The sequence below is a fragment of the Pristiophorus japonicus genome, chromosome 15, assembly GCF_044704955.1.
Source record: "Pristiophorus japonicus isolate sPriJap1 chromosome 15, sPriJap1.hap1, whole genome shotgun sequence".
Lineage (NCBI taxonomy): Eukaryota > Metazoa > Chordata > Chondrichthyes > Pristiophoridae > Pristiophorus > Pristiophorus japonicus.
The window spans coordinates 93718469-93837389 of NC_091991.1; the positions used below are offsets into that span (position 1 = coordinate 93718469).

The 118921-nt window shown below is 46.1% G+C and overlaps 1 protein-coding gene across 1 annotated transcript; it reads right to left on the reverse strand.

The window, feature by feature from the left end:
• Positions 1–43558: 43558 nt before the first annotated feature.
• On the reverse strand, positions 43559–87560 carry LOC139280906 (aldo-keto reductase family 1 member B1-like). Its single transcript, XM_070900712.1, has 10 exons — positions 87431–87560; positions 85893–86060; positions 85443–85559; positions 80876–80953; positions 80428–80550; positions 80123–80229; positions 51225–51306; positions 48224–48307; positions 47856–47938; positions 43559–43954 (listed from the first exon to the last, which is right to left on the reverse strand). The coding sequence occupies exons 1-10, from the start codon at positions 87488–87490 to the stop codon at positions 43912–43914; spliced, it is 945 nt and encodes a 314-aa protein (XP_070756813.1). The 5' UTR covers positions 87491–87560; the 3' UTR covers positions 43559–43911.
• Between the last annotated feature and the right edge of the window lie 31361 nt (positions 87561–118921).

Sequence of the window (118921 nt, forward strand, 5' to 3'; positions counted from 1 at the left end):
CGTTTACACAGACTTCATTACTGAGCTTGGCTTTACAAAATTATGGTAAGAAATGGTACATGCAGCATACCTTTAGCTCACTGATTTATACTCTGGCCTTGAGCATTCTAGTTTGAAATGAAGTTGTTTCAGCAGTTACAAAAAATGGTTAACATAATAATGGCTCAATTTACCATGATGCTTTACTTCGTGGTGAGCTAAGCTCACACACATTTTAGTTACTTTTATCATATAACATTTAAACAAAAGCATTATTAAAACAAGATCACAAGATGCAGGTAAGTTTTATCTTACAACGGTCTCTCTGCTCATCTACACATTTCAAAAACATGCCATTTATAGTATACTGGCTTTCCATATTAGTCCTTCCAAAGTACATCACTTCACACTTCTCTGCATTGAACTCAATCTGCCAAGCTTCTACCCATTTCACATCCTGTCTGTGTCATCCTGAACCTGTAACTATCCTCATCACTATCTACTACTTTACCAAGTTTTGTATAACCTGCAAGCTTTATAATGTTGCTCCCTACACCCGTAGATCGTTTATAAAAATTGACGAGAGTAATGGGCCCTTGGGAAACAACACTGCAAACCACCGCCCAGTCTGAAAAACATCCATCTACCACAACTCTCTGTTTCCTGTCACTTAGCCAATTTTGTAACCATACCGCCACTTTCTCCTTAATTCCATGGGCTTCATTCTTCTTAATAAGTCTCCTGTGTGCATTTTGTTGAATACTTTCCGAAAGTCCATATATCTATCTACTACACAACTTGACAAAAGGTCATCGACCTTGTCATGTATGTATGCTTGGGTTTACTAGCCACCAGGTGGCACCACTGTCGGAGGTCATTGGGCTGTGTGCACGTGTGTGCGGCCCAGGTATAAAAGGCCAGCCATCATGTAATGTGATCACTTTGGGCCCTAATAAAGCAGAGCCAGGTTTGTACCTGTGTTAGTTTACAGTATTCAGTCTATCGAGTTATTACATACATAATATTTGGCGATGAGGTAACTTAAGAACCTTCGCAAGCAAAAATGAGCACAATTGGAATTCTGGAGAGATTTGTGGAGGGAGAGGACTGGGCAAATTTTTTTAAATTTCAAAATATACTTTATTCATATAAAAATGTGCACAATACATTGGAAGACAGTTCAGTACATTTGGATGCGGTCAGCAATTCCATACAATACATTTGGACGCTGATGGCAGTTCCGTTCAATAGATTTGCTTGCTTTACATTTCGAAGTACATTTCAGTACAATCCAGGATACATTGTAATACAGTCATCATATTACTTCACTAGTGGCACTATACGGTACATGGAATGAGTGAGGGTACAGTTACATTTCTTTGCAACATACATTACTAAACAGAACTTGCATTATACATGGCACTACAAAGGTTTTTTCAGATCATGGTGCTCTATGTATACAAAAAAGTTTACAAGTACAGCCCGAGGGGAGTTTTGTACTGATTCCAGCCCCTGGGTTTATCGTGGCGGAAGGGCTTTAAACTGTGGCTCTTCCCCACCGTGCCTTTGCGGCGACTGCACCAATTTTTAGTGCGTCCCTCAGCACGTACTCCTGGATCTTGGATTGCGCCAGTCTGCAACACGCAGACGTGGACATCTCCTTGCTCTGGAAGACCAGCAAGTTTCGGCAAGACCAAAGAGCGTCTTTCACCGAGTTGATGACCCTCCAGCAGCAGATGATGTCTGTCTTGGTGTGTGTCCCTGGGAACAGCCCGTAGAGCACAGAGTCCTGCGTTACGGAACTGCTTGGCATGAACCTCGACAGCAACCACTGCATCTCCTTCCAGACCTGCCTTGCAAAGGGGCAATCCCAAAGGAGATCGATGACTGTCTCGTCCGCACCACAGCCAACTCGGGGGCAGAGTGCCGTGTCTCTGAAACCCGGCTGTGCATAAAGGATCTGTCGGGTAGGGCCCTCCTCACTGCCAACCAAGCTATGTCTTGGTGCTTGTGTGAAAGCTCTGGCGATGAGACGTTCTGTCAAACGAGTTCGACAGTCTGCTCAGGGAACCACCCGACAGGGTCCACCCTCTCCTTCTTTCGTAGGGCGTCCAGGACGTTACGTGCTGACCACTGTTTTATGGCCTTGTGGTCAAAGGGGTTTTTTCTGAAAAGCTTTTCCACGAAGGACAGGTGAATAGGCATGGTCCAGCTGGTGGGGGCGTTTCGCGGCAACGTGGCCAGACCCATCCTTCGCAACACCAGGGACAGGTAGAACCTCAGCACGTAGTGACACTTGGTGTTTGAGTACCGGGGGTCTGTGCACAGCTTGATGCAGCTGCACACAAAGGTGGCCAGCAGGATGAGGGCCACGTTCGGAACGTCCTTTCCTCCACTGTCCAGAGATTTGTACATTGTGTCTCTGTGGACACGTTCCATTTTGGCCCAACAGACAAAGTGGAAGACGGCCCGGGTAACTGCCACGGCACAGGAGCGAGAGATGGGCCAGACCTGTGCCACATGTAGCAACCCCGAGAGCACCTCACTCCTGATGACCAGGTTCTTTCCTGTCATGGAGAGGAAGCGCAGCTTCCACCATCCCAGTTTTTGCTTCACTTTGGCGATACGCTCTTCCCATTTTTTGGCGCAGGCCCCATCCGCTCCGAACCATATTCCTAACATCTTCAGGTAATCTGGCTTAACGGTGAAGGGAATAAAGGATCGGTCGGCCCAGTTGCCAAAGAGCATGGCCTCGCTTTTGCTGCGATTGACCTTTGCTCCCGAGGCCAGTTCAAACTGGTTGCAGATTGTGAACAATCTGCGGACTGACTGCGGATCCGAGCAAAAGATGGCGACATCGTCCATGTACAGGGAGGTCTTGACCTGAACGCCTCCGCTGCTTGGGATCATCACCCCTCTAATGCCCGCATCCTTCCTGTTGGACTCGGCATACAGCACACAAACAAGATGGAGGAGAGTGGACAGCCTTGCCTGACTCCAGATCTGATTGGAAAGCTTTCAGATTCCCACCCGTTGATTAGAACTGTGCTACTGATGTCTGTGTAGAGCAGTTGGACCCAATTGCGGATACCATCCCCAAACCCCATTTTGGAGAGCATGTCCATCAGCTACGTGTGCGATATCCTGTCAAAGGCCTTCTCCTGGTCTAAGCTGATTAAACAGGTGTCCACTCTCTTGTCCCGTATGTAGGCGATCGTATCCCTGAGTAGCGAGAGGCTATCAGAGATCTTCCTGCCGGGGACAGCGCTGGTCTGGTCCGGGTGAATCACCAGCTCAAGAGCAGACTTGACCCTGTTGGCGATGACCTTTGACAGGATCTTGTAGTCCACATTGAGCAGCGAAATGGGCCGCCAGATTTTGATTTCCTCCATCTCCTCCTTCTGCTTGTAGATGAGGGTAATGATGCCTTTCCTCATTGATTCTGACATGCTGCCGGCCAGAAGCATACCCCCGTACACTTCCAGCAGGTCTGGGCCTATCCAGTCCCACAGAGCCGAATACAACTCGACCGGTAAGCCGTCGCTTCTGGGAGTTTTACTCGTCACAAGGGACCGGACGGCCTTTGTCATCTCATCCAGAATTAGCGGGTGGTCCAGACTCTCCCGCTCACTGTCGTCTAAGAACTCTGAGATAGACGACGGGAAAGACAGGGAGGCCGCGCGGTCTGTGGGCTTGATGTCATTACAGCCCAGCATAGATGGATTTGCTGATCCTCAGCATGTTGGACTGTGAAGATGTCACAGAACCATCTTCTTCCTTTAGGCTGCTGATCACAGAGCTCCCACTGTGGACTGGGCAAATTTTGTAGCTCACCTGGACCAGTACTTCATGACCAACAAAATGGAGGAACCCACTGATGCAGTTAGGCGCAGGGCGGTCTTCCTCACAGTTTGCAGTCCGAAAATCTATGGACTCATAAAGAATCTTCTCTCGCCTGCAAGTTCAATGGACAAGGACTATGAGGAATTGTGTGCTCTGGTACGTGGCCATCTCAAACCAGAAGAAGGCATCATCATCTCAACGATATCGATTCTACAAGCACATTCGTTCTGAGGGCCAGGATGTGTGGGAATTCGTTGCCGACCTAAGACGTTTAGCTGGACCGTGTAAGTTTGAAAACGCGTTGGGAGACATGCTGCGAGGCTTCTTTGTAATCGGCATCAACCACGAGGTGTTCCTGCGTAAGCTACTGGCGGCGGAGATGCTGGATTTGAGCAAGGCCATCACGATTGCCCAGGCATGCATGAAAAACTTAAAGCAGATATCATTGAAAAATCGGAACTCGGCAAGTACTGTAAACAAGATAGTATCGTCGTTTGGCAGAGCTGCATATGGCAGGGCCTACTCGATTGCATACGCGAAACCTGTGACTGTCCAAAGGCCGCCAGCGGGAATGAATCAGATATCACCGTGTTGGCGTTGTGGGGGCAATCATCGGCCTCATCAGTGTTGGTTTAAACAGTACATTTTTAAAGGCTGTTCGAGACTGGGGCAGCTCCAGCGCATGTGTCCTCAACTGAGCAAGCGTGCTGCGACACACCATGTGGAGGATGATGACCAGTATAGCGTGGATACGGATATGCAATCCAAGATACCAGAGGAGTAAGTGTATGCACTATATTCGTTCCTAACAAAGAGCCAACCGATAATCATTAATGTGAAACTTAACAGTGTGCCGGTACCGATGGAATTGGATACGGGTGCGAATCAATCAATAATGAGCCAGAGGACATTTGACAGGCTGTGGGATACTAAGGCTGTGAGGCCTAAGCTGAATCCAGTCAATGCCAAGTTGCGTACGTACATTAAAGAACTCATAACGGTGATTGGCAGTGCAGTAGTCAAGGTGTCATATGATCTACCGTTATGGATTGTTCCAGGCAATGGTCCAACGCTGTTCGTCTGGAATTGGCTAGAAAAAATCAAATGGAATTGGAACGATATCAAAGCGTTGTCATCGGAGGATGATACTCCATGTGCTCAAGTGCTGAGCAAGTTCCCCTCGCTGTTTGATCCAGGCATCAGCAATTTCACGGGAGCCAAGGTGCAGATCCACGTGGACTCGGATGCAAGACCCACCCATCATAAAGCTCGGGCGGTTCCGTACACGATGAGGGAGAAGGTCGAAATCGAACTGGACAGACTCCAGTATAAAGGGGTCATATCACCGGTCGAATTTAACGAATGGGCCAGCCCCATTGTTCCTGTGTTGAAGAATGATGGCACTGTCAGGATTTGTGAAGACTACAAGGTTACGATCAACCGAGCTTCGAAACAGGATCAATACCCATTACCAAAGGCTGATGACCTGTTTGCAATGCTAGCTGGGGGGGAAGTCATTCACTAAACTGGATCTGACGTCGGCCTACATGACACAAGAGCTGGTCAATATGTCGAAGAAACTTACATGTATCAACACTCATGAAAGACTGTTTATCTACAATAGGTGTCCTTTTGGAATTCACTTGGCTGCAGCCATTTTTCAGAGGAACATGGAGAGTCTACTGAAGTCCATCCCTAGAACTGTCATGCTCCAAGATGACATCCTGGTCACAGGTCGTGACACCGCCGAACATCTGAACAACCTGGAAGAGGTGCTACATCGTCTGGACAAAGTAGGACTCAGACTGAAACGTTCGAAGGACATCTTCATGGCACCGGAAGTTGAATTCCTGGGGAGGAAAATTGCTGCTGACGGCATCTGACCTACGGATTCAAAAACCAAGGCCATCAAAAATGCACCCAAGCCTCAGAACGTGATGGAGCTGTGTTCGTTCCTTGGTCTACTCAACTACTTCGGTAATCTCCTACCTAGATTGAGCACTTCATTAGAGCCACTGCACATGCTGCTAAGAAAAGGCAACAACTAAGTTTGGGGTGCGCCTCAAGATAGAGCTTTTGAGAAAGCTACTAATCTGCTTTGCTCTAACAAGCTGCTGGTACATTATGATCTGTGTAAGCTTCTAGTATTTGCCTGTGATGCTTCATCATATGGAGTTGGTTGCGTGCTCCAACAAGCTAATGAGTCGGGTAAACTACAACCTGTTGCATATGCTTCAAAAAGGTGGAAAGAGCTGTCAGCGTGGTAGAGAAAGAAGCACTAGTCTGTGTGTATGAGGTTGAAAACTTGCATCAGTACCTGTTTGGTCTTCGGTTTGAACTGGAAACAGATCACAAGCCACTCATTTCATTGTTTTCAGAAAACAAAGGTATCAATACCAATGCATCGTTCCGCATCCAGAGGTGGGCACTGACATTATCTGCCTATGATTATGTCATTCGCCATAGACCTGGCCCCGAGAATTGTGCCGATGCATTGAGCCATCAGCAGTTGCCCACACCGGAGGTGGAGACGCCACAACCTGCAGACCTACTGTTAGGTATGGATGCTTTTGAAAGTGAAGGAACCCTGTCACGGCCCAACAAGTTAAGACCTGGACCAGCCAGGACCCGATATTATCGGTTGTGAAACATTGTGTCCTTAGTGGTGATTGGTCTGCCATACCCAAGCAAATGGATGATGAGACCAAACCTTACATCCGTCGCAAAGACGAACTATCCATTCAGTCAAATTGCATACTGTGGGGTAATCGTGTTGTTATGCCTAAGAAAGGCAGAGAGAAATTTGTGCATGATCCGGTATTGTCATGATGAAAGTCATTGCCAGGTCTCATGTATGGTGGCCTTCAATTGACTCTGATCTGAATCATGTGTGCATCAGTGTAACACTTGCATGCAGCTAAGTAAAGCATCAGCGGAATCGCTGCTGAGTCTGTGGTTGTGGCCATCTAAACTATGGTCCTGGATCCACATCGACTTTGCAGGTCCATTCCTGAGAAAGATGTTTTTAGTTGTAGTGGATGCATATTCCAAGTGGATAGAGTGTATAATCATGTCATCCAGTACATCAACAGCTACCATTAAGAGCCTTCGTGTCATGTTTGCCACTCATGGTCTGCCCGACATCGCTGTAAGCTACAACAGACCTTGCTTCACTAGTCAGGAGTTTCAAGAGTTCATGAAACTCAATGGTATCAAACATGTGAGGTCAGCACCATTCAAACCTGCATCTAATGGTCAAGTAAAGCATGCTGTCCAAATTGTTATGTATGAATAAAGAGTCTGATTGGATACTGTGAGTTCAAAGTAAAGTGTGACCTTAGTCTTTTATTACACGTCTCCAGAGTGCCTCTCCAGCCTGTGAGGCTTCCTTAAGTACAGGTGCTCCCAAGGGATTTTGGGATCTCTTGGAACCCCAAAGGATGAGCCCTCTAGTGGTTACACCAGGTATATACAGGTTTACATATATAACAACACTCCCCCCTCCCCCCCCCAAAGTAAACAGTGTAACTATTTACATGGTGAATTGGTCTGGGACCTTTCTTTCCCTGGTTGATTGTCTCGCGGCAAATGCTGGTTTTGGTGAGTCATTTGTTGGGCCCTCGCTGGGCTGCTGTGCAGCTGGCCTTGCTGGGCTGCCTGGTGTGGTGAGTCCTGCTGGGCTGCTGCGGGTGATGGGTTCTGCTTCATGGCCAACTGCGGTGTCGTTTGCCACTTGTGTGTGTGTTGGGGGATCAAAAAAGGTAGGGTCCAAGGTGGATTGCTCAGGATAGTCCGTGAATCTGAGTTTGATTTGGTCCAAGTGTTTCTGGTGAATAAATCCATTTGAAAGTTTGACCCGAAACATCCTGCTCCCCTCTTTGGCCATAATAGTGCCGGGAAGCCACTTGTCCATAGTTCAACACAAGTACAAGATCATTGATTTCAATTTCTCGTGACACATTTGTGCTATCATGATATGTACTGTGTTGAAGCCGCCTGCTCTCTACCTGTTCATGTAGATCAGAGTGGACTAACAAGAGCCTTGTCTTAAGTGCCCTTTTCATGAGCAGTTTAGCAGGTGGAATCCCAGTGTGCGAGTGGGGTCTCGTGCGGTAACTAAGCAGGACTCGGGATAGTTGAGTCTGCAGTGAGCCTTCAGTTACTCTCTTCAAGCCTTGCTTGATGGTTTGCACTGCTCTCTCTGCCTGACCATTGGATGCTGGTTTGAACGGGGTAGATGTAACATGTTTGATCCCATTACGGGTCATGAACTCTTTAAACTCGGCACTGGTGAAACGTGGCACGTTGTCGCTCACAAGAACATCAGGCAGTCCGTGCGTGGCAAACATGGCCCGCAGACTTTCAGTGGTGGCAGCGGACGTGCTTGCTGACATTATCTCACATTCAATCCATTTGGCGTACGCATCCACAACCACTAGGTACATTTTTCCCAAGAACGGGCCTGCATAGTCGACATGAACCCTGGACCACAGTTTGGAGGGCCAAGACCATAAACTTAGTGGCACCGCCCTGGGTGCATTACTTAACTGCGAGCTTGTGTTACATTTGTGCACACAGAACTCGATACCGGGCCACCACACGTGTGATCTGGCTATCGCTTTCATCATTACAATGCCCCTGGGTGAGTACTGTGGAGTGAAAGTGTCCCTGCCCTTCTTGGGGACCACTGCCCGATTACCCTACAGAAGGCAGTCTGCCTGTATAGTCATTTCATCTTTGCGCCACTGGTACGGCTTTATCTCTTCCTGCATTTCCACTGGGACACTGGACCAGCTCCCGTGAAGCACACAATTTTTTACTAAGGACAGTAAGGAATCCTGGTTCGTCCAGGTTCCAATCTGTCGGGCTGTGACGGGTGATTGCTCACTCTCGAATGCTTCCATTACCATGACTAAATCTGCGGGCTGTGCCATTTCCACCCCCGTGGTGGGCAATGGCAGCCTACTGAGAGCATTGGCACAGTTTTCTGTGCCTGGCCTGTGGCGGATGGTGTAGTTGTATGCGGACAACGTGAGCGTCCATCTCTGGATGCGGGCTGATGCATTCGTATTTAGAAACATAGAAAATAGGTGCAGGAGTAGTTCATTTGGCCCTTCTAGCCTGCACCGCCATTCAATGAGTTCATGGCTGAACACCCCATTCCTGCTTTCTCGCCATACCCCTTGATTCCCCTAGTAGTAAGGACTACATCTAACTCCCTTTTGAATATATTTAGTGAATTGGCCTCAACAACTTTCTGTGGTAGAGAATTCCACAGGTTCACCAGTCTCTGGGTGAAGAAGTTTCTCCTCATCTCGGTCCTAAATGGCTTACCCCTTATACTTAGACTGTGACCCCTGGTTCTGGACTTCCCCAACATTGGGAACATTCTTCCTGCATCTAACCTGTCTAAACCTGTCAGAATTTTAAACGTTTCTATGAGGTCTCCTCTCATTCTTCTGAACTACAGTGAATACAAGCCCTGTTGATCCAGTGTTTCTTGATAGGTCAGTCCCACCATCCCGGGAATCAGTCTGGTGAACCTTTGCTGCACTCCCTCAATAGCAAAAATGTCCTTCCTCAAGTTAGGAGGCCTAAACTGTACACAATACTCCATGTGTGGCCTCACCAAGGCCCTGTACAACTGTAGCAACACCTCCCTGCCCCTGTACTCAAATCCCCTCGCTATGAAGGCCAACATGCCATTTGCTTTCTTAACCGCCTGCTGTACCTGCATGCCAACCTTTAATGACTGATGTACCATGACACCCAGGTCTCGTTGCACCTCCCCTTTTCCTAATCTGTCACCATTCAGATAATAGTCTGTCTCTCTGTTTTTACCACCAAAGTGGATAACCTCACATTTATCCACATTACACTTCATCTGCCATGCATTTGCCCACTCACCTAACCTATCCAAGTCACTCTGCAGCCTCATAGCATCCTCCTCGCAGCTCACACTGCCACCCAACTTAGTGTCATCCGCAAATTTGGAGATACTACATTTAATCCCCTCGTCTAAATCATTAATGTACAGTGTAAACAGCTGGGGCCCCAGCACAGAACATTGCGGTACTCCACTAGTCACTGCCTGCCATTCTGAAAAGTACCCATTTACTCCTACTCTTTGCTTCCTGTCTGACAACCAGTTCTCAATCCACGTCAGCACACTACCCCCAATCCCATGTGCTTTAATTTTGCACATTAATCTCTTGTGTGGGACCTTGTCGAAAGCTTTCTGAAAGTCCAAATATACCACATCAACTGGTTCTCCCTTGTCCACTCTACTGGAAACATCCTCAAAAAATTCCAGAAGATTTGTCAAGCATGATTTCCCTTTCACAAATCCATGCTGACTTGGACCTATCATGTCACCTCTTTCCAAATGCGCTGCTATGACATCCTTAATAATTGATTCCATCATTTTACCCACTACTGAGGTCAGGCTGACCGGTCTATAATTCCCTGCTTTCTCTCTCCCTCCTTTTTTAAAAAGTGGGGTTACATTGGCTACCCTCCACTCGATAGGAACTGATCCAGAGTCAATGGAATGTTGGAAAATGATTGTCAACGCATCCGCTATTTCCAAGGCCACCTCCTTAAGTACTCTGGGATGCAGTCCATCAGGCCCTGGGGATTTATCAGCCTTCAAGCCCATCAATTCCCCAACACAATTTCCCGACTAATAAAGATTTCCCTCAGTTCCTCCTCCTTACTAGACCCTCTGACCCCTTTTATATCCGGAAGGTTGTTTGTTTCCTCCTTAGTGAATACCGAACCAAAGTGCTTGTTCAATTGGTCTGCCATTTCTTTGTTCCCCGTTATGACTTCCCCTGATTCTGACTGCAGGAGACCTATGTTTGCCTTTACTAACCTTTTTCTCTTTACATATCTATAGAAACTTTTGCAATCCGTCTTAATGTTCCCTGAAAGCTTCTTCTCGTACTCCATTTTCCCAGCCCTAATCAAACTCTTTGTCCTCCTCTGCTGAGTTCTAAATTTCTCCCAGTCTCCGGGTTCGCTGCTATTTCTGGCCAATTTGTATGCCACTTCCTTGGCTTTAATACTATCCCTGATTTCCCTTGATAGCCACGGTTGAGCCACCTTCCCTTTTTTATTTTTACGCCAGACAGGGATGTACAATTGTTGTGGTTCATCCATGCGGTCTCTAACTGTCTGCCATTGCCCATCCACAGTCAATCCCTTAAGTATCATTCGCCAATCTATCCTAGCCAATTCACGCCTCATACCTTCAAAGTTACCCTTCTTTAAGTTCTGGACCATGGTCTCTGAATTAACTGTTTCATTCTCCATCCGAATGTAGAATTCTACCATATTATGGTCACTCTTCCCCAAGGGGCCTCGCACAATGAGATTGCTAATTAATCCTCTCTCATTACACAACACCCAGTCTAAGATGCCTCCCCCCTAGTTGGTTCCTCGACATATTAGTCTAGAAAATCATCCCGTATGCACTCGAGGAAATCCTCCTCCACCGTATTGCTTCCAGTTTGGCTAGCCCAATCTATGTGCATATTAAAGTCACGCATTATAACTGCTGCATCTTTATTGCATGCACCCCTAATTTCCTGTTTGATGCCCTCTCCAACATCACTACTACTGTTTGGAGGTCTGTACACAACTCCCACTAACGTTTTTTGCCCTTTGGTGTTCTGCAGCAATACCCATATAAATTCCACATCATCCAAGCTAATGTCTTTCCTAACTATTGCATTAATATCCTCTTTAACCAGCAATGCTACCCCACCTCCTTTTCATTTTATTCTATCCTTCCTGAATGTTGAATACCCCTGGATGTTGAGTTCCCAGCCCTGATCATCCTGGAGCCACGTCTCCGTAATCCCAATCACATCATATTTGTTAACATCTATTTGCACAGTTAATTCATCAACCTTATTACCGATACTCCTTGCATTAAAACACATTGCCTTCAGGCTTATTTTTTAACACCCTTTGTCCTTTTAGAATTTTGCTGTACAGTGGCCCTTTTTGTTCTTTTGCTTGGGTTTCTCTGCCCTCCACTTTTCCTCATCTCCTTTCTGTCTTTTGCTTTTGTCTCCTTTTTGTTTCCCTCTGTCTCCCTGCTTTGGTTCCCATCCCCCTGCCATATTAGTTTAACTCCTCCCCAACAGCACTAGCAAACACTCCCCCTAGGACATTGGTTCCGGTCCTGCCCAGGTGCAGACCGTCCGGTTTGTACTGGTCCCACCTCCCCCAGAACCGGTTCCAATGCCCCAGGAATTTGAATCCCTCCCTGCTGCACCACTGCTCAAGCAACGTATTCACCTGCGCTATCCTGCGATTCCTACTCTGACTAGCACGTGGCACTGGTAGCAATCCCGAGATTACTACTTTTGAGGTCCTACTTTTTAATTTAGCTCCTAGCTCCTTAAATTCGTTTTGTAGTACCTCATGCCTTTTTTTTTTACCTATGTCGTTGGTACCGATGTGCACCACGACAACTGGCTGTTCTCCCTCCCTTTTTAGAATGTCCTGCACCCGCTCCGAGACATCCTTGACCCTTGCACCAGGGAGGCAACATACCAACATACCATCTGGAGTCTCGGTTGCGGCCGCAGAAACGCCTATCTATTCCCCTCACTTTCGGAAAAAAGGGATATCAGTGGCTTATGGCCAGTTTCCAATTCAAATTTTAGCCCAAACAGATATTGATGCATTTTCTTTATCCCATAAACACACGCTAACACTTCTTTTTCAATCATCCTGTAGGTTCTCTCAGCCTTAGACAGAATTCTGGATGCATAAGCAACCGGTTGCAATTTCCCAGATTCATTAGCTTGTTGCAATACACACCTGACCCCGTATGACGACGCATCACATGCTAGTACCAAACGCTTACACGGATCATACAACACAAGCAATTTGTTTGAGCATAACAATATTCTAGATTTTACAAAGGCATTTTCTTGGCTTTTGCCCCATACATTTGTCTCCTTTACACAGTAAGGCGTGCAGTGGTTCTAACAGTGTGCTGAGACCCGGTAAGAAGTTACCAAAGTAGTTCAGGAGTCCTAGAAACGACTGACGCTCCGTCACATTCTGTGGTCTCGGTGCATTCTTGATTACCTCCGTCTTCGAATCGGTGGGCTTGATGCCGTCCGCTGCGATTCTTCTCCCCAGGATCTCCACTTCAGGCGCCAGGAAAACGCACTTTGAGCGTTTTAACCTGAGCCCCACGCGGTTGAGCCGACTAAGAACCTCCTCCAGGTTCTGCAGATGCTCGACTGTGTCCCGACCTGTGACCAAGATGTCGTCCTGGAAGACCACTGTGCGCGGGACCGACTTCAGTAAGCTTTCCATGTTTCTCTGGAATATTGCCGTGGCTGATTGGATTCCAAACGGGCATCTTTTGTAAATGAAGAGACCATTGTGCGTGTTGATGCAGGTGAGGCCCTTTGATAATTCCTCCAGCTCCTGCGTCATGTAGGCCGAGATCAAGTCCAGCTTCGTGAACATCTTTCTTCCCGCCAGCGTCGCAAGAAGATCGTTGTCCTTTGATAGTGGGTATTGATCCTGCAAGGAGAAACGGTTGATAGTTACTTTGTAATCACCACAGATTCTGACGATGCCGTCTCCCTTGAGGACTGGAACAATCGGACTGGCCCACTTGTTGAATTCAATCGGCGAAATGATGCCCTCTCATTGCAGCCGGTCCAGCTCGATCTCCACCCTCTCTCTCATCATGTACGGTACTGCTCTCGCGTTGTGATGGATGGGTCGCGCCCCTGAAATTAGGTGGATCTGCACTTTTGGTCCTTGGACCTTCCCGAAGGTTTCCCAATCAGCTCCCTCTGAAAATTTCTCCGCGATGCCCACTGTTCTCTGCATCATTGGGGTTCATCATCTGTATCTCGTCGCCAGTTGTTATGTATGAATAAAGAGTCTGACTGGATACTGTGAGCTCAAAGTAAAGTGTGACTGGAGTCTTTTATTGCCGGTCTCCAGAGTGCCTCTACAGCCTGTGAGGCCTCCTTAAGTACAGGTGCTCCCAAGGGATTGTGGGATTCCTTGGGACTCCAGGAGATGAGCCCTCTGGTGGCTACACTAGGTATATACAGGTTTACATATATAACACAAACCATCAAGCAGAGTATGAAGCGTTCACTGCAGACTCGCTTGTCATGTATATTGCTTAGTTACAGGACAAGACCCCATTGCTTACCGTGTTCGCCCCTGCTGAACTATTGATGGAGAGGTCTCAAGACCAAGCTCTCTCTTGTCCACCCTGACTTGGACGATCATGTTGTATCCAGTATCATGATCGCGCTGCTGTGTCACATAACATTTCTGTTAACGATCCTGTGTATGTACTAAATTATGGTCAAGGTCCCAAATGGATTGCCGGTACTATTATGGCCAAGGAGGGTAACAGAGTGTTTATCGTCAAGTTCAAGAATGGGCAGACATGCAAGAAACATGTCGATCAGATAAAGCTGCGGCACACGGATGAAGCGGAACAGTCTGAGGAAGACACAATCAGTGACCGACCAACCTACCCTCAGTCATCAGAGGACTCCGCTGTCATCAATGAATCTGAACTTTCAATCCCTGACGTGGTCATTGCCACTCCCATCAGATCGGCTACCCAGCCCCCAGTCATAACAGACTCAGAACGCTCGCCCAAGGCTGGAGTTGAACTAAGACGACCAGCTCGGGACCATCTCAATTTGTAAAAAGACTGGTACTAATATCTTAAAGGGGGATATTGTCATGTATGTATGCTTGGGTTTACTAGCCACCAGGTGGCGCCACTGTCGGAGGTCATTGGGCTGTGTGCACGTGTGTGCGGCCCAGGTATAAAAGGCCAGCCATCTTGTAATGTGATCACTTTGGGCCCTAATAAAGTAGAGCCAGGTTTGTACCTGTGCTAGTTTACAGTATTCAGTCTATCGAGTTATTACATACTTAACAGACCTGAAACGTTAACTCTGCTTTTTCTCCATAGATGCTGTCTGACCCGCTGGGATTTCCAGCATTTTCTCTTTTTATTCCAGATTCCAGTATCCATGGTATTTTGCTTTTGTACTGCACTACCTTCTCTGTTACCTCATCAATGAATTCAATCAAATTAATCAGACACTATTTGCCTTAACAAATTCATGCTGGCGCTCCTTGATTCAACCATGCCTTTCCAAATGAAAGTATATGTTGTCCCTGATAATGTTTTTCAATAGCTTCCTCACCACTGATGTTAGACTGACCAGCCTGTAGTTTCCTGGGGCTAGATTTTACACTTTTGTGCAGATCGCTCCATTTTTGAAAATCGCCGTTACCGCGAGCGATATGAAATGGGTGTTAGCGTTAAATCTCTCTGACCTTCTGCCATAAAGTGTCGCCATCCTTAGCAATGGCATGGCAACGCTTGATTCCTGCGATTCAGGAGGTCAAAGGTCATGACATGCGCAGAAGAGGAGACAGAGAGAGAGGGAGCTGAGAGGGACTGAAAGCATGTGTGGCTGTGGTGTGTGCTTGTTTGGCTGTTGTGGGAGGCATGAGGGAGATTCACCAACAGCAAAAAGCCTACTAAGCACCAAGAACATAGTTGCCACAGAGTTTTTGTCCAGCAAATAGTATATAACCTGGAAGGGATGGTGGAGGCCCTGGAGCTCCCAGTGGTCCCGGAGCACAGCACTGCACCCCAAGGTGCCACACCCCCCATTGCCAACCACACATGAGAGCCAGGAGCAACATCTTGCTTCTGGCTTGGAGTACGTTCCCACCTCGGGACCGTCCACTCCGTATCCGTCCAAGCAGCGGTTCGGCCGTCACCCCCCGCCTCCCCACCCCCGCCCAATGAAGCATTACCTGAGGAGCTCCTCGGCCAGGGGTCTTGGAGTCAGGAGGAGAAGGAGAAGGGGTAGAGGTGGGGAGGAGAAGTGGGGGGGGGGGTGCAGGGGAAGGTTGGTTTTTACAGAAATGCTTATGCTTTCAGATAAATGTTCGGCTTAAACGTTTTTTTATTTAACAAAATCTTGTTACATATTGGCTCAGATAGCTGCACCGTGACACACTGGTGATTCCCTAACATCAAAGGGTATAATTACACTTAACTTCAAGCAACTTAAACTTTAACTGTCACCAAGGTGATGCCCACCATTGATGTATGATGAGTGCAGCGGCAGGTCAGAGTGCAAAGGTAAGAGTTTGGTAAGTGGGAGAGTTTGGGCAAGTGGGAGTGGGAGGTGTTGCTTTTTCTTGTTTTCTCCACCAGTGCTGACTCCCCGACCTGGGAGGAAAAAAAAAACGAGGTGTGAGGTCACAGCCAAGAGGGTAAGTGATTGGCTGGCTGATTGGTGAGTAGTAAGGAACCATTGGCATTGTTGCCACATTAGGTTATTTTGAGGGTTAAATCATGGCAGGAGAGCCCAGACCCGTGCCTTGTTCCTCCTGTGCCATGTGGGAAATCAGGGACGTTTCCAGTGTCCCTGACGACTATGTGTGCAGGAAGTGTATCCAGCTGCAGCTCCTGTTAGACCACATGATGGTACTGGAGCTGTAGATGGATTCACTCTGGAGCATGCTCGATGCTGAGGATGTCATAGATAGCACGTTCAGTGAGTTGGTCACACCGCAGGTAAAGGTTACAAAGGCAGATAGGGGATGGGTGACCACCATGCAGAGCAGAAGTAGGAAGGCAATGCAGGAGTCCCCTGCGGTCATCTCCCTCCAAAAGATATACCGCTTTGGATATTGTTAGGGGAGATGGCTCACCAGGTGCAGGCAGCAGCAGCCAAGTTCATGGCACCGTGGGTGGCTCTGCTGCACAGGAGGGCAGGAAAAAGAGTGCGAGAGCTATAGTGATGGGGGATTCTATTGTAAGGGGGTTAGATAGGCATTTCTGCGGCCGCAACCGAGACTCCAGGATGGTATGTTGCCTCCCTGGTGCAAGGGTCAAGGATGTCTCAGAGCGGCTGCAGGGCATTCTGGAGCGGAAGGGTGAACAGCCAGTTGTCGTGGTGCATATAGGTACCAACGATATAGGTACAAGCTGAATTTAGGGAGCTAGGAGTTAAATTTAAAGGTCGGACCTCAAAGGTAGTAATCTCAGGATTGCTACCAATGCCACGTGCTAGTCAGAGTAGGAATCGCAGGATAGCTAAGATGAATACGTGGCTTGAGGAGTGGTGCAAGATGGAGGGATTCAAAATCCTGGGACATTGGAACCGGTTCTGGGGGAGGTGGGACCAGTACAAACCGGACGGTCTGCCCCTTGGCAGGACCAGAACCAATGTCATAGGGGGAGTTTTGCTAGTGCTGTTGGGGAGGGTTTAAACTAATATGGCAGGGGGATGGGAACCTATGCAGGGAGACAGAGGGAAATAAATTGGGGGCAGAAGCAAAAGATAGAAAGGAGAATAGTAAAAGTGGAGGGCAGAGAAACCCAAGGCAAAAAGCAAAAAGGACCACATTACAGCAAAATTCTAAAGGGACAAAGAGTGCTAAACAGACAAGCCTGAAGGCTCTGTGCCTCAATGCGAGGAGTATTCAAAATAAGGTGGACGAATTAACTATGCAGGCAGCTATTAACGATTATGATATAATTGGGATTACGGAGACATGACTCCAGGGTGACCAAGGTTGGGAACTCAACATCCAGGGGTATTCAACATTCAGGAAGAATAGACAGAAAGGAAAAGGAGGTGGGGTAGCATTGCTGGATAAAGAGGAAATTAACGCAATAGTAAGAAAGATCATTAGCTTGGATGATGTGGAATCTGTATGGGTAGAGCTACGGAATACCAAAGGGGCAGAAAACACTAGTGGGAGTTGTGTACAGACCACCAAACAGTAGTAGTGAGGTCAGGGATGGCATCAAACAGGAATTAGGGATGCGTGCAATAAAGGTACAGCAGTTATCATGGGCGACTTTTATCTACATATAGGTTGGGCTAACCAAGCTGCTAGCAATGCGGTGGAGGAGGATTTCCTGGAGTGTATTAGGGATGGCTTTCTTGACCAATATGTCAAGGAACCAACTAGAGGGCTGGCCATCCTAGACTGGGTGTTGTGTAATGAGAGAGGACTAATTAGCAATCTTGTTGTGTGAGGCCCCTTGGGGAAGAGTGACCATAATATGGTAGAATTCTTTATTAAGATGGAGAGTGACAGTGTTAATTCAGAGACTAGGGTCCTGAAATTAAGGAAAGGTAACTTCAATGGTATGAGACGTGAATTGGCTAGGATAGAGTGGCAAATGATACTTAAAGGATTGATAGTGGATAGGCAATGGCAGACATTTATAGATTACATGGATGAACTTCAATAACTGTACATCCCTGTCTGGAGTAAAAATAAAACGGGGAAGGTAGCTCAATCGTGGTGAACAAGGGAAATTAGGGATAGTGTTAAATCCAAGGAAGAGGCATAGAAATTGGCCAGAAAAAGCAGCAAACCTGAGGACTGGGAGAAATTTAGAATTTAGCAGAGGAGGACAAAGGGTTTAATTAGGAGGGGGAAAATAGAGTATGAGAGGAAGCTTGCAGGGAACATAAAAACTGACTGCAAAAGCTTCTATAGATATGTGAAGAGAAAAACATTAGTGAAGACCAAGGTAGGTCCCTTGCAGTCAGAATCAGGTGAATTTATAATGGGGAACAAAGAAATGGCAAACCAATTGAACAAATACTTTGGATCTGTGTTCACTAAGGAAGACACAAATAACCTTCCGGAAATACTAGGGGACCGAGGGTCTAGCGAAAAGGAGGAACTGAAGGAAATCCTTATTAGTCAGGAAATTGTGTTCAGGAAATTGATGGGATTGAATGCCGATAAATCCCCAGGGCCTGATAGTCTGCATCACAGAGTACTCAAGGAAGTGGCCCTAGAAATAATGGATGCATTGGTGGTCATTTTCCAACATTCTATTGACTCTGGATCAGTTCCTATGGACTGGAGTGTAGCTAATGTAACATTACTTTTTTAAAAAAAGGAGGGAGAGAGACCTGTTAGTCTGACATCGGTGGTGGGGAAAATGTTGGAATCAATTATTAATGATGAAATAACAGCGCATTTGGAAAGCAGTGACAGGATCGGTCCAAGTCAGCATGGATGTATGAAAGGGAAATCATGCTTGACAAATCTCCTCGAATTTTTTGAGGATGTAGAGTGGACAAGGGAGAACCAGTGGAGGTGACGTATTTGGACTTTCAAAAGGCTTTTGACAAGGTCCCACACAAGAGATTAGTGTACAAAATTAAAGCACATGGTATTGGAGGTAATTGACGTGGATAGAGAACTGGTTGGCAGACAGGAAGCAGAGAGTCGGGATAAACGGGTCCTTTTCAGAATGGCAGGCAGTGACCAGTGGGGTGCCGCAGGGTTCAGTGCTGGGACCCCAGCTATTTACAATATACATCAATGATTTAGATGAAGGAATTGAATGTAATATCTCCAAGTTTGCAGATGACACTAAGCTGGGTGGCGGTATGAGCTGTGAGGAGGATGCCAAGAGGCTGCAGGGTGACTTGGACAGGTTAGGTGAGTGGGCAAATGCATGGCAGGTGCAGTATAATGTGGATAAATGTGAGATTATCCACTTTGGTAGCAAAAACCGGAAGGCAGAATATTATCTGAATGGTGACAGATTAGGAAAAAGGGAGGTGCAACGAGACCTGGGTGTCATGGTACATCAGTCATTGAAGTTTGGCATGCAGGTACAGCAGGCGGTGAAAAAGGCAAATGGCATGTTGGCCTTCATAGCTAGAAGATTTGAGTATCGGAGCAGGGAGGTCTTATTGCAGTTGTACAGAGCCTTGATGAGGCCACACCTGGAATATTGTGTTCAGTTTTGGTCTCCTAATCTGAGGAAGGACGTTCTTGCTATTGAGGGAGTACAGCGAAGGTTCACCAGATTGATTCCCGGGATGGCAGGACTGACATATGAGGAGAGACTGGATCAACTGGGCTTGTATCCACTGGAGTTTCGAAGAATGAGAGGGATCTCGCAGAAACATATAACATTCTGATGGGATTGGACAGGTTTAGAGGCAGGAAGAATGTTCCCGTTGATGGGGAATTCTAGAACCAGGGGTCACAGTCTAAGAATAAGGGGTAAGCCATTTAGGACCGAGATGAGGAGAAACTTCTTCACCCAGAGAGTGGTTAACCTGTGGAATTCTCTACTGCAGAAAGTTGTTGAAGCCAGTTTGTTAGATATATTCAAAAGGGATTTAGATATGGCCCTTACGGCCAAAGGCATTAAGGAGCATGGAGAGAAAGCAGGAAAGAGGTACTGAGGTTGAATGATCAGCCATGATCTTATTGAATGGCGGTGCAGGTCCGAAGTGCTGAATGGCCTGCTCCTGCACCTAATTTCTATGTTTCTATGACCTGCACACCCAGCAGTATGTTAGCCTTGTAAATATCACCAACGTTTTCAGGCAAAGCGCTCATTGATGAGCTCCTGATGTAAGGCTCTTGCAGCTATCATACCACCACAAGCCCTTTCACGCGGTCTACAGGGGGGTGGGGGCATGGCTTCAGCATCAGCCTGATTGTCTGGGCTGATGTCAGCATCCAACTCCTCGTCCTCCTCTTCCTCTCTCTGCCATGGTGGACTGTCAGACTCTTCTGGCAATTCTTGTCCCCTCCTGATAGCCAAGTTGTGCAGCCTGAAGCACATCACCACGATTTGAGCTACTTGCTCAGGGTGGTATTGGAGCTCGCCTCCCGAGTGGTCCAGGCATTTAAAGCGCTGCTTAAGCACTCCAATAGTTTTCTCCACGATATTGAGAGTGGCTCTGTGGCTCTTGTTGTATCGCTTCTCAGCTTCGGTGTGGGTGTCACACAGGGAAGTCATCAGCCAGGTGGCGAAGCCATATCCTTTGTCACCAAGCATTGACCTTGTAGCTGATTGTTAAACAAGTCAAATATAGTGCTCTCACGCAGGATGTGAGCATCATGGATGCAGCCCAGAAATTTAGCATTCATTGCCATAATAATTTGCTGGTGGTCGACAAAGAGTTTCACATTCAGGGAGTGGAATTCCTTGTGGTTCCTGGAAACCTCTTCATCTTGAAAAGGTGCCTGCATCGCGATGTGCGTACAGTCTATTGTTCCCTGCATCTTGGGGAAGTTAGCAATTTGGTCGAATCCTCAAGCCCTCTCAGTCTAGATGCAGGAAGAATGTTCCCGATATTGGGGAAGTCCAGAACCAGGGGACATAGTCTAAGGATTAGGGGTAAGCCATTTAGGACTGAGATGAGGAGAAACTTCTTCACTCAGAGAGTTGTTAACCTGTGGAATTCTCTTCCGCAGAGAGTTGTTGATGCCAGTTCATTAGATATATTCAAGAGGGAGTTAGATATGGCCCTTACGGCTAAAGGGATCGAGGAGTATGGAGAGAAGGCAGGAAGGTGGTACTGAGGTGGATGATCTTATTGAATGGTGGTGCAGGCTCGAAGGGCCGAATGGCCTACTCCTGCACCTATTTTCTATGTCTGAGCCTCCCTGGTCATAGGGAAGCTGATAAAGTCCATCCTACATGTATACAGGGCTTCAGTGACCTGTCTAATGCAGCAATATGCTGAGACAGACCGCAAATGTCGCCAGCTGAGGCCTGAAAAGAACCCGAAGCATAGAATGACAGTGCCGCGGTGACTTTGACCTCGATGGACAGTGCAGTACTGATGGTGCTGGCTGGCTGCAGATCTCCCCTTATGTGCTGGCATACCTCAGTGAAAACCTCCCTTGTTGAAGCGCAGTCTCCGAAGGCAGGTGGTGTCAGGCAAGTTGAGGTAAGACTGCTTCTCTCTGTACTTGCGGTGGGTGTAACGTCTGGTCCTCCTCATCAGTATGGCATGTCTTACATTGGGCACATAATGCTGTGGAGTGTACCTTCTGCCATCTCGAGTCTGCAGCATGTAATTGATCATCAGAGAGGGTGAGAAAGGACTGGCCCCATTCCAATAGCTATCTGTTTTCCATCGATTTGTCACAAAGTATGAATGTCTGATGAAGACACGTATTAAGTTCCAATCATCCACAATACGATAAAGATGTTCACATCACCTCCAAAGATCTCTAGAGTACATTTGAAACTCCCCCGAGGTTAAAGCAGAGCAGCCTTTTAAATGATATGACATGTGATTTAGAACATGGCGTCCATATCACTGTGATTCGTTCAGAACAGTTCTACTTTTTTTGGGGGCGAGCGATATTGTGGGCAAGATGTGTGCGAGGTGGTGAAAGTGACGCTGGCTGATCTCCTGGGTGTTAGTTTCAGCAAATGTGATCTTTACGACAAAATAAAGTGGGCCGGCGGTATTATTGAATCTTGGCGTTAATTATGTGCGGAAAGTAACGCTGGCCGATATTATGGGCATTGGTTTCGCCCATTCTGAAGATTCCACCCCAACAAATTGGCTGGACCGTATTATTTTTTCCTGGCGTTACACACATGGGGAAAGTAATGCTCAGCAATAAGTGTCGGAAAAATGGTCGTCAGTTTACATTTTGTGGCTAAATGGCGATATCTCGTCGTTATATGTCATTTCAGCAGTAAAATGGACGTTAAGTGGTTGTTATGAATGCAAAAAACGTGGAAAATCTAGCCCCTGGTTTCCTCTTTCCTTTGTTGAATCATGGTATAACATTAGCAACTCTCCAGTCCTCCGGCACTACTCCTGGATCCAATGAGGATTAAAGATTGTGACCAATACTCCGCTATTTCTACCTTCGCTTCTTTCAGCAACCTAGGATGCATTCTGGACAATGTGACCTTCAAACTTGGCAAACATTAATAATAGTGATCTTTTTAGTATGTCTTCTCTATCTATTACTATCTCGTCCATTACACCCGCTCCTCCACTTAATTATGTGAAAACCTACATAGAAACATAGAAAATAGGTGCAGGAGCAGGCCATTCAGCCCTTCTAGCCTGCACCGCCATTCAATGAGTTCATGGCTGAACATGAAACTTCAGTACCCCCTTCCTGCTTTCTCGCCATAACCCTTGATCCCCCGAGTAGTAAGGACTTCATCTAACTCCCTTTTGAATATATTTAGTGAATTGGCCTCAACTACTTTCTGTGGTAGAGAATTCCACAGGTTCACCACTCTCTGGGTGAAGAAGTTTCTCCTCATCTCGGTCCTAAATGGCTTACCCCTTATCCTCAGACTGTGACCCCTGGTTATGGACTTCCCCAACATTGGGAACATTCTTTCTGCATCTAACCTGTCTAAACCCGTCAGAATTTTAAACGTTTCTATGAGGTCCCCTCTCATTCTTCTGAACTCCAGTGAATACAAGCCCAATTGATCCAATCTTTCTTGATAGGTCAGTCCCGCCATCCCGGGAATCAGTCTGGTGAACCTTCGCTGCACTCCCTCAATAGCAAGAATGTCCTTCCTCAAGTTAGGAGACCAAAACTGTACACAATACTCCAGGTGTGGCCTCACCAAGGCCCTGTACAACTGTAGCAACACCTCCCTGCCCCTGTATTCAAATCCCCTCGCTATGAAGGCCAACATGCCATTTGCTTTCTTAACCGCCTGCTGTACCTGCATGCCAACCTTCAATGACTGATGTACCATGACACCCAGGTCTCGTTGCACCTTCCCTTTTCCTAATCTGTCACCATTCAGATAATAGTCTGTCTCTCTGTTTTTACCACCAAAGTGGATAACCTCACATTTATCCACATTATACTTCATCTGCCATGCATTTGCCCACTCACCTAACCTATCCAAGTCACTCTGCAGCCTAATAGCATCCTCCTCGCAGCTCACACTGCCACCCAACTTAGTATCATCCGCAAATTTGGAGATACTGCATTTAATCCCCTCGTCTAAATCTGGAGGCTTTTTTTTTTAAAGTACATCTTCACCCATTTAATTTCAATCCACTATCTTTATGTGATGAGAATACACAGCAAAATGCAAGAGGCACAAGTGGGAGCTGGTATTTAGAAGTATAGATATATCACCACACAATTGACTTTTCCTTTTTAATTAGCTCTTTCGTAGGTTAAAAAAAACCCCAGAAGATCCCAGGTTCAATATCCAGTCTCCAGTCAGTTAGCTGGAGTAACAGAAAGGGATGATTCAATTTGCCCTTACATCGCAGAGCTGGAGAGGGAGGAGGTGTTGAGAATGAAAACCAGCCATCGTTCCTGCTGCATATCCCTATCCAGTGACCCAGGATGAGCAGTGTGAATGTGGGAGCTGCATATGAGGGCAGAATTTGTTCTGCATCAAATAATAGCCAAGCAATACTCATTGTCTAAATGGTCATTTGGAGGAACCTCCAAAATTACAGCTAGCAATATGGAACAAGGCAAGCATCAATTTTAAACTGAACAGTTCACTTTGGAGGGAGGAGGCTAACTGGTAATTTTGAGGAATAAAAATAGGACAGATGAAGTTCAGTTTCCAATGTTGGATTTTTAGATTAACCAATTGAAGCATGGTCTTCCCTGGAGCTACGAACACACCGAGGGCACCTGTTCCACAGAAATATGGCCTCCCCTGGAGCTACACTGAAGGGGCCTGCTCCACACAAATATCGTCATTAATAGCCCTGAAATTCCGGTTGATCTCTTCCCGCGGGCAAACGACCTAAAAACAGAAAAAAGATGAGCACTTACCTGCTGCTGCTGTGTCCGTCCAAACTTCCGAGCCTGAGGCTTCTGGTGACTGCGCGCACAGCACGTGCACGTGGGCACATGCACAGGCTGGGATCTGGGGAGAGCAGCCAATCAGGTACTGTATAATTTCTCATTCGTAGCAATAGGAGTTCCGTTACTATGAATGAGAACCCACCCCCCCACCAAACACCCAAAACACAATAAAAAAATAAAGTACACATTTAACATTCATTTAAATTAAAGTTGTTATATAAAAAATAGTTTGCTGACTTTTAAAAAAGTTTTTAAAATTAAGCCTTAAAATAAACTTACCGTAGTGGGGAGGGTTTTTAAAAAAAAGTGTTTTTAATAACTTTATTTTTAATGTGTGTGTGTATTTTTAAACACGCGCCTGTAAAAGTAGGCTATACGCCTGCTTTTACAGGCGCAAGATTTTAAAGGACATTTGCAGGGCAAGATATTCGTAAATATCGGAAATCTTGCCCTGCAAGTGTCCTCGCTCTCGATCTGCGGATGATCTGTCAAGCCAGAAACTTGACAAATCGGAAAAGCCGGTTTTCAGCGCATACGCATTGCATGCTGAAAACCAGCTTTTCAGATGCCTTCCCAATCGTCTCCCTCCGAGAACTTCTCCAGGATGCCGACTGTTCTTTGCATTTTTGCACGGTTGTTCGTTACCTCGTCGCCAATTGTTATGCTCATAATAAAATGGTCAGACTGAGTACTATGTGTAATGAGCAAGTGTGACCTTAGCTCCTTTATTAAGGTTCCAGAGTGCAGGTACCTCGTGGGTGGCCTGCTTTTCGACTGTGCTCCCAAGGGATGCTGGGATCCCTTGAGACTTCAACAGGTAGGTCCTCTGGTGGTCAGGTGTAATGCAGGTTACAAGGGGTTAAATACATAACAGAGACCAGAAGTATTCACTCCAAGTACGCCACATGGTCAAGGTTGTTTACAAGTTTATCATAACTTCTCTGCTTTTCAATTCTATCCCTCTAGAAATGAACCCCAGCACATGGTTTGCTGTTTTTATAGCCTATTTACTTGCATTACTACATTTAGTGATTTGTTTATTTATACCTCCAGATCATAGAAACATAGAAACATAGAAAATATGTGCAGGAGTAGGCCATTCGACCCTTCTAGCCTGCACCACCATTCAATGAGTTCATAGCTGAACATGCAACTTCAGTACCCCATTCCTGCTTTCTCACCATACCCCTTGATTCCCCTATTAGTAAGGACTTCATCGAACTCCTTTTTGAATATATTTAGTGAATTGGCCTCAACAACTTTCTGTGGTAGAGAATTCCACAGGTTCACCACTCTCTGGGTGAAGAAATTCCTCCTCATCTCGGTCCTAAATGGCTTCCCCCTTATCCTTAGACTGTGTCCCCTGGTTCTGGACTTCCCCAACATTGGGAACATTCTTCCTGCATCTAACCTGTCTAACCCCGTCAGAATTTTAAACGTTTCTATGAGGTCCCCTCTCATTCTTCTGAACTCCAGTGAATACAAGCCCTGTTGATCCAGTCTTTCTTGATAGGTCAGTCCCGCCATCCCGGGAATCAGTCTGGTGAACCTTCGCTGCACTCCCTCAATAGCAAGAATGTCCTTCCTCAGGTTAGGAGACCAAAACTGTACACAATACTCCAGGTGTGGCCTCACCAAGGCCCTGTACAATTGTAGCAACACCTCCCTGCCCCGTACTCAAATCCCCTCGCTATGAAGGCCAACATGCCATTTGCTTTCTTAACCGCCTGCTGTACCTGCATGCCAACCTTCAATGACTGATGTACCATGACACCCAGGTCTCTTTGCACCTCCCCTTTTCCTAATCTGTCACCATTCAGATAATAGTCTGTCTCTCTGTTTTTAACCACCAAAGTGGATAACCTCACATTTATCCACATTATACTTGATCTGCCATGCATTTGCCCACTCACCTAACCTATCCAAGTCGCTCTGCAGCCTCATAGCATCCTCCTCGCAGCTCACACTGCCACCCAACTTAGTGTCATCCGCAAATTTGGAGATACTACATTTAATCCCCTCGTCTAAATCATTAATGTACAGTGCAAACAGCTGGGGCCCCAGCACAGAACCTTGCGGTACCCCACTAGTCACTGCCTGCCATTCTGAAAAGTACCCATTTACTCCTACTCTTTGCTTCCTGTCTGACAACCAGTTCTCAATCCATGTCAGCACACTACCCCCAATCCCATGTGCTTTAACTTTGCACATTAATCTCTTGTGTGGGACCTTGTCGAAAGCCTTCTGAAAGTCCAAATATACCACATCAACTGGTTCTCCCTTGTCCACTCTACTGGAAACATCCTCAAAAAATTCCAGAAGATTTGTCAAGCATGATTTCCCTTTCACAAATCCATGCTGACTTGGACCTATCATATTACCTCTTTCCAAATGCACTGCTATGACATCCTTAATAATTGATTCCATCATTTTACCCACTACTGAGGTCAGGCTGACCGGTCTATAATTCCCTGTTTTCTCTCTCCCTCCTTTTTTAAAAAGTGGGGTTACATTGGCTACCCTCCACTCCATAGGAACTGATCCAGAGTCAATGGAATGTTGGAAAATGACTGTCAATGCATCCACTATTTCCAAGGCCACCTCCTTAAGTACTCTGGGATGCAGTCCATCAGGCCCTGGGGATTTATCGGCCTTCAATCCCATCAATTTCCCCAACACAATTTCCCGACTAATAAGGATCCCTTTGCTGGTCTTCCCCATTCTGACTCTTATTATCCAAGAAGTATGGGGCATCCTTATTCTTCCTACCAAAGTGCACCACCTCACCCTTATTGATATTGAAGTTCATTTAACAATTACACGCTCATTCTGCAAATTTATGAATGTCTTCCTGTATGTTGCTACACCACCCCCACTCAATTTGGTATCAGCCACAAATTTTGAAATAGTACTTCTGATTCCCGAGCCCAAATCATTAATGTAAATTGTAAACAGTGGTCCCAGCACCAATCCCTGTGGAGCACCTTCCCCACCTTTTGCCAGTCTGAGTCAATACCCTTAAACCCCACTCTGTTTTCTGTTTTGTAGCCAGCATGCTATCCATATAACACATTACATGATATCCTTAACACACTGCACGTTACATGCTACACAATACCCTTAATTTGCTATGTAAGTTATATTTAACACAATGTGCATGACACTTTACATAACACATTATACTATGCGTTACACATTGCACTACGTGTTACACGTTACACAATACAAAATATAAAAGTCACTTTATACAATACATGTTACAGTATGCAATTTACACATGAACATTAACGTATACTTACACAATACATGTCACCTGATACATGTACACATTGCACATTACAAAAAACACAATATGTGTTACACATTATTACACAAAAAATGCACAAATCCTGTAACACATTGCACGTTCATTTCCAGCCTGATTTATACTACACAGATTTAACATTAGCGCAAAACTAAAGCCACACTGTACAGATAGTAAACCTGTTAACGCAGTGTGTGTTGTATAGTGTGTATTGTGTAATGTGTGTTGGCTAATGGGTATTCCAGGATATCACATGGTCTCAGGAGGAGTGGAGTGTATATATTGTGATAAATAAGGTATTGCAATTGCGTGGGACAGGTTGGATGTACCAGAGGATCTTTACCTGTCCGTCATTGTTTGTACAATGTGTCTTGTACATGTGTGTTGTGTAACATGTAATGTATGATGTACAGTGTATATAGATTAATGTTCAATGTACAATGTGTATGGTGTAATGTGTATTTTATATGCATGTGTATTTTATATGTCATCATCATCATCATCATAGGCAGTCCCTTTGAATCGGGGAAGACTTCCTTCCACTCCTGAAGTGAGTTCTTTGGTGGCTGAACATTCCAATACGAGAGTCACAGACTCTGTCACAGGTGGGACAGATAGTCGTTGAGGGAAGGGGTGGGTGGGACTGGTTTGCCACACGCTCTTTCCACTGCCTACGCTTGATTTCTGCATGCTCTTGGCATTGAGACTCGAGGTGCTCAGCACCCTCCCTGCTGCACTTCCTCCACTTAGGGCGGTCTTGGGCCAAGGACTTCCAGGTGTCAGTGGGAATGTTGCACTTTATCAGGGAGTCTATGAGGGTGTCTTTGTAACGTTCCACTGCCGACCTTTGGCTCATTTACCGTGAAGGAGCTCCGGGTAGAGCACTTGCTTTGGATGTCTGACATGCGAACTGTTATATATGTAAACCTATAAATATCTTGTTTAACCACCAGAGGGCTCATCCCCTGGAGTCCCAAGGGATCCCACAATCCCTTGGGAGCATCTGTACTTAAGGAGGCCTCACAGGCTGGAGAGGCACACTGGAGACCTGCAATAAAAGACTAAGGTCACACTTTACTTTGAGCTCACTTTATCTGATCAGACTCTTTATTCATACACTACAACTGGTGACGAGATACAGATATCAATCCCACCGCAACGATGCAGAGAACAGTGGGCATCCTGGAGACATTTTCGGAGGGAGATGATTGGGAAACCTTCGTGGAGCGACTCGACCAATACTTCGTGGCCAATGAGCTGGAAGGAGAAGCGAACGCTGCCAAACGAAAGGCGATCCTCCTCACCATTTGTGGGGCACCAACATATGGCCGCATGAAAAATCTGCTTGCTCCAGCGAGACCCACAGAGAGATTGTATGATGATTTGTGCAAACTGATCCGGGAGCAACTCAACCCGAAGGAAAGCGTTCTGATTGCGAGGTACCGGTTCTACACGTACAAGAGGTCTGAAGGCCAGGAAGTGGCAAACTATGTCGCTGAGCAGGACATTGCGAATTTGAAGGACATTTTGAGCACATGCTCAGGGACTTCTTTGTACTTGGCATTGGCCATCAAGTAATACTTTGCAAACTTTTGTCTGTAGAGATCCCAACCTTGAGTAAAGCCATAGTGATAGCCCAAGTGTTCATCGCCACCAGTGCCAATACCAAGCAAATCTCTCAGCACAAAAGTGCTGCTGCAAGTACTGTGAACAAAGTAATGTTGTTTTCAAATCATAACGTACAGGGCAGGCCGCACATGCCTGCAGCTGCACATCCGCAGATGTCTGAGAGTTCACCATCAAGGGTGATGAATGCTAGGCCATTAACACCTTGTTGGTGCTGCGGGGATGATTGTTTCCATTCATGCCGATTCAAAGGATACGTTTGCAAGGGCTGTGGAATAATAGGTCACCTCCAACGTATGTGGAGGCGAGCTGCAAACCCTGCTAATCCTGTTAACCACCATGTTGCAGAGGAAGACAGATCCACGGCGGATCACGATGAACCAGAGCCTCAGACCGAGGAGGCAGAGGTATATGGGGTGCACACATTTATCACAAAGTGTCCCCCGATAATGCTGAACGTTGAATTAAATGGACTCGCGGTGTCAATGGACTGGCTCGCACCCGTGTCCAGCTCCATTATGAGCAAATGTGGTGCAGAAAGGCTGGAACTGGGACAACGTCCGAGCGCTCTCGTCCGCTGACGACACTTCGTGTGCCCAGGTCCTAAACAAGTTCCCCTCGCTGTTCGAACCAGGCATCGGGAAGTTCCAAGGAACAAAAGTGCAGATCCATCTAATTCTGGGGGCGCGACCTATCCATCACAAGAGAAGAGCAGTATGGTACGTGGTGAGAGAGAGGGTGGAAATCGAGCTGGACCAGCTGCAACAAGAGGGCATCATTTCGCCGATCGAATTCAACGAGTGGGCCAGTCCGATTGTTCCAGTTCTCAAGGGAGATGGCACCGTCAAAATCTGTGGTGATTACAAAGTAACTATCAATCGTTTCTCCCTGCAGAGTCAATACCCACTACCAAAGACAGACGACCTATTTTGCGATGCTGATGGGAGGAAAGATGTTCACGAAGCTGGACTTGACCTCGGCCTACATGAAGCAGGAGCTGGAGTAATCATCGAAGGGCCTCACCTGCATCAACAGGCACAAAGGTCTCTTCATTTACAACAGATGTTTGTTTGGGATTTGATCAGCCACGGCGATATTCCAGAGAAACATGGAAAGCTTACTGAAGTCGGTCCCGCGCACCGTGGTCTTCCAGGACGACATCTCGGTTACAGGTTGGGACACCGTCGAGCATCTGCAGACCCTGGAGGAGGTTCTTAATCGGCTCAATCACGTGGGGCTCAGGTTAAAACGCTCGAAGTGCGTTTTCCTGGCATCTGAAGTGGAGTCCCTGGGGAGAAGACTTGCAGCGGAAGGCATCAGGCCCACCAATTCGAAGACGGGAGGCAATCGAGAATGCACGGAGACCACAGAACGTGAGGGAGCTGCAGTCATTTCTAGGACTCCTGAACTACTTTGGTAACTTCTTACCGGGTCTCAGCACACTGTTAGAACCACTGCATGTCTTACTGCGTAAAGGAGATGAATGGGTATGGAGTAAAAGCCAAGAAAATGTCTTTGTAAAAGCTAGAAAACTGTTATGCTCAAACTAATTGCTCGTGTTGTATGATCCGTGTAAGCGTTTGGTACTAGCATGTGATGCGTTGTCATACGGTGTCGGGTGTGTATTGCAACAAGCTAATGAATCTGGGAAATTGCAACCGGTTGCTTATGCATCCAGAAGTCTGTCTAAAGGCTGAGCGAGCCTACAGCATGATTGAAAAAGAAGCGTTAGCGTGTGTTTATGGGGTAAAGAAAATGCATCAATATCTGTTTGGGCTCAAATTTGAATTGGAAACTGATCATAAGCCACTGATATCCCTCTTTTCTGAAAGTAAGGGGATAAATACGAGTACATCGGCCCGCATCCAGAGATGGGCGCTCACATTGTCTGCATACAACTACGCCATCCCCCACAGGCCAGGCACTGAAAACTGTGCCAATGCTCTCAGTAGGCTGCCATTGCCCAACACGGGGTGTGGAAATGGCACAACCCGCAGATTTAGTTATGGTAATGGAAGCATGAGAGAGTTACCGCCCGACAGATTAGAACCTGGACGAGCCAGGACCCCTTACTGTCCTTAGTAAAAAAAACTGTACGCTTCACAGCTGGTCCAGTGTCCCATTAGAAATGCAGGAAGAAATAAAGCTGTACCAGCGGCGCAAAGATAAAATGTCTATACAGGCAGGCTGCCTTCTGTGGGGCAATTGGGTAGTGGTACCAAAAAAGGGCAGGGACACTTTCATTAGTGATCTCCACAGTACCCACCCAGGCATTGTAATGATGAAAGCGATAGCCAGATCCCATGTGTCGTGGCCCGGTATCAATGCGGACTTATCCTGCGTGCACAAATGTAAAACATGTTCACAGTTAAGCAATGCACCCAGGGAGGTGCCACTAAGTTTATGGTCTTGGCCCTCCAAACCGTGGTCTAGGGTCCATGTCGACTATGCAGGCCCGTTCTTGGGAAAAATGTTCCTAGTGGTTGTAGATGCATACGCCAAATGGATTGAATGTGAGATAATGTCAGCAAGCACGCCCGCTGCCACCACTGAAAGCCTGAGGGCCATGTTTTCCACGCACGGCCTGCCTGATGTCCTTGTGAGTGACTGTTTCACCAGTACCGAGTTCAAAGAGTTCATGACCCACAAAGGACATGTCACATCTGCCCCATTCAAACCAGCATCCAATGGTCAGGCAGAGAGAGCAGTGCAAACCATCAAGCAAGGCTCACTACAGACTCGCCTATCCCGAGTCCTGCTTAGTTACTGCACGAGACCCCACTCGCTCACTAGGATTCCACCCGCTGAACTGCTCATGAAAAGGTCATTTAGGGCAAGGCTCTCGTTTGTCCACCCTGATCTACACGAACAGGTAGAGAGCAGGCAGCTTCAACAAAGTACATATCATGATAGCACAAATGTGTCACGCGAAATTGTGATTAATGATCCTGTATTTGTGTTGAACTATGGACAAGGTCCCAAGAGGCTTCCCGGCACTGTCATGGCCAAAGAGGGGAGTAGGATGTTTCGGGTCAAACTTTCAAATGGACTCATCTTCAAGAAACACTTGGACCAAACCAAACTCAGATTCCAGAGCAATCCATATTAGATCTTACCTTTTTTGACCCAACACCACACCAGTGGCAACCGACACAGCGGTTGACCACGAAGCAGAACCCATCACCCGCAGCAGTCCAGCAGGACTCACCACACCAGGCAGCTCAGTAAGGCCAGTTGCACAGCAGCCCAGTGAGGGCCCAAACGACTCACCAAAACCAGCATTTGCACCGAAACGATCAACCAGGATAAGAAAGGCCCCGGATCGACTCACCGTGTAAATAGTTACACTATTAACTTTGGGGGGGGGGGGGCAGTGTTGTTATATATGTAAACCTGTAAATAACTTGTTTAATCACCAGAGGGCTCATCCCCTGGAGTCCCAAGGGATCCCACAATCCCTTGGGAGCACCTGTACTTAAGGAGGCCTCACAGGTTGGAGAGGCACTCTGGAGACCTGCAATAAAAGACTGTCACACTTTACTTTGAGCTCACAGTATCTGGTCAGACTCTTTATTCATACACTACACAAACTATGTGGCCTGCCCAGCAGAGCTGATCGAATGTGGGTCAGTGCTTCAATGCTGGGGATGTTGGCTTGGATGAAGACACTGATGTTGATGCACCTGTCCTCCCGGAGGATTTGTAAGATGTTGCGGAGACATCGTTGGTGATATTTCTCCAGCGACGGGAGATGTCTACTGTACATGGTCCATACAGGAGGGCGGGTATTACTACAGCCCTGTGGACCATGAGCTTGTTGGCAGTTTTGAGGGCCTGATCTTCAAATACTCATTTCCTCAGGCGGCCAAAGGCTGCACTGGCGCATGTGTTGGATCTCGTCGTCGAAGCCTGCTCCTGTTGATAGGAGGCTCCCGAGATATGGGAAGTGGTCCACGGTGTCCAGGGCTGCGCTATGGATCTTGATGTCTGGGAGGCAGTGCTGTGCGGTGAGGACAGGCTGGTGGAGGACCTTTGTCTAACTGATGTTTAGCGTAAGGCCCATGGTTTTGTACGCCTCAGTAAATACGTCGACTATGTCCTGGAGTTTAGCCTTGTATGTGCGCAGACGCAGGTGTTGTCTGTGTATTGCAGCTTGACGAGAGGTTGGGGTGGTCTTGGAGCTGGCCCAGAGATGGCGAAAGTTGAACAGGTTCCCACTGGTTCTGTAGTTTAGTTCCACTCCAGCAGGGAGCTTGTTGACTGAGATGGAGCATGGCGGCGAGATTTTATATGTATAATATGTATGGTATAATGTTTAACATGTGTTTTGTGTACTGTATATGGTGTAATATATAATGTGTATTGTGCAATCTATAAAGTGCAGTCAACTTGCTGTCACTGCATTTGAAATTTCAGAAGGCAGTCACTACTTTCAACCCTTTCCACCGACATCCACCCTACACCTGAATATTGAGCACCAATGTTGAGTAACTGCACACATCTCGAAGTTGAAGAAATTTGTGACATGTGTTCCTGAGCCATCTGCCTGAGGAAAGGCTCCATCTGTAACTTGGCAGCTCCTTGAAGTGTGCCACCTTCTGTACCTGATCCAAGGTCCTGAGGGTCCTGTCCATAGCTGCCGTTTCCTTTCTCTAGGAAGAGGTCCTTGTGGGGCACCCCTCATTGCATTTAACTCTTGCAGCAACACCTCCACTCCACCATCCTGCCCACAATCTCCCTATCTTTTTCTCATCTATTTTATTTGGCCACTTGCAGATTTATGTCCTACCACATTTGGCCATCTTGAAGGAGCTGCCTTCTTGGTAAATGCTTGCTGTGGCCCTTAAAGAGCATCTGGGAGGGCGCTGAGCACCACGAGTCTCGTCGCTGAGAACAAGCAGAAAGCAAGCGCAGACAGTGGAAGAAGTGTGCGCCAAACCAGTCTTCCCACCCACCCTTTCCTTCAACAACTGTCTGTCCCACCTGTGACAGAGACTGTAATTATGATACAAAGATAAGTGAGAAAGCAAATTGTTAAGAGGACACAAAGACTCTGCAATGGGCTATAGGCAGGCTAAGTGAGTGGGCAAACATTTGGCAGATGTGGGAAACTATGAGGTTATCAACTTTGGCAGGAAGAATAAAAACACAAATTATTTAAATTGAGACTACAATACAGAGGGATCTAGGGTCTTTGTACATGAAACACAAAAAGTTAGCATGCAGGTACAGCAAGTATTTAGGAAGGCAAATGGAATATTGGTGTTTACTGCAAGGGGGATGGAGTATAAAAGTAGGAAAAACTTGTTACAACTGTACAGGGCATACTACACCTGGAATACTACATACAGTTTTGGTCTCCTTATTTAAGGAAGGATATACTTGCACTAGACACAGTTCAGAGAAGGTTCACAAGGTTGATTCCTGAAATGAGGGGGTTGTCATATGAAGAAAGGTTGAGCAGGTTGGGCATATATTCATTGGAGTTTAGAAGAATGAGAGGTGATCTTATTGAAACATAGGTGGTTGAGGGGACTTGATAGGATAGATGCAGAGAGGATGTTTCCCTCATGGGGGAATCTAGAACTAGGGGGCATAGTTTCAGAATAAGGGGTCGCACATTTAAAACGGAGATGAGGAGGAATTTCTTCTGAGGGTCGTGAATCTTTGTAATTCTCTACCCCAGAGAGCTGTTGAGGCTGGGTCATTGAATATATTTAAGGTAGAGATAGGCAGATTTTTGAATGATAGGGGAGTCAAGAGTTATGGGGAGTGGGCAGGGAAGTGGAGTTGAGGCCAAGATCATATCAGCCATGATCTTACTGAATGGCGGAGCAGGCTTGAGAGGCCAAATGGCCGACTCCTGCAACTATTTATGTTTTTATGTAGTCCTATTAGCTCTAATGAAAGAAGAGGTAGATGGATGACACCAACACCATTCTGCTATTCTGTGTAGTTAGCACATTAAGGAATTCATAGCTCCAATGGGATGCAGCATATATGGTTGTGAGGACAAAAAGGACACAGATAACTTTGCAAGATTGCTACTATAAAATGGAATGTTTTGTTTGCTACGAGAATAACACTCGGTGGCCATGAGGTTCTTTTTCCTTTCATAGACTGAAAGACAGTTGTGAATAAATCATTTGAAGAGTGAAATCAATGATTTGATTGACAGATGTAACCAGTCTTATGGGCTGTACCTTTTTTGGCCTAACTACAGGAAGTTACAGCTTCTGTCAGAGAGCATCTTGGAAGAAGAAAAGTACAGCCAAGGTAGAACATCTTTTCGTGGCTCCCAGACTTGGCAATTGCCAAGTTTGGTAATTTATTAATTTTACTATAATAGTATTGTATGAATATTACAGTAACTATTCCTTTCTAGTTCCAGATTTTGCACTCATTTAGTATGAGTTGTAGTATCGTGGAATCTACATATTAAAAATAAAGCCGAAGCCCCAGGGAGATGAAGACATGTGAAGTGTTTCAAAAGGTCTAGAACTAAGCTACAAATAAGTGTAAAAGCTAATATTGTACAAACATGGCCAAGGTGAGCCAATGATCATTCCACCACTTGTAGAAGGCTGAAGTCCTTGCACAAACATGGCAGATGAGCAACAAATGTGCAAATGGAAACAGATATTACAAGTTGCCACTTTTCACTACTTTTGGGAATGAATTTATTGGGCTAATCGGAACTAAATTCCCAGCATCACAGGACAACCTATTTCTTCTACATGTGTTTGATAGATCCATTTCACGTGCATTCACAAACCTTTTAAAAATAAAACCACCACCATCCAGTTTTAGATGGGTAAATGATAGTCAAGTCACACTACCATGACACTGTACCCCATGCTCCATCTGGAACATTGGATTGTGGAATTGCCTTTAGTGTATCTTTATGCTATTTATAATATACCCGTGTGAAGAGAGTTTTATTCATCATACTACTTGAATAAAACTTGAGTCATTGAAGTATCCAAGGTGAGCTAATGGCTTAACACTGCCTACGCCTGCCCTAGAAGCAAGGCACTGCACATGGGTTCGTGCTGGAGCCAGAGAAAGCAGTACAGTAAGAGGCATCTCTAGTGCTGACAGGCTGAGGACAGGGCACTAAAAAAGCTCCTTGGCATTTCTCATTCAAGGTATGCAAGGGTCATAGTATCTATGCTGCCTGGAAGAGTGATGGATGCAGAAACCCTCACCATTTTTAAGAGATGGGCACTTAAAGTGCTGCAACCTGCAGGGTTACGGACCTAGAGCTGGTAATTGGGATTAGACTGGATGACCTTTTGTTGGCCGGCGCAGTATTAATGGTAAGTACTGCAGGGAATCAAATACGGCCTCGACCCTATTCCTACAAACTGCTGACCACCCAACTTTCCTTCCTGGCCCTATGTTAGCTGATCTGGAACCCTTGGACCCTGGCCTGTTCTGGATAGGGATTTTTCCGGATGAGGGGTGGTCACATTAAATTGGATGGTGCAGGTACTGAGCAAGGGAAATTGAAGCTGTCTGGCTTGGGGCTGGGAATGCAGCAGAGAGATCATTGTGTGTGTGTGTGTGTGTGGGGGGGGGGGGGAGGGCATTGGGGCACGGGGTCAGGTCAGCGATTGTGGGAGTTGGCAGCGAGGAACGACTTTAATTTGTTCATGGCAGAGTTCTGCGCATGTGCCACCTCGTGGCCGAGAATGGTTCTGGACGAGGGGTGGTTCCGGATAAAGGAGTTCTGGATAAGGAAGGTTCAACCTGTATTGTTAATGGTTTCTTCTCCTCAGGTACTGCCCCTCCCCTTCCATTCAAATCTGCCATCACCACCCTCCTCCTCAAAAACCCACCCTTGACCACTCTGTCCTTGCAAACTACCACACCACATCCAATCTCCCTTTCCTCTCAAGTTCTTCAATTGTTGTTGTCTCCAAAACCATGCCCATGTATCCCGCAACTCCATGTCTGAACCCTGCCACAGCACTGAAATGGCCCTTGCCAATGTCACAAATGATGTCCTGCATAACTGTGACCATGATATCCTTTGTCATCCTTCTCGACCCGTCTGCAACCTTTGACAGTTGACCACAGCATCCTCCTCCAATCCCTCTCCTCCATTGTGCAGCTAGGTGGGACTTCCCTTGCCTGGTTCCATTCCTAACAATCCAATCATAACCAGAGAATCACCTGCAATGGCTTCTTTCCACTCCCACATCTTTACCTCTGGAGTCCTCCAAGGATCCATTCTTGGTTGCCTCATTTCTCATCTACATGCTGCCCCTCGGCGACATCATCCGAAAACACATCAGGTTCCACATGTACTAGCTCACCATCACCTTCTGATGTCATGCTGCTGGTCTGACATCCAGTGTCGAAATGAGCAAACTAACTATTTCCTCCCAACTAACTATTGGAAAGACCAAATTCATTGCCTTGAGTCCCAGCCACAAACTCCGTATCCAAGCCACTGACTCCATCTCTCTCCCTGGGCACTGTGAGGTGGAACCAGACTGTTTGCAACCTTGGCATCCTATTTGACCCTGAACTAAGCTTCCATTGGAGGCTATGCCTTCAATGGCCTAGGACCAGAGATCTGGAACTCCCTCCCTAAACCATTTGCATCTCTGTGCTCCTTTAAGACACTCCTTAAAACCTACCTGTCTTAATATATCTTTACATTGCTCAGTGTCAAATTCAATTTGATAATCACTCCTGCGCAGTGCCTTGGGATGTTTTATGTTAAAGGCACTATATAAATGCAAGTTGTTGTTGAGGTATTCGATACAAGCTTTAAAACTTGAGCTGGCATCAGCAGGAATTGGTAAAGTTGAGTTAGACAATGATTAAACATGTGATTTGAAAGAGGTTGCTTGAATAGATTTTTTTTTAAAGTTAAATTTGCAGGCCATTTCCTATGTAAAAGCACTGTAGGGCAAAAGGTTTATTCAACAGCCAATGCAAATTGTGTGTAATCTTTACTCAGGTATGGAAGATCGAACTTGCCATTCATGGGAATGTTCTATATAAGCAGGGGAGACAGGAGCGCACTCATTACCCGATTGCTCAGGGTACTGCAATGTTTTTTTTTAAAAAAAGGAAGATGCCCTATTTCTATCCTACTGAATGACAATACCTTGTTTTATATATAGAGGCCAAGAATACTTCTTCCCTTCTAGTGGCTATTCTAAAAGCAATAAACAAGCAGTGCTGATGACAATGCTCTTACCGCTGCTCATACCTAAATCACAGCATCAGCAGTGCTGACTATTCAGAGTCGGGCTAGTGTTCGTTCTCATGTTCTCTCTCTTCTTGCCCATTAACTTTCTCTCTAATCCATCAACCTGTATGATCAGATCAGTATAGTCCTTTTAGCCATACATGGTACAGTACATTTCAGATCAGAGAAGTGGATTGATCCATTTTTCTTCACAACTATTCCCAACAAGCTATTGCTGCTGCAAAGTGTTCAGACATAGGCAGTGCATCAACTGGAAGAACTCGTTAATTAAGGCTCTTGCTGTACAGAAATTACTTTCGACCAAAAATTGAGATTTTACAACTTTAAAACCAAAGGAGCATGGTTTATATCAAATTACTGTGTGAAGTGGGACAATAGGTCACACAGGTCATATCAGACATGGAAGAGAGGGTTAAAGTGTGTACGTGCAGAAATCAGAAGCAGCCCTTATAAACTAAACACATAGAAACAAGAATTAGGTTGAGAACTGTACATCTGTACTTTGTCTCAAGGTCGCATCGCGTATCTCCTGTCCTAACAAGAGAGAACGCGGGATGGTATATCTCAAACTGACATCAGCGAAAACGGTACCCAGTACGAGTAAGCATCAAATCGGAGCCAGGCAGAGGAGTGATAACACAACATTCCAAGTTGGATAAACACCCTGCAGTAGTGGAAAAGTACCAGGAATAGGCAGGATGGAAATCATCTTTGACAAGGGCTTGTGCCCATTCAAATCAATGTATGTATGTCATCTGTATTGAATGGCCGGCCGTGATAGGCTGAGTAACTGAATAAAAACAGTGTATTCTTTGTTCGGAGAGAGCGAGTGTGGATAGTTCAGCAGGGGCTGACTTACAGGCTCGTCTCTCCCTTGCAAGTAAAATAAATCTACTTGTTGGATTCATAACAGACTTGTCGAGGTTAATTATTTTAATCTCCACTTCACTGTGACTTTCCCCGAGTGCAGCTTTCTGTGCTCTGCCCTCAAGTGATACAAGCAGACCGAGCTTCACATGAATTGAAACTGCTCAATCATGTGAGATAAGGTATCACAAGATTAATAATCACCCTTTAAATGTAGTACTATGACTAAGACCACCATCAGCTAGCTACCCAATGGTCAAAGTTAAAAGAACACAATGTTTAAATGCATTCTTCTGTCTATCCAAAATCCTAAGATGCAATAACAAAGTTCCCCTGTTTTTACATATGACAAAGCTCAGATCAATTTATGCTGAGCTTGTGGCCTACAATAAAACTTCATTTAAAAAAAATTTGTTGTGGGATGTGAGAGTCACTGGCAAGGCTAGCATTTATTGCCCATCTCTAATTGTCTGAGAAGGTTGCGGTGAGCCACCTTCTTCAACCACGGCAGTCCTGGTGAAGGTGCTCCCACAGTGCTGTTGGGGATGGAGTTCCAGGATTTTGACACAACGATATAGGAACATCGATATAGTTCTATAGTTCCAAGTCAGGATAATGTGTTCCCATGCACCTGTTGCCCTCGTCTTCTAGGTGGTAGAGGTCGCGGGTTTGGGAGGTGCTGCCGAAGCAGCCTTGGCGAATTGCTGGAGTGCATCTTTTAGACTGCAGCCACGGTACGCCAGTGGTGGAGGGAAGGAATGTTTAAGGTGGTGGATGGGATGCCAATCAAGCAGGCTGCTTTGTCCTGGATGGTGTAGAGCTTGTGTTGTGGTAGTTACACTCATCCAGGAATTGGCGAGTATTCCATCACACTCCTGACTTATGCCTTGCAGATGGTGGCAAGGCTTTGGGGAGTCAGGTGGTGAAACACTCATCGCAGAATACCCAGCCTCTGACCTGCTCTTGTTGCGGTTGATCCAGTTAAGTTTCTGGTCAATGGTGACCCCCAGGATGTAGATGGTGCAGGATTCGGCAATGGTAATGCTGTTGAATGTCAAGGGGGGGGGTGGGGCGGTGGTGGATAGCCTCTCGCCTGTTGGAGGTAGTCATTGACTGACACTTGAGGCACGAATTTACTTGCCACTTGTGTCAAGCTTGAATGTCATCCAAGTCTTGCTTCGTGCAGGCATGAACTGCTCCATTATCTAAGGAGTTGCGAATTGAACTGAACATTATGCAATCAACAAACATCTCCAATTCTGACTTAATGATGGAGGGAAGGTCATTGATGAAGCAGCTGAAGATGGTTGAACCTACAACACATGCCCTAAGGAACTCCTGCAGCAATGTCCTGCGGCTGAGATGTTTGAACTTCAACAACGACAACCATTTTCATTTGTACTGGGTATGGCTCTAGCCAGGAGAGTTTCCTCCCCTAGATTCCCATTAACTTCAATTTTACTAGAGTTCCTTGATGCTATGCTGGGTCAAATGCTGCCTTGATGTCAAGGGCAGTCACTCCCATTTCATTAATTCAGCTCTGTTGTCCATATTTAGACCAAAGCTGTAATGTCATCTGGAACCGAATGGTCCTGGTGGAAACCAAACTAAGCATCGGTGAGCAGGTTATTGGTAAGTGCTGCTTGATAGTACTGTTGACAATACCTTCCATCACTTTGCTGATGATTGAGAGTAGACTGATGGGGAGGTAATTGGCTGGATATGATTTGTCCTGCTTTGTGAACAGGAGAAACCGGAGCAGTTTTCCACATCGTCAGGTAGATGCCAGTGTTGTAGCTGTACTGGAATAGCTTGCTAGAGGTGCAGCTAGTTCTAGGGCACAAATCTTCAGCATGACAGCTGGGATGTTGCCTTTGCTTTATCTAGTGAGGTCAGCCTTTTCTTAATATCACATGGAGTGAATCTAATTGGTTTAAAGACTGGCTTCTGTGATGGTGGGCACCTCAGGAGGACGCCGATATGTATCATCCTCTTGCCACTTGAGTGAAGATCATTTCAAATGCTACAGCCTCGTCTTTTGCACTCGCATGCTGGGCTCTGCTATCATTGGGGAGGGAGGGGCGTTCATGGAGCCTCCTCCTCCCACCTGCTGTTTAATGGTCCACCACCATGCACGACTGGAGAGCTCCAATCTGATTTGATTGTGGGATCGCTTAACTCTGTCAACAGCATGCTGCTTCCATTGTTTAGCATGCATGTAGTCCTGTGTTGCAGCTTCCCCAGGGCGGCACCTCTATTAGGTATGCCTGATGCTGCTCATTGAACCAGGGTAGGTCCCCAGGCTTGATGGTAATGGTCGAGTGAGGGATATGCCATGAGGTGGAATACAATTCTATTGCTGCTGCAGCACCTCATGGATGCCCAGAATAGATCTGAATCTATTCCATTTAGCACAGTGGTAGTGCCACACTACCGTGGCAGCCCCGGCCTGCGAGAGATCTTCAGTGGCAGGTCGGGGCCATAAACGGAGCGGCGAGCAGCGGCCACGGGCAGCGTGACGGCATACCACTACAGGGTACAGCGCGAATTGGTGCAGGAGGGTTGTCATCAAGGTCCAGGGTGGTGATTGGAACGTGGGTAGATACAGCAGGAGACTGTGGAGGGGTGTGATCAGGGCCCAGGAGAGGCACGAGTTCGGGACCAGAAGAGGCCCAGGGGCAGCACGGGCCAGCCCACACTGCGATATATGTGAGCACTAGGTCCATGCAGCAAGCAAGTCTCCAGTCGTCTTGGTTAATCCTAGTCACTGGAGCAAGACCTTGCTCTGTCAAGCCCGTGTGGTGGCTGGTGTGCAATGGCCACCACACGTTAAAAAAAATCCACACACAGGCATCTTCCACTATGTAGTTCAGGACCTGGAATATTAGGCCCTTCATTAAAACACCTGTGAACTCATCCTTTTTTTGCCGTGGAAGCAAGTCATCCTCGTTTCGAGGGACTGTCTATGATGATGATTGTCACACTACATAATAGGAGGGTGTCCTCAGTGTGAAGACGGGACTTCGTCTCCCCAAGGACACTGCAGTCGTCACTGCTACCAATGCAGTCATGGACAGACGCATCTGTGACAGGTAGACCGGTGACAAGGTCAAGTAGATTTATCCCTTGTGTTGGTTCTCTCATCACTTGCCACAGACCCAGTCTGGCAGCTATGATCTTCAGGACTCGACCAGCTCAGTCAATAGTGGTGCTATCCTGCCACTCTTGGTGATGGACATTGAAGTGCCCCACCCAGAGTACATTCTGTGCCCTTGCTTCTTCCAGGTAGTGTTCAATATGGAGGAGTACTGATTCATCAGTGAGGGCAATAGGTGGTAAGCAGCAGGTGGTTTCCTTACCCATGCTTGACCTGAAGCCATGATCCAGAGTCAATGTTGAGGACTGTATGCCATTATGTTGCCACCTCTGGTGGGACAGGACATACCCAGTAACGGTGACTGGAGGATGATGGCTAAAAGATATGACTACAAATATGATTATGTCAGGCTTTTGCTCTCCAAATTTTGGCATAAGTCCCCAGATGTTAGTGAAGAGGACATTGCAGGGTCAACTGGGCTGGGTGTGTTTGTGAAGTTGGTGCTGGGCAGTCCGTCTGATTTATTATTCTTGTTTTTTGTAGCGGATTGTAACAATTGAGTGGCTTCCCAAGCCATATCAGAGGGCAGTTAAGAGTCAACCACATTATTGTGACAATAAAGGCCAGAAAGGCAGATTTCCTTCCCTAAAGAACATTAGTGAATCAGGTGGATTTTTAGAACAATCCAATAGTTTCATGGTCACCAATACTATACTAGCTTTTTATTCCAGATTAATTTAATTAACTGAATCTAACTTCCCCAGCTGCTGTGGTGGGATTTGAACTCACATCCCCGGATATTAATCAAGACCTCTGATTATTTGTCCAGTAACAACCACTATTCTACCATTCCTGAAATTTTGTCCATCAGTTTAAAGGCTCCCATCATCAGGTTCTGAAATCAATTAAGCTCAGTAATAAAAGCAAAATGTAATAAAAATAGATCAAAAGATTAAAATGCTGATCAGGAGAGAACAATTTTCCAAGCTGATGCCAAAAGCAGGAGCCTCACCTGCCAACTATGCACATCAGGGAACTGTGGGCAGTGACTGCAGTTCCCAGATTTGCACAGAAAGAGAACAAGGCATTCTACCAGGAGTGGAAAATTACCCTCAAATGTTTATTTGCAGCATGGATACAATCAGAAAAGGCAAGTAGCTACTAAAATACATAACTACAATTAGAAAAGGGGAGTATTTTGTTGTTTTAAGAAGCAATAGATTCATTCTGCTGTTCAAGCCTACAAATCGGGAAGCCACAAGTCTTCAACGCACATGACGAGGTTGTCCCACTTCAAGTACAGGTTTAATTTGTTTTTTCGAATGGATAGTCCTTGTGCTTATTAGCCCTTAAAAATAAAGAGAATAAAAAGTGAGAGATAGGTCTAATAATTTACGAGCGAAGAATAAAATTCGCTCGACAAGAGGACTTTGCTCTCAGCAGTGAGCTAACAGCACAATTTGTTATCCTTATGGGCAAATGCAAGTGTATTAGAAACATAGAAATTTACACCATCATGTCTGCGCCGGCCGACAAAGCCGCATGGCCCTCGGCCAGCAGCCCTGAAGGTTACATATAATTTTGCATCGGAATTTCCTGTCAGCCATGCATCCAAAAAGCACAAAGCCCTTTACAGCACATCTGGGATGTGTGTGAACAGGGTAAGCGCCTGTGTATCTCCTTAAACAGGATTAAGAATCATTAATGAGCAGTGTGCAGTTAGAAGGGGGGGGGGGGTGCGAGAGACAGGGGGGCGCATGAGAGACAGGGTGGTGGGGCGGGGGAAGAGGCGAGAGGAGAGGGAGGTAATTGTGAGTCTATATAAAACCTGCAAGTAAGACAACAGTTGGAGTGCTGTGTGTAGTTTTGGGCTCCATACTGTAGGAAGGATATTGAGGTAATAGATAGGGGAACAGATTCACTAGGATGCTGCTTGGTATGAGGACATACAAATATGAAGAAAGGCTTGAAAAATTGGGGCTCTGTGCGTTAGAGCAGGAGAGATTAATGGGCGATTTAATGGGTATCTAAAATTACAAAAGGACAGAATAAAGTAGCTAGAAACAGACTATGGTGGGGTCTCAAACAAGGAGAAATAGATATTATTAAACATGAGATTAAGGACCGTGAACAGGAGAAACTTTAAAAAAATACACGAGGGCTGTAAAGCTATGGAATATATCAGATCTTAGGAACAGGAGTAGAAAATTCTGCCTCTTAGGCCTGTTCTGCCATTCATGGCTAATCTGTACCCAACTATCAACATTGAAGATAAAAAAAATAGAAAAATGCTGGAAACACTCAACAAGTCAGGCAGCATCTGATAGAGAGAGAGAGAGAGAGAGAGAGAGAGAGTGTGAGAGAGAGAGAGAGAGAGAGACTGAGAGAGAGAGTGAGAGTCTCAGGTCTATGACCTTTCATCAGAACTGGAAGATGCTGCTAAACAACTTTTAAACATGCAGTGCCAGGGAAAGGTAGGGTGATGCTGGAAAAAGGAAAGGACTGTGATCAGGTGGAGGGCAAGAGTGATTAAATGACAAAAGTGACGATGATGCAAAGCCAAATAGAAACACAGAAATTTACAGCGCATTCCGGCCCATCGTGTCCGCGCCGGTCAACAAAGCCGCATGGCCCTCGGTTACACATAAACCTATGAAAGGCAAAGAGCACCCAGCCCAACCAGTCAGCCTCACAACTGCGACATTCCTTATACTGAAACATTCTATATTCCACCCCAACCGGAGCCATGTGATCTCGTGGGAGAGGCAGAAATCAGATAAAAACCCAGGTTAATTTAGGAAGAAAAAAATCTGGGAAAATTCCTCTCCGACCCATCCAGGCGATCGAAACTAGTCCAGATCACCCTGGCCGTATTCTATTCCATGCAGTACATATCCACGCCGTCCAACAAAAGATCATCCAGTCTAATCCCAATTACCACCCAACCATGTCTTAAATGTGGTGAGGGTTTCTGCTTCCACCACTCTTCCAGGCAACAAGTTCCAGATCCCCACAACCTTGTGTAAAGAAGCCCCCCTCAAATCCTTCCACTAACCACCTTAAAACTATGCCCCCTCATAATAGACCCCTCCACCAATGGAAATAGCCCCTTACTATCCATTATGTCCAGGCCCCTCAATAATTTGTACACCTCAACAAGGTCTCCTCGCAACCTCCTCTGTTCCAATGAGAACAAACCCAGCCGAAACAATCTGTCCTCATAACTAAGATTCTCCATTCCAGGCAGCATCCTAGTAAATCTCCTCTGCATCCTCTAGTGCAATCACGTCCTTCCTATAATATGGCGACCAGAACTGCACGCAGTACTCCAGCTGTGGCCTAACCAGAGTATTATACAATTTAAGCATAACCTCCCTGCTCCTATATTCTATACCTCGGCCAATAAAGGCAAGCATTCCGTATGCCTTCTTAACCACCTTATCCACCTGACCTGCTACTTTCAGGGATCAGTGGACAAGCACTCCAAGGTCCCTTTGTTCATCTACACTATTAAGTGGCCTACCGCTTAATGTGTATGCCCTTTCCTTATTAGCCCTCCCAAAATGCATCACCTCATACTTCTTTGAATCAAATTCCATTTGCCACCGCTCTGTCTACCTGACCAGGAGATTGATATCCTCCTGTAGCCCATAACTTTCCTCTTCATTATCACGCAGCCAATTTTAGTGTTGTTTGCAAACTTCTTAATCATACTCCCTATATTCAAATCTAAATCACTGATTACATACCACAAAAAGCAAGAGACCCAGTACTGAGCCCTGTGGAACCCCACTGTAAACATCCTTCCAGTCACAAAAACATCCATCATTACCCTTTGCTTCCTACCTCCAAGCCAATTTTGGATCCAATTTGCCACTTTGTCCTGTATCCCATGGGCTTTAACCTTCATGACCAGTCTACCATGTGAGACCTTATCAAAAGCCTTGCTAAAGTCCATATATACACTACATCATACGCACTACCCTCATCAACCCTCTTGGTTACTTCCTCAAAAAATTCAATCAGGTTAATCAAACACAATCTTCCCTTCATAAATCTGTGCTGACTGTCCCTAATTAATCCTTGCCTTTCCAAATGCAGATTTATCCTGTCTTTCAGGATTTTTTTTCCCAATAATTTTCCCATCAGAGGTTAGGCTGACAGGCCAGTAATTACTCCGCCTATCCTACTCAGATCCAAAGAGGACTGGAAAATGATGGTCAAGGTCTCTGCTATTTCCTCCTTTACTTCACTCAACAACCTGGGATGCATTTCATTCAGGCCTGGAGACTTATCTACTTTCAAAGCTGCTAAACCTCTTAATACTTCCTCTCACTATATTTATTTCATCCAGACTATCACACTCCTCCTCGATAGCAGTATCTGCATTCCCCCTTTCCTTTGTGAAAGGAGATGCAAAGTATTTGTCAAGAACCCTGCCAACATCTTCCGCCTTCACACAAAGATTACCCTCATGGTCTCTAATATGCCCTACCCTTTCTTTAGTTACCCTCTTACTCTTATTATATCTATAGAACATCTTGGAGTTTTCTTTAATTTTACTGGCCAAGAATTTCTCATGTACTCTTAGCATTCCTAATATCCTTTTTAATTTTGCCTCAAGTTCCTATATTCCTCTAAAGATTCTAAAGTATTTAGTCGTTGGTATACAACGACATAAGCGTCTTTTTTTCCGTAATCCTCCCTTAAGTCCCTAGATATCTAGGGGACTCTAGAATTATTTTTCCCAGATTTTTAAGGGCACATGTTTGGCTTGAGCCTTCCGGATCTTCTCCTTGAATGTCTCCCACTGTGCCAACATTGATTTACCCACAAGTAGCTGTTTCTAGTCCACTATGGCCAAATCACTCCTCAACTTAGCAAAATTAGCTTTACCCCAATTCGGAACTTTTATTCCAGTTCTATTCTTGTCTTTATCCATAACCAACTTGAAATGAGGTGATGAGACACAAATAGAAACAAACGATGGGTCCAGAGATGGTGTAAATTGTTGCAGAATAGCAGAGGACAGACAGACACAGCCAGTCACACTAATTCAGTCAGCATGCAGATTTCCACCTGCTCATAAAATGTACTGTTTGGATTGCTAGTGTATTCTGCAACATCAGTAAACCACCAGGAACCAACAATAAAATATTTAGAAACAGAGCAGGCTATTGCCATATTCATAGCAATCCAACGATTGTATCAAAAAAATAAAACGTATCCATTTGCTAATGGCAACTTACCAATGCATTGCGCAGAATCGCCAGTTCTTGTTGAAGGAGAGGATAGTCTTCATCTCCTCATCACTCAACTTAAAATCAAATACCTGCAACAAGCACAAACATATTTTTGTGACACCAAACCTACAGAAATGTGGTGAAATGCCACTGTTCCCATTAAAAAATATTCCAACATTTTGTCTTCAATACAGAGATCCCAAAATGGCCCGAGATTTTATTTAAAATCCAGAATTTTTCTCATCTTCGTTGCAATCAGCTCTGATATAGAAATGAAGAAATTCTACGCAAGAGCTGGTCCAACAATTCTGAGCCACTCTGTACCCCCGATTATATATAACTAGATTGCCCCCACCCCTCTAAATTTCACCTACCTGGAAGTTTTCCTGAATACGTTTTGGGGTGACAGATTTTGGAATTACAATCAGACCTCTCTGAATCTGGAATCGGATCAAGATCTGAAACAAAATCCCACACTTAAAACAAAAACATTGTTCTGCAAAAACTGGTGGATAGTTACATTGGGCCCAAGTTTCCACATGATTTGCGCCTGATTTTTTTTTAAGGAGCAACTGGTGGAGAACGGACTATCTTAGAAATCGCAATTCTCCACATTTTTTTTTCTGCAGTTCTAGTCAGGTAGAACAGTTCTACTTTGGAACAGAATTTTTTCTTCAAAAGGGGGCGTGTCCAGCCACTGACAGCTGATTTCAAAGTTTCCAGTGAAAACGTACTCCAAACTAAGTTAGAATGGAGCAAGTGAAGATTTTTGTAGAACTGAAAAAACCTGTTCTACACATTAAAAAATCAGGCGCAGGTTACAAATTAGGCGTCCAGAACGAGGTGGGGGAGGAGGGAACTCATTAAATTATACAATAAATCCTTATTTATACTTCTACAATTATACTATACAATTAAATCCAACCTGAATAAACATTTATAAGCAAAGAAAAGATTAAATAAACCATCTTCCTACCTGTGTGAAAGTGCTTCAGGCACGGAGAATGCTGCAGTCAGCCTGAGGCGCCCGTTCTTCCCGCAGGGGGTGGGGGGGAGGGGGAAGAGAAGGAGGCGCCCGTTCTTTCTCGCGGGGGGTAGGAGGCGCCCGTTCTTTCCCGCGGGGGGCGGAGGAGACAGTGAGAAGGCTGCAAGTGCTGATGGCAATGTGCTTTTATTAAAAAAATGTTCAAAAATTAAACAGCTACAAAAATGGCCAAGTGCCAATGTTTTTTTCACACTGAGCATGCGCGAACGCTCCAACGCGCACGCGCAGCGTTGCCGGCAGGAAAAAAACTAATTTAAATAGTACCCGCCCCCTCCCACTTACAAAATCGGCGCGAGTATAGGCTCCGCGCCAGGCAGACAAGGAGCTGCAGAACGCTCCAGAATCGCGATTTTTTTTTTTAGGCGCCGTTTTAGGTGCAAAAAATGGGCGCCCAGCTCGGAGGAGCGCCCGTTTTTTATCGTGTGGAAACTTGGGCCCATTGATTCTTGCACACTTATTTTAGCTTTGCTGTTAGGGGGCATCTCTAGTGGAGTGGAATTTCTGCCCATCCTGTTGGTGATGCCTTCCTCGTGAGCCTGACTCCAAGGTCATTTGCATGTGGGAAATGAGATTCCACACTGGGAAGGGCAGAAAAAAAAAAAGGTGGAGATTTTCTGCAGCAAGCCCAAGAGTCCTCTGCTGCAGAAGAAGCAGCTGCCAAGCTGTCTGTAGGAATTGTTTTCTCCTGCTGATGGGGCCTGTCCCTTCCACAGACATTAGAATGCTGGGATCTAACGGGCAACAGTGTTCAATCAGGAAAAATGGCAGGAAACAATGGAGGCACGCTTCCTCCTTTTCTGTGCAATATGCATCCATACGGCCACATATGGGAAGCTGTATTTTGCACAGCCAGGACTGCTCTCTGGCAAAGGGCAACTTGAATCAAGTCCGAGTGCATTACTGGCTGTCCATAACTGACGGGGACAGGTGGGTGGATGGATGGAACAAATAAAGACTTATATTTATATAGCGCCTTTCACGACCACCAGATGTCTTTAAGCGCTTTACAGCCAATTAAGTTCTTTTGGAATGCAGTCACTGTTGTAATACAGGAAATGCGGCAGCCAATTTGCATAGAGCAAGCTCCCACAAACAGCAATGTGATAACAAAAACAGATTATCTGGTCATTATGTTAATTGAGGGATAAATATTGGCCAGGACACCGGGGATAACTTCCCTGCTGTTCTTAGAAAAAGTGCCATGGAATCTTTTATTTCCACCCGAGAGCAGACAGGGCCTCGGTTTAACGTCTCATCCGAAAGGCAGTGCAGCATTCCCTCAGCACTGCACTGGAGTGTCAGCCTAGATTTATGTGCTCAAGTCCCTGGAGTGGGACTTGAACCCACAACCTTCTGACTTAGAGGTGAGGGTGCTACCAACTGGGTCACAGCTGATTGTTAAGTCAGTAAGCATTGATGGGACCTTGGTCTTCAGTAGAGAGTGCATAAATGTTAAAATAATGAAGACACCCCAACCCCTGCCCCACTCCCACCCCCCAAAAAAGCCTTGAAATGAATGCACAATGATTAGTAGGATCAAAAATACAAAGTGGAGTCACACTACAGCTTGAATGAAAAAGAGCACTTTAAGAAAGCAGGATTCTATTTATAACATTTTTAGCACTGAAGCATACAAACCACAAGCCAGGCACATAATTATTTGGTGTTTGGATAATTCATTCTAACTCCCCTCCCTCCAACCCATGTTTAAATTTTAAAATGCCATTGCATCAGAGTTAACCAATAGGTGTATCAAAGGGACTTGTAGTGGTGCAAAGCTGGAGAAAAGATTCAACATTTATAAACATGCCATATATAGAAGTAACATAATCGAAGGAGGGTTTGGAACAGATGACAAATGTCCAAAGTGAAGATGAAACAGTTTACATTCATTTGATGAGAGATTAGATTACAATATCCTCATGCATGCTGGGAGAATTTGCATTTAAATGTTAAAGTTTCAAGTTTTATGGTGATGCCACAGATCTGTGCCTGGAACCTGAAAGTACAGTAGATTGTTTTTTTGAATTAATAGTATTGCAGTTGGTGTTGATGAATAATCACAATTAGTAAAACGTAAGAGTTTGAGTTATCTCCATTTCAGTCCCTTGTAGGTTATAGGTAATAAGCGAATCAGAAAATAGCATAGTAAAACAATGCATTACAAGCATTTGAAACATTACTGTAAGAAAATTAATCAAATAAAGTTGATAGTAATGACATTATTTAATGCCAAAGTTAAAAAAGTGTGTAGCGTATAACCATGGATATGGAACCCACCAACCAGAATCATGCACTGCCGCACCAGATTTAACAAAAACAGCCCCTACTTGTGCTGATGTTTTCCCATGGCATTTTGCTATTTCCAAGAGTTTAGGATCCTTAAGGAGTTCAGGTTCACCTGGTTTTGCCCTGGAACAATGAAAGGAAACGGAATTACTCAAATTCGCAATCTTCCGGGAATAAAAACTTTTATAACAGCACAATTTCCAATTGGGAATCCAGATTGGACATAGCGCTTGGTTGGCAATGAGCAACCTGCTCGTAGGCCTTCATTAATGCTGCCAAGGTGTACACGCACACAGCTTATATGGAGGTATCTGGTCTCTCTACTACAGTACAGCCGAAACTGGGAATCTGATGCATGGGATTCTGGGAAGAAACTTTCAACCTAACCCATATTTTGTTCTTTTCAAGGATATCTCCAAGTGATTTGTATCTACATCTACACACTTTTTTTATTCCACTTGTAAAATTATACAGCCAAACAATGGGCATTAGGATTTCAGACACTTCCCATATTTTGAGAGTCCAATTCCTCAGAGAATAAGCCATATTTCTTCCCCATTAAGCAGCAAGGCTGGTAAAATATGGCAGGATCACTTAATTTAAGATATTAATGAGGAACAAAACCAGACATTACAGCGATGAGAAATAGCACTGGAGAGGGATGATGTAGTTGGAATCTGGTTAGAATTAATACAGGAGCTATTAAGCTACTGGATGTATACTATAGGACATCAAATAGTGGGAAGGCGATAGAGGAGCAAATCACAAAGATACAACTACACAGAGTAGTGATAATGGGGCATTTCAATTATAGAGTGGATTAGTAACAGCATAAAGGGCAAAGAGAGGGAGGAATTCCTGAAATGTGTACAAGAGAACTTCCTTGATCAGTGTGTTTCCAGCCCAAGGACAGAAGCAGTGCTGGGAAATTTGGAGTGCAGCAGTTGGACCATGTTCAGTGGGAGAGCACTTGGGAAACTGTGATCATAACAGCATCAGGTTTAAAGTAGTTATGGTAAAGAACAAGGAACAGATCAAGCATAAAAATAATAAACTGGAGGAGAGTTAACTTCAGTGAGTGGAAAAGGGATTGGAATCGAAAATTGGTGGGCAAAATAGTAATTGAACAATGGGAGGCCTTCAAAGAAGAAACTGCTCAGGTACAGAATAGACATTCCCATGAGGGGGAAAGGAAGGACATCCAATGAAGTTAAAATGAGACAGAAAAATGAGATTTGTGACAAGTATAAGGTTCATAAAGTAAAAAACCAAGCTGAATATAGAAATTACAGAAGAGATCTAAAAAAGGAAATGAGGGGCAGAGAGAGAGTATGAGAATAGATTAACAGCTAACAGAAAAGGGAAGAGAGAGGGCATGGCTTAGGTACGAATGAGTACTCTGTCTTCACTGGAGAGGTTATTGCCAATGTAGCATTAAAGGAGGAGTCAGTAACAATATTAGATAGGATAAAAGTAGATAAAAGAGGAGGTATTTAAAAGGTTGGCACTCCTCAAAAGTAGAAAAAAAACACCTGGTCCAGATGGGATGCATCCTAGGTTACTGAGGGAAGCAAGGGTGGAAATTGTGGAGGCTCTGGCTGCAATCTCCCAATCCTCCTTGGATATGGGGGCACTGCCAAAAGGCTGGAGGATTGCTGTTTAGAGGGATAAACCAGGCAACTTCAGGCCAGTCAGCCCAACGTCAGTGGTGGGGAAATTCTGACAATATAATCTGGGAGAAAATTAATTGGCATCTGGAAAAGTAGGAGCTAATAAATGAAAGTCAGCATGGATTTGTTAAAGACAAATAGTGTTTGACTAACTTGATCCAGTTCTTTAGGGTTGATAGTGGTGCGGTTGATGTGTATGCAAAAGATGGTTGACAAAGTACCACAATAGCCTAGTTAGTAAAATTAAATCCCATGGGATTAAAGGGACAGTGGCAGTGTGGATACAAAATTAGCTCAGGGATTGAAAGTAGAGTAGAGATGAGCTGTTGTTTTTGAAGACTGGAGGGAGGTATACAGTGGTGTGCCCCAGGGGTTGGTACTAGGACCACTCCTCCTTTTGATATACATTAGTAACCGGATTTGGGTACAAGGGCTTTTTTCAAAGTTTGAAGATAACCGAAAGATCAAATGTAGTAAACAATTGGGATAGTAACAGACTTCAGGACAGAGACTGACTGGTGAAATGGGAAAACACATGGCAGATGAATTTTAAAGCACAGAGTGTGAATGATACATTTTGGGAGGAAGAATGAGAGGCAATATGAACACAATGGTACAATTTTTAAGGGGGTGCAGGAATAGAGAAACCTGTGCGTGTATGGACACAAATCTTTGAAGAAGGTGGCAGAACAAGTTGAGAAGGTTGTTAATAAAGCATTTTGGGCTGGATTGCGCCTCGGTTAGCACCCCGGAGGCCTCTCTTAAGGCGCTCCGAAGCCGGCTCTTTAGCAGCGGATTTTCAGTTGCTCACCCGGCCTAGCATAGAAAACATAGAAAATAGGTGCAGGAGCAGGCCATTCAGCCCTTCCAGCCTGCACCGCCATTCAATGAGTTCATGGCTGAACATGAAACTTCAGTATCCCCTTCCTGCTTTCTCGCCATACCCCTTGATCCCCCGAGTAGTAAGGACTTCATCTAACTCCCTTTTGAATATATTTAGTGAATTGGCCCCAACCACTTTCTGTGGTAGAGAATTCCACAGATTCACCACTCTCTGGGTGAAGAAGTCCCTCCTCATCTCGGTCCTAAATGGCTTACCCCTTATCCTTAGACTGTGACCCCTGGTTCTGGACTTCCCAAACATTGGGAACATTCTTCCTGCATCTAACCTGTCTAAACCCGTCAGGATTTTAAACGTTTCTATGAGGTCCCCTCTCATTCTTCTGAACTCCAGTGAATACAAGCCCAGTTGATCCAGTCTTTCTTGATAGGTCAGTCCCACCATCCCGGGAATCAGTCTGGTGAATCTTCGCTGCACTTCCTCAATAGCAAGAATGTCCTTCCTCAAGTTAGGAGACCTAAACTGCACATAATACTCCAGGTGTGGCCTCACCAAGGCCCTGTACAACTGTAGCAACACCTCCCTGCCCCTGTACTCAAATCCCCTCGCTATGAAGGCCAACATGCCATTTGCTTTCTTAACTGCCTGCTGTACCTGCATGCCAACCTTCAATGACTGATGTACCATGACACCCAGGTCTCGTTGCACCTTCCCTTTTCCTAATCTGTCACCATTCAGATAATAGTCTGTCTCTCTGTTTTTACCACCAAAGTGGATAACCTCACATTTATCCACATTATACTTTATCTGCCATGCATTTGCCCACTCACCTAACCTATCCAAGTCACTCTGCAGCCTCATAGCATCCTCCTCGCAGCTCACACTGCCACCCAACTTAGTGTCACCCGCAAATTTGGAGATACTACATTTAATCCCCTCGTCTAAATCATTAATGTACAATGTAAACAGCTGGGGCCCCAGCACAGAACCTTGCAGTACCCCACTAGTCACTGCCTGCCATTCTGAAAAGTACCCATTTACTCCTACTCTGCTTCCTGTCTGACAACCAGTTCTCAATCCACGTCAGCACACTATCCCCAATCCCATGTGCTTTAACTTTGCACATTAATCTCTTGTGTGGGACCTTGTCGAAAGCCTTCTGAAAGTCCAAATATACCACATCAACTGGTTCTCCTTTGTCCACTTTACTGGAAACATCCTCAAAAAATTCCAGAAGATTTGTAAAACATGATTTCCCTTTCACAAATCCATGCTGACTTGGACCTATCATGTCACCTCTTTCCAAAAGCGCTGCTATGACATCCTTAATAATTGATTCCATCATTTTACCCACTACTGAGGTCAGGCTGACCGGTCTATAATTCCCTGTTTTCTCTCTCCCTCCTTTTTTAAAAAAAAGTGGGGTTACATTGGCTACCCTCCACTCCATAGGAACTAATCCAGAGTCAATGGAATGTTGGAAAATGATTGTCAATGCATCCGCTATTTCCAAGGCCACCTCCTTAAGTACTCTGGGATGCAGTCCATCAGGCCCTGGGGATTTATCAGCCTTCAATCCCATCAATTTCCCGACTAATAAAGATTTCCCTCAGTTCCTCCTCCCTACTAGACCCTCTGACCCCTTTTATATCCGGAAGATTGTTTGTGTCCTCCTTAGTGAATACTGAACCAAAGTACTTGTTCAATTGGTCTGCCATTTCTTTGTGCCCCGTTATTAGAAACTTTTGCAATCAGTCTTAATGTTCCCTGCAAGCTTCTTCTCGTACTCCATTTTCCCTGCCCTAATCAAACCCTTTGTCCTCCTCTGCTGAGTTCTAAATTTCTCCCAGTCCCCAGGTTCGCTGCTATTTCTGGCCAATTTGTATGCCACTTCCTTGGCTTTAATACTATCCCTGATTTCCCTAGATAGCCACGGTTGAGCCACCTTCCCTTTTTTATTTTTACGCCAGACAGGAATGTACAATTGTTGTAATTCATCCATGCGGTCTCTAAATGTCTGCCATTGCCCATCCACAGTCAATCTATCCTAGCCAATTCACGCCTCATACCTTCAAAGTTACCCTTCTTTAAGTTCTGGACCATGGTCTCTGAATTAACTGTATCATTCTCCATCCTAATGCAGAATTCCACCATATTATGGTCACTCTTCCCCAAGGGGCCTCACACAATGAGATTGCTAATTAGTCCTCTCTCATTACACAACACCCAGTCCAAGATGGCCTCTCCACTAGTTGGTTCCTCGACATATTGGTCTAGAAAACATCCCTTATGCACTCCAGGAAATCCTCCTCCACCGTACTGCTTCCAGTTTGGCTAGCCCAATCTATGTGCATATTAAAGTCACCCATTATAACTGCTGCACCTTTATTGCATGCACCCCTAATTTCCTGTTTGATGCCCTCCCCAACATCACTACTACTGTTTGGAGGTCTGTACACAACTCCCACTAGCGCCCTAAGAGAGATGTGGAAGGCCTCTCTTAGCGCTCCACTCCACTCCCCTCCCAGGGTGCAGCAACCAAATTTTTTGGCTGCCATTGCAAACCATTTTCCAGCTCAAAATTTACCGACCTTCAGTGCCATAAGTCTCCAACCGAAAATCCAACCCATTGGGTCCTTGGCTTTATTAATAGAGGGAGAGAGTACAAAAGTAAGGAAGTTATGCTAAACCTTAATAAAACACTGGTTAGGCCTCGACTGGAATAGTGTATTCAATTCTGGGCACTATACTTTAGGGAAGGATGTCAAGACCTTAGAGAGGGTGCAGAAGAGCTTTACTAGAATGGTACCTGGGATGAGGAACTTCAGTTATGTGGAGAGACTGGAGAAGCGGGGTTGCTCACCTTAGAGCATAGAAGGCTAGAGATGATAGAGGCATTCAAAATCATGAATAGCTTTGATAGAGTAAATAAGGAGAAACTGTTACCAGTGGCAGAAGGGTTGATTTCCAACTGCTTTAAACCGGTCTCCTGGTTAAGAACTAGAGGTGACAGCGAGATGTTGTGATCTGGAATGCACTGCGTGAAAGGGTGGTGGAAGCAGGTTCAATAGTAACATTCAAGAAAATTGGATAAATACTTGAAGGAAAAATATTTACAAGGTTATGGGGAAAGAGCAGGGGAGTGGGACTAATTAAATAGCTCCACTAAAAGAGCCGGCACAGGTACGATGGGCTGAATGGCCTCCTTCTGTGCTGCATCATTCAATGATTCTATGAATCCACTATCGCTCTGCTACCTCCCCAAACCACAAGTTCCCACAGTAGCAAACAAGTAATCAGGAATTGGTTTAAAGATTGTTCTAACTGGTCAGGTAAAAAAAACAAATGCGCCAAGTGCAATGCTAGGTTGCCAACAATGACATGCGCTGCCACAATTTAACATGGTTGATGTGAACAGATCCTTCATTTTATCCACCATAAAATGCTATCTTCTGTTTTATATATGGAGAAGTCCTTCGACTATAGGCCAGATGAAACAAAAGTTTAAAAAACAGTCAACTGAGCACTGCATTTGTTTGAACACTTAGCTTGTTGTGTTTCACATATCTTGTATCAACTAGTCTGAGGTAGGCTTGGACAAGATATGTGGCAGTTTTAGGTTCAAGCGCATATAGTATGGCATAATATCATTACAGTATGGGTATGCCAATGCACAGTAATGACATTATATATTTACAATGTCAGGCCAACTTTAATGCTTCTGACAAGAAATAGCATCAAGTTAAACAAGATTACAAGTTTAGAAACTGGGTACTTTCTTCAGGGAAACTCAAATCAGCTGCAGATCATATGGACAGCAAATTGTCTGAAATGGTTTAACATACTCAGAGTGCTTGTAGCACTAAGGAAATTGTCATGTATTCAACGGTCATTGTAACCCGTGTATAAACTGACCCAAGTTGTACACAGTGAGAACATTGACCACTTTGGTGGTGAACTTGTGGGAGACACTCCTAACCTGGACTTTCAGGTATAAAAGGTGAAGCTCCACCCACCTTCATCACTTCAGTGCTGGAACAAAGGTTACTGGTCAGAGTGACCTTCTCTCAAGTATGGGCCTCATGTGCATTTATACTGTATAGTAAGGACATATAATTATTATATTGACATATTTCTTATGTCATCTCTTGGGCGGTCCCTTGAACGAGGATGACTTGCTTCCAGAAGGGATGAGTTCACAGATGTGTCAATGGAGGACCTGGTGGTCAACCTTCCCTTAAGGTCTGTTCTTGATTAATCCGTGTCTAAGTGAAGATTTATCCTGACCTTCAGGATTTTTTCCAATAATTTTGCCACCAGAGGTTAGGCTGCCTAGCCTGTAATTACTCGGTCTATCCCTTTCTCCCTTAAACAAATATACCACATTAGCAGTCCTCTGGCGCCACACTTGAAGCCAGAGGACTGATAAGTAGAATAGGAAACAAAGGTATAAAAATAAGCAGCCATGATTAGTCAGATCACAGTTGCTTGAAAACATTGCAACAGGCTGAAAAGGATGAGCACAACAACTGAAGCTACATCTGACTGTTTTCTGAAGAGCAGACGCTCTATACTTACACACTTCCAGACATTTGCATACCATATGCTGTACAGTGTGAACTGTCCAGTCAGTCCATTACCAGTGCACTCCTTTCCCTGCTCCACAAAACAGGACATAAAACCATCAGTCTGCAACAGCAGGCCTCATAACAAAATGAAATCAGTCAATTACAATTATTGATTCATATATAGTTTGTTAATTCTGTATGGTACAAGTCAGTTGTCCAATGCCAGCTAGGTATATGCAATGGATAATGAATGTTGTTTAAAATGCAAATATTGAAAATAAGTTGTCATTTATTTGCTCAGAGATCCAACATATCCAATCATACTGCAGCATCGCAAACATCTGATGTTCAAGCACATAACTGCATATTAATTGCAGTTTGTCTACCACATATAGGATGGACATAAACCACACAAAGGTCAAGGCAAAAATCAGTATTTTATTATATATGTTGAACAGTTCTGGTATGAAGTGCTCTGTGTAATGCAGCGTTTGGCGGCCTGGTCCAGAAATCACACAGTCCCGGCCTGCAAGACGATCAGCAGGCCAGGGCTATTGGAGGGAGCAGCGTGCGGCAGCATACCACTGCAGGGAGCAGCACATGCTGCTGCAGAAGGGCGACGGCTACGAAGCCAGGATGCTGATTGCAGTGCGGGCAGGCACAGGAGGGGCGAAGGAGCAGCAAGAGGGAAGTGACTGGGACCCAGGGACAGCACAGACCAGCCCACACTGCGATGTGCACGGGCGTGCTTGGTGTGTGCAGCAGAGCTGGTCTCCAGTTAGTCTTGTGTAATCCTTGCCACTGGACCAAGACATAGCTCTGTCAAGTCCGTGTGGTGGCTGGTGTGCAACAGTCACAGGCATCTTCCACCCTTCACGATGTAGTTTGGGATCTGGAATATTAGGTCTTTCATTGAAACACCTGTGAACTCATCCCTTTTTGGCGTGGAAGCAAGTCAACCTCGATACGAGGGACTACCCATGATGATGAATGCAGATATGATAGTGGAGACTTTTGATTTGGGCACAATATCTATGGTGCACATGTGATGCCCAGCCACTGCAACAGTCAGGTGGCCTGAACAACTTCAGACCTCCTTTACATTTTATGCTCAAGCTGTGGCTGCCAAACGGGGCGCAGCTGCAGCTCACTGGTCTCCCCTGGTTGAATATCAGCCGACTGTAGCACAGACCAGCAGTCTCAGGGAGCGAGGCACAAGAATGGGCTGGAGGAGCATTCCCACTGCTCCTGCAAAATTGTTTAAACAAAAAGCTTACATTTTTTTTTGCAAAGGCCACCAGTGGTCCCTTTAAAGACCATAGGTTAGAATCGTTACAGCACAGGCCATTCAGCACAGGCTCTCTGCAAGAGCTCTTCAGATAGTCCCACTTCCCAACCATTTCACTGTAGCCCTGTAATTTTTTTCCTTCAGGTACTTATCCAATTTTCCTTTTGAAAGCCAAAATTGAATCTGCTTCCACCACCCTCAGGCAGTGCATTCCAGATCATAACCACTCATTGCGTACAAAGGTTTTTCCTCATGTCGCCTTTGGTTCTTTTGCCAATCTCCTTAAAACTGTGTCCTCTGGCTCTCAACCCTTTCACCAATGGGAACAGTCTGTCCATCTACTCTGTCCAGACCACTCATGATTTAGAACACCTTGATCAAATCTCCTCAATCTTCCCTGCTCTAGGGAGAACAACCCATGCTTCTCCAGTCTATCCATGTAACTGAAGTATGGTAGCATAGTCGTTACGTTACGGGACTAGTAATCCAGAGGATTGAACTAATGATCCAGGGACACAAGTTCAAATCCCACCATGGCAGCTGGGAATTTAAATTCAATTAATTAAATAAATCTGGAATGAAGTTAGTGTCAGTGAAGAACATGAAACTATCGGATCATAAAAACCCATCTGGTTCACTAATGTCCTTTAGGGAAGGAAATCTGCCATCCTCACCCAGTCTGGCCTATATGTGACTCCAGACCCACAGCAATGTGGTTGACTCTGAACTGCCCTCTGAAATTGCCTAGCAAGCCTCAGTTGTACCAAACCGCTACAACAAAGTCACTGTGGGTGTGCCTTCACATGAACAGCTCACCAGCATCTTAAGGGCAATTAAGGATGGGCAATAAATGCTGGCCTTGTTGGTGACACCCACATTTTGTGAATAAAGTTTTTTTTTTAAATAAAAGTACCTAATTCCTGGAATCATTCTTGTAAATCTTTCCTGCACCCTCTCTAAGGCCATCACATCCTTCCTAAAGTAGTGTCCAGAATTGGACACAATACTCTAGTTGAGGCCGAACCATTTTATGAAGGTTCATCATAACTTCCTTGCTTTTGTACTCTATGCTTCTATTTATAAAGCTCAGTATCCCATATGCTTTTTTTAACCGCTTGCTCAGTCAACCGTCAACGATTTCTACACATACCCCAGGTCTCTGTTCATGCACCCCTTTAGAATTATTTTGCTTCAGTTTATATTGCCTCTCCTCGTTCTTCCTCCAAAATGTATCACTTTGCACTTTTTTGTGTTAAATTTCATCTGCCACATGTCCACCTGTTCCACCAGCCTGTCTATGTCTTAAGTCTATCACTATCCTCCTCACTGTTCACTGTACTTCCAAGTTTTGTGTCATCTGCAAATTTTGAAATTGTGCCCCATGCACCCAAGTCCAAGTCATTAATATATAAAGAAAAGCTGTGGTCCTGGTACCAAAACCTGAGGAATGCCACTATATACTTGACTCCAGTCAGATTTTAAAAAAATTCACCACTGTTCGGTTTCCTGTCACTTCGACAATTTCGTATCCATGCTGCCACTGTCCCTTTTATACTATGGTATAAAACGCCTTTTGGAAGTCCATATACACATCAGTGGCATTGCCCTCATCAACCCTCAAGTTAGTTAAACACGATTTGGCTTTGCTTAATTAATCCACACTTGTTCAAGTGACTTAATTTAATTAATTTATCATTTCTAAAAGCCTTCCCACTACCAAGGTTAAACTGATCGATCTATAGTTATTGGGTTTATCCTTACACTCTTTTGAACAGGGGTGACATAGGTAGAAAGAGGGATGAGGTCCTGCAGGCAGAGTTTAAAGAGCAGGACTAATCTCCAGATTACTACCGGTGCCACGAGGAAAGTTTAAACTAGCTTGGCAGGGGGATGTGAACCTGAAATAGATTCAGTAGGGAAGGGAGTAAAGCTGGAATTAGAAAGCAAAAAAAGGTGAGTTTGAAGGAGAAGAAACAAGCAGGAAAAAAGGGTCAAAAAACAAATTTAAAAGGCACTGTGTGTAAATGCACGTAGCATTTGTAACAAAATAGATGAGTTGACAGCACAGTATGATCTAATAGCCATTAGAGACGTGGTTACAAAGTGACCAGGACTGGGAATTAAATATTATGGGGTATTTGACAATCCAGAAGGACAGACAGAAAGGAAAAGGAGGTGGGGTAGCTCTATTGATAAAGGATGGAATCACTGCAATAATGAGAAACGATATTGGCTCAAATGATCAGGATGTTGAAACAGTTTGGGTGGAGATAAGAAATAATAAGGGGGAAAAGTCACTGGTGGGCCTAGTCTATAGGCCCCCTAACAGTAGCAACTCTGTTGGTCAGAGCATAAACCAGGAAACAGTGGGGCTTGTAAAAAGGGAACAGCAATAATGGGTCATTTTAACCTCCATATTGATTGGACAAATCAAATTGGTCAAGGTAGCCTTGAGGAGGAGTTCATAGAGTACATAAGGGAAGGGTTCCTTGAGCAGTATGTAACAGAACCAGCCAGTGAGCAGGCTATCTTGGATCTGGTCCTGTGTAATGACAGGATTAACAAAATCTCAGTAAAGAATCCCCTTGGAATGAGTGATCATAACATGATTGAATTTCAAATTCAGATTGAGGGGTGAGAAAGTTGGATCTCTAACCAGCATACTAAACTTAAATAAAGGAGACCATGAAGTTTTGAGGGCAGAGTTGGCTAAAGTGGACTGGGAAAATAGATTAAAGTGTAGGACAGTTGATGAACATGAGATATTTCACAACTCAAGAAAAATATATTCAAGTGAGGAGGAAAGGGTGAGAGAAAATATAGCCATCTGTGGCTATAAAGAAATAAAGGACGGTATTCAATTAAAAACAAGGGCATACAAAGTAGCCAAAACTAGTGGGAGGACAGAAGATTGGGAAGCTTTTAAAAGCCTGCAATGACTAAAAAAAAAATTAAGAAAGGGAAGATAGACTATGAAAATAAACTAGCACAAAGTATAAAAATAGATAGCAAGAGTTTCTATAGGTATATAAAAAAGAAAAGAATGGCTAAAGTAATGTTGGTCCCTTAGAGGACAAGACCAGTGAGTTAGTAATGGGGAACATGGAGATGGCAGAAACTCTGAACAAATATTTTGTATTAGTCTTTACGATAGAGGACACTAACAATATCTCAACAGTGGATAGTCAAGGGGCTATAGGAGGGGAGGAACTTAACACAATCACGAAGGAGGTGGTACTCAGTAAAATAATGGGACTAAAGGCAGATAAATCCCCTGGACCTAATGGCTTGCATCCTAGGGTTTTGAGAAGTAGCAATAGGGATTGTGGATGCATTGGTTGTAATTTACAAAAATTCCCTGGATTCTGGTGAGGTCACAGCAGATTGGAAAACTGCAAATGTAACACCCCTATTTAAAAAAAGGAGGCAGACAAAAAGCAGGAAACTATAGACCAGTTAGCCTAACATCTGTGGTTGGGAAAATGTCAGAGTCCATTATTAAAGAAGCAGTAGCAGGACATTTGGAAAAGCATAATTCAGTTAGGTAGAGTCAACATGGATTTATGAAGGGGAAGTCATGTTTGACAAATTTGCTGGAGTTCTTTGAGGATGTAACGAACAGGGTGGATAAGGGGGAACCAGTGGATGTGGTGTATTTGGACTTCAAGGCCTTTGACAAGGTGCCACATAAAAAAGGTTACTGCACAAGATAAAAGTTCACGGGATTGGGCGTAATATATTGGCATGAATAGAGGATTGGCTAACTAACAGAAAACAGTTGGGATAAATGGTTCATTTCTCAGGTTGGCAATCAGTAACTAGTGCGGTGCCACAGGAATCAGTGCTGGGACCCCAACTATTTACAATCTATATTAACAACTTGGAAAAAGGGATTAAGTGTAACGTAGCCAAGTTTACTGACATTACAAAGATGGGAGGAAAAGCAGAGAGGAGGACAAAAAATCTGCAAAAGGACATAGACTGGCTAAGTGAATGGGCATAAATTTGGCAGATTGAGTATAATGTTGGAAAGTGTGAGGTCATGCACTTTGGCAGAAAAAAAATCGAAGAGCAAGTAAATATTTAAATGGAGAAAGATTGCAAGTGCTACAGCACAGCAGGACCTGGAGGTACTTGTGCATGAGACACAAACGGTTAGTATGCAGGTACAGCAAGTGATCAGGAAAGCCAATGGAATCTTGGCCTTATTGCAAAGGGGATGGAGTATAAAAGCAGGGAAGTCTTGCTATAGTTATACAGGATATTGGTGAGGCCACATCTGGAATACAGCATGCAGTTTTGGTTTCCATATTTAGGAAAGGATATACTTGCTTTGGAGGCAGTTCAGAGAAGGTTCACTCGGTTGATTCTGGAGATGAGGGGGTTGACTTATGAGGAAAGATCGAGTAGGTTGGGCCTCTACTCATTGGAATTCAGAAGAATGAGAGGTGATCTTATCAAAACATATAAAATTATGAAGGGGCTTAACAAGGTGGATGCAGAGAAGATGTTTCCACTGATAGGGGAGACTAGAACTAGGGGGCACAATCTTTGAATAAGGGGCCGCCATTTAAAACTGAGATGAGGAGGAATTTATTTTCTCAGGTTTGTAAATCTGTGGAACTCGCTGCCTCAGAGCTGTGGAAGCTGGGACATTGAATAAATTTAAAAACAGAGATAGACAGTTTCTTAACCGATAAGGGAATAAGGGGTTATGGGGAGTGGACAGGGAAGTGGACCCAAGTCCATGATCGGATCAGCCACGATCGTATTAAATGGCAGAGCAGGCTCGAGGGGCCGCATTGCCTACTCCAGCTATTTCATACGTTCTTATTTGCATTTCTCCAGTCCTCTATCTAAAAAGGATCGGAAGATTATGGCCAGCACCTCTGTAATGTCATCTCCCTCGGTAGCCTAGGATGCATCCCATCTGCTCCTGGTGACCTATCGACTTTAACTACAGCCATCCTTTCTAGTACCTCCTCTATCAATTTTTAATCATATCCACCTCCTCTTTCATCATGACTTTACCAAGGAAGATGATGCTGCCAAAGACAGATGCAAAGTACTCATTTAGTACCTCAATCATGTCCCCCGTCTCCATGTATATATCTTTTTGGTCCCTAATCAGCCCCATGCCTCCTCTTACTACCAGTTTATTATTTTTATGCCTATAGAAGACTTTTGGATTCCCTTTTAGGTTACTGCCAGTCTATTCTCAAACTTTCACTTTACCCCTCTTATTTCCTTTTTCACTTCTCTGAACTTTCTATATTCAGCCTGATTCTCACTTGTATTCTCAACTTGACATGTGTCATACACCCACTTTTTCTACTTCATCTTACTCTATCTTTTTCACCATCCAGGGAGCTCTGGCTTTGGTTGCCCTATCTTTCCCGCCCACCCCCACACCACCACCAATGTACCTCAACTGGACCTGAATCATCTCTTTAAAAGGCAGCCCATTGTTCGATTACAATTTTTACCTGCGAATCTTTGATTCCAATTTGCCTGGGCCAGATCCATTCTCAACCCACTGCAATTGGCCCTCCTCCAATTAAGCATTTTTACTCAAGGTTGCTCCTTGTCCTTTTCCATAGCTAATCTAAATCTTATACTATGATCACTGTTCCCTAAATGTTTCCCCAGACAATTACTCCACTTGACCCATCTCATTCCCGAGAATCAAATCCAGTAATGCCGGAAACATACTGATCAAGTTCTCCTGAACACACTTCAGAATTTTCTCTGCCCTTTATACTATTACTATCCCAGTCTATATTAGGATAATTGAAGTCCCCCATTATCACTACTCTATAGTTCTTGCACCTCTTTTGCATGCAAATTGTCTCCTCTATATCCTTCCCACTAGGTTGGTGGCCTATAGAATACACTTAGTGTAATAGCACCTCTAGTGTATCTTAACTAATCAAATGGATTCTGTCCTTGACCTCTCCAGGACATCCTCTCTCCAGCACTAATATCCTCCTTAAATCAATACTGCCACCCGAACACCTTTCTTTCCTTCCCCATCCTTCCTGAACACTTTATATCCAGGAATACTTGGTATCCAATCCTGCTCTTTTGAGCCAGGTCTGTTATTGTCACAACTTCATATTCCCATGTGGCATCCCCTTGCCAAATTAGTTTAAACTCTCCCAACAGAACCAGCAACCCCCGCGAGGATATTGGTCCTGGCTCTGTTGCGGTGCAACCCATCCGGCCTGTAAAAGTCCCACCTCCACCAGAATTGGTCCCGATGTCCCAGGAATCAAAAGCCCTCCCTCCTGCACCATCTCTATCCTCCCATTTCTATACTCACTAGCTCGTGGCACTGGGAGTAATCCAGAGATTACTACCTTTGAGATCCTTTTTTTTTTTTAAATCTCTTTCCGAGCTCCCTAAAATCTCCTGCAGGACCTCCCTCTTTCTACCCAAGTCACTGATACCAATATGAATCACGACCTTTGGCTGTACATCCTCCCCCCTCAATGTCCTGCAGTTGCTCAGTGACATTCTTGACCCTGGCACCAGCGAGGCAACATACCATCCTGGAATCACGTCTGTGGCTACAGAAATGTGTCTGTTTCCCTAACTATTGAATCTCATCACTATTGCTTTCCTAATCTTCCTCCTCCTCCCCCTCCCTTGTACAGCTGAGCCACCAATGGTGCCATGGACTTGGCTCTGGCTGTGTGCCCCAGAGGAAATCATCAGCATGATGGAAGGAGCTGCAAAGGAAAATTAGTGAACAGTTGGTGATAGAAATAAACTCAAACTTTAAAAAAAAAACTGTTATGTTGATTGAATAGAGGCATGGCAGGGCACCTCAGTCGCATGGAATGCACATCTTATGCCATGTGGGAATTCCAGGAGGCTGCTCATGTCCTGGACAACCACATGTACAGGAATGGTCATCAGCTGGTGGTCACCCCACAGCGTAAGAGTGTGCAAGCAGAGAGGGAATGGGTGACTGCCAGACAGAGGACCAGGCAGATAGTACAGAAGTCCTTTGAGTGCATCTCCCTCCCATTAACACTATCCTGTAACCATCTGAGCTAACCGGTCGTAAAGACTATGGTTGGGCCATGGTTAGGCCTCTTAATGCCTAAAGAAATGGGTCAAGTATTTACAAGGTCCGGACTTTCAACTATCGGTTGCCTGTTTTATTTTGTCTTATAATACGCCTGTGAAGCACCTTTGGACATTTTAGAATGTTAAAAGTGCTATATAAATACAAGTTGTTGTTGTACAATGAGAAACAGGTATCTAGTAATTGAAAATCTCCCCCAATATGTTCAATCTCGCATCTGTATATGATAGAGAATTTAAGCTCTGCAGCCTGACTGCAGTTTTGAGAAAACACAAACCACATTGCATTGTCATCAATCAACTTGACATTTTAGGACTTTGGATAGCGAGCCAATTAAAAGGTTAACAGACTATCAATTGAGCCAATAAGGTCAAAGAAGGAGAGTTCTTTTCTGTAAATTGAACCAAAAAAAAAGTTGTGGGAAAGAAAGTCACTGGGCCAAGACGTGCAGGGCAAAATAGCAAGGTCGCGGCCAGGGAAGAGGACACAGCCAGGGATACAATTCAGCCAACAAACCAGGCTTGTCACAAGATACCAACCTCAGAAGCATTTAAGCGACTGACAATACAACACAGGAGTTACTTGGGATAGCAAAAAACGATTAGAGCCCACCCTGGCCCCCCTCCTCGCACTAATACAAGAGGGGAGATGGGATATATATATATATATATAACTGAGGGTGGGCGATAAGGATGTGGACTGTCTTTTAGTCACAGGGGTGGAATTAATATGCTTACCCCTACAATATGGAGACTTTTTGCCGTTGGATGGAGTTGGGGGTCATAAAATGGAAATTAAAAGGACAACACCGGTACTTATAGGGCTGGGTCCACATGAACTAACCACGCCGGTCTGGATAGGCCCAGCAGATCAACCCCTTTTGGGAATGGACGTTTTAATCCAAGTAGAGTCAGCGTTGCATTTCGAGGATGGTCAGTGACATGGTCAATTAGAACTTTGAAGAAGAATTGAAGGAACACCCGATATGGGCTAAAGATAAGAATAATTGTGACCTACTCCAGATGGAGCCTACGTCATTTACCGGGACCAAGCCTCCATGCACTAAACAATATCCCATCAGTCCACTTGCCATCGCGGGAATCTTACAGGTTATTCAGCAATTGGAGAAACATGGGGTGCTTATTAAAACACATAGCTCCTCCAATAGCCCCGTGTGGCCGGTACAGAAATCTAATGAGACTTGGCGTTTGACTGTCCATTATAGGAAAGCTAACCAGTGTATTGATCAAAAAGCTCCTTTGGTCACAGATCCCTCCACCATTTTTAATGCCCTCAAACCGGAACATAAATATTTCTTGGTTATAGATATGGCCAACGGATTTTGGTCGGTACCTCTGGCACCGGAGGTTCGACAGTGGTTTGCTTTCATGGTCCAAGGACAACAGTATACTTGAACCTGTTTACCACAGTATTTCCACAACAGCTCTATGGTATTCCACATGGCTTTACAAAGCCATTTGCGAGAATTACCTCCCCTGTCATCCAATATCCTGCTAGCTTCAAACACGGAAGAACAGCATGAACAAGATTTACGAGCTTTGCTGGACCACCTTTGGCTGAAAAGACACAAAGCCAGCATCGACAAAGCACAAATATCCCAAGAAGAGGTTGTATACCTGGGACAAAAGATTTCACAAGGAAAGAGAACTTACCCAGGATAGAACTGCAGCCATTCAGGCTGCTAAAAAACCCACCACTATTCAGGAACTAAGGTCCTTTTTGGGATTGTGTAACTTTAACAGAAATTGGATTGACTCCTTCACACAGCTTGCTCAGCCATTGAATGATATCTTAAAGGGGAAACATGCCTCAAAAGAATCCATCACCCTCACTAAGGAACAGCAAGAGGCCTTCCTGCATTTGAAAAAGGCTTGATGTTCAGCACCGGCTCTGGGAATCCCTGACAGTGGTAAGCCATTTACCCTGTTTGTCCTAAAGAATACATGACAGCTATACTGACACAAGAACATGGGGATCGGCAAAAACCTATTGGCTATTATTCAGCAAAACTGGGTGCAGTAGCCCTCAGATGGGGAAGTTGGCCAAGGGCCATGGAAGCGGTAATGATCACTGCAGGTCTAGTCCTTGACCAAAACCTGATTGTCAAGTGTCCCCACACCGTACATGCTTTGCTGTCTATGAATAGAATGTCTCAGGTGACGGCAGCTAGATGGGCCCACTGGACAGCAGTTTTGGAAGCTCCTAATCTCCATATTGTCCATGCCAGCACGGTTAATCCCGCAACTATGCTCCCAATGTCAGAATCGAGGGAGCAAGAGGGGGGGAGAATGTGAAGAGCATGACTGCGTGGAGATTTTAAAAGAAACAGAAGAAGCAGCCTTAGCAGAAGAGCCTCTGCACAACCCAGACCTCATCCTGTTTACAGATGGTTCCTCCTTTGTTGACAATGGTACCAGAAAAGCAGGATGGGCAGTTACAACCTTAGATGAGATAGTGGCAAAAGAATGTTTACCCTCAGGAACTTCAGTACAACAAGCCGAGTTACGGGCCCTGTCAGAAGCATGTTGAATAGCAGAAGGACAGACAGCTAATGTCGACACAGATTCACGTTATGCTTTTGGAGTCGCTCACGACTTTGGTCTGTTATGACGGAAAAGGGGATTCCTCACTGCTGCTGGTACACCTATCCGAAATGGAAAAGAAGTCCGAGACTTACTAGAGGCCATACAATTACCTCAGGAAGTGTCCATCCTGAAGTGTAAGGCCCATACCAAGGAAAATACCACAGAAGCACAGGGAAATGCCTTAGCCGACCAGGCAGCTAAAGATGTCTCACAGGGCACTCCCCCAGAAGAACCAACACAGATGTGCAGATTGAAAGCACTCAGGACTCTGACATGAGACCTTCAAACAATGCAAGGCGAGTGCTCCAGAGAGGAAAAATGGACATGGATTGAGGCAGGAATTAAGCTATGTGAAGATGGTGTCTGGAGACAAAGAGTTACCAACAAGCCAGTCGCGCCACAAGCGCTTATGCTTTTTTTTTTTTTTTTAAGCCCAACAGATCCACTTGTGGGGACACTTGGCCTCAACAGATGACGGCACGATTCCAGAAAAGCTGGTGGGGTCGGGGATTTAAAAAACATGCCCAGCTGGTAGCAGACCGCTGTGTGGTCTGCCAGAAAAATAATTCTGGACCCATCACGGTAATGCCCCAACTGAGGCCCTCTGCCCCTGTCGGACCAATCCAGCATCTGCAGATTGATTATATATCTCTTCCTTCATGCCAAGGATACACTAACATTCTTGTCATGGTCGACAGATTCTCTAGATGGGTAGAAGCTGTCCCAAGTAAAAGAGCCACAGCCAATCACTGTCTTGTGTAAGGATTACATTCCCCAATGGGGAGTCCCGAGTAGCATTGACTCGGATCAGGGAACACACTTCACAGGTGCTGTCTGCAGGTTACTGAACATTACGTGGGATTTACACTGTCCTCATCATCCACAATCAGGACAAGTAGAGCGAATGAATCGAACTCTGAAACAACAGCTTGCCAAATATCACCAAGAAGGAACACCATGGCCCCAGGCACTACCAATAGTGCTATGTAGCATTAGGGCAACCCCGAACAGAACTACAGGTCTAAGCCCATTTGAAATTATAACAGGAAGACCCATGTCGTTGCCAGGAACTATCGATTTAAGGAAAGCTGATGTTCACTTAATGAGTGACACTTTATCATACTGTCAGAACCTAACCAATGCTATTAGTTGTGTTTCCCAACAGGTATTGGCAGCTTAGGGTAATCCACCCGAAGGAGGACATGACATCATCCCGGGAGTCTGGGTGTATGTGAACAAGTTGCATAAAGAACCTTTGGGTGCCAAGTGGGAGGGACCTAATCAAGTGTTATTAACCACCCAGGCAGCTGTTAAAGTCCAAGGAAAGAAAGCCTGGATCCACGCTTCACACGTTAAACGAGCACCCGTAACTGAAGCTGAAATCTAATAAGGACAATTACTTTTTACCAAAATGTATAAATTTACTGTATTACTGATTGTAGGTATTCTAGGCATTTGCCTACTTCTTACTAGCCGACCTTCTGCACCAAAGGGAAATAGTAGGGTAGCAAGGGAATTACAAGTAAATACCTTTTTATATATGTCAGACATTTATGCCAAACAAGGTAACATTTCTAGTTGTTGGGTGTGTGCGCATATTCCTATTCACTCAAAGGGAGGGATTCCCTTGAGGCCAGTTCCCTTGAATATCTTGGAAATGGCTGAGTGGATAATTAATCAAAACAAAACAGGCAATGCGTTTCAGGATACGGAAAACTGGGCTCGTAAATGGAAGTCAGCAGATTACAATCTGACTACCTTTGAAGGGGGATACCAACCATGCTACAATAATTCCAAACGGCCCCCATTTTTTGTTATCACTAATACAACAGGAATAGGAAGACCGGGGGAAATCGGTCTGTCTGATCAGAAACATCAAAGGAGGCCAAAATATGGGGTAGAGTAACTGCTCCCGGAATTATAATATAATCAAGCCACGGAACCGTCCAAACTGGGCCGATGTGGGAGTTCTTAACGCAACAGGGATTTGAATAAAACAGATGGAAAAGCCTGGACAGGCCCCGGTGTGTTGCTGACAAAGAAACAGCTAACATTCATTGCCTATAATGGCACCTATTGGGTGTGTGGCCACAAGGCCTACCCTTGGCTTCCCCAGAATTGGATGGGATCCTGCTATTTAGCCGATATTGTGCCTTATATGTATTATAGTCACTGTCGGAACATTTACACCGTCTGAAGAGAGCTATCACAGAAACAGAGGGGTTCTTTGCCATTCTGATCCCCAGGTATGGGACCGCCAGACTGGCAAGGGAATCCATTAACATGGCATCCGTTGTGGAACAGGTAGCCAATGATACCTCAGAGGCCCTAGTTAAAATCAATGCAGAAATGGTCACAATCTGCACAGTAGCCCTACAGAATAGATTGGCCCTTGATTACATCCTGGCTGAAAAGGGAGGTACTTGCGCCCTACTCGGAACTAAGTGTTGTATGGATATCCCAGATAGCTCCAAAGAAATTACCCACTTCGCGGAGCATATCCAAAAGGAGGTAGAAAAACTTAAGCAGCCCCCATCAGTCACTTTGTGGAGCGGAGCCGCTGAATGGCTAGGTTCAATAGGAACTTCATTGGTGGAAGGTTTAATTCTATTCATTATAATTATTTTACTTTTATATTGTTTGTTTATGTTGATTAAATGTTGTTGCGACCAGGCGGCTGCAGCTGCTGTCCCGCAGGAGACACACCTTGCAGGTCCTAGCAGACCGTCTGTACGTGGCACAGGGGTATGTTATGCTTAAGGGAAGGTTGTTTACTGGTTGAATTAAGATACTGATTTGGATTAAATTGGAATAAGGTTAATTAACCTACTAAAACCAGACTTCCATTGTGGCTACAATGGAACTCTGGTTAGTGCAAATGTGTGTGGAAGCTACTAGTCCGGACATGTGGCGAAACACATCAACAAATTTTAGAAGGAAACTATTAACATGTATGTAATTATTTTGTAGAATGTTTAACCAGTGATAGCTGATGTTTTATGATTCAGTTTGTGAAAGAATCAAAGGGGGGGATTGATAGAGAATACAAGCTCTGCAGCCTGGCTACAGTTTTGAGAAAACATTGCATTAAGTATTCAATCAACTTGACATTTTAGGATCGTGGGTAGCGAGTCAATTAAAGGTTAACAGACTATCAAATGAGCCAATAAGGTCAAAGGAGAGTTCTTTTCTGTAAATTGAACCAGGTATAAGTACAGCCATTTTGGCCACGTGGTCTCAGAAAGGACAAAGGCTAGGCTTAAAGCCAAGAGCTTGTTGCTGCTGCCAGAATAAAATTACATTAAAACGACAACCGGAGTTCGTATTTAATTGGGAATAGAGATCTAACAGTAGATCAGAAAGGACCTGGTGCCGTAACACAAGCTGACTTGCAAACCAGAAATACAAAAGAAATCTGCAACATGGCTACCATCTACCTCAAAACAGACCAAAATAAATCAAACTGGTTACACTCACATCGTAAACATGGTATTATGCATTAAGTTCAAGTTTTGCTATTTATAACTGGGTTAACCTCAAAAGTATAGCACTTACTACACAAAATCCAACAGCACCATCATCCAAAAATAAAACTGAACTGCTTCCTGTGTGTAATTTTCTGCTTTTCATTGTTCTCTATTTCCATCTTTATGCCTCCGTCACACTTTTTCCTCTATTTCTGACTTCCAACTTTTTGCTTCCTTCCCTCTCTTCAAATATTTTTTCCTCAAGAACCCATTTTCTCCGCAGGCCTCCTTCACACAGGCCGATTTACTTCATTTGCAACTTTTACCTTTTGCAAAAATCCAGGGAGGCAAGATTGGGCATGGGTTGAATGCATCCCTAGTTAGATGGTCTTCCTGTGGCTGTCACTGGTATAAGAACATAATAGGAGCAGGAGTAGACCATTTGGCCCCTCAAGCCTGCTCCACCATTCAATAAGATCATGGCTGATCTTTTTTGATATATGTAATACGTATGGATGGGCGAGTGGAGCAAGCTGGATATTCAAGCAAAGAGATAGCAAGGGGTCAGGACCTGGAAAGGAGTAGATATGTAGAGTGAAAGTGTTGCGTTGGGAGAGAAATAAAGTATTAATAATTTGAAGTAAAGGAATAATTAATCATGCCATGCAGTAAGGTGCCAACTGGGCTAAGACTGCTGCTCATTTCCCTCCTTAACCCTGCACGAGTCACTATTTCACCAGAGTGGAGAAAAAGTGAAAGGGGGGGGTGGAGGGTGAGTCCTCATCACTGTTTTGTTTTCTTTTTAAATCAAATTAACCATCTTAAATTTATTTGTTTCTTCTTGAGATATATATATATATAAATTGAATGTGCTAGAACAAGATGACCTAGCATTGGACACAGGAGAAAGCAATGGCCATGACTGGAAGCTGAGATGAGGTTAAGGTTAGACAGAGGTTGAAGCAAAGTAAAGCCTGTAGGATCAATGGAGTGCAGGGAGGCTAGAACACAAGAACATAAGAATTAGGAACATGAGTAGGCGATCTTGCCCCTCGAGCCTGCTCCACCACTCAACAAGATCATGGCTGACCTGGCCGTGGACTCAGCTCCACATACCCGCCCGCTCCCCATAACCCTTAATTCCCTATTAAAAATCTGTGATTTGAATATATTCAATGAGCTAGCCTCAACTGCTTCCCTGGGCAGAGAATTCCACAGATTCACAACCCTGTGGGAGAAGAAATTCCTTCTTAACTCTGTTTTAAATTAGCTCCCCCGTATTTTGAGGCTGTGCCCCCTAGTTCTAGTCTCCCCGACCAGTGGAAACAACCTCTCTGCCTCGATCTTGTCTATCCCTTTCATTATTTTAAATGTTTCTATAAGATCACCCCTCATCCTTCTGAACTCCAACGAGTAAAGACCCAGTCTACTCAACCTATCATCATAAGGTAACCCCCTCATCTTCAGAATCAGCCTAGTGAATCGTCTTGTATCCCCTCCAAAGCTAGTATATCCTTCCTTAAGTAAGGTGACCAAAACTGCATGCAGTACTCCAGATGCGACCTCACCAATACCATGTACAGTTCCCTGCTTTTGTACTCCATCCCTCTCGCAATGAAGGCTAACATTCCATCTGCCTTCCTGATTACCTGCTGCACCTGCAAACTAACATTCATGCACAAGGAGCCCCAGGTCCCTCTGCACTGCAGTATGTTGTAATTTCTCCCCATTTAAATTATATTCCCTTTTACTGTTTACCCCTCCCCCCAAGGTGGATGACCTCACATTTTCCAACATTGTATTCCATCTGCCAAACCTTAGCCCATTCGCTTAACCTATCTAAATCTCTGCAGCCCGTGTCCTGTACACAACCCGTTTTCCCACTAATCTTTGTGTCATCTGCAAATTTTGTTACACTACACTCTGCCTCCTCTTCCAGGTCATCTATGTATATTGTAAACAGTTGTGGTCCCAGCACCGATCTCTGTGGCACATCACTAACCACCGATTTCCAACCCAAAAAGGACCCTTTTATCCCGACTCTCTGCTTTCTGTTAGCCAGCCAATTCTCTATCCATGCCAATACATTTCATCTGACTCCGCATACCTTTATCTTCTGCAGCAACCTTGTGTGGCACCTTATCGAATGCCTTTTGGAAATCTAAATACACCACATCCATCAGTACACCTCTATCCACCATGCTAGTTATATCCTCAAAGAATTCCAGTAAATTAGTTAAACATGATTTCCCCTTCATGAATCCATGTTGCATCTGCTTGATTGTACTATTCCTACCTAGATGCCCCGCTATTTCTTCCTTAATGATAGCTTCAAGCATTTTCCCCACTACAGATGTTAAACTAACTGGCCTATAGTTACCTGCCTTTTGTCTGGCCCCTATTTCTTTTTTTTTTAAAAAAAACAGCCATTACATTAGCTGCTTTCCAATCCGATGGTACCTCCCTAGAGTCCAGAGAATTTTGGTAGATTATAACAATGCATCTGCTATAACTTCCACCATCTCAATACCCTGGGATGCATTTCATCAGGACGAGGGGACTTGTTTACCTTGAGTCCCATTAGCCTGTCCAGCACTATCCCCCTAATGATAGTGATTGTCTCAAGGTCCTCACTTCCCACATTCCCATGACCAGCAATTTTTGGCATGGTTTGTGTGTCTTCCACGGTGAAGACCAAAGCAAAATAATTGTTTAAGGTCTCAGCCACTTCCACATTTCCCATTATTAAATCCCCCTTCTCATCTTTTAAGGGACCAACATTTACTTTAGTCACTCTTTTCTGTTTTATATATCAGTAAAAGCTTTTACTATCTGTTTTTATGTTTTGTGCAAGTTTACTTTCGTAATTTATCTTTCCTTTCTTTATTGCTTTCTTAGTCATACTTTGCTGTCGTTTAAAATTTTCCCAATCTTCTAGTTTCCCACTAACCTTGGCCACCTTATACGCATTGGTTTTTAATTTGATACTCTCCTTTATTTCCTTGGTTATCCACGGCTGGTTATCCCTTCTCTTTCCGCCCTTCTTTTTCACTGGAATATATATTTTTTGAGCACTATGAAAGAGCTCCTTAAAAGTCCTCCACTGTTCCTCAATTGTGCCACTGTTTAGTCTGTGTTCCCAGTCTACTTTAGCCAACTCTGCCCTCATCCCACTGTAGTCCCTTTTGTTTAAGCATAGTACGCTCATTTGAGACACTACTTCCTCACCCGCAATCTGTATTACAAATTCAACCATACTGTGATCTTTTACTAGAAGATCGTTTATTATTCCTGTCTCATTACACAGGACCAGATCTAAGATAGCTTGCTCCCTTATAGGTTCTGTAACATACTGTTCTAAGAAACAATCCCGCATGCATTCTATGAATGCCTCCTCAAGGCTACCCCGTGCAGTTTGATTTGACCAATCGATATGTAGGTTAAAATCCCCCATGATTACTGCAGTTCCTTTTTCACATACCTCCATTATTCCCTTGATTATTGTCCGCCCCACTGTGAAGTTATTCTTTGGGGGCCTATAAACTATGCCCACCAGTGACACTTTCCCCTTACTATCTCTAATCTCCACCCACAACGATTCAACATTTTGTTCATTAGAGCAAATATCATCTCTCACAACTGCCCTGATATCATCCTTTATTAACAGAGCTACCCCACCTCCTTTCCCTTCTTGTCTATCTTTCCAAATTGTCAGATACCCCTGTATGTTTAATTCCCAATCTTGGCCACCCTGCAACCACGTTGAGGTGTTAACTCAATAGGTGTTGAACTTAAACTATAGGGAAAGAGCTACAAAGTCATCATCATCATCATAGGCAGTCCCTTGAACGAGGGTGACTTGCTTCCACGAGTTCAGAGATGTTTCGATGAAGGACCCAATGTTCCAGTCCTGAACTCCAATTCAGGGGGTGGAAGATGCCAGTGCGTGAATTTTTTTTTTTTATAAAGTGTGGTGACTGTTGCACACCAGCCACCACACGGCTTGACAGAGCTAGGTCTTGGTCCAGTGGCAAGGATTACCCAAGACAACTGGAAACCTGCTCTGCTGCATGGACCTAGCACGCGCACACATCGCAGTATGGGCTGCCCCTGGGCCCTCGGCTCTTCTGGGCCCTGTACCCTCATCTGTTGCATCTCCGTCACGATCTCTCGCCGCTCCTCCACCATAAACATTCATCGCATCCTGCCACAAACACGCGTCGCTCATCCGCCCCGACCTTCCCACTCCTTTGTACCTGGGTCCTGCCGATGTTCCTGCCCATGCTTCAAAACGGCAACCAGGGTCTAGGCCACCATCGACAATGTCCCTCTAATAGACTATTCTAGTTAGAAGTGGAATTATTTTTTGTATATATCAACTAGTGTCCACATGGCTGCGCAGCAGCTTTCTGCCTTAAAGCTTCAGGTCTGTGAAAAAGATGCTGCTTTGGAAAATGAACTGGAACTTAGACTAGTTGTTCAGAAACAGAACGAGCAGCTCAAAAGCATACGAGTACAAAGTTATCATAGGCTAATGACCACAAAATAAATTTATGTTTTCTACTACTGACCTGGTCTGATCGTTGCCTGCACTGGCCAGTTAATGTTGCTACTAGAATATCCACCCCAACATATACCTTGCATGGACCACTCATGTGGGACTAGAGGCTGCTGTAATACCAAATATAGCAAGCAACTCCCAACAACTTGCATTTATACAGCGCCTTTAACATAGTAAAGCTAAGCTGAAAGCATGCTCGCCAGTGGTGGAGCATTGAAATCAGGGATGAGCAAGAGGCCAGAATTGGAGGAGCATAGAGACCGCAGAGATTTGTAGGGCTGGAGATTACAGATAGAAAGGGCAAGGTCTTGGAGGAATTTGAAAACAAGGATGAGAATTTTAAAATCGAGGCACTGCCTGACTGGGAGCGAATGTAGAACACGGGTGATGGTGAAAGGAACTTGATGCGAGTTAGTATATGGGCAGCAGAGTTTTGGATGGGTTCAAGTTTACTGGGGTGCAAGGTGGGTGGCCAGCCAGAAGAGCACTGGAATAATTGAGTCTGGAGGTAACAGAGGCAGTGGATGAGGGTTGTAGCAGCAGATGAGCTGAGGCAGGGGCAGAAATGGTGATATTATTGAGGTCCAAGTAGGCAGTCTTGGTGATGGGAATGGATATGTGGTTGGAAGCTCAGCTCAGGGATGAATAGGATGCCACAGTTGTGAACTGTCTGGTTGAGCCTCAGATAGTAACCAGGGAGTGAGATGGTCTTGATGGTTAAAGAACGGAGTTCATGGCAGGCACTGAAGACAATGGCTTCGGTTTACCCAATTTTTAGTTAGTACAGTACATTGAAGTGAATTCATACTCACTGATGTGATCAAGTGACACATATCAAGCCAAGAAAGCTGCAATTATCAAGAACAGTGTTTTTTCCCCTCCACTCTGAAGGAAGCCGTAAACATTAAATAAAGCACAGGTCCCCTTTCACCATCCACCAGACCAGCCTCCTCAACACAAACTCTACCACCAGATCCCAGTCCAGACCAGTCAGCCCCAGGAAAGGGCAGTACACCACAAATTGAAGTTAGGCTAAACAACTGCGATTGTAAAATTGTTAGACTATACCCCAATCACCAGCACTTTGAGAGCACCAGCACAGAAGCTTAAAGTCACTACCATTCATCTGGATACCATAGCATTCACCAAGAAAAACTTTACCCTGACCACCCATCCAATGTTTGCAGAGATCAGAGGGTCCACACTACCAATGTTCAGAATATGTACAGAAATGACAGGTCCTCGACAAAGGTTGCTATAAAATGAACTACAGAGAAACTGCAACAACAACAGCAACAACTTGTATTTATATAGCACCTTTAACGTAGTGAAACATCCCAAGGCGCTTCACAGGAGTATTGCAATCAAGCCTCAGTGGACTAAAGACGCAAACAGATGGGAGTACAATCACAACACAAACTGAAGTGACGTTGTGGCCAACTTCCTCAACTATCAAGTTCATTGAGGGTGGAAGATGGAAAGCTGGCCAGGAGAACATTAGAATAGTAGAGTCCAGCAAATAACAAATGTAATGTTGGTAGGACAAACACAGAATATGCTTTAATTTTTTTTTAAAAAAATCATCTATTCAGTGCCCATCACTAGTTACCCTTGAGGGTGGTTGTGAGCTGCCTTCTTGAACCACTGCGGCATTTGGGGGGGGGGGGGGGGGGGGGGGGGGAAGAGAAAGAGGGAGAGCATGGTGCAGGTGTAAAGTGGGTGGGGGTGGAAGAATGTAACAGAGGGCAGGGGAATGTGATCCATCTTCCCATCTGGATCACGGTCTTGCAGTCGTTCCCCACACTCCTCTTTTAGTCCTGGATCACATTATTCTCCCCTTTCCCACTGTTCTCACCGTGCTCCACCCCCCCCCCCCCCAAACATATCTCCTCCCCCCCACCCCAACTGATCCCGCTTCCCCCGATCCCTTCTCCTCTTGCCTCATTACCCCGATCCCCTCTCCTATTTCCCCTGCTACCCCCCACTACCAATTCTCTCTCCTCTTTTCCACCCCCCACCGGATACCCTCTCTCTCTCTCTCTCTCTCTCTCTCTTTCCCACCCCGATTCCCTGTACTGTACACTGAGCTCAAAGTAAAGTGTGACCGTAGTCTTTTATTGCAGGTCTCCAGAGTGCCTCTCCAACCTGTGAAGCCTCCTTAAATACCTGTGCTCCCAAGAGATTATAGAATCCCTTGGGATCCTAGGGAATGAGCCCTCTGGCAGTTATACAGAGTAAATAAAGTCCACATATATAACACCCTTTTCCCCCCCATATCCCCTCTTGCCATTCCCCCCTTCTTTCTTAGGAAACATGACAGCCAAATTGATAACGATCAGATAATCTATTTTTTGTGGTGCTTGTTAAGTGATAAATATTGGTCAGGACATTGGGGAGAACTCCCCCTCCCCCCCTTCAAAATAGTGCCCGAATCTTTTACGTCCATTTTAGAGGGGAGGTGTGCCCTTTGTTTACTGTCTCATCCAAAAGATCCAGACAGTGCAACAGCTTAGAATTTATGCTCAAGTGGAACTTGAACCCATAATCTAGACTCAAGTGTGCAACCTACTGCACCTCAGTGGACAATAGTGCAACACATGCTCAACTTTCTGATGTGTTCCCAGTGTACTAAGCTCTGTGCTGCAGTTCCTCCACAGGGGAGGGACAGAGTGGGGGGGGACATAGGAAATTTCTACTACAACTGTAGACAAAGTAGCTTATAATGGAAAAGGGCACACAAATGCAAATATTTTATATACATTACCCAGGGTCTTCAAACTAAGCTTGTAGTTTTTCTTGCACTAGAATAGAAGAAAGTTAGTGAGTTAGTTAGTATGTCAGATACCATGGTCTGTCTGGAGATCCCAGTGGGCTATAGGCAGTCACAGCGATGTCTTTTGAACAGCAATAGGAGATCAGATCTTCTTGAGTCAGATAAGGGTGGCATTCAATCTATTAAAGCAAGCAGAAGAAACAATTATCCTAAACTTCAATAAGGTTTTAATTTAGTTACAAAGAAACATCATAGGCAGTCCCTTAAACAAGGATAACTTGCTTCCACGAGTTCACACATGGTTCATCACTGAAAGCCATCCCATAAACTGTAGTAAAATCTAGAATCCCATGAATAAAAATTAATCTAAACATTACCTGGTTAACTGCTGGTTTGTACTTCAGGTTTGGTTTATTTAGAATCCGCTCAATCTGTTCATAATTGAAGTTGGACACTCCAATAGCTTTAACCATTCCATTATCAACCAATTCTTCCATAGCCTGTGAAGGAAAAATGATGCAGCTACTAATGTATAATTCAATTAGACAAAATTAGATAATTAATGTTAGAGTAAGACAAAGGCTGTCCAGGATGCACAGTGACATTCCTTTCATGTAATCAAAGTCAATGGAGCAGCAGGAAAGGAGATACTTTAACAGAGTTAAAGAAATTTCAAAATGAGCTTAGAACAAAAAAAATGTATCTCTGTAGACTTTCATCCCAATTTAAAATACATTTAGAAATGCTAAGCATGTGATTAATTTTGGAAGTCTGAATTCTCTGGTTTCATTTTAGATTAAAACTAAATCCAACTCAAACACTTACCGCCCAGGTGTCGACAAAATCTGTGTCACTTGGTATTGCCAATCCATTCTCATCAAGAGGAAAATTCTCACCACCAGCCTTGAAAGATTTTTTAAAAAGTGAAAAGCAAATACTGGTGAATGGATGACAAGGTTTAAAAGGTAATTATTAGTAAACTGGGTTTGTTTTTGTATTTATCTATATTGCATATGACACACTTCCTGTCCACAAATCTTACTTCATGCAAGATTTCTCAAATCAGCTCTATTCGACTTGTGGGTCTCATTACATTTACCTGGATATTACACAGGTAAAGGAACACTCTGGCTTATCGGGGTAAAAATCTTCCATGCCTCGTCTGATCTTCTCACCATAATATGCCACCCACTACTGTTCCTGTGGTGCTCCACTGCTCTCCATAGCATCCAACTCTTCTGCATCAATGCATATCCCAACATCTCTATCTCTTCCCACACCATTCTTCAGTAACTTCCCACCACCCCCCACCAAAATAACCACTTGCTACCTAATAAATCAATCGCCCAATGTCAATTATAATCCTGCCTGCTAAAATTGCATTACCCTTTGAGACAAGTAGGACTTAAGCCACAAGATAAATAAATATTAAACCAGGCTTCCAGGAGCTCAGGGCCTGTGGCACTTAGAACATAACATAAGAAATAAGAGTAGGCCATTCGGCCCTTCGAGCCTGCACCACCATTCAATATCATGGCTGATCATTCACCTCTACCACTTTCCTGCTTTCTCTCCATACCCCTTGATCCCTTTAGCCACAAGGGCCATATCTAACTCCCCGTGAATATATCCAATGAACTGGCATCAACAACTCTGTGTGGTAGAGAATTCCACAGGTTAACAACTCTGAAGAAGTTTCTCCTCATCAGTCCTAAATGGCTTACCCCTTATCCTTAGACTGTGTCCCCTGGTTCTGGACTTCCCCCAACATCATGAACATGTTAGAAGCTGTCTATCGCTGTCGTAAATGTATTCAATGACCCAGCTTCCACAGCTCTGAGGCAACGAATTCTACTGATTTGCAACCCTCGAAGAAATTCATCCTCATCTCAGTTTTAAATGGGCAGCCCCTTATTCGAAGATTATGCCCCCTTGTTCTAGTCTTCCCTATCAGTGGAAACATCCTCTCTGCATCCACCTTGTCAAGCCCCCTCATAATCTTATACATTTCAATAAGATCACACCTCATTCTTCTGAATTCCAATGAATAGAGGCCCAACCTACTCAACCTTTCCTCATAAGTCAACCCCCTCATCTCCAGAATCAAACTAATGAACCTTCTCTGAACTGCCTCCAAAGAAACACAGAAAATAGGTGCAGGAGCAGAACATTTGGCCCTTCGAGCCTGCACCCCCATTCAATATGATCACGGCTAATCATGCAACTTCAGTACCCCACTCCCGCCTTCTCTCCATACCCCCTGATCCCCTTAGCCGTAAGGGCCACATCGAACTCCCTCTTGAATATATCCAACGAACTGGACTCAACAACTTTCAGTGAAAAAGTTTCTACTCATCTCGGTCCTATATGGCATACTCCTTATTCTTAGGCTGACCCCCCTGGGTCTGGACTTGCCAAACATCGGGAACATTCTTCTTGCATCTAACATGGTTCAGTCTCGTCAGAATTTTGTATGTTTCTATGAGATCCCCCATTCTTCTAAATTCTAGTGAGTATAAGCCTAGTCGATCCAGTCTCTCCTCATATGTCAGTCCTGCCATGCCAGGAATCAGTCTGGTGAACTTTTGCTGCACTCCCTCAATAGCAAGAACATTCTTCCTCAGATTAGGAGACCAAAACTGCACACAATACTCAAGGTGTGGTCTCACCAAGGCCCTGTACAACTGCATTAAGACCTCCCTGCTCCTATACTCAAATTCTCTTGCTATGAAGGCCAGCATGCCATTTGCTTTCTTTACTGCTTGCTGTATCTGCATGCCTAGCTTCAGTGACTGATGTACCATGACACCCATATCTCATTGCACCTCCCTTTTTACTAAAATCGGTCACCATTCAGATAATCTGCCTTCCTGTTTTTGCCACCAAAGTGGATAACCTCACATTTATCCACATTATACTGCATCTGCCATGCATTTGCCCACTCACCTAACCTGTCCAAGTTAACCTGCAGCCCCTTAGCATCCTCCTCACAGCTCTCACCACCACCTAGCTTAGTGTCATCTGCAAACTTGGAGATATTACATTCCATTCCTTCGTCTAAATCATTAATGTATATTGTAAATAGCTGGGGTCCTAGCACTGAACCCTGCGGTACCCCACTAGTCACTGCCTGCCATTCTGAAAAGGACTTGTTTATTCCCACTCTTTGCTTCCTGTCAGTTCTCTATCCACGTCAGTACATTACCCCCAATACCATGTGCTTTAATTTTGCACACTAATCTTGTGTGGGACCTTGTCAAAAGCCTCTTGAAAGTCCAAATACACCACATCCACTGATTCTCCCTTGTCCACTACTAGTTACATCCTCAAAAAATTCTAGAAGATTTGTCAAGCATGATTTCCCTTTCATAAATCCATGCTGACTTGGACCAATCCTGTCACTGCTTTCCAAATGCACTGCTAATCCATCTTTAATAATTGATTCCAGCATTTTCCCCACCACCGATGTCAGGCTAACCAGTCTATAATTCCCAGTTTTCTTTCTCTCTTTTTAAAAAAAAAAGTGGGGTTACATTCACTACCCTCCAATCCAGATACTGATCCAGAGTCCATGGAATTTTGGAAAATGACCACCAATGCATCTACTATTTCTAGGACCACTTCCTTAAGTACTCTGGGATGCAGACAATCAGGCCCTGGAGATTTATCGGCCTTCAGTCCCATCAGTTTCCCCAACACCATTTCCTGACTAATAAGCATTTCCCTCAGTTCTTCCTCCCCACAAGACCCTTCATGTGGAAAATAAATAATTCAAGCTCTCAAAAGTTGTATTGGATTTTGAACCAAATAACAAAATCGGTCAAGCAGTAATCAACGCAAATTAATCAAAGAAATATGTCCCGAATAAATACAGCCAGGCTTTTGTGGCATCTACAAAATAATTAAATAGGTCCTAAATATATTCAATGCAACTGGAGGCAGAACAAGCATGCCACAATTTATTGAAATAGCCACTAGATACATAAAAAATCTCCACAAGCGTACTGTAGTTTAATAGTTGTGGTACTAGACTAATAACCTAATGATGGAGTTCAAATTCCACACAAATTCTTCTCTATATATCTTTCCTCCCTCACCATAAATCAGAAAGATACATTACAGGACGCCATTCCTGCGTCAGCTTTCTGAGCGAGCTATACAATTAGTCAACTTCCCCACTCTTTCCTCATAGCCCTGCAAATCTTTCCTCTAAGTATTTATCCAATTCCCTTTTGAAAGTTATTATTGAATCTGCTTCCACCACGCTCTCAGGCAGTGCATTCCAGATCATCATAACTCACTGCATAAATTTTTGTTTTCCCTCATGTCATCTCCGATTCTTTTGCCAATGACCTTAAATCTGTGTCCTCTGGTTGCCAACCCTCTTTCAAAACCTTTCATGATTTTGAACACCTCTATCAAATCGCCTCTTAACCTTTTCTGCTCTAAGGAGAACAATCCCAGTTTCTCCAATCTCTCCACATAACTGAAGCCTTTCATCCCTGGTACCATTCCAGTATAAATCATCTTCACCTTCTCCAAGGCCTCAACATCCTTCCTAAAGTATGGCACCCAGAATACTCCAGCTGAGTCCTAATCTGTGTTATAAATTGTTTAGGAAAACCTCCTTGCTTTTGTCCTCTATGCTTCTAGTTAGAAAATGGCATATGGGATCCTTGGCTTTAACAGCTTTCTCAGCATGTCCTGCCACATTCAAAGACTTGTGTATGCACACTCCCAGGTCTGTTTCTGCACCCACTTTAATATTGTACCATTTAGTTCATCTTGCCTCTCCTCATTCTTCCTCCAAAAATGAATCACTTCACACTTCTCGGTGTTAAATTTAATCAGCTATGTGTCTGCCCATTTCACTTGTCTATGTCCTACTCACTGTCTCTGCCTCCAACTCTAAACTGCAGTAATATGCTGCCTGACCTCACCCTCTCCCCATGGTTGTATTACCTAATTTCCACTGTGTCTCCGCATCTCTAACAAAACAGATAATAACTGGAGACTCTCAAAATTTAAATTCATTTTGTTTGTTGAAAAAAAATCAAATGTTAATTTTTTTGTTGTTTCTTTCTCTTTCCCCCCTCCAACCCCAACAACCTCCCCCTTAAGTCGACTTCAAACAGCTCAGCTTTATGGATAGCTACCAAATATTGCCTAACTGCAAATTGCCTCATCCATGCAAATGCCCTGGCTCAGGCCTCATTAGCTACAGGGATTAAAATTGCTCCACCCACCACCTGCCCAATATGCCTTCACTCAGGGCTGATTTTGAAAACAACTCACTGAACAAATGGTTATTTGAGAGTGCAAGGAAATTAACTTAAGACCGCAAGTCACATTAGAGAAAAATGTACAAAAATGTCCGAGTTGGACACTACACCTTGAATCCCAAGGGCCAGTGAATAAGGTAGAGGTCCACATAATCCAGTTTGAGGTCTGACAGTGTGTTGCAACAGGCCTTCTTCACCAGGTCTTTTGCATGAAAGGTACACCACAGCTAATAGGAAAATGGAAACAAGTTATTAGCATGGCTTCAATATCAGTGGATTAAAACATATATTGCACTTTTAAACCTTCTCCCAACAAATGGTAGGCTCCCACCCCCCACCAGACACCCCATTTTTCTCCAGAGTCCAGAAAGTTCTGACCAAGAATTCCTCAAACAGATTTCAATACTTTGCAGACATCTGAGAGCCCAGAATTCAATTGTGTTAAATCAAAGACCTTCTTTCGCATCCTCTCAAAATAAATGCACTTCTCTCCCATGCAGCACTCCAAATAACCTTAATTTTTTGAAAGAAACACAGATGTTCAAAGTTCTCCACTTTACCTTACTGACAATGAAGAGGTCTTCACGCTTTACAGCTCCATCCTTAATCTTCTGCTGTATGCCATCACCCACTTCTTTCTCATTCTCATAAATGTATGCACCATCAATGTGACGATACCCAGTGGCAATGGCCTCCTTCACTGCTGCAGTTACTTCACCTGATTTGGACTGTGAACAAAATAAAGTGCTCATTTAAAGTCGTCAAATGCTAAAAGCAAAGCTTGAGTGGAATGTGTGAATTATTGTCACTAATCCCAACTTTTCCTGGTCTCAAAACATAATTTTTTTAAAAAAAAACAAAGCACAGCTAGTTTTGTTACTTCCAGCAGCCTCTATTTTGCCCAGAATTGAGCATCTGGTCTGTTTATAGTGTTATATGGTAGGTTCAGATACTGCTTTCTGCTACTTCAAGCTAAAAACTCACTACCCAATATATGCTGGTAACCGACACTCGCAGAATGCCATTTTGTACATCAATCCACACCAGTACAGGTTGGTCAGTTTCATATTTATGGAGGCAGAGCTGAGCCACATAGTTTAGTGAAAATGTAAGTACACCAAGGAACATGGATGGATAAGCTTAACTTGTTCCAGCAAGACAGATTAGATTGTAAAATTAGTCAATACCAAAAGTATGATCAGAAAGGAAAGGAAGCTGGGAGTGAAGACCAAACTAAAATGGAAGAATGGGGAAAACATTGAGGATACATCACTAAGTTAAAAAAGTAACAGCATCTTACTGGGGAAGAGACACCTAGCTGCACATCACCTACCACTTATTTTTTTTCTCAAAATTCTAATAATCATGCTGCCTCCCAGTCAGTTATTGTGCCAGACATAGTAAAAAGCTTAATTTAATCTATCTCCATAAAACATGTTGCTTGGAAAAGAGACAGGGTAAATTGAATGTAAAATGGATATAAAAATTGGGATGAAATGAAGCTGCAAGTCATCAGTTTGACAGAATTGACTAGTGCTGACAGGTCATATCCATAGCACAGCCATTTAAAAATAGTTTAAAAAAAGAATAATTTCCAAGGCTAGTTCAATAGACACATGACTAAATAGCAAACTTCGTCAATGATGAATAATTTGTACCGCAAGCTGGTTTTGGAAGCTAAGTTCAGAAAATTATTTTCTTCTATAGACAACAAACGCAAGATTCAACCCAAGAGCGAGCTTGCCTTTGCTCAAATTTAATGCCCCGCAGCGCTGTTCCTCCCTCTCTCCGTGCACACATGTCCATCTCCCAATGTCGGAGTGCAAATTTGTGCATACATTTTACCCCGCCTCTCCTAAATTGTGGCTGGCAAGGCCAGCATTTATTGCCCACCCCTAACTGCCCTGGAGAAGGCTCCCCCAGAGAGCCCTGATCACCCCCACCCACCCACAGACACCGAGCCCGGGGAGGCAGCGGGCTGGGCGGTACCGGCTCGCGGAAACGGGCCGCAGACAAGGCGGGACCACGGATCGGCCCGCCCACCGAACCGCAGGCAGTTTACATCAGCCGGGCCCACCGACCGAGCGGCCTCACTCACTTTCCATGTCCCCAGCCCCACGATGGGCATGCAGGCTCCGGTGTTGAGGACCACGGCCATAGCTCAGATAGAAGCTTCTAGAGGCAGGCTCGTGCACCGGCTGTTACTACTTAAATGGGCGGGCACAGCTGGTGCAAGCCCGGCTCCTCCTGTGATTGGTCGGGAGGTGCCCCCGGCTCGACTCCACCTGTGATTGGTCGGGAGGCGGACCGGCTTCTCCTGTGATTGGTCGGGAGGCGGACCGGCTTCTCCTGTGATTGGTCGGGAGGCGGACCGGCTTCTCCTGTGATTGGTCGGGAGGCGGACCGGCTTCTCCTGTGATTGGTCGGGAGGCGGACCGGCTTCTCCTGTGATTGGTCGGGAGGCGGACCGGCTCTTCCTGTGATTGGGCAGGGGTCCCGCCGGCGGCGGGTTCGAGTCCGAGTGCCGCCCTGGGTCCACACGCCAGCGCGGTGCCTCACTGAGGGAACGCAGCATTGCCTCTCCGATGAGACGTTAAACTGCCCGTTTATATCCCACGGCCGTCATTCGAAGGAGGGTACAGCAGCATAGTGGTTATCACACAATCATAGAAATTTGCCGCAGGGAAAGAGGCCATTTCGGCCGAGCGTGTCCTTGCCCCGACAATTTTTATTTATATAGCGCCTGAAACGTCCCAAGGCGCTTCACAGCAGTGTTATAAGACAATTTGATAAATTTGACACTGATCCACATAAGAAGAAATTATGGCAGATGATCAAAAGCCATTTTAAAGAGGAAGGCACATGGCCTGTATTGCAAGGGGGATGGAGTATAAAAGCAGAGAAGTCCTGCTACAACTGTGCAGGGTATTGGTGAGGCCACACCTGGAGTAATGCATAGTTTTGGTCTCTGTATTTAAGGAAGGATATACTTGCATTGGAGGCAGTTCTGGAAAGTTCACAAGGTTGATTCTGGAGATGAGGGGGTTGACTTATGAAGAAAGGTTGAGCCTGTACTCATTGGAGTTTAGAAAAATGAGAGGTGATCTTATTGCAACATATAAGATACTGAGGGAGCTTGACAGGGTAGGTGTAGAGAGGATGATTCTCCTCATGGGGGAATAGTTTCAGAATAAGGGGTCGCACATTTAAAAATGGCCGACTTCTGTTCCTATTTCTTATATTTTTATTTCAGCCCATTGTGTCTGCGCTGGCTGACAACAACAACTTTTATTTTTATAGCGCCTTTAACGTAGGTAAGAAAATCTGCCGTCCTTAACTGGTCTGACCTACATGTGACTTCAGACCCAAAGCAATGTGATTAGCTCTTATCTATCTTTCTGAATTGGCTGAGCAAGCCACTCAGTTGTACCAAACCGCTACAACTCTTTTGAAGAAACCAAAAATAAACATTAAATCAAGTGCCCCCCGATCTAGGAGACACTCCAGACACTTTCCAACTGCCTTTTTTCGTTTTGATTTTTTTTTGTGTGTTTTTTTTTGCTATTTTTTTGGCAGTAAAACCATAAATTTTCCACGTGCCCCCTATAAAAAAGGAGGGGGACAGTAGAACCCGGCAATTAAAACAAATTAAACTTTAAAAAACATATAAAATCAAATTAAAATTTGGTTGCCGGGGTGATAATGTACTCCAGTCCCTCCTGTACCAAACTGCTACAACTCTTTTGGAGTTAACAATAAACATTAAATCATAAACATTAAATCGTGCCCCCCGATCTGGGGGACACTCCAAACATTTCCCAAGGCCCTTTTTTTGTATTTTTGTAGGTTTTTTTTGTGGTTTTTTTGGGGCTCTGAAAACATAATTTACAAGTGCCCCCTATAAAAGGGGAGGCGGACACTAAAAACCCGGCAATTAAAACAAATTAAACTTTAAAAAACATATAAAATCAAATTAAAATTTGGTTGCCGGGGGTGATAATGCACTCCAGTCCCTCCTGTACCAAACCGCTACAAAGAAGTATCACAGACTGCAGCAGTTCAAGAAGCTGGCTCATCACCACCAAAGGCAATCTGGGATGGGCAATAAATGCCGGACATGCCCGCAACACCCACATCCAGTGAACAAATAAAACAAAAGAGCAAGGGAGGCCCAACCAATACTTAACATAGAAACATAGAAACATAGAAAATAGGTGCAGGAGTAGGCCATTCGGCCCTTTGAGCCTGCTCCGCCATTCAATAAGATCATGGCTGATCATTCCCTCAGTACCCCATCCTGCTTTCTCTCCATACCCCTTGATCCCCTTAACCGTAAAGGCCATATCTAACTCTCTCTTGAATATATCCAATGAACTGGCATCAACAACTCTCTGCGGCAGGGAATTCCACAGGTCAACAACTCTCTGAGTGAAGTCGTTTCTCCTCATCTCAGTCCTAAATGACCTACCCCTTATCCTAAGACTATGTCCCCTGGTTCTGGACTCCCCCAACATCGAGAACATTCTTCCTGCATCTAACCTGTCCAGTCCCGTCAGAATCTTATAAGTTTCTATGAGATCCCCTCTCATCCTTCCAAACGCCAGTGAATAAAGGCCCAGTTGATCCAGTCTCTCCTCATATGACACCCCAGCCATCCCTGGAATTAATCTGGTGAACCTTCGCTGCACTCCCTCAATAGCAAGAATGTTCTTCCTCAGACTAGGAGACCAAAACTGAACACAATATTCCAGGTGAGGCCTTACTAAGGCCCTGTACAACTGCAGTAAGACCTCCCTGCTCCTATATTCAAATCCCCTAGCTATGAAGGCCAACATACCATTTGCTTTCTTTACCGCCTCATTTACCTGCGCGCCCAATTTCAGTGACTGATGAACCATGACACCCAGGTCTCATTGCACCTCCCCTTTTTCTAGTCTGCCGCCATTCAGATAATATTCTGCCTTCGTGTTTTTGACCCCAAAATGGATAACCTCACATTTATCCACGTTATACTGCATCTGCCATGTATTTGCCCACTCACCTAATCTGTCCAAGTCACCCTGCAGCCTCTTAGCGTCCTTCTCACAGATCACACCGCCACCCAGTTTAGTATCATCCGCAAACTTGGAGATATTACACTCTATTCCTTCATCCAAATCGTTAATGTATATTGTAAAGAGTTGGGGTCCCAGCACTGAGTCCTGCGGCACCCCACTAGTAACTGCCTGCCATTCTGAAAAGGACCCGTTTATCCTGACTCTCTGTTTCCTGTCTGCCAACCAGTTCTCTATCCACGTCAGTACATTACCCCCAATACCATGTGCTTTGATTTTGTACACCAATCTCTTGTGTGGGACCTTGTCAAAAGCCTTTTGAAAGTCCAAATACACCACATCCTCTGGCTCTCCCTTATGCACTCTGCTAGTTACATCCTCAAAAAATTCCAGAAGATTCGTCAAGCATGATTTCCCTTTCATAAATCCATGCTTACTTGGACCGATCCTGTCACTGCTTTCCAAATGGGCTGCTATTTCATCCTTAATGATTGATTCCAACATTTTCCCCACTACTGATGTCGGGCTAACCCGTTTTCTCGCTCCCTCCTTTTTAAAAAAGTGGCGTTACATTAGCTACTCTCCAGTCCATAGGAACTGATCCAGAGTTGATAGATTGTTGGAAAATGATCACCAATGCATTCACTATTTCTAGGGCCACTTCATTAAGTACTCTGGGTTGCAGACTATCAGGACCCTCAACCAACATCACAAAAACAGATTATTGATTGTTAATAAAAACAGCAAATGCTGGAAATACTCAGCAGCTCAGGCAGCATCTGTGGAGAGAGAAACAGTTAACGTTTCTGGTCAATGATCTTTCGTCAGAACTTATCTGGTCATTATCACATTGGTGTTTGTGGGAGCTTGCTGTGTGCAAAATTGCTGTTGCATTTCCTACATTAGAACACTTCAAAAGTACTTCATTGGCTGTGAAGTGCTTTGGGATATCCTGAGGTTGTGAAAAACGCTATAACAATGTAAGTTCTTTCTTTGCCCTCAACTAGCAGGGACATGCTATAACATTTTATGGAATGAGCCAGGAATCATCGGTTTTGAACATCTAGATTATCCCAAACTGAACTGAGCACCATTTTATCCGTGCCCAAATGAAAGGATTATTTGACCTGACGCAGCACTGAAATTCTGGCCCACCATAGTCGCCTTCATGTCCACTTTCTCAGTGCAGTGAAATAAATATTCTATCGGGGTTTCAAAGAATGGTTGCTCACCGTGTCTAAAATGGCATGAAGCAGGGATAAAGCGAGTAGGATGCTGGGTTATATTGTCAAATCGGTCAAGTTCTAATCTTCAGAAGTCATGCTGGAGCTCTACAGCTAGTCACAGCTGCGCACAGTTCCATTTGACATAAGTGGATCATTCAGAACCTAGAGCTATTGCAGGAGAAGGCAACGAGTCTGATTCCAGAAGTTGGACAGATGATCGATGAGGAATGACTTAGTCACAGTTCTTATGTCTCAAAATAAGATGGTCTACAGAACGGGATAGATACAGCAATCCTAAACACTACTTCTGGATACTCCAGGTCGGCAGGACAAGAGAGTGCAGGCTCAGACTTGCAAATTAGAAGCCAGAAAGTATTTCTTCACACTGAGGGTGATCAACAGACTGAACAGGTTGCTGAGAAGGTTGAGGAAAACGGGAATTATTTAACGGACAGCTAGATGCTGTAACAAGAGGATGGTAGGGTTGATTTTATGGAAATATGAGACCAATGAGCCAAAGAATCATCTTCATCTAAACCAATCTCGTCACTGGCATGGAGCATGCAGATCCACACTAGCACTATAAGAGAGTCCAGTAGTTCTTTAAATACTGCAAATACTTACTAAAGGCTTCTTAACAATTATTTGTTACCCATCCCTTGTAACCCAGAGGACATTAAGCGCTAACCACATACTGTGGGACCCGTCTCATGTATCTGCGTCTGGGACAGGCCAAGGTGGCCATCCACAGGTCCAGGCTGGATATGGCCCGTGGAGGTGGTCGCTCTGGCTGCCTGCCTCTCTTCCGCAGCTTCGTCCGTGCCCGGGTGACACTAGAGAAGGAGCATCATGAGTGCCATTTCGCTTGAGGCCATCTGTGACTGGTGGGCACCGTAGGGACTAGAGTATGGACTAGATACAGGAAATAATATTTAATTTGTTAAGTTTCCTTTCTTTTTTATGATTTGGGTTTTATTTGTTGTGCCCCTCTAAAAAGGGGACACTTTTGTTAGGTGTTTTGAGTTGATGACACTGGGGATATTAGTGAATCAGTTGGGTTATTTATGATAATCCACCAGATTTCTTGGGACTTTTTTCTGCCCACAAAATACCAGATTTATTGAAATCAATCCCAAAGCCTGTTATGGTGGAATTTGAACTCGCAATCTCTGGGTTGCTAATCCAGTAATAAATAATAGGATACCTTACCCAAGAAATTAAGAATGTCAGAGTCTTATGTAAGTGTCAGGTGGTGGGATCAGGCAGGTGTGATGGTAGTCCACACTACTTCCTGATAAACAGATTTATTGGTTACCCAAGGCACAAAAAAAGTGACAATTACTTGGCTGGCTAACAGAAAGCAGAGAGTTGGGATAAATGGGTCCTTTTCGGGTTGGAAATCGGTGGTTAGTGGTGTGCCACAGGGATCGGTGCTGGGATCACAACTGTTTACAATATACATAGGTGACCTGGAAGAGGGGACAGAGTGTAGTGTAACAAAATTTGCAGTTGACACAAAGATTAGTGGGAAAGCGGGTTGTATAGAGGACACAGAGAGGCTGCAAAGAGATTTAGATAGGTTAAGCAAATGGGCTAAGGTTTGGCAAATGGAATACAATGTCGGAAAATGTGAAATCATCCACCTTGGAAAAAAACACAGTACACGGGAATATTATTTGAATGGGGAGAAATTACAACATACTGCGGTGCAGAGGGAACTGGGGGTCCTTGTGCATGAAACTCTTTTAGCAGCAAACAAAAAACATTAAACCGTGCTCCCCGATCTGGGGGAAACACCAACATTTAAAAGGCCCTTTTTTTATTTTTTGGGTTTTTTTTTGGGCACAGAATCGAATTTTTTCTCCAAGTGCCCCCTATAAAAGGGGAGGGGGACACTAAAAGCACCGGCAATTAAAACAAATTAACTTAAAAACATAAAATCAAGTTAAAATTTGGTTGCCGGGCGTGATGATGCACTCCAGTCCCTCCGGTGCCCACCTCTCGCGGAAGGCCGCGAGCGTACCGGTGGACACCGCGTGCTCCATCTCCAAGGACACCCTGGACCGGATGTACGCGCGGAAGAGAGGCAGGCAGTCTGGCTGAACGACCCCTTCGACCGCCCGCAGCCTGGACCGGCTGATGGCACCCTTGGCCGTGCCCAGGAGCAGCCCCTTTAAATAACAAAACAGGGGCTGCAACCTCGTGCATTCCATAAAAACATGGAACACGGACTCTTCCAGACCGCAGAAATTGCAGGCGGCCTGGGAGCCCGTGAACCGGCTTAAAAATTTATTGCACGGGACTGCTCCGTGCACCACCCTCCAGGCCAAGTCCCCGATAAATACTGGGAGGATTCCCGCGTAGAGTGCCCTCCATCAGGGACCCCCGCCTCCTCCGGACGGCAAGATGGTACGCCATGGCGTGTCCGGATGGCAGGCGAGGATGGCAAAGTTGAGAGTGTGCAGGAGCAGCCCGTACAGGAAACCCCTCCGCGCGGAACCGAGGCGGCTCAAGTTGTGAGGCGCCGGCCCCCGAGGGAGGTTCCGGGGTTTGGCGCCGATGAGGAATTCCGTCCGGACGGGGGTCAGTTCGGACGGGATCTCCCCACGTGCTTGAGCCTCCTCGATGCACCTAACGGAGTCGGGGCCCAGAGCTCTTTTTAGCGACTCGATGGCATCGGCCGCGAGGCGCCGCGCCAGCGAGTCTGGCGCCATCCAGCCCGCTCCTCCGCCATCGAGCAGGTCCCTGACCCTGGTTACCTCACCAGCCACAGCCCTCTCGTCCGACTGCCACCTAAAACCTTGGTCGTGGAGGTACGGATTCCAGAGCAGCGGCTCCTGCAGGACGGCCGCCACTCCAGCCGGTGGAGAGCTGCGCTTGGTGGAGACTTTGTTCCAGACCCTGATGAGTTCCTTGTAAAAGACAGGCAGCTCCCGGAGGGCGGTCCTGACGCCCCCCACACACACAAACAGGAGCTGCGTGTCGTAGTTGAGGCCGTGCTGCTGGCGGAAGAAATACGTCGCCAGAGCACGCTACCTAGGAGGGGGCTCGACGTAAAGGTATCTCTGCAGGGTCTGAAGATGGAAAGTCGCAAGCTGGGCGCTGACGCACACCAACGACTGAGCGCCCTCCCCAAGCGGGAGCCTCAAGACCGCCGCAAAGACCCAGTGCTTCCTGTTGTTCCAGAAGAAGTCCACCAGCTTCTTCTGTATCTTGGCGACAAACGCAGGGGGAGGGGTCAAAGTGACCAGCCGGTACCACAATATGGCGGCCACCAGCTGGTTTATGACTAGCGCTCGACCCCTGTAGGACAGCACTCGGAGCAGTCCTGTCCAGCGCCCTAGGCGAGCGGCGACCTTGGCCTCCAGCTCCTGCCAGTTCGCCGGCCAGGCTTCCTTGTCGGGGCTAAGGTAGACTCCCAGATAGAGGAGATGGGGCGTGCTCCAGGCAAAAGGCCTGAGCTCCTCCGGCAGGGAGTCCACCCGCCACTGACCCACCAGGAGTCCGGAACATTTTTCCCAGTTGATTCTGGCGGAGGATGCGGCCGAGTAAATCTCCTGGCACTCACGCATCCTCCGCAGGTCAGCGGGATCCTCTACCGCGAGGAGCACGTCATCGGCGTAAGCCGAGAGGACGACCTCCACGCCCGGCCCTTGCAGAGCCAGTCCCGTCAACCTCGTCCGCAGGAGGCGCAGGAAAGGCTCCACGCAAACGGCATATAACTGGCCAGACATGGGGATTCCCTGGCGCACCCCTCTCCCAAAGCGAAGGGGCGCCGTCAAGGACCCGTTAACCTTAATCAGACACTCCGCGGTGGCATACAAAAGTTGGATCCGGGCGACGAAATGCGTCCCGAACCCGAAAGCGCGCAGAGTTCCGAGCAGATAGTCGTGATCCACCCTGTCGAACGCCTTCTCTTGGTCGAGGAATAGGAAGGCGACCGACAGACCAGCCTCCTGGGAATAATGGATGAGGTCCCGGACCAGATGGATGTTATCGTGGATTGTCCGGCCCGGGACCGTGTAGGACTGGTCGGGGTGGATCATGTGGTCCAGCACGGCACCAAGGCGAGCAGACATCGCCCTGGCGAAGATTTTGTAGTCCGTGTAGGCTGAGGAGGGAGACCGGGCGCCAGTTCTTAAGGAGGCGGAGATTGCCCTTCTTAGGCAGCAGGACGATGACTGCCCTGCGCCAAGAGAGGGGCATCTCCCCGGTCGCCAGACTTCCCCCAGGAACCGCGCGTAGTCGCCCCCCAGGACGTCCCAGAATGCCCTGTGGAACTCCACGGTCAGCCCGTCCAGCCCCGGGGATTTTCCCCTCGAGAGCCGGTCGAGGGCACCGGTCAGCTCCGCCAGGCTTAGTGGAGGTTCCAGATTTTCAGCGCCCTCCGGGCTGACCTTCGGCAGGTCCTCCCACAAAACTCTACGCGCTTCCTCGCTGGATGGCTCCGGAGAGAACAGGCCCCCGTAATATTCACGGGCTCTGTTGTTGACGCCCTCCGGATCCAAGACGAGAGAGCCGTCGTCGGCCAGCAGCGTCAAGAGCTGCTTACGGACACCCTGTCTTTTTTCCAGCGAGTAGAAGAAGGGGGAGCCGTGGTCCAGATCCCGCAGGAACCGGATCCGCGACCTCACGAACGCGCCTCGGGACCCGACGAGCTGCAGGTCCTTCAGCGTGGCCTTCTTCACCTCGTACACCATCCACAGGGCCGGGTCCTCGACGACTTGACCGAAACGGGACTCTAGGTCGAGCATCTCTTTTTCTAGGCACCCGACCCTGGCCGCCCGCCTCTTGGTCGACCCCCTCGCGTACTCTTGACAGAAGATGCGGACGTGAGCCTTGCCCACGTCCCACCATAGCCTCAAGGAGGGGAAGCCCCCCTGCTTCCTTCTCCAGTCGGCCCAGAAACGACGGAACGAGTCCTGGAACCGCACGTCCTCCAGCAGCCGGTTGTTAAAATGCCACTACGCGGACCCCGCCCTTGCGCGGAGCGAAGCGAGCTCCGCCCACTCCAGGTGGTGGTCCGAACACGGCACCGGCCGCATGGAGGCCGCCGGGACGCAGGAAACGTACGCCCGAGACACGTAAAGGTGGTCGACTCTGGACCATCCTACTCCAGGCCTCACCCAAGTAAAGGCGCTGGAGTCGGGATGAAGATTTCGCCAGACGTCCACCAAGTCGAAGGACCCGACCAGGTCCCTCAACTTCTCCATTGCCGTCATGCTCTGCGGGGCACTGGAGCGGTCCCTCGCCTCGAGGGTGCAGTTAAAATTCCCCCGCGAGGACAATGCAGTCGCCGACGTCGACGGAGCCAAGAAGAGCGGACACCTCATCGAAGAAGCGTGTCTGCTGCGGGCCGGGCTGAGGGGCGTACACGTTCACCCAGGCGAACCGTTACGTGCAGCAAGCGGCCTGGCACGGGCTCCTCGACCCCCAAGATCTCCGGCTGAAAATGCGGGGCCAGCAAGATGGCCACCCCACTAGAAGTGGCAGTGAGGTGGCTCATACGGACCTCTCCTTGCCATTTCAGGAGCCACGTGGCTTCGTCTCCCGGAACGGTGTGGGTTTCTTGCAGGAAGCACGCCGCATATTTCCCCTCCCGCAGGAGCGAAAAATTGTTAAATCTACGGTGTGGCTCTCTGCTGCCGTTGATGTTGAGGCTGGCTATGGTTATCTTCATGACTAGAGCATAGTGCAACCTCTACCTAACCTATTGTGGGGGGGGAGTGGAGTCGTTTGTTGACCTCCACTCCTTCAGCAGCCCAGCGAGGAACTTTTTGAGCCGGCGCAGCTCAAGGCCTTGCACCCTTGATAAGGGCCCGCCCGCGGCCATGGTTTTAGCGGCGACGCGGACGGAAGCGATGAGCAGCCCCGGCTCGGACCATCTTTCCCGGGCCAGATGGGTTCGGTTGCGGCGACCCTGGTTCTGGACCAAAAAGTCCCGGAGTTCCTCTACGGGAATGAGGGGGCACTCAGCGGTGGGCACGAGGAGATCCACCACCTCACTGGCGATGGACTCGAGATCTTCACCCGCGTCCTCCACTGAGTCCCCGTCCTCCTCCGGGAGGTCGCCGCGAGCAGCCGGCCCATCGACCGCACGAGGTACGGCAAACGGCCCGGACGCTGCATCTGGCCCTGGCTCTGCCCCGATCCCACCCCCAGGTCGTCGGCAGAGGAGTCCCCACTGTGCTCTTTTAAAATTGGTGCTGGGTTGGGAAGCGACAGCGGAAGCGGTTCCTCCTCCGCCCCAGGAACCGGGGAACACGGAGAGACCTGGTCAAAGTAATGTTCCAGGTCCTCCAAGTACCCCAGCTCCAAAGTAGGGGGCGAGGGTTGTTGTTCTTCCCCCTCCCCGCCGCCACCCACCGGCCCAGCGTGTACAGACTCGTTAAAATCATTCATCGCCGTTTCTTCCGGGCCGAGCGACACCCGGGGGAAGTTGGATATTGGCTGGGCGGTCTCAGGTTCGGCCTTTTCGGACCCGCCCGCCTCAGTCCCCGGGATGCTCGACCCGGCGGCTACGCATTCCTCCGCTGGCCCCACGCCCCCCACGACAGACAGATCTTTCACGCCATCCCCGGGAGGCAGCGGCTGGGCAACCTCGACTGCCCCTCCCTCCCCGGGAACAGATTCCTCGCGCCTGCGGAGCGGTTTGGGGGCGCCGGTGGGGGACGCGGGACACGCGGCGGGCACCGACTCCTCCGCGGAGGGATGTTGTTTCCCCTCCGCCTCATTGGAGTGGCGCCTCCTTTTGTTCCTGGGGGTGCGCGGAGGCAGGGAGACCTCCATGCCTGCCGAGGCCTCCCGCTCCACCCCCCCATTTTTCTTATCTTGCCCGCGCCCAAGCCCCCCTGTGATACTAGTCAAGGGCTCGGGCACGGGCTCAGGGCACCCCGCGCTCGCCGGTGACGGGGTTGGGCCGAGCGCGGTAAACAGCTTGTCTGGCGCACCGAGGGGACCCACCTCTAGATGTTTCGTCTTCTTCCGCGCCTTCTTTCCGGCCGGATGCTCTCCCTCCCCCCCACCGGAGGCCGTGAAAACAAAGGCCCCCGACGATGCCCGCGCACCCACAGCTCCCGGCACGCGGACGCTACTAGGGGGAGGGGTGGCGGCGGCGCCAGCCTTGGCCGTCCTCGGTGGTTTGGAGGCTTTGGAGGCGGGGCAGTTCTTGCGAACGTGCCCCACCTCCCTACAGGCATGGCACCGCACGCCGTCCGACGTCCAGAAGACGCGGTAGGCAGTCCCCTCGTGCACCACATTAAAATTTCCCTCCGTCGTCTCCTCCCGCGCCAGCCGGACAAAGAGCTGGCGGCGGAAGGAGAACACATGACGCAGGCTGTTCTCCCTGAGGCCAAGCGGTATGGGGTTGATCTCTGACCTTACCTCCCCCAGTTGGTGTAGGTGAGGGAGGAGGAGCTCAGCGGGAACAAAGGGCGGGATGTTTGAAATGATGACCCTCTGCGCGGTGGCCTCGAGAGGGTCCACCGGCAGGAACGCCCTGCCCACCGTGAGCCCCTTTTCAATGGCCAGGGACACCGCCCGCTCCGACCCCAGGAAGAACACGGCCTTCCCAGACATCTTGGAGGCTGCGACAATGGCCGAGGGGCCGACTACCCCGGCCATCGCCCGCACGCACTCCTCAATGCTCATTGTGGGGTGAGTGTAGCTCTTGACCCCGTGTTTTTTCGTGATCAGTCTGAAAAGTGGCAGGGCAGCAGGTGGCGCAGGAGGTGCCGTGGATGTGGACGCCGCCTGCGCATAGAAACATAGAAACATAGAAAATAGGTGCAGGAGTAGGCCATTCGGCCCTTCTAGCCTGCACCGCCATTCAATGAGTTCATGGCTGAACATTCAACTTCAGTACCCCATTCCTGCTCTCTCGCCATACCCCTTGATCCCCCTAGTAGTAAGGACCTCATCTAACTCCTTTTTGAATATATTCAGTGAATTGGCCTCAACAACTTTCTGTGGTAGAGAATTCCACAGGTTCACCACTCTCTGGGTGAAGAAGTTCCTCCGCATCTCGGTCCTAAATGGCTTACCCCTTATCCTTAGACTGTGACCTCTGGTTCTGGACTTCCCCAACATTGGGAACATTCTTCCTGCATCTAACCTGTCTAACCCCGTCAGAATTTTAAATGTTTCTATGAGGTCCCCTCTCATTCTTCTGAACTCCAGTGAATACAAGCCCAGTTGATCCAGTCTTTCTTGATAGGTCAGTCCCGCCATCCTGGGAATCAGTCTGGTGAACCTTCGCTGCACTCCCTCAATAGCAAGAATGTCCTTCCTCAGGTTAGGAGACCAAAACTGTACACAATACTCCAGGTGTGGCCTCACCAATGCCCTGTACAACTGTAGCAACACCTCCCTGCCCCTGTACTCAAATCCCCTTGCTATGAAGGCCAACATGCCATTTGCTTTCTTAACCACCTGCTGCACCTGCATGCCAACCTTCAATGATTGATGTACCATGACACCCAGGTCTCTTTGCACCTCCCCTTTTCCTAATCTGTCACCATTCAGATAATAGTCTGTCTCTCTGTTTTTACCACCTTGCTGGCCCTCCCACCGGCGTGGAAGGGGTCGCCATCACGGGGTCCCTTTAAGGGCTACACCCACCCCAAAGTCACAGGCCTTAATGGTCTTAAGTGGCCTCGTTTAATATTTGAACAGAGGGAGCTCTGAAAGAGGCTCACCTCTCCCCTAGTTGGCAATTGGGGAGGGGCCTTGCTCCCTCTGCTTAGTTGTCTTAATTGTTTTTTTAAAAAATTAGGAGGAAAGGGCTCTTAGAGAGAGAGGGGAGAGACAGAGAGAGAGATAGAGAGATGGGGTGTGGGAAAGAGGGAGGCTGCAAGGGCAGGTCTCCCCTCACAGCAATGGGTGGGTGCTTCTTGGGGTGCACTCCCCAGATGGCAAAAAAAACACAGTCTTTTAAGAATGGTCTTCGGGTGGGGGGAGAAGATGTCTTCACCTGGGGTAGCTGGAGCCACCCAGGCACACACTCCCAACGATCTTTAATAGGGTGATTAATAGTTTTCAGCCAGGTCGCTCCAGCTATCCCAGGCTAGGCAATGGGGGAGGGGTGCTTCAGTGGTGTGTGGGGCCTAGTTGTAAGCAAGACCCCCACACACACTTCCACACACACACACCCCCCGCGATGTTCTGGCCCTCGAAAGGTCTTCTTTCCTCCCCCCACCGATACAACAATGTCTTTCGGGGAATGCACCAACACCCACCTGTAGAATGTTGTAGAATCTCCCTCCTTCCACACAGGTTGTTGCTGTTTTCCCCCTCTCTCCAACTCTCTGTAGTAGTAATAAATGTAAAATCTTTCAGCTCTCCTCCTCTCCCTCCGGATGTTGAGTTGTAGTAAGCCAGCCCTTCCCTCCTCTTCCTGGGCTGGCCTCAGGGCTCTCAAAGGCCTTCCAGACAGGAGCTTCAGCAGGGAGTTCCTTCTCTCTCAGCAGCCAGGCTCCACCTGATTAGGCCACGCCTCAAAAGCTCCACCATTGGTCCTTGTGAATCCCAAAAAGTTAGTTTGTAGGTGCAGCAGGTAATCAGGAAGGCGAATGGAATGTTGGCCTTCATTGCAAGAGGAATGGAGTACAAAAGCAGGGAGGTCCTGCGGCAACTGTACAGGGTATTGGTGAGGCCGCACCTGGAGTACTGCGTGCAGTTTTGGTCACCTTACTTAAGGAAGGATATACTAGCTTTGGAGGGGGTACAGAGACGATTCACTAGGCTGATTCCGAAGATGAGGGGGTTACCTTATGATGATAGATTGAGTAGACTGGGACTTTACTCGTTGGAGTTCAGAAGGATGAGGGGTGATCTTATAGAAACATTTAAAATAATGAAAGGGATAGACAAGATAGAGGCAGAGAGGTTGTTTCCACTGGTCGGGGAGACTAGAACTAGGGGGCACAGCCTCAAAATACGGGGGAGCCAATTTAAAACCGAGTTGAGAAGGAATTTCTTCTCCCAGAGGGTTGTGAATCTGTGGAATTCTCTGCCCAAGGAAGCAGTTGAGGCTAGCTCATTGAATGTATTCAAATCACAGATAGATAGATTTTTAACCAATATGGGAATTAAGGGTTACGGGGAGCGGGCGGGTAAGTGGAGCTGAGTCCACGGCCAGATCAGCCATGATCTTGTTGAATGGCGGAGCAGGCTCGAGGGGCTAGATGGCCTACTCCTGTTCCTAATTCTTATGTTCTTATGTTCTTATGTACTTTGCATGTGTGGCCATAGATGTCTTGCATATAGAGGAGAGAAGGTAATTCAAATCATTGCAATGGCTATAGCCATTACCTGACGTAGCACCGAGCCCCATGGACTGGAAGATGTCAAGTCCAGTTTCTGATCTGTACAATTGTAGCAGATCAGGCATTACAATTGGCCTCAGTGGCTCTGGGCTCGGGAGAGGAAAATGACCGAAAGTACCTGTGTGGGCATTGGGCAAGAACACGAAAGTGCTTGACAGTAAGCCGCTCTGTGCTCAAACAGCCTGGGATTTCGACAGGCATTCTCTGGTTGGAGATCAGAGGAGCACCAGTAGAAACACAGCTATTTCTCCAGGCATTCCTGCCAAGGTTACAGCAGTAAATCTGGAGAAGCTCACGGAGGTTCAGGGTCTCATTGTCTAGATTGTTGGGGAAGGTATCAAAGGGACGCCAGTGCCATAGATAGATATTCCCAGGGGTACAGTCATTCAAATGAAGGGTAGGGAGAAAATGAAAAATAGAAAGAGGTTACATACCAATTCCCTGCCACTGCCCCACAAAGCTTTGGAACACAACAAAAACAGCTTTGGGGAAAAATTTGGAACCTTAGCGACTCCCATTAGGACCAGCACATGATTCTTAACGGAGATTCTTAACATGATTCTTAACGGGACATTATCGCCAGGGCGAGGCAAGTCCAAATCCCGCTCGGTTGCGCTGCCACTAACAGTTATCGTCGAGAGCCTCAACGCCATGTGGATCGTGACGTCAGTGAGTGTGCAATGCTCACTGAACGCCTGATCTGTGAAATTGATTGTCGCCACCTACCTTCGCGCCTGGAGGAAACAGCGACAGGGAGAGCTAGCGTGATGCAACAGGAAGCCAGCTCCAGGGATGTTATTTAAAGGAATCATCAGTAATGAGTCGCAACATCCAGGGGTATTCAGCATTTAGGAAGGACAGACAGAAAGGAAAAGGAGGCGGGGTGGCATTGCTGGATAAAGCGGAAATCAATGCAATTGTAAGGAAGGACATTAGCCTGGATGATGTGGAATCAGTATTGGTGGAGCTGTGGAATTCCAAAGGGCAGAAAATGCTAGTGGGAGTTGTGTATCGACCACCAAACAGTAGTAGTGAGGTTGGGGACAGCATCAAACAAGAAATAAGGGATGTGTGCAATAAAGGTACAGCAGTAATCATGGGCGACTTTAATCTACATATAGATTGGGCTAACCTAACTGGTAGCAATGCGGTGGAGGAGGATTTCCTGGAGTGTATTAGGGATGGATTTCCAGACCAATATGTCGAGGAACCAACCAGGGAACTGGCCATCCTAGACAGGGTAATGTGTAATGAGAAGGGACTAATTAGCAATCTTGTTGTGCGAGGCCCTTTGGGGAAAAGTGACCATAATATGGTAGAATTCCTTATTAAGATGGACAGTGACAAAGTTAATTCGGAAACTAGGGTCCTGAACTTAAGGAAAGGTAACTTCGACGGTATGAGGTGTGAATTGGCTAGAATAGACTGGCAGAGGATACTTAAAGGGTTGACGGTGGTTAAGCCATGGCAAACATTTAAAGATCACATGGATGAACTTCAGTAATTGCACATCCCTGTCTGGAGTAAAAGTAAAACTGGGAAGGTGGCTCAACCATGTCTAACAAGGGAAATTAAGGATAGTGTTAAAACCAAGGAAGAGGCATATAAATTGGCTAGAAAAAGCAACAAACCTGAGGACTGGGAGAAATTTGGAATTCAACAGAGGAGGACTAAGGCTTTAATTAAGAAGGGGACAATAGAGTACGAGAGGAAGCTTGCAGGGAACATAAAAACTGACTGTGAAGAGAAAAAGATTAGTAACGACAAACGTAGGTCCCTTGCAGTCGGATTCAGGTGAATTTATAATGGGGAACAAAGAAATGGCAGACCAATTGAACCAATACTTTGGTTCTGCCTTCACAAAGGAAGATACAAATGACCTTCCTAATGTACCAGGGGACAGTGGGTCGAGTGAGAATGAGGAACTGAAAGATATCTTTATTAGGCGGGAAATTGTGTTCGGGAAATTGATGGGATTAAAGGCCGATAAATCCCCGGGTCCTGATAGTCTGTATCCCAGAGTACTTAAGGAAGTGGCCCTAGAAATAGTGGATGCATTGGTGATCATTTTCCAACAATCTATTGACTCTGGATTAGTTCCTATGGACTGGAGGGTAGCTAAAGTAGCACCACTTTTAAAAAAAGGAGGGAGAGAGAAAGCGGGTAATTATAGACCAGTTAGCCTGACATCAGTAGTGGGGAAAATGTTGAAATCAATCATTAAGGATGAAATAGCAGCCCATTTGGAAAGCAGTGACAGGATCGGACCGAATCAGCATGGATTTATGAAAGGGAAATCATGCTTGACAAATCTTCTGGAATTTTTTGAGGATGTAACAGTAGAGTGGACAAGGGAGAACCAGAGGATGTGGTGTATTTGGACTTTCAAAAAGCTTTTGACAAGATCCCGCACAAGAGATTGGTGTACAAAATCAAAGCGCATGGTATTGGAGTAATGTACTGATGTGGATAGAGAACTGGTTGGCAGACAGGAAGCAGAGAGTTGGGATAAACGGGTCCTTTTCAGAATGGCAGGCAGTTACTAGTGGGGTGCCGCAGGGCTCAGTGCTGGGACCCCAGCTCTTTACAATATACATTAACGATTTGGATGAAGGAATAGAGTGTAATATCTCCAAGTTTGCGGATGACACTAAATTGGGTGGCGGTGTGATCTGTGGGGAGGACACTAAGAGGATGCAGGGTGACTTGGACAGATTAGGTGAGTGGGCAAATACATGGCAGATGCAGTATAATGTGGATAAATGTGAGGTTATCCATTTTGTGGGCAAAAACACGAAGGCAGAATATTATCTGAATGGCGGCAGACTAGAAAAAGGGGAGGTGCAACGAGACCTGGGTGTCATGGTTCATCAGTCACTGAAAGTGGGCACGCAGGTACAGCAGGCGGTAAGGAAGACAAAATGGTATGTTGGCCTTCATAGTTAGGGGATTTGAATATAGGAGCAGGGAGATCTTACTGCAGTTGTACAGGGCCTTAGTGAGGCCTCATCTGGAATATTATGTTCAGTTTTGGTCTCCTAGTCTGAGGAAGGACGTTCTTGCTATTGAGGGAGTGCAGTGAAGGTACACCAGACTGATTCCAGGGATGGCTGGGCTGTCATATGAGGAGAGACTGGATCAACTGGGCCTTTATTCACTGGCGTTTGGAAGGATGAGAGGGGATCTCATAGAAACATATAAGATTCTGACGGGACTGGACAGGTTAGATGCGGGAAGAATGTTCTCGATGTTGGGGAAGTCCAGAACCAGGGGTCATAGTCTTCGGATAAGGGGTAGGCCATTTAGGACTGAGATGAGGAGAAATGTCTTCACTCAGAGAGTTGTTGACCTGTGGAATTCCCTGCCGCAGAGAGCTGTTGATGCCAGTTCATTGGATATATTCAAGAGGGAATTAGATGTAGCCCTTACGGTTAAGGGGATCAAGGGGTATGGAGAGAAAGCAGGAAAGGGGTACTGAAGGAATGATCAGCCATGATCTTATTGAATGGCGGTGCAGGCTCGAAGGGCTGAATGGCCTACTCCTGCACCCATTTTCTCTGTTTCTATGTAGGTTAGTGGCGTTTCAGTGCTTTCTTGTCAGTTTCACATGGTGCAACAGTCTCATTCCATAATTTCAACATTATTTAGTATCAGGAGTGTTGTGGTAACTAAAGTAGCTACATTTATTCTTAAAAAAAATCAAACTACTGAACTTGGTTTCATTAATGGGCACTGTACTGGCATTCGACCGCGCCCTCCAGGATCTACAGCGGAGGGAGCGGAGGCAGTGAGAAAGACAGAAACTTGTGGCTCGAGGGAAGAGGAGGGCCATCAGAGCTCTCATCAGGAGGCTTTACCCGCCGAGGGTATTCCAAGAGAACTTCTACCTCCACTTAAGCGAGGTGTGTATTAGAAGGCTCAGCTTCACTAAAGGGGTGGTCACAGAATGCTGCCACCTCCTGCAACTATACCTCCAGCCTCAGATCAGGTCGACCACAGTGGCAGTTAAAGTCACCGTCGCCCTCAATTTCTTTGCCAGTGGATCCTTTCATTCTGCAGCAGGAGACATAGCTAAGATCTTGCAGCTCGCCGACAATCGCTGCATCCGGAAGGTCCCTGAGGCACTCTACAATGGGAGAAGGGACTACATTTCCTTCCCCATCACCAGAGAGAAGCAGGATGAGTGTGCATGTGGCTTTGCCAGGATAGCGGGATTTCCCATGGTGCAGGGCGCCATTGACTGCGCCCAAGTGACTTTGCAGGCACCGCATAACAATCCTGAGATCTTTTGTAACCGCAAAGGCTACCATTCACTTAATACGTAGTTGGTTTGCGACCACAGACAGGGAATCCTCACTGTCAATGCCCGCTATTCTGGCAGCAGCCACGATGCCTTCATCCTGCGCCAGACCGGTGTGCCAGCACCGCGGCTGGCTGGTCGAAGACGAGGGCTATCGCTCTCCACCTGGCTTATGACTCCCCTCTGCAACCCCAGCAGGAACATCATCGAAAAGCCTTGACTGCTCGGGAGGATCTCTCCAATACTCGGCTGAGCTGGTGTCCCATTTCGTGGTGGTCTGCTGCATGCTGCACAACTTGGCCATCATGAGGGCCCAGCCCTTGCCACCAGGGATTGCGGGACCACCTCAGGAGGAAGATGAGGGGAAACAGGAGCGGGGTAAGAGGTAGCCCCTCAATCGGCCTTCTGGACGGGCAGTCCTTGACCGCCTCATCAGACTGTGTTTTGAATGAATTAAATCTCAGATCCCCATTGCTAACCACATCCCCATCATTCCATCCTTTTCTTGCCATATCACAACACAAAGTTGAAATGAGACACACCAGAGATTGCGTGGCATCAAGCTGAGACTGCATGACAGCAGTCTATGATTGGATGCCACCAAGCATAGCCTGCATTGCAGCACTAAGACGTTGCATCGCTTCTGTCTGTGCTGCAATGGAAGCTGCCAGATCTCCCGTCACACGGGGTCATCAGGTCTGGGTCACCACGGCCTCTCTGGGAGTCCACCATTCTTTGCAGACTGGAAATGATGGACTCCATGGTGTGTGTAGATCTTTGTGCAATGTTGGAGGCAGACTCCTCCACATGTCTTAACATTGCCGAGAGGCTCTCGGGCACCCTTGCCATTGCATCTATCATCTCCGTGTGCATAAGAACATAATAATTAGAAGCAGGAGTAGGCTATTTGGCCTCTCGAGCCTGCTCCGCCATTCAGTAGGATCATGGCTGATCTTCTACCTCAACTTCACTTCCCTGCAATATCTCTCGATTCCCTTAATATTCAAGCATGCCCATCACCCTTCTACTAAATGCCTCCCCATAGAGGTTCTCCTCTGAGGGGGTACTGTGGGGTACTGAAGTTGCATGTTCAGCCATGAACTCATTGAATGGTGGTGCAGGCTCGAAGGGCCGAATGGCCTACTCCTGCACCTATTTTCTATGTTTCTATGAGTCCTGTGCCCGCATGTGAACGCACCCTCCGGGGAGCTGGCCCCTGAGCTACCCTTTCCCCTTTGCCTTGCTGCAGCCCACTCGTCCCCGGTGCCTCACCCTGTTCAGATCCCGCTACTACACTAGCCTCTAAAGAATGGGTAGTGCCAGCAATGAGCTAGCTGGTTCGGGTGAGACATGCAGTGACCCAGCATGTTCCTCCTCCTCCTCTGAAACATGGAGGCACAAGGGTCGGGTTAAGGTGAGGGGAGGGGGCAGGAAGGGAGAAATGTATGCATACAGCATGATTAGCTGGAAAATGCGAAACACTTGTGGGGTAAGTTTGAAGTGGGATGTGAGAAGAAGGAATAGGGATGAACATACTGTTGTTGCACCCCAAGGGGCTCAACGTCGCCAGAGGCCACGGCGCCCACCACCTGGTGCCCAATAATCTACAGCACTCTATTCTCCAGCACAGACAATGGTTGGGTGTCGGCTTGTCCCCCGCCTGTGTGCTCCTGCACCCTCCTGTTATGAGCCATCTTGGCCTGCAAGAGAAAGGAAAGTGAGTGAGTGAGTGTGATGTACCTCCCATAGTTGAATAGCTGCAGTGTGCAAGGTGTGAGATGTTTGTGTGAGTGTTGGTAGGTTGGGATTGTTGGTGGGTGAGTGCTGGGGGTGTGGTGCTTTGGGCAGTGTGTGAAGACTGGTTCACATGGTGGTATGTATCAGCTGCTGAAGCATTGACTCACCCTGACCACGGAGTGCGGTCGTTAAATTTCTTCCTGCACTGTGTGTGGGTCCTGGGGACCACAGTTCTGCCTGAGAGAGGTGCTACACTACCTCCCTTCACATAGAAACATAGAAAATAGGTGCATGAATAGGCCATTCGGCCCTTCGAGCCTGCACCGCCATTCAATGAGTTCATGGCTGAACATGCAACTTCAGTACCCCATTCCTGCTTTCTCGTCATACCCCTTGATTCCCCTATTAGTAAGGACTACATCAAACTTCTTTTTGAATATATTTAGTGAATTGGCCTCAACAACTTTCTGTGGTAGAGAATTCCACAGGTTCACCACTCTCTGGGTGAAGAAGTTTCTCCTCATCTCGGTCCTAAATGGCTTACCCCTTATCCTTAGACTGTGACCCATGGTGCGGAAGGCTTGTGGTGAGGGCCTCCTGCCACTTGCTGGGTAGATCACTGCCCTCCATCTCTCCACAGTGAGCTTGATCACAGAATCTGCGGGCTCTCTCCCTGGGGCGTGGATCTGCCATGAGTACAGCTGCTTCAGTCCTCCGGCTCCTGCTCCTTGACCTGCTGCTGTACAGCCAGCAATGCTGACAATGAGGTGTTGCAGCATCAATGAACCTTTCCTTTAAGAACTGAAAAAACCTGTGGCAATCATGACTTGCGATTAGACTGCACCCGATATTGGTCCACCCTTTGAGTGTAATGCCAATGAGCTTGGGCTTTAAGACTTGAATTAGCGCTCCAATTATTTCTTTCAGCAATGAGTACGAATCTTGAGTGCCGTCGAAAGCATTTACGCCTGGCACTAAATCTCTCCCTTTTCTAATTATACCACCCATTCCTGAGCTATAATAAATTTCTAACCGCATGATCTTTCTGTTGTCTCTTATGAAGTGAGATGCTCTTTACAATTCTTTCAGTGTCTTTCCTAATCTTCCACTCTTCCATCTGTCCCATCTTTCGATTGAGAGATCAAAGCAAGGTTCAGTCTGCTTGTACAAAAGGCTGGTTTGGACCGGCTGCTCATGAGGAAGAGGAGCTGGCAGTTCTCCTGGTGTCCTGGCCAGCAATCCTCCCTGGACCAACAATAGATTAACTGGTTATCTCATTTACTGTTTGTGGGACCTTGCTGTTCACAAATTGGCTGCTGTGATTGTCAATATAACAACTGCAACTGCACTGCAAAAGTGCTTCCTTCATTGGTTGGAATCATTTTGGGATATCCCAGTGAAGCATCATATGTTCATTCTTTCTTTCCACAATATTTGAAATCTTTATTTCTCATTTTTCCCACACGCCCTTTTTGGTTGATTTTGTTTCTGCCCTGCATCACATGCAGGTTTTGAAATCACTGGCTATTCACGGCTGGTAGGAGAGAATTCCCCTAGGGCAAAGGCTTTGCTGGTTGAAGAATTTGAGCAGGTCTAGCAAGAAAAAACAACAGTGAATTAAAGCAATTATGCAATGGGAAAGAATTTTTAACAATCTAAGCGAAAAGCTGCAGAGGCTGGAAATCTGAACCGTAAACAGAATGTGGAAATTTCACAGCAGGTCAGGCAGCGACTGTGGAGAGAATGAATTCATTAGCATCAGGTGTAGATGCTTCTTCAGAACTTTAAAAAGGAACAGAACACACACACATACACACACTGCACACATCCCAACACACACACACACACACTACACACATCCCAACACACACACACACACACACTACACACATCCCAACACACACACACACACTACACACATCCCAACACACACACACACTACACACATCCCAACACACACACACGCTACACACATCCCAACACACACACACGCTACACACATCCCAACACACACTACACACATCCCAACACACACACACTATACACATCCCAACACAAACACACTACACACATCCCAACACACACACACGCTACACACATCCCAACACACACTACACACATCCCAACACACACACACTATACACATCCCAACACAAACACACTACACACATCCCAACACACACACACACACACACACACACACTGCACACATCCCAACACACACTGCACACATCCCAACACACACACTACACACATCCCAACACACACATACACACACACACACACTGCATACACCCCAACACACATTACACACATCCCAACACACACACACATCTCTCTCACATACACACACACACCCCAACACACACGACACACATCCCAACACACACACACACTGCACACACCCCAACACACACTACACACATCCCAACACACACTGCACACATCCCAACACACACCTCACACAACACATACTGCACACATCCCAACACACACACAAACAAACACACACATCCCAACACACACACCTCACACACACTGCACACATCCCAACACACACACCTCACACAAACAAACACACACCCCAACACACACACCTCACACACACACGCTGCATACACCAACACACACACCAACACACACTACACACATCCCAACATACACCCCGACACACACACACTGCACACATTCCAACACACACACTACACACATCCCAACACACATACACTGCACACATCCCAACACACACACACACATGCTACACACATCCCAACACACACACACACACACACTACACACATCCCAACACACACACACACTACACACATCCCAACATACACACACTACACACATTCCAACATACACACACTACACACATCCCAACACACACACACTACACACATCCCAACATACACACACTACGCACATCCCAACACACATCCCAACACACACACACTGCACACATCCCAACACAAACACACTACACACATCCCAACACACACACACACACACTGCACACACCCCAACACACACTACACACATCCCAACACACACCCCAACACACACACACACATATCTCACACACACATCCCAACACACACGCAAACAAACACACACATCCCAACACACACTGCACACATCCCAACACACAGCTCACACAACACACACTGCACACATCCCAACACACACACCTCACACACACACTGCACACATCCCAACACACACACAAACAAACACACATCCCAACACACACTGCACACATCCCAACACACAGCTCACACAACACACACTGCACACATCCCAACACACACACCTCACACACACCTCATACACACACTACACACATCCCAACACACACACAAACAAACACACATCCCAACACACAAACCTCACACACACTGCACACATCCCAACACACACACCTCACACAAACACACACACACCCCAACACACACCTCATACACACACGCCGCATACACCAACACACACACCAACACACACACACACACACACACACACACACACACACACACACACCAGCATCATCATCATCATCGTAGGCAGTCCCTCGGAATCGAGGAAGACTTGCTTCCACTCCTGAAGTGAGTTCTTTGGTGGCTGAACAGCCCAATACGAGAGCCACAGACTCTGTCACAGGTGGGTCAGATAGTCGTTGAGGGAAGGGGTGGGTGGGACTGGTTTGTCGCATGCTCTTTCCGCTGCCTGTGCTTGATTTCTGCATGTTCTTGGCGTTGAGACTCGAGGGGTTCAGCGCCCTCTCGGATGCACTTCCTTCACTTAGGGCGGTCTTGGGCCAGGGACTCCCAGGTGTCAGTGGGGATGTCACACTTTATCAAGGAGGCTTTGAGGGTGTCCTTGTACCGTTTCTGCTGCCCATCTTTGGCTCGTTTCATGTGAAGGAGCTCCGAGTAGAGCACTTGCTTTGGGAGCCTCGTGTCTGGCATGCGAACTATGTAGAAACATAAAAACATAGAAAATAGGTGCAGGAGTACGCCATTCGGCCCTTCGAGCCAGCACCGCCATTCAATGAGTTCATGGCTGAACATGCAACTTCAGTACCCCCTTCCTGCTTTCTCGCCATGCCCCTTGATCCCCCTAGTAGTAAGGACTATATCGAACTCCTTTTTGAATATATTTAGTGAATTGGCCTCAACAACTTTCTGTGGTAGAGAATTCCACAGGTTCACCACTCTCTGGGTGAAGAAGTTTCTCCTCATCTCGGTCCTAAATGGCTTACCCCTTATCCTTAGACTGTGACCCCTGGTTCTGGACTTCCGCAACATTGGGAACATTCTTCCTGCATCTAACCTGTCTAAACCCATCAGAATTTTAAACGTTTCTATGAGATCCCCTCTCATTCTTTTGAACTCCAGTGAATACAAGCCCAGTTGATCCAGTCTTTCTTGATATGTCAGTCCCGTCATCCCGGGAATCAGTCTGGTGAACCTTCGCTGCACTCCCTCAATAGCAAGAATGTCCTTCCTCAAGTTAGGAGACCAAAGCTGAACACAATACTCCAGGTGTGGCCTCACCAACGCCCTGTACAACTGTAGTAACACCTCCCTGCCCCTGTACTCAAATCCCCTCGCTATGAAGGCCAACATGCCATTTGCTTTCTTAACTGCCTGCTGTACCTGCATGCTAACCTTCAATGACTGATGTACCATGACACCCAGGTCTCGTTGCACTTTCCCTTTTCCTAATCTGTCACCATTCAGATAATAGTCTGTCTCTCTGTTTTTACCACCAAAGTGGATAGCCTCACATTTATCCACATTATACTTCATCTGCCATGCATTTGCCCACTGACCTAACCTATCCAAGTCACTCTGCAGCCTCATAGCATCCTCCTCACAGCTCACATTGCCACCCAACTTAGTGTCATCCGCAAATTTGGAGATCCTACATTTAATCCCCTCATCTAAATCATTAATGTACAGTGTAAACAGCTGGGGCCCCAGCACAGAACCTTGCGGTACCCCACTAGTCACTGCCTGCCATTCTGAAAAGTACCCATTTACTCCTACTCTTTGCTTCCTGTCTGACAACCAGTTCTCAATCCATGTCAGCACACTACCCCCAATCCCATGTGCTTTAACTTTGCACATTAATCTCTTGTGTGGGACCTTGTCGAAAGCCTTCTGAAAGTCCAAATACACCACATCAACTGATTCTCCCTTGTCCACTCTACTGGAAACATCCTCAAAAAATTCCAGAAGATTTGTCAAGCATGATTTCCCTTTCACAAATCCATGGTGACTTGGACCTATCATGTCACCTCTTTCCAAATGCGCTGCTATGATATCCTTAATAATTGATTCCATCATTTTATCCACTACTGATGTCAGGCTGACCGATCTATAATTCCCTGTTTTCTCTCTCTCTCCTTTTTTAAAAAGTGGGGTTACATTGGCTACCCTCCACTCCATAGGAACTGTTCCAGAGTCTATGGAATGTTGGAAAATGACTGTCAATGCATCCGCTATTTCCAAGGCCACCTCCTTAAGTATTCTGGGATACAGACCATCAGGCTCTGAGGATTTATCGGCCTTCAATCTCATCAATTTCCCCAACACAATTTCCAAACTAATAAGGATTTCCCTCAGTTCCTCCTTCTTACCAGACCCTCTGACCCCTTTTATATCCGGAAGTTTGTTTGTGTCCTCCTTAGTGAATACCGAACCAAAGTACTTGTTCAATTGGTCTGCCATTTCTTTGTTCCCCGTTATGACTTCCCCTGATTCTGACTGCAGGGGACCTATGTTTGTCTTTAGTAACCTTTTTCTCTTTATATATCTATAGAAGCTTTTGCAGTCCGTCTTAATGTTCCCTGCAAGCTTCCTCTCGTACTCTATTTTCCCTGCCCTAATCAAACCCTTTGTCCTCCTCTGCTGAGTTCTAAATTTCTTCCAGTCCCTGGGTTCGCTGCTATTTCTGGCCAATTTGTATGCCACTTCCTTGGCTTTAATACTATCCCTGATTTCCCTTGATAGCGACGGTTGAGCCACCTTCCCTTTTTTATTTTTTACGCCAGACAGGGATGTACAAATGTTGTAGTTCATCCATGCGGTCTCTAAATGTCTGCCATTGCCCATCCACTGTCAATCCCTTAAGTATCGTTCGCCAATCTATCCTAGCCAATTCACGCCTCATACCTTCAAAGTTACCCTTCTTTAAGTTCTGGACCATGGTCTCTGAATTAACTGTTTTATTCTCCATCCTAATGTAGAATTCCACCATATTATGGTCACTCTTCCCCAAGGGGCCTCGCACAACAAGATTGCTAATTAATGTGGCCTGTCCAGTGGAGCTGATCGAGTGTGGTCAGTGTTTCAATGCTGGGGATGTTAGCCTGAATGAGGACGCTGATGTTGGTGCACCTGTCCTCCCGTGGGATTTGTAGGATCTTGCGGAGACATCGTTGGTGATATTTCTCCAGCAACTTGAGGTGTCTACTGTACATGGTCCAGGACTCTGAGCCATACAGGAGGGCAGGTATTACTACAGCCCTGTAGACCATGAGCTTGGTGGCACTTTTGAGGGCCTGGTCTTCAAACACTCTTTTCCTCAAGCGGTCGAAAGCTACACTGGCGCACTGGAGGCGGTGTTGGATCTCGTCGTCAATGGCTGCTCTTGTTGATAAGATGCTCCCGAGATATGGGAAGTGGTCCACGGTGTCCAGGGACGTGCCGTGGACCACTTCCCATTCCCATCCATGTTGATACACACATCAACACACACACACCAACATCATTTGGCCCCTCAAGCCTGCTCTCCTCACTGATCCCCTCGCTCTTCCCTCCAATCTCTCTCTATCTCTCCCCCTTTGATCTCCTCTTTTTCTCGTCCCAATCTTCTCTCTCCCCCAATCACTCCTTTCCCTCCCCTTCAATCTCCTCCCTCTCTCTCCCCTCTCTGAACCCCTGTCTCTCCCCCTCCGATCCCCTCTCGCTCTTGCCCCCAATCTCCTTGCTCCCAATCTACTCTCTCTCCCACTTCAATCTTCTCTCTCACCCCCCCCTCCGATTTTCTCTTTCTCCCTCTGTCTTTGATCCCCCTATACCCTCCCTCTTCGATCCCTTCTTTCTCTCCTCCCTCAATTCTCTCTCCTCTCCCCCTACTCAGCTACCAAACCCGATCCCCTGACCTTCTCCACATGGATCCGAGGAAAGCATGGGCATGCACTGCGCAGGTGCGACTGGATGGAGTGCATATGCGCAATACCAAACAGACGCGCATGCGCACAGTCAAAAATGCATTGCAAATAATCACTCCGCTTTTTCGGGACAACAGCTGTTGATGATTCTGCCATTCCCATTTACATCTCTTCGAGACCCATCTTTTGTTTCTTTTCTTGTGTAATGAAACAGGGTTAATTAGCAATCTCATATAAAGGATCTTCTGGGACAGAGTGATCATAATATGATAGAATTTCACATGAAGTTTGAGAGTGACTTGCCTAAGTCCGAAATTGGAGTCTTAAACTTAAATAAAGCCAACTACATAGGTATGAGATGTAAGTTGGCTAAGGTAAATTGGAAAAATAGATTAAAAGGTATGGCGGTAGATAGACAATGGCTAGCATTTAAAGAAATATTTCATAATTCTCAACAAAAACACATTCCATTGAGAAACAAAAACTTCACAGGAAAAATGATCTATCTGAGGTTAACTAAAGAAGTTAAGGATAGCATTAGATTGAAAGAAGAAGCTTATAATGTTACGAAGAATAGTAGTAAGCCTGAAGATTGGGAGAGTTTCAGAAACTAGCAAAGGATGACGAAAACATTGATGATAAGGGAAAAAAACGAATAACAGCAACAACTTGTATTTATATTGCGCCTGAACGTTGTGAAACATCCCAAGATGCTTTACAGGAGTATTATTAGATAAATAATTTGACACCAAGCCACATAAGTAGAATTAGCGCAGATTGGTCAAAGAGGTAGGTTTTAAGGAGAGTCTTGAAGGAGGAAAGAGAGGTGCACGGAAGCAGAAAGGTTTAGACAGGGAGTTCCAGAGCTTCAGGCAACAGAAAGCATGGCCACCACTGGTTAAACAGTTGTAATCAGGGATGCTCAAGAAGTCAGATTAGAGGAGCGCAGACATCTCGGGGTGGGGTGGGGTTGGTGGCTGAAGGAGATTACAGAGGATCGGGAGGAGTGAGACCATGGAGGGAGTGGAAAACAAGGATGAGAATTTTGAAATCGAGGCATTGCTTAACCGGAAGCCAATGTAGGTCAGTGAGCATAGGGGCGATGGGTGAGTGGGACTTGGTGCGAGTTAGGACACAGGCAGCCGAGTTTTGGATCATCTGTAGTTTACGTAGGGTAGAATGTGGGAGGCCAGCTAAGGGTGCATTGGAATAGTCAAGTCTAGAGGTAACAAAGGCATGGATGAGGGCTTCAGCAGTAGGTGAGCTGAGGCAAGGGCGGAGACGGGCGATGTTACTGAGGTGGAAATAGGCGGTCTTAGATATGCTGCAGATATGTGGTCGACAGTTCATTTCAGGGTCAAATATGACACTAAGGGTGTAAACAGCCTGGTTCAGCCTCAGACAGAAGTTGGGGAAAAGGATGGTGTCAGTGTCTAAGGAACGGAGTTTGTGGCGGGGACCGAAAACAATGGCTTTGGTCCCAAATTCAATTGGAGAAAATTTCTGCTCATCCAGAACTGGATGTCGGACAAACAGTCTGACAACTTAGAGACCATGGAGGGGTTGAGAGAAGTGGTATAAGGTAGAGCTGGGTGTTATTAGCATACTTGTGGATATTGACGCAGTGTTTTTGGATGATATCGCCATGTAGATGAGAAATAGGAGGGGGCTGAGGATAGATCCTTAGGGGACACCAGAGGTAACGATGCGGGAGTGGGAAGAGAAGCTGTTGCATGTGATTCTCTGGCTACGATTAGAAAGATAAGAATGGAACCAGGCGAGTGCAGTCCCAACCAGCTGGATGATGGTGGAGAGGCGTTGGAGAAGGATAGAGTGGTCAACAGTGTCAACGGCTGCAGACAAGTCAAGAGGACGAGGAGGGATAGTTTGCCTTTGTCACAGTCACAAAGGATGTAAATTGTGACTTTGATGAGAGCCGTTTCGGTACTGTGTCAGGCGCGGAAACCGGATTGAAGGGATTCAAACATGGAATTGCGGGAAAGATGAGCACGGATTTGGGAGGCGACAACACGTTCAAGGACTTTGGAGAGGAAAGGGAGGTTGAAGTTGGGGCGGAGGGGTCCAGGGTTTTTTTTTGAGGAGAGGGGTGATGAAGGCAGATTTGAGGGAGAGGGGGACAGAACCTGAGGAGAGAGAACCGTTAACAATGTCAGCTAACATGGGAGCCAGAAAAGGAAGTTGGGTGGTCACAGTTTGGTGGGAATAGGGTCACGGGAGCAGGAAGTGGATCTCATGGACAGGATGAGCTCAGAAAGATCATGAGGGGAGATCAGAGAGCAACTGGAGAAGGATGTGAGGTCAGGGCTAGGGCAGGGGACTTCCTTAGAGGAAGTTTGGCCTGGTGGGCTAGGGGTAGAAAGGGAAGAAGAGCCAGAGCCGACCGAACAAATGGTCTCAATCTTAGAGACAAAGAAGTCCATGAGCTCCTTACACTTATTGTCGGAGGTGAGGGTGGAGGCTGGGGAGAGGGGTTTAAAAGATGGTTAGCAGTGGAGAATAGAAGCCAGGATTTATCTTCACTATTCCAGAATGATTCTAAAATCGCTCACTATTCCAGAATGATTCTGGAATAGTGAGTGATTTTGGCAGAGGAGACCAGGACCCGATAATGCTTTATGTGGTCCAGACAGGTCTGGCGGTGAATGGGTAAACCATATCCGTTCAAGTCTGCGTCCCTTGGACTTAAGGGAGCAAAGATGAGGACCATACCAGGGGGAATGGCCAATGTGAGAGAGTAATCATTTTAACGGGGACTAGAGCATCAAAGGTGGAGGTGAGGGTGTGATTGAGCAGGTCGGTAGCTGCAGTAATGTGATGGTGAATGGAGGGCCAAAGGCTGAACAGTTGGGAGTTGATAAGTGCAGTTGTAAGAGAGTCAGGAGAGAGTTTTTTCCAGGGGCGGACACAGAAGGAGGTCGGGTTGCGGGGTGGTGGGGGCAGGCAGTGGCAGGGGAATGTGGGTGAAGAATGATACAAGGAAGTGGTCAGAGATGGCCTTATCTGCAATTGACACGATGGGTGTAGTGAAGCCACGGGAGGTGGCAAAGCAGAGGGGCTGGCTGTGAATATGGTTTGGGGAGTTTATATGGAGGGAGAGATTAAGAGAGGATAGGAGGCTAGAGAAGTCAGGAGCACTGGAGAAGGCAGGCTCAGTCAATGTGGGCACAGAGGGACCTGGAGGCTAAAAAGCAGAGCATGTGGACTTAGAGGAGTCCCAGCATCCAGAGAAGTACATCGGCAAATCACCACTCAGACATTCTCCAGGAATTGACAACACTCCATTGTCTACACTGCCCTCACCACATCTCCCAACATTCATTGATGATCCTATACTTTTAGGTAGAAACATTTGTGTTTTGTCTTAGAAAGTACCACTGCCACATGACCACACCAGTACCACTTGAAACAAAGGAAACAATTGAGCAACAGCATCAGTTCAGACTGCAACACTTTAATGATCAGCCTTGATAATCGCATGCCACATTCCGAACTACATCTTTTCAGCTTGCTTTCCCTGGCTGCCCAGACATCTTTTCCAATGACCTATCCTAGTGCTTCTTCTAGGGGAAACTTGAGGTCCAATGTCACGAGAAATTTCCACTGATGGGGAGACTAAAACTAGAGGGCATGATCTTAGAATAAGGGGCTGCCCATTTAAAACTGAGATGAGGAGAAATTTCTTCTCTGAGGGTTGTAAATCTGTGGAATTCGCTGCCTCAGAGAGCTGTGGAAGCTGGGACATTGAATAA

Excerpts from the sequence above, each read along its gene's own strand:
- LOC139280906 (XM_070900712.1), bottom strand. The coding sequence starts at position 87,490 with ATGGCCGTGGTCCTCAACACCGGAGCCTGCATGCCCATCGTGGGGCTG. Across the intron at positions 85,560-85,892 it reads ACCTCTTCATTGTCAGTAAG|CTGTGGTGTACCTTTCATGC; the intron begins GTAAAGTGGAGA and ends TTTTCCTATTAG. Across the intron at positions 43,955-47,855 it reads CGATTCTGCGCAATGCATTG|GGCTAATAAGCACAAGGACT; the intron begins GTAAGTTGCCAT and ends TTTATTTTTAAG.